The sequence below is a fragment of the Pongo pygmaeus genome, chromosome Y, assembly GCF_028885625.2.
Source record: "Pongo pygmaeus isolate AG05252 chromosome Y, NHGRI_mPonPyg2-v2.0_pri, whole genome shotgun sequence".
NCBI lineage: Eukaryota > Metazoa > Chordata > Mammalia > Primates > Hominidae > Pongo > Pongo pygmaeus.
Genome location: NC_072397.2, coordinates 2,483,730 through 2,627,908, shown reverse-complemented (window position 1 = coordinate 2,627,908; position 144,179 = coordinate 2,483,730). Strand labels below are relative to the sequence as shown.

Here is a 144,179-nt window from a genome sequence, read left to right as displayed (position 1 = left end):
ATTATACAACTGCACTCCAGCCTGGGCAACAGAACTAGACTTCATTTCAAAAAAAAAAAAAAAGAGAACTTTGGGACTGAGGCAAGAGGATCACTTGAGCCCAGTAGTTTGAGACCAGCCTAGGCAACATAAAAAAAACTCTGTCTTTACAAAAAATACAAAAAAATTATATGGTCATGTTGGTGTGTGTTTGTGGTCCTATCTACTCAGGAGGCTGAGGTGGGAGAATCACCCGAACCAAGGAGGTTGAGGCTGCTTTGAGCTATGATGTTGCCTCTGCACTCCAGTCTAGGCAACAGAGTGAGACCCTGTCTTTCCCTCTCTCTCTCTCTCCCACTGTACATAAATATATATTCAATAGACATATATTTAAAATAAACCTATTAAGCGAATGTTTCTTAAATCTCAATTCTGGAATTTACAATAAAAAACAATCACACCTGAACCTCAGTATAAGCACTGCAAAAACAGCATCAATTCTTTTTAAATACCATCTATGATTTCTCCATTAAAATATTTTCTTCAAAATCTAGAAAACAAAAACAAAAATCATACAATTATACAAAGATGATTATAGTCTTTCTGTTGTCTCCAATGCAAAACTAATCATTAGCATTCATAGAAAAATTACAAATATAAAGAGCAAACAACTTCATAAACATATCTCAAGAGCAAAGATCTCTCCAAACTTTTCTTAAGGGATGTTTACAGGCTTTATGAATGACAGCAAATCCATGAGACAAATGACCACAAATTCTTGCAAATTGTTTTTTGGAGAAAAAAATGACCATGAGCATCACACACAGGTACCCTCCTATGTCTGAGTAGTGCAAAACCGCATTTGCAGGAGACCACCAGTCTCAGAGTCTTCAATCTGAAACATGAAAGGCATACTATCAAGATCTGTCTCACTGCTTCAGTGGTGACAAGGTGTAGCACTGTCCCTTAGCCCTCAAACACGTGCATCTCACTGAGACTTTTCTACATTACCATGAACCTCCCATGACACAATTCCCCTTATTGGCACCTACATCTTCCTGAATATCTGTTTGCAAAGCTAGGTGCCAGCATGTTCTGCACGGCATAGCTTTTTACAGTGGAGCAATAGGCCAGCCAGCCTGGGGAACTGCAGAAGCCTGTTCACAGCCAACTTGCTTGAGTTTGAAGGTCAGCGTTACTGATATCCCAGAAGGGATATTCCTCACTCATAAAACCCCAGTGAGAAGCATGCCGCATGCATCTTTCAATTGTCACAATGAAACAGAGGCCTTCCCCGCCAAGTGGAACTGTGAGTCCATTAAACTTCTTTCCTTTATAAATTATCTAGTCTTAGGTTTCTTTACAGCAATGAGACTCCATCAGTGGAGCCAATACTTAAAGGCTGCCTTCTGTGGGTCATCATTTGTTACTCAAAGCAATGGAGCTGCAACAGTGCTAGGTGTCTTTCAAACCCCTGCTTCCTTTTCATCTTTGGCCCACAGAGATATCACACTTCTCAGTCTCCTTTGCAGCTAGGTGGGACCGTGTGAGTGGGTTCTACACAATGGAATGTGGGCAGATGCCATATATACTCCTTCCAGGCTTGTCCCATAAGCTTCTGGCAGAATGCTTCATGACTTCTCTCTTCCCTTGCCTGCAGGCTGAAAGCAAATGGCCCAGTGGAGGATGGCAAAGCCTCATAAGACAGAAAAGCCACACCACAGAAAAGCCTGGGACCCTGAATGACTGTGTGAACCAGAGAGTCTTGAAAACCATTCCCATAACTGTACTTGACTGACATGAACAAGACACATCTGTTAAGTGGCTGAGATTTTGATTGCTAGAGTAGTTAGTTGGCTAACATGCTTAGAGATCTGGACAAAGAAATAAATTAATGGAAATCTGGAGGTTTTAATTTCATTTGACTTAAGCATTGTTAGTGATTCACACAAAGTTAACTAAGTATATACAGCAATCAAAACAACACAAAGTCAAGGAGACTCTGTGAAAAACAACAGAAAGTATCACATACCATCTAGGCCATAATTCATGTAATGAATATCAGTTTCTATATAGAGAAAGGCTTCTTGACTGAAAAGGTGGTTATTAGATTTGTGAAGACATTTTATTTAGATTGAAGCCTTATTTAGAGATGATTAAATGGTTTTTCCCTCCTATACCATGTGGTATCTTAGGCATAACGGGTAAGACCAACCATATTCTTATTTTCATAATGTCATATTTCTATTATAAACATCACTTACCACTTTATTAGGTAATTATTATTTTACATTGCTACCTCCTCTATTAGTCTGTGAGTCCCTTAAAGAAAAAACAGTTGTTCCTATAATTCACTTTCTTAACCCAGAGCCTTAGTAAACAAAATGCTATTTGATAAATTAAACAGGCCAATTATAGAAATTGATACTACAGAAGAATCAAATGGAGCCAATTAACAATCAGGAAAAACTTGGAAGGGACAAATGAGGAGAGAAGGAAGCATTTTTAATTCGACTGAGACCAGAGGGCTTTGACTATTTTAAAAAAAACCAGTCAGGGCACTCAGGAGGCTAGGCATTATAGGGTCATTCCTCAGTCACGCAGCTCATTTTTTAAAACAGATCTGCCCTTTAAAGAAAAGTAACTCATCAGGCTTCCAGAGCTTGATGAAACATCTCTGAATACTTCCCCTAGGCCTTTTGTTCTGAATTTCAACCTTGTCATCTACAATCTGGTTTCCTGAATGTGAGTCTGCACACCAGAGAGGGAATGTCTAGAGAAAACAGAGACACGAGATCTTTGCAAGATGTTCTATCTCCAGCAAAGAATAAACTATTCTAAGAAAATCAATCTCACACATACTCAGGAAAGTGAACTCAGTGCCACATACCTAAGAGTGGAAGAGTCTAATCAAGGACTCTGAACTCTCTTTTGGTAATCAGCCAACTCTGTGTGCTTCCCACCTGAGATAAGGAAAGAAATCTAGGCAAAAATAGAAAAGTTCCAATGTTACCTAGGAAACACCATCCATGAGAAAAACACTAGAAATAAAGTATTACTTCCTTAAGGATAATACACACTGCAGTTTGTTTTAAATAGTTTACATCCTTCTTAATAGTTTACATTAAGGATGTATCCTTAAATAGTTTACATTAAGGATGTATCCTTAAATAGTTTACATCCTTCTTACCTTCCTGACAAATTTCAAATGATAAAGTTAGGAAAGTTAATGACCAGCTTTTTATTTTTATTATTACCAAAATGCTAAAAGGAGGTGTAAATACAAAACTTTACAAATACAAATAAAATACAACATTATAATACTGGGTCCTTAATTCACTACTGAATTTAATTGACAAAAGGAATATTTAAAGGAGGAACATTTATCTTAAATAGGGCAGTTTTTAACAAATAATGTGGAGAGAAAAAAGAGAAATATAGACTAACCACTGATAGAAGTAATTTAAACTAGAATGGGAAAGAGCCATAGTGGCCAGGTAGAGTGAAGAGGTAGAAAATAAGATTCTAGTAGAAAAGGCCATACTAGGGGAGCAGCCAAAATGGCTGAAGAGAAACAGCTCTGCACAAAGGCGGGTGATTTCTGCATTTCCAACTGAGGTACCCAGTTCATCTCATTGGGACTGGTTGGACAGTGGGTATAGCCCAGGGAGTGCAAGGCATCAGGGAGTTTTCCCCCCTACCCAAGGGAAGCCATGAGAGTCTGAGCCTGAGGAAGCATGCACACTGCAGCCCAGATACTGCACTTGTCCCATGGTCTTTGCAACCTGCAGACTAGGAGATTCCTGCTGGTGCCTACCCCACCGGGGCCCTTGGTTTCAAGCACAAAACTGGGCAGCCCACTGGGCAGACACAGAACTAGTTGCAGGAGTTTTTTGTTGTTGTTGTTGTTTTTCCATACTCCAGTGGTGCCTGGAACAACAGTGAGACAGAACCGTTCACTCCCCTGGAAAGGGGAGCTGAAGCCAGGGAGCCAAGTGGTCTGGCTTGGTGGGTACCACTCCCACAGAGCCCAGCAAACTAAGATCCACTGGTTTGTAATTCTTGCTGCCAGGACAGTCTGAGATCTCTCTGTGACTCGGTTACCTCCTCTGGCAAATGAGTAGAAACTATTAGCTGTCCAACTGACTCACAGATTCCCGTGTGGATAACAGGTAGATAAAAGGCGCAACCAGGCCAGGCGCAGCAGCTCACGCCTGTAATCTCAGCACTTTGGGAGGCTGAGGTGGGAGGATGGCTTGCGCCCAGGAGTTCAAGACCAGCCTGGGCAACATCGTGAGAACCTGTCTCTACAAAAAATTTTTTTAAAAATTAAAAAGTGCAATCCTACTTTGTGAAACGCTAAAAACAGATTTAGTACGACAAACCCACAAGGGGGAAGGGGAGAAAAAGGGATGAGCGTGGCAGCACACCAACGTTGCACACATACGATCATATCCAAGCCTGCTCTCGGGTCAAAATTCACGAGCATGACTGCCTTTTAGTGGAGGCCCAGAGAGGGTAAGAAACTTGCCCAAGGTCACACAGCTTGCCACGGGCAGATATGAAGTTGGAGTCGACGTGTCTGTCGCCCTCAGTTTCTCTCTTTTTTTTTTTTTTGAGACGGATTCTCGCTCTGTCACCCAGGCTGGAGTACAGTGCCATGATCTCAGCTCACAGCAACCTCCACCTCCCGGGTTCAAGGGATTCTCCGGCCTCAGCCTCCCAAGTAGCTGGGACTACAGGCGCCTGCCACCATGCCCAGCTAATTTTAGTATTTTTAGTAGAGGCGGGGTTTCACCATGTTGGCCAGGCTGGTCTCGAACTCCTGACCTCAGGTGATCCACCCGCCTGGGCCTCCCAAAGTGCTGGGATTATAGGCGTGAGTCACCGCGCCCGGCACCTAGGTTTCAGACAGCTTCAGGGAGGGCTTGAGAAAGAGGACTTTGGAGATAAAGGCCAGGGGTGACCTCCCTGCCAAGAGGAGCTGGTTTCTGGCCTTCAGGGGAATGTCCCATGTCTAAAGGCGTGCTGGCAGGGCCCCATCCTGGGCAGAGCAGAGCAGTGCAGAATCCACAATGGCCCACCCCACCTCGTCCTGGCCAGGGCACTTACTGGCTGATTGCTTAAATCCCTTGGCAGAGTGGACGATGACATGAAGGAAGCCATAGAGTCCTGGAGACTCGTCGTCTGCAAGAGAGAAAAGCCCCCAGGGTAGAGGGTGGTCAGCGGCTCCCTCGGCCTCCATCCCAGGCCGGTGGGAGGCAGACGGGGTATGAGACTCAGCTGGGTCTTGGTCCAACATCACCACCTGGTGGCCAGATGAAAAAGTTTCCAAAGGCCACGGCTGCCTTGGATGTGAGCTGCCCGGGGTAGGTCCAGCGCACCCACCATCCTGGCCCAGGGACTTAGTACCATTCCCCATGGGTACTGTCTCTCCCTCCAAATCCTGCCTATCCTGGCAGTGAAAACTGACCAATAGGATAAATCACTCTGCTAACGGAAGAGAGAAGGCCCAGGCCCCTCCTATGTCGAGGAAAACTTGCCTTCAGGACCCCGTTCACCAAGTGGACCCTTTCCCAGCACACAGGCAGCTAGAATCCACCCACTCCGGTCAGTTCCCAGCCCTGATCACAGCTCCCCACTGCTCAAAACCCCCATGGACTCCTGGGCTTACAGCATGAATTCCAAACTCCCTTGCTTGGGATTCGAGGCCTTTCAAGAGCTGGTCCCTGGAAACTTCCAGCCTCATTTCCCATACACCATTTTATCTACCGGCTCCGCTCTCTCATGAATATATTAACAGCACAATCTCAGTGCACCAGGGTGCCAGTTCTCCTAAGTCAGAAAGAGGGGCCCGAGGAAAAGCTGGGGTCATCTGGGAAGTCAGTAGACAGTCGCCCCTACCCAAGCTCTCTGTGTCCCTGGCCACTGAACAGTCTCAGCACAGCTGAGCAGGGATCAGCCATTTACAGCCACGTGTCTGTCTGGGTCCTTACGGGAAGCCGGCCACGCTCTGGGGGCTGGGACCTGCCGGCTGGGCAACCTCAGGTTCCCGAGCTTACCGTCTTTATTGCTGGTGACAGGAATGTTGTGTACAGTCCTAAGCTTGAAACAGGATCCTGTGAGCACCTGGAGCTCCACTGAGCTCAGGACAAAGGCCTGGAGATCTGGAGGGAGAGCCGAGAGAGAAGGGAGCGTGGGCACTGGTCCACCAGGACTGGCTGCTCTTCCCTGGGGTCTGCTGCAGGAAGACGGCTTAATCCCTGGGGCAGACTTGGTCCTTGCGAGGGAGGGGGAAGGATTTGTGGACACAGGGGGACTGATGTAGATGCTGTGAGAGGGGTCAGAGTAGGAGAATCTAACTGAAGAGGTTTGCGTGTGTGTGTGTGGTGTATGCGTTTTGTTTTTGTTTTTGTTTTTGTTTTTGAGATGACGTCTCACTCTGTCGCCCAGGCTGGAGTGCAGTGCTGTGATCTCAGCTCACTGCAACCTCCGCCTCCCGGGTTCAAGGGATTCTCCTGCTTCAGTCTCCTGAGTAGCTGGGATTACAGGTGCATGCCACCATGCCTGGCTAATTTTTGTGTTTTTAGTACAGACAGGGTTTCACCACGTTGCCCAGGCTGATCTCAAAACTCCTGACTGGGATTACAGGTGTGAGCCACCGCACCCAGCGTGTGTGTGTGTGTGTGTGTGTGTGTGTGTGTGTGTGTGTGTGTGTGTGTCCTGACTGGGATTACAGGCGTAAGCCACCGCACCCAGCGTGTGTGTGTGTGTGTGTGTGTGTCCTGACTGGGATCACAGGTGTGAGCCACAGCACCCAGCGTCTGTGTGCGTGTGTGCATGCGTGCGTGCGTGCGTGTGTGTTAGAGAGAGACAGAAAGCCCAGGCTGGGCTCTGGGTCCAGTCCCAGGACTAAATCACCATGTCTTTAAGCCAATCAGTTAGATTCTTTGGGTCTCAATCCGTAACATCCTTAAATACCCATCCCTGGCACCTCTGAGGGTGACTGCGAGGACCAAAGATGTGATACTGGACATGAAACGCTTAGAAATACAAAAGGCCCATCATTGCCACAGACATCATCGGGGAGTGTGGAAGAGGCAGGAATTTACCCTTCTTCTGTAGTTTCTGAATTGCTTCTCTCCACTCTGACCTCTCATAGTCCAAGGACAGGAGGAACAGGTAACTCTGAAGAGAGGAGACAAGAATAAAGTGGGTGACCACAGTCACGCCAAGCGTATTCCCAGATCCTGGGGACCCCAACAAAGCTCCTTTTATCTTTTTTTTTTTTTTTGAGACGGAGTCTGGCTCTTGTTGCCCAGGCTCTACTGCAATGGCAAGATCTCAGCTCACTGCAACCTCCGCCTCCCGGGTTCACGCCATTCTCCTGCCTCAGCCTCCTGAGTAGCTGGGATTACAGGCGCCCACCACCACGCCTGGCTAATTTTTGTATTTTTAGTAGAGACGGGGTTTTGCCATGTTGGCCAGGCTGGTCTCAAACTCTTGACCTCAGGTGATTCGCCTGCCTCAGCCTCCCAAAGTGCTGGGATTACAGGCGTGAGCCACCTTGCCCAGCCCAAAGCTCCTCCTTATCCAGGCACGGCTGACCTTGCAGGAGGAGGCGGTGGGGGTGGGTGGGTGAAGGGGGAGCTCCTTCCTGGGAAGCCAAGGTGACCGGAGCGGCTGTGCCAGGGACGGCCAGCAGAGGGCACTCATTCCACACAAGTGGGGAGAGCGAGTCAACAGCTGGAGCCACGGCAGCCTCCTTAGGAAAAGGGGGCCTGAGTTTCCGGTTCCTACAGGTCAGGGCCAGGAGCCACACAGTGGGCCACTCTGGACTAAGGAAGGGGCTGTCTTGGTCCCACCCCCACCCGTCCTGACCTTTCCATTCCGATTGTGGATCCTGAACAGGATTGTGGGGGAGTTGAGCAGCAGCAGGAACTCATTCTCAAACATCTTCTTCTTCAAGCGCTCGATGGCCCGGCTCTGACCTTTGTTGGCTTTCTGCAGGAGACAGGGACACAGAGGGTTTCCCTCACACTTGGGCCTTTTTCACGAGCAGCACTAAGCATGACACTCTGCTGTGTGTTAATCGTGCTCTTTACATTTTCCGTATTTCATGATGTTTTGACATCTTGTGGCAGGAGAGATGGGTAGCTGGGTGAGAAGCTGCTCCCCCGCAGGGCTCGCTAATTCCTAGGACTGTCAGTGACGCCCTGTGAGCACAGCTTTCAAACACACACCCACTGATCCAGAGCCCACGTCCCCATCCACCTTCTCTACCTGACGCTCACTCGCCAAGCTAGCATCTCCTCTGCCCCACGTCACCCAGGGCCAGGGACCAGGTCACTAGAGACCACCCCTCTAGCCAGGGCTGCCAACATAACGGAAGCCAGCTGGTGCCAAGCCCTTTCCCTGCCCTGTTTCTCCACAGAAAAGCTGTGGCCACACTTTCTTTCCACTCCTGCCTCCTGTTCAAAGCTGGCACCTCCCCACGTGGCCCTGTGCGGGGTGCTATGCCTCCTTCATCTTGGGAACCCTAAATAATACAAATATTACAGTAGCATTAGCCTCTCTGTACTGTCACTCTGCTGCCTCTACACATTAAATCCTGAGTACAGCAGAGACACCTGCTTAAAGAAACCTCGGACGCCTTTCAGCCTCAAGCCCCACCTGCTAGCCTGGCACCCAGGCCCCCATGGCAGGGTTCCAGCCTCCCTGCCTGGCAGACAACCCACCCGGCCCCCTCGGCTCAGCCTCCCCCTCTCACCAGCCATTCATCCTCTGCGGGCAGAGCCTGCCCCCTCAATGTTCCAAGTTTCTGTCTGTTTCATAAAGGATCGCCTCCCTTTTATTAACCACCATTATGCTTCAAGTCTCAGCTCCCAAGGCCATCCTCAAGCTCCTCAGTTAGAATTCATCTCTACAGTGTTTTGTTCTTTTTAACCGACTGGACTGGCAAAATTGTAATGAATGTTCACGGCCAGTGTTGTGACATTGTGGGGGACAGTCACCCTCACACACCGCAAGGGGAATGCCATCAGTCACAGCTTTTTCAGAGGTAAGCCTGTCAATTACGTGTACACTCACCCTGCCCTGACCATCCCACCTGGAGGGAACCTACTGCAGAGACACCTGCAGTGATGTTTACTGTCGACTTGCCTGCTAAGAGCGAAGAATCAGAAACAATCCAAACATCCAAAAACATTTGTACGCAGCCAAGCGACAGAGCAGGATGCAGTTGTTAAAAAGAATCTGATACTGCCGGGCGCGGTGGCTCATGCCTGTAATCCCAGCACTTTGGGAGGCCGAGGTGGGTGGATCGTTTGAGGTCAGGAGTTCGAGACCAGCCTGGCCAACATGGTGAAACCCCATCTCTACTAAAAATGCAACAACTACCGGGCTGGTGGTGGGCGCCTGTAATCCCAGCTACTCAGGAGGCCGAGGCACGAGAATTGCTTGAACCCGGGAGGCGGAAGTTCCAGTGAGCCAAAATCTCACCGGTGCACTCCTGCCTGGGTGACAGAGCGAGACTCCATTCAAAAAGAAATAAAAAAAGAATCTGATACATCCAAAGGGCTCAAAGACCCACTGTAGAGTGAAATGCTAACGTTGCAAAACAGCACACGTAGTCTAGTCTCATTGGACACACATGCGCGCACACACACACACGCAGGCACACACCAGTATAAGCAAAGAAGAGTTCAGAAGAATACACCTCAAACTGTCAGCAATGGGAGGCGGGTGGTGACCAGCTTTACCTTGTACATGCTGGTACTATGAGCATTTCTCATTATAACCAGCCAGTATTACACTGGTGATTAGAAAAAACATGAAAGTTTTAAAAATTATTATTAAAAGAACAAGGCCGCACGGTGGCTCACACCTGTAATCTCAGCACTTTGAGAGGCTGAGGCAGGCGGATCACGAGGTCAGGAGTTCAAGACCAGCCTGGCCAACATGGTGAAACCCCGTCTCTACTAAAAATACAAAGAATTAGCTGGGCGTGGTGGCGGATGCCTGTAATCCCAGCTGCTCAGGAGGCTGAGGTAGAAGAATTGCTTGAACCCGGGAGGTGGAGGTTGCAGTGAGCCGAGATTGTGCCACTGCACTCCAGCCTGGGTGACAGTGACAGAGTGAGACTCCATCTCAAAAACAAACAAACAAACAAAAAAACCCAAATCACTGCTTCTTCTGTGAGTCAGAGGATGGCACCTGTGCCTCTCCAGTGACTCACATGTGCCACACACTGTGGTCAGCAAGGGGCGTGTCTGCCTCCTCCACTGGACAGGGATATCCATGAGGCACCCGGCACACCCCAGGCAGCACAGCCAGTGGGGCTCAGTGAGTGATGACTTGACTGGGCACAAGGCCATGTCTGCACAGCTGGGGCAACGGTCAGGGGCAGGAAGCCTCCCAGGGGCGGGTGGGAAACAGGCATGCAGGATGCTCCCGGGTGGGGACTGTGGGCAGGGCCCAGCCGTTCAGGAGGGGGACAGCTGTGCTGGCAAGGGAGCCCTGTGGGCAGATGTACCCCAAGTTGGACCCTCCGTCCTAGGACATCCCCCAGCCCTGAACATTCCTGGGGCTGTAATGGTGATCTTGCTTTCCCCTGTTCAAAGGGAGATGCTTGAGTTGAAAGAACCCTCAGAGAGGCCATCTGATCATGTTTTCTTCAATAATTGTTTGTTTACTACTTTTTTTTTTTTTTTTTTTTTTTTGAGATGGAGTCCCACTCACTCTGTTGCCCAGGCTGGAGTGCAGTGGCACGATCTCGGCTCACTGCAACCTCCATCTCCCGGGTTCACACAATTCTCCTGCCTCAGCCTCCCACGTGGCTGGGATTACAGGCACCCACCACCACACCCGGCTAATTTTTGTATTTTTCATAGAGACAGGGCTTCACAACATTAGCCAGGCTGGTCTTGAACTCCTGGCCTCAAGTGACCCACCTGCCTCGGCCTCCCAAAGTGCTGGGATTACTGGCATAAACCACCGTGCTGGACCCTAAGTACCTATTTTTTAAGTGTTGAATATTAGGAACACAGAACAGAAGAAAATAGCACTGTCACTGGAGTTCAAATTCTAGCGGGGAAGAGAGGAGGCTGACAATGCAATTACAATTCAGTAGCATTTAAGCAACGCCACAGGATCTGGGGACAGGGCACCCAACCCAGACTGTGGTGGGGGGGGCTGTCAGGGAAGCTTCCCAGGGGTGGTGAGGCCTAAGCTGAACCTGAGAGGTGAGAAAAACAGACCAAGCTGACCAGACCACTCCAGGCCCTTCCTGCAACTCCGGGGAGGCTCCTCCTGTGGTGCCTTCCTCTAGCACTGCTGATATGTGCACTGAGGGCTATGCATGTTCCTCTAAACACTTGTTACGTGAACTGAGGGCTATAAATGTTCCTCTAGACACTGTTTTTATGTGCACTGAGGGGTATACACGTTCCTCTAGACACCGCTGTTATGTGCGCTGAGGGCTATGCATGTTCCTCTAGACACTGTTGTTGAGTATGTGAACTGAGGGCCATGCATGTTCCTCTAGACACTGTTGTTATGTGCACTGAGGGCTATACATGTTCCTCTAGACACTGTTGTTATGTGCACTGAGGGCTATGCATGTTCCTCTAGACACTGGGCTATGCATGTTCCTCTAGACACTGTTGTTATGTGAACTGAGGGCTATGCATGTTCCTCTAAACAGCAGTTTGGCTGCATCCATGGGTACTGGTATTGAGTACGCTCATTTCCAGGCAGCTGTAAACAGTTTGCAGTTTCCATTTTGAATTTTGATTTCTTCTTTACCTTGTCAGTTTGAACTTTCCAAACCAATACTCTTTTTTTTTTTTTTTTTTTTTTTTTTGAGACAGAGTCTCACTCTGTTGCTCAGGCTGGAGTGCAGTGGCACAATCTCAGCTCAGTGCAACCTCTGCCTCCCAGGTTCAAGCAATTCTCCTGTCTCAGCCTCCTGAGTAGCTGGGATTACAGGCGCAAGCCACCACGCCAGGCTAATTTTGCATTTTCAGCAGAGACGGGGTTTCACCATGTTGGCCAGGCTGGTCTCAAACTCCTGACCTCAGGTGACCTGCCTGCCTGGGCCTCCTAAAGTGCTGGGATTACAGGCATGATCCACCGCGCCTGGATAATTTTGTATTTTTAGTTTACATGGATTTTTACCATGTTGGCCAGGCTGATCTTGAACTCCTGACCTCAGGCGATCCACCCACCTCAGCCTCCCAAAGTTCTGGGATTAAAGGTGTGAGCCACTGCACCCAGGCTGACCAATATTCTTGTTCACTTCTAATCTTACTCCACTGTGGTCTGTGAACATGACTTGTATGCTATCAACTTGTAGAAAAATTTTGAGATTTCCTTAGTGACCTATTATAGGATAAATGTGAATGTCCCAAACGTGTGTGAAAAGAATCTCAGTTTTCTGTCAGGACACAAGCTTCTCTGCATTTTTAAGTCAAGCATGTTAATTGTGGCATTCAGGTCCTCTCTCTCCTTATTTATTTGCCTACTTGATCTGTCGGTTTCTGAGAGGCCTCCCAGGTCTTTTTCCTTGCACAGGTCCTGCTTTTCCTTACAAAAGCCTGCTTTTTCTTCTCTTGCTTCCCCCTACCTCCACTTTTTTTTTTTTTTTTTTTTGACAGCATCTCGTTCTATTGCCCAGGCTGGAGTGCAATGGCATGATCTTGGCTCACTGCAACCTCCACCTCCTGGGTTCAAGCCATTCTCCTGCCTCAGCCTCCCGAGTAGCTGGGATTACAGGTGCCCACCACCGCACCCTGCTAATTTTTGTACTTTTAGTAGAGACAGGGTTTTGCCACACTGGCCAGGCTAGTCTCAAACTCCTGGCCTCAAGTGATCCGCCTGCCTTGGCCTCCCAAAGTGCTGGGATTACAGGTGCGAGCCACTGCACCCAGCTACTTGCTTCCCCTTTCTATCGTGTTCAACATGCACTGCTTTCCAGGGCACTTTCCATGTTAGCCCCATGAAATCCTGAGCACTGACCCCCTCGATCTGCTCAGAGCTACTATAGTCGGGGTCTTTCCCTTAGTAACTACATACTGAAGGCTCCCTCTCAAACTCTCAAATCTTACAACTTCCCGCCTCCACCTCCCCCAGCACAGCTGGCTCAAAGGGCCCCAGGCTCAAATACCAAGCTCTGCTCACCTCCTTCTGGATTTCACTCTTGAGGGCGGAGATCTTCATCTTCATGTCCTGTAGCTCATGGTCTGGGAAGGGGTGCACCTGGGGGCCGGCCTCAGACTCCTCGGGGGATGGAAACACCAGGTCGGCCAGGGGGATGTACCACTTACAGTCATACTGCTGGTGCTTCCTGCAAACGAGCCAGAGGGAGCCATGAGCCAGAGGGAGCCTGGCTCTTCCAGCCTCCACTCCTGGGTCCAGAACCACAGAACCACTGACAGGAGTTGACTGAGAACTTGCCAGAAGCAAGAACGATCCCTGCTGCTGAGGAGCCTGATTGGGAAACACACACGTGGAGTGATGAAAGCTGGGTTCTGGGGTCCACCCCGCCTGCAGGGAGCAACTCCGCCTCTTCACCTTACCAGGCTTCTGGCCCAGATGACTCATGTTGTCAAACATCCCAAACCACTTAGGTATCAAGAAAAGCAAAGCCCTCCTGGATGGGCTCGCATTTTCCTATTCCCCACCACAATCCCCTCCCTCCCTTCTAGACTATCCGTGTTCAATATCCTTCAGGCTAGCAACGGAATACAGGTGTTATTCCGAATGCCACCTCTTATCGAGAGGTCACGTGGGTCAACACTGCGTGGAGGATTACAAAGCCATATCCAAGTCTAGCAAGAAAGTGTGCCCTAGTTGATTAGTAATGTCTGCCATGGCAAAGGATGACAGGCAGAGCCATATGTGATTAGTAATGTCTGCATGGCAAAGGACGACAGGCAGAGGCATGTGTGCTTATTGTCGCCATCTCTGCCTCAGAACTATCTCAAACATGATCTAGTTCCAGGGAGTCATGTCCTTTATTATTATTTTTTTTTTAATTATTTTTATTTTGTGAGATGGAGTTTTGCTCGTTGCCCAGGCTGGAGTGCAATGGTGCGATCTCCACTCACTCCAACCTCTGCCTCCAGGGTTCAAGCGATTCTCCTACCTCAGCCCCCCGAGTAGCTGGGATTATAGGTGCCTGCCATCATACCCGGCTAATTTTTATAATTTCAGTAGAGACGGAGTTTTGCCATGTTGGCCAGGGTGGTCTCAAACTCCTGATCCCAGGTGATCCACCTGCCTTGGCCTCCCAAATTGCTGGGATTACAGGCATGAGCCACCGCACCCAGCCAGTCATCCCTTTATTGAAGTTCCTAATAATCGATCCTTCCCCTAGGACTCAGATTTGCACTTCTCATTCTGACCCTTGAGTGTTGTGGTGGGCGCATGGCTTGCTCCCCCTGAGCTATACTTGGGGGCACAGCCAGCCAGGGAGGGCTGAAGGGAGAGGTAGGATAGCCTGGTGGTATAATGCACTGGCTTTGGAGTCCCCTGTGCTGTACTTGGGGGCACAGCCAGCCAGGAAGGGCTGAAGGGAGAGGCAAGATAGCCTGGTGGTAAACGAGACCCACAGACACGGGTTTGAATCCAGACTGCCGCTTCTCAGCCGTGAGAAGGGGTGTTCTTGGCACATTGCAGGTGATCACTAAGTGTGGGTGGAAGAATGTGTGAATGAACACAGAACGAGCCTCTCTGCTCAAGGCACAGAGCAGACCCACATTCCCAGGTAGAGAGGAGGAGGCACAAAGGAGCTTGCACGTCAGCTTGGGGTTCCAGTCCCACCTGTGCCTCTAGCTGTGCAAGCTCGGGCCACTTATTTACCTTCACCAAGACTCTTCTCTCATCTATGATAAGGGAACAACAGTCGCTACTTTGTGGAGGTGGTGGGAGGACTAGAAATCATGTATTCAAAGCATGTATCATGGCACCTGGCATGGCCTAAACCCTCAGTAAATAGTAGCAGGAGACGTGGTGAATATTCACAGCACTGCAGTTAGCAGAAATTCAGAGATGTCTAATAAAAAGAGAATGCTTAAGTAGACGATGGCACATCCACTGGTAACATCATGCAGGAAAGTAAAAGGATGATTATGAAGATGAGGCAGCAACAGGGAAAATGCTTATGACACGAAATAGAAAAGCAGAGCCCCAAATTGGGCATTCACTGTGTTTATGACTGTGTGAAGAAACATGAGAACATTTAAAAACAGGGAAGGAAGCAGCGTGGCAGGAGGCGGACCTCATGCTTCAGTGGGGGACGGGGTTTCCTCCAATGTCCTTATATTATCTTTATAATTAAAAACACGACTTACTTTCAGGAAAAAAGGCTATGTAGTGAAATTAAGTGAATTAATATAGTTTTTACAAGGAAAAAACTGGCCAGGTGCGGTGGCTCATGCCTGTAATCCCAGCACTTTGGGAGGCCGAGGCGGGCAGATCACCTGAGGTCGGGAGTTTGAGACCAGCCTGGCCAACATGGCAAAACCCCGTCTCTACTAAAAATACAAAAATTAGCCAGTCATGGTGGCGTGGTGGCGTGCACCTGTAATCCCAGCTACTCAGGAGGCTGAGGCAGGAGAATCACTTGAACCCGGGAGGCAGAGGTTGCAGTGAGCCAAGATCACACCACTGCACTCCAGCCTGGGCAATAGAGCAAGACCCTGTCTCAAAAGAAAAAAACCCACAAAGTTGCTGAAGGCTCCATGGGTGGCAGGGTCTGGCCTCTCTCCCGCACCCTGTGCCCCTGGACCTGCACACTCACCCTGCAGAGGTCTTCTTCAGCTTGGCACACAGTAGGACATCGGTAAAGAGGAAGACATGCCGCAGCTTCCGGGAGCTCTCCGACACTTCCACCAGGACAGTCTGAGATCAACCTGGGACACTGGAGCTTGGTGGGAGGAGGGGCATCTGTCATTGCTGAGGTTTGAGTAGGTGTTTACACCTCACAGTGTAAACAAAGCAGCCAGAAAGTTCAAACTGGGTGTATCCCACTGCAGCTCAGCAAGGCTGCTGTGGCCAGACTGCCAAATTTATCCTCTTGGGGCAGGGCATCTCTGAAAAAAAGGCAGCAGCCCCAGTCAAGGGCATATAGATAATACCCCCATCTCCCTGGGACAGAGCACCTGGGGCAGCTGTGGGTGCAGTTTCAGCAGACTTAAATGTCCCTGGCTGATGACTCTAAAAAGAGCAGCCAACTTCCCAGCAAAGTGTTCAAGCTCTGCTAAGTGTCAGAATGCCTCCACATGTGGGTCCCAGACCCCCATGTATTCTGACTGGGAGACACCTCCCAGTAGGGGCTAACAGACATCTCAAACAGGAGAGCTCTGGCTGGCATCTGGCAGGTGCCCCTCTGAAGCAAAGCTTCCAGAGGAAAGAACAGGCAGCAATCTTTGCTATTCTACAGCCTCTGCTGGTGATACCCAGTAAACAGGGTAGGGATTGGACCTCCAGGATACTCCAGCAGACCTGAAGAAGAGGGGCCCGACTGTTAGAATGAAAACTAACAAACAGAAAAGAATAGCATGTCCACTAAAAGACCCCATCCTAAGGTCACCAACATCAAAGACCAAAGGTAGATAAATCCACAAAGAAGTGGAGAAACCAGTGCAAAAAGGCTGAAAATTCCAAAGACTAGAATGCCTCTTCTCCTGCAAAGGATCACAACTCCTCACCAGCAAGGGAACAAAACTGGAGGGAGAATGAGTTTGATGAATTGATAGAAGTAGGTTTCAGAAGGTGGGTAATAACAAACTCTGAGCTAAAGGAGCATATTCTAACCCAATGCAAGGAAGGTAAGAACCTTGAAAAAAGGTTAGATGAATTGTTAACTAGAATAATCACTTTAGAGAAAAACACAAACGACCTGATGGAGCTGAAAAACACAGCATGAGAACTTCATGAAGCATACACAAGTATCAATAGCCAAATTGATCAGGTGGAATAAAAGATATCAGTGATTGAAGATCAACTTAATGAAATAAAGTGAGAAGACAAGATTACAGAAAAAAGAATAAAAAGGAAGTAACAAAGCCTCCAAGAAATACGGGACTATGGGAAAAGACCAAACCTACATTTGATTGCTATACCTGAGAGTGATGGGGAGAATGGAACCAAGAATGGAAAACACTCTTCTGAATATTACCCAGAACTTCCCCAACCTAGCAAGACATGCCAACATTCAAATTCAGGAAATACAGAGAACACCACAAAGATATTCCTCAAGAAGAGCAACCCCAAGACACATAATCTTCAGATTCACCAAGGTTGAAATGAAGAAAAAAATGCTAAAGGCAGCCAGAGAGAAAGGTCGGGTTATACACAAAGGGAAGCCCATGAGACTAACAGTGGATTTCTCTGCAGAAACTCTACAAGCCAGAAGAGAGTGGGGGCCAATATTCAATATCCTTAAAGAAAATAATTTTCAAAGCAGAATTTCATATCCAGCAAAACTAAGATTCATAAGTGAAGGAGAAATAAAATCCTTTACAGAAAAGTAAATGCTGAGGGATTTTGTCACCACTAGACCTGGCTTACAAGAGCTGCTAAGGGAAGTACTAAACATGGAATGGAACAGCCAATACCAGCCACTGCAGAAACATGCCAAATTGTAAAGATCATCGATGCTAGGAAAAAACTGCATCAACTAATGGGCAAAATAACCAGCTAATATCATAATGACAGGATCAAATTCACACATAACCATATTAACCTTAAATATAAATGGACTAAATGCCCCCAATTAAAAGACACAGACTGGCAAATTGGACAAACAGTCAAGACCCATTGGTGTGCTGTATTCAGGAGACCCATCTCACATGCAGAGACACACACAGGCTCAAAATAAAGGGATGGAGGAATATTCACCAAGCAAATGAAAACAAAAAAAAAGTGGGAGTTGCAATGCTAATCTCTGATAAAACAGACTTTAAACCAACAAAGAACAAAAGAGACAAAGAAGGGTATTACATTATGGTAAAGCAATCAATGAGACAGAAGAGCTAACTATCCTAAATATATATGCACCCAATACAGACACACTCAGATTTATAAAGTGAGTTCTTAGAGACCTACAAAGAGACTTAGACTCCCACACAATAATAGTGGGAGACTAACAATACACTGTCAATATTAGACAGATCAATGAGATAGAAAATTAAAAAGGATATTCAGGACTTGAACTCAGCTCTGGACCAAACAGACCTGATAGACATCTATAGAACTCTCCACCCCAAATTGACAGAATATAAACTTTTCTCAGGACCCCATCACACTTATTCTAAAATTGACCACATAATTGGTCAGCAAATGCAAAAGAACTGAAATCCTCAGCAAATGCAAAAGAACTGAAATTATAAAAAACTGTCTCCCAGACCACAGTGTAATCAAATTAGAACTCAAGATTAAGAAACTCACGCAAAACTGTACAACTACTTGGAAACTGAACAACCTGCTGGTGAATGACTACTGTGTAAATAATGAAATGAAGGCAGAAATAAACATGTTCTTTGAAGCAAATGAGAGCAAAGACAACATAACAGAATCTCTGGGATACAAATCAGTGTGTAGAGGGAAATTTACAGTACTAAATGCCCACAAGAGAAAGCAAATTGACACCCAAACATCAAAATTAAAAGAACTAGAGAAGCAAGAGCAAATAAATTCAAAAGCTAGCAGAAGACAAAAAATAACTAAGATCAGAGCTGAACTGAAGGAGATAGAGACACAAAAATACCCTTCAAAAAAATCAGTGAATCCAGGAGATAGTTTTTTTTAAAAAATCAACAAAATAGATAGATCAGTTGCCAGACTAATACAGAAGAAAAGAGAAAAATTAAATAGACGCAATAAAAAATGATATAGGGAATATCATCACTGAGCCCTGGAAATACAAACTACCATGAGAGAATACCATAAACACCTTTACTCAAATAAACTAGAAAACCTAGAAGAAATGAATAAATTTCTGGACATGTACACTCTCCCAAGTCTAAACCAGGAAGAATTCGAATCCCTGAAAAGACCAATAATAAGTTCTGAAATTGAGGCAGTAATTAAAGCCCACCAACTAAAAAAGTCCAGGAGCAGACAAATTCACAGCCAAGTTCTACCAGAGGTAAAAAGAGGAGCTGGTACCATTCCTTCCGAAACTAATCCAAACAATAGAAAAAGAGGGACTCCTCCCTAACTCATTTCATGATGCCAGCATCATCCTGATACCAAAACCTGGCAGAGACACAACAAAAACGGAAATTTTAGGCCAATATCCCTGATGAACATCGAAGTGAATATCCTCAATAAAATACTGGCAAATTGACTACAGCAGAACATCAAAAAGCTTATGCACAACAATCAAGTCAGCTCCATCCATGGGATGCAAGTCTGGTTCAACATACGCAAATCAATAAATGTAATCCATCAGATAAACAAAACCAGTGACAAAAACCACATGATTATCTCAATAGACACAAAAAGGCCTTTGACAAAATTCAACAGCCCTTCATGCTAAAAATGCTCAATAAACTAGGTATTGATGGAACGTATTTCAAAATAATAAGAGCTATTTATGACAAACCCACAGCCAATATCATACTGAATGGGAAAAAATTGGAAGCATTCCCTTTGAAACCCAGCACAAGACAAGGCTGCCTTCTCTCACCACTCCTATTCAACATAATATTGGAAGTTCTGGCTAGGGCAATCAGGCAAGAGAAAGAAATAAAGTGTATTCAAATAGGAAGAGAGGAAGTCAAATTGTCTCAGTTTGCAGATGACTTGATTGTATATTTAGAAAACCTCATCATCTCAGCCCAAAATCTCCATTAGCTGATAAGAAACTTCAGCAAACTCTCATGATACAAAATCAATCTGCAAAAATTACAAGCATCTTATACACCAATAATACAGAGAGCCAAATCATGAGGTAACTCCCTTTCACAATTGCTAAGAGAAAAAAATACCTAGGAATAAAACTTACAACGGATGTGAAGAACCTCTTCAAAGAGAACTGCAAACCACTGCTTAAGGGAAGAAGAGAGGACACAAATAAATGGAAGAACATTCCATTCTCATGAAAAGGAAGAATCAATATGGTGAAAATGGGCATACTGCCCAAAGTAATTTATAGATCAATGCTCTACCCATCAAGATACCACTGACTTTCTTCACAGAATTGGAAAAAACTACTTTAAACTTCATATGGAACCAAAAAAGAGCCTGCATAGCCAAGTCAACCCTAAGCAAAAAGAACAAAGCTGGAGGCATCACACTACCTGACTTCAAACTATACTACAAGGTTACAGTAAAGAAAACAGCATTGTAGTGGTAGAAAAGAAATATATAGACAAATGGAAGAGAACATAGGCCTCAGAAATAACACCACATGTCTACAACCATTTGATCTTTGACAAACCTGACACAAACAAGCAATGGGAAAAAGATTCCCTATTTAATAAATGGTGTTGGGAAAACTGACTAGCCATATGCAGAAAGCTGAAACTGGACCCCTTCCTTACACCTTATACAAAAATTAACTCAAGATGGAGCAAAGACTTAAATGTAAATACTAAACCATAAAAATCCTGAAGAAAACCTGGGCGATACCATTCAGTACATAGGAATGGGCAAAGACTTCATGTCTAAAACACCAAAAGCAAGGGCAACAAAAGCCAGAATCAACAAATGGGATCTAATTAAACTAAAGAGCTTCTGCACAGCAAAAGAAATTATCATCAGAGTCAACAGGCAGCCTACAGAATGGGAAAAATTTTTTGCAGTCTAAGGAGGGGAACATCACACACTGGGGCCTGTTGCGGGGTGGGGGACTAGGGGAGGAGTAGCATTAGGAGAAATACCTAATGTAGATGACATGTTGATGGCTGCAGCAAACCATCATGGCACATGTATACCCATGTAACAAAACTGCACGCTCCACACATGTACCCCAGAACTTAAAGTATAATAATAACAATAAAAAGAAAGAAACAACTCTGCTCTGCAGCTTTCACCAAAAAGGATGAAAACCACGGGTAAATTCTGCATCTTCAGTTGAGGTACCAAGGTTCTTTCATTGTGACTGATGAGGCAGTTGGCGCAACCCACTGAGAGTGAGGAAAGGTAAGGTGGAGTGAGGGCCCACCTGGGACCTGCACATGACAAAAGGTGCTTCCTCCTCTGAGGCAAGGGAGGTGGTGAGGGACGGTGCTACTTCTTCCTAAAAACCATGCTTTTCCCATGGGTCATTGGAAGCTGTGGACCAGGAGGTCCCCTTATAAGCTCATGCCACCGGGCCTTTGATCCGAAGCACAGAGCTGTGCAGACTCATGAGGGTTGCTCAGGTGGGTAGCCACTTGAACAGGCACTGAGACACAGGAATTTTTTGCATACCCTTGTTCCAGGAACTCCGATGAGGAAGGAAATTTGTTCACTCCCAAGGGAAGGGGACTGAAGCCAGGGAACCAGGCTGCCTTATGCTTACAAAACCCCAGAAGCTAAAATCACTGGCTTGACATCCACACTGGTCAGTGCAGCAGGTTGGAGGCTGCCTAAGAAAGCTAAGTTCTGGCAGGAAAGGGGCAGCCTCCATCAGTGTGGCTGCAGTCAGCCATTTTCCCCTGCTGCGTGCCAGTGAAATTAGGTTTTCTGTCTTGGAAGCAATTCTCTACAGTGCAGTTCAGTGGCTGGGGAAGTTAGTGGCCAGACGGCTTCTTTAAGTGAGACCTGGATCCACTCCTTCTCAGCCAGAGAGTCCTCCCTGTGGGAATTTCAGCATTCCCAGCCAGGGATTTATGGACAGAACTCTGATATCCCTGAGACTAGCCCCTATTAGAAGGGGCTGCTGTGGTATTGTGGATCAGCTGTCAGTCTTTTCTGGCTGCTGACTCTGGAGAATCAGGGACACCCAGTCAGTAGGAATCCTCCCCAGTCCAGCACACCTGCTCTGACAAGGGACAGACAGACTGCTTAAGTGGGTCCCTAATCCCACTCCTTCTGACTGGGTGAGAGACCTTTCAACAGGAGCTCCAGACACCTTATATAGGAGCGTTCCAGCTAACATCAGGTCAGTGCCTCTCTGGGACAGAACTCCCAGAGGAAGGAGCAGGCTGCCACCCTTGCTGTTCTGCAGCCTCCACTGATGGTACCTCCAGGAAGGACCTACCTCCAGGAAGGACCCAGACAAATAGGGTAAAAAGTGGACCCCCAGCAAGCCACAGGAGCCCTATGTAGAGGGGCCTGACTGCTAAAAGAAAAACAAATAGGAAGCAACAACAACAACAACAAAAACTCCCCACAAAAATTCCATCCAAAGTTCAGCATCCTCAGAGATTAAAGATAGATAAACCCATGTAGATGAAAAATAATCAATGCAAAAATGCTGAAAACTCAAAAAGCCAGACAACCTCTTCTCCTCCAAATGATCACAACACTTCTCCAGCAAGAGCACAGAACTGGGCTGAAGCTGAGATGGATATAGTGACAGAAGTAGGCTCCAGAAGATGGATAAGAACAAAATTTGTTGAGCTAAAGGAGTGTATTCTAACTCATCGCAAAGAAGATAAGAATCCGATAAAACATTACAGGAGGTGTTAACTAGAGTAACCAGTTTAGAGAGGATTATGAATAACCTGATACAGCTGAAAGACTGTATACAACATGAGAACTTCAGAAAGAAAACACAAGTATCAATAGTCAAATAGACCAAGCAGAAGAAAGGGTATCAGAGCCTGAAGACTGTCTTGCTGAAATGAGTCAGACAGAAAAGATTAGGGAAAAAAAAAGAATTAAAAAGAATGAACAAAACCTCTGAGAATTATGGGATTATGTAAAAAGATTGAACCTCCAATTGATCAGGTACTGAAAGAGACAGGGAGAACAAAGCCAAGTTGGAAAACACACTTCAGGATATCATCCAGGAGAACTTTCCCAATCTAGTGTGATAGGCCAACATTCAAATTCAGTAAATCCAGAGAACCCCAATAAGCTATTCTATGAGAATATCAACCCCAAGACACATAATCTTCAGATTCTCCAAGGTCAAATGAGGGAAAAAATGTTAAGTGCAGCCAGAGAGAAAGCACGGGTCACCTATAAAGGGAAGCCCATCATTCTAACAGTGGACCTCTCAGCAGATACCTTACTAACCAGAAGAGATTGGGAGCCAATATTCAACATTCTTCAAAGGAAGAATTTACAACTTATTATTTCACTGTCCAAACTAACCTTCATAAGCAAAGGAGAAATAAAATCTTTTTCAGACAATCAAATGGTGAGAGAATTCATCACCACCAGGCTTGCTTTGCAAAAGCTCCTGAAGGAAGCACTAAATATGGAAAAGAAAAACTGTTATCAGCCACTACAAAAACACAATGAAGTACACAGATCAATGACACTACTAAGCAACTACATCAACAAGTCTGCAAAATAACCAGCTAACATTACAAAGACAGGATCAAATTCACACATACAAATTTAGCCTTCAATGTAAATGGGCTAAATGCCCCAATTAAAAAACACAGAATGGCAGACCGGATAAAGAGTCAAGATCCATTGATATACTGTAGTCAAGAGACCCATTTCACATGCAAAGATACACATAGATTCAAAATAAAATGGTGGAGGAAATTTTACTAAGCAAATGAAAAACAAGGAAAAGCAACGGTTGCAATCATAGTTTCTGACAAAATAGGCTTTAAACCAATAAAGATCAAAAAAGACAAAGAAGGTCCATCACATCATGGTAAAGCATCAATTTAACAAGAAGAGCTAACTATCCTAAATAAATATGCACCCAATACAGGAACACCCAGATTTATAAAACAAGTTCTTGGAGACCTACAATGAGGCTTAGACTCCCACACAACAATAGTGAGAGACTTCAACTGCCAATATTAGAGATTAACAAGGATATTCAGGACTTGAAATCAGCTCTGGATCAAGTGGACTTAATAGACATCTACAGAAATCTCAATCCATCACAGATGGAATTTATATTCTCCTATGGCACTTATTCCAAAATTGACCACATAATCAGAAGTAAAACACTCCTCAGAAAGTGCAAAAGAATTGAAATCATAACAAACAGTCTCCCAAACCACAGCACAATCAAATTAAAACTCAGGATTAAGAAACTCATACAAAACCACACAACTACATAGAAATTGAACAACCTGCTTCTGAATGACTCCCAGGTAAACAACAAAATTAAGGGAAAAGAATCAAGAAGTTTTTTGAAACAAATGAGAACAAAGAGACACCATACTAGAATCTCTGGGACATAGCTAAAGCAGTGTTAAGAGGGAAATTTATAGCACTAAATGCCACATCAAAAAGCTAGAAATATCTCAAATTGACACCGTAAAATCATGACTAAAAGAATTAGAGAACCAAGAGCAAACAAACCCAAAAGCTAGAAGAAATAACCAAGATCAAAGCCGAAGTGAAGGAGATAGAGACATGAAAAATACTTCAAAAAATCAATAAATCCAGTATACCATTTTTGAAAAAAAAAATAAAATAGGTGGACCACTAGCTAAACTAATAAGAAAGAGAAGAACAGATAGACACAATAAAAAAATGATAAAGGGGATAGCACCGGTGACCCCAGAGAAATAGAAACAACCACTAGTGAATACTATAAACATTTCTATGGAAATAAACTAAAAAGTCTAGAATAAATGGATAAATTCCTGGACACATACACCCTCCAAAGACTGAACCAGAAAGAAGCCGAATCCCTGAATACACTAATAACAAGTTCTGAAATCGAGGCAGTAACAAATAACCTACTAACCAAAAAAGCCCAAGACCAGATGGATTTCCCAATGAATGCTACCAGAAGTACAGAAAAAAACTGATACCCTTTCTTCTGATACTATTCCAAACTACTGAAAAGGAGAAACTACTCCCTTCTTCTATGAGGTCAGCATCATTCTGATACCAAAACCTGGCAAATACACAATAAAAAAGAAAACAACAGGCCAATATCCCTGATGAACATTGATGCAAAAATTCTCAATAAAATACTGGCAAACTGAATCCAGCGCAGTACATCAAAAAGTTTATCCACCATGATGAAGTTGGCTTCATCCCTGGGATGCAAGGCTGGTTCAACATACACAAATCAACAAACATAATTCATCACATAAAGAGATCTGAAGACAGAAACCACATGATTATCTCAATAGACACAGAAAAGGCCTTCAATAAAATTCATCATCCTTTTATGTTAAAAACTCTCAATAAACTAGGTATTGATGGAACGCACCTCAAAATAATAAGAGCCATTTAGGACAAACGTACAGCCAATATCATACTGAATGAGCAAAAGCTCTAAGCATTTCCCTTGAAAACTGGCACAAGACAAGGATGTCCTCACTCACTACTCTTACTCAACATAGTACTGGAATTTCTGGCCAGGGCAATCAGGCAAGAAAAAGAAATAAAACATATTTGAATAAGAAAAGAGGAAGTCAAATTGTCTCAGTTTGCAGATGACATGATCCTGTATCAAGAAAATTCCATCATCAGCCCAACAGCCCCTTAAGCTGATAAGCAACTTCAGCAAATTCTTAGGATACAAAATCAATGTGCCAAAATCACTAGCATTCCTATACTTCAAAAATAGATAAGCCAAGAGTCAAATCATGAATGAATGAACTATTCACAACTGCTACAAAGAGAATAAAATACCTAGAAATACAGCTAGTAAGGGAACTGAAGGACCTCTTCAAGGAGAACTACAAACCACTGCTCATGGAAATGAGAGAGGACACAAACAAATAGAAAAATATTCTATGCTCATGGATAGGAAGAATCAATATTGTGAAAACATCTATGCTGCTCAAAGTAATTTATAGATTCAATGCTATTCTCATTAAACTACCATTGACATTACTTGCAGAATTAGAAGAATCTACTTTAAAATTGATGTAAAACCAAAAGAGAGCTCATACAGCCAAGACAATCCTAAGTAAAGAGAACAAAGCTGGAGGCATCATGCTACAGGACTTCAAACTATACTACAAGGCTACAGTAACCAAAACAGCATGGTACTGGTACAAAAACAGACAGGTAGACCAGCGGAACAAAATAGAGAATTCAGAAATAAGACCACCCATCTACAACCATTTGATCTTGGACAAACCAAGCAATGGGGAAATGATTCCCTATTTAATAAATGGTGCTGGAAGACCTGCCTAGTCATATGCAGAAAATTGAAACTGGACCCCTTCCTTACACCTTATAGAAAAATTAAAGCAAAATGGACTAAGACTTCAATACACCAAAACTAAAAATACCCAGGAGAAAATCTAGGCAATACCATTCAGGATATGGGCACAGGCAAAGATTTCAGAATGAAATCACCAAAAACAATCGCAACAAAAGCCAAAATTGGCAAATGGGATCTTATTAAACTAAAGAGCTTCTGTACAGCAAAAGAAATTATCATCAGAGTGAACAGGCAACTACAGAGTGGGAGAAAAATTCTGCAATCTATACATCTGACAAAGATGTAATATCCAGAATCTACAAGGAACTCGAACAAATTTACAAGGAAAAAAAACCCAACCCTATTAATAAGCGGACAAAGGACCTGAACACACACACTTCTCAAAAGAAGACATTTATGTAGTCACCCTAACAAGCGTATGAAAAAAAGCTCAACATCACTGATCATTAGAGAAATTCAAATCAAAACCACAGTGAGATACCATCTTACACCAGCCAGAATGGTGATTCTTAAAATGTCAATAAACAACAGACGCTGGCAAGGTTGTGGAGGAATAGGAATACTTTTACACTGTTGGTGGGAATGTAAATTAGTTCAACCATTGTGGAAGATGGTGTGGAAATTCCTTAAGGATCTAGAACAAATACTATTTGACCCAGAAATCCCATTACTGGCTATATACCCAAAGGAATATAAATCATTATATTTGAAAGATACATGCACACATATGCTCATTGCAACACTATTCACAACTGCAAAGATATGGAATCAACCTAAATGCCCATTAATGATAGGCTGGATAAAGAAAATGTAGAAAATATACACCAGTGAATACTATGCAGCCATAAAAAGGAAGATCATGTCCTTTGCAGAAACATGGATGGAGCTGGAAGCTGTTATCCACAGCAAACTAACACAGGAACAGAAAACCACACACCACATGTTTTCACTTATAAGTAGGAGCTGAACAATGAGAACACATGGACACAGGGAGGGGAACAACACACACTGGGGCTTGTCAGGGGTTGAGTTGGGGAGAGTAAGAGCATTAGGAAAAATAGCTAATGTATTCTGGGCTTAATACCATTAGGTTATGGGTTGATAGGTGCAGCAAATCACCGTGGTACACATTTACCTATGTAACAAACCTGCACATCCTACACATGTACCCTGGAACTTAAAATTAAAATTAAAAATGTAAAAGAAAAAAAAAAGACATACATAATGGCTCACACCTGCAATTCCTGCACTTTGGGAGGCTGAGGCAGGAGAATTGCTGGTCCCAAGAAGTTTGAGACCAGACTGGGCAACAGAGTGACTCCTGTCTCTACAAAATAATTAGCTGGCATGCACTTCCACCTCAGGTACTTTGAGAGGCTGAAGTGGGAGGATTGAGTCAAGGCTGGAGTGAGCTGTGATCAGGCCACTGCACACCAGCATGGGTGACAAAGAGAGATCCCATTCCCTCTCCTACCAAAAAGAAAGAAAGAAGGAAAGAAGGAGAAAAAAGAAAGAAAGGAAGAAAGGAAGGAAGGAAGGAAGGAAAAAGAAAGAAAGAAAGAAAGAAAGAAAGAAAGAAAGAAAGAAAGAAAGAAAGAAAGAAAGAAAGAAAGAAAAAGAAAGAAAGAAGAAAGAAAGGAGAGAGAGAGAAAGAGAGAAAGGAGAGAAAACAGAGAGAGACAGAAAGAGAGAAAGAGTAGAAATAGAGAGAGAAAGAGAGAGAAAAGATGGAAAGAAAAGAAAGAAAAAGAAAGCAAGAAAGAAAGAGCGAGAAGGAAGGAAGGAGAGAGGGAAGGAAAGAAGGAAGGAAGGAAGGAAGGGTGGGAGGGAGGGAAGAAGGGAAGCAGAAAAGCAACACCAAAATTGGCTATATCTTCATAAGTCACGATGATAGCCATGGCAACACAATCTTTTGAGTTCTGTAATCTCAACTTAAGCTTTTCAAATACTGCAAAATTAAGTTCCTCCTTTTCTATTGGAGCCCAGTTGTAGAAAGTCCCCTACTCAGCTTCTAAGATAAGAGCAAAAGTATTCTATCACCTACCTTCTTTTGCATTAAGTACCACCCCTGAAAAAAAAACAAACAAAAAATAAACAACTTTCAGAGTCTGTTAATTCATTTTCTTTGGGGCATGAGAAGATGTATAGGTGCATTGCTGCACATGACACCAGCTGAAACTATGAACAAAATCATGGGCAGAAATGACAAGTATTATCTGACCTGTGCATATTAATTATGTACCAGGAAAGGATGCAGAGAACAGGTGCCACAGGCAGCAGTTCTTTTTAAGTCTTGATTCTCTTTGGGAATCTGAAACAAGCTATCCATTTCCTCCCTGGAAAAAATGTGCATATATATATACCCAAGATGCTGCCTCATAAATAGGCAAAATGCTACCAGTCTGGAAGCTCCAGTTTCAGGGACCCTGTTCCCAAGGCTGCTAGTACAGGGGAAGAGCCACCCAGGTAAATAAGTGCAGCTCATGCGGATGGGTTGGTTTTAGCAGAGTGGGTGGAAGGTCCAACAGAAGAAGGCCGTGTCAAACCTCCCTGGGGATGGAAGGAGTGGAGGATGCTTGAGCTGTGATGGGCCAGTCCCAGATGGACTGGGACCTGCCCTAGCCCCATCCAGGTGGGGTGAGAAAGGGTGTGGCAAAACGAAGCCTCCTGAAAAATGTGTGAACCACCCTGATAAGCCAACACTGGGAATGTGAGGCAGGGTTTGCCATCAGCAGATCTGCTTTGTCAAAAAAGGCTACAGGGAATAGCACGGAGAGAGGCTGATGTGTGGGCAGAAGGGAGACTGCTGTCTGAGCAGGGCAGGAGAAAGGGGGCCTCAGTGAGCACTGGGCCAGGACAGTCCTTCTTGACTCTGCCAGGAGCTTACTGCCCAGGAATTTGACCATCACCTCAGCTACACACCATCACAAGTGGGAATGTGATGAAAGTGCTCACTTTATAACAATTTCTGCCCATTTACATGACCTTAATGGTTTCCCAGCTACGTGACATCAAGAAGACATGGAACATGATGTCTTCTGCCCTACACATGAGTATGTCAAATGAATGTGTGGGGCAGTCCAAGTGTTACCAGGTTGGACTCAAAACATCCTCAGGATATAGGAAGCCACTCATAAAAATAATGGGAACTGGTGCAGGAACTCTGTTATTTAGCACAATATTGAGTCACAAGAATTGTTTTCTTAACTCCTCAGATCAGGAGTGTGAGCAACAACTCCAGTTAAAATATCTGGGGGCCAGACCCACCATTAGTCCCAACCCCAACTCTGGCCAGCCCAAACAAAATGCCAAGGAACTTATTCTTACAGTTCAGGGACCTAAATGGAAGATATTTTTGAGAGACTATATTTGCCTCATTTTAACCAAAAGAAATTTGAGAACAAAGAAAAAATCTCTACCTAAATATCACACCTCATATAAAAAAATCATAAAAATTTTAAATCATGGACTCAAATGTAGACTACAAAATCATAAAACCTGTAGAAAAAGAAGATAGAAGACATTCTTGCAAATTTACAGCTATACAGGGAGTTTTTTATTTGAGACCAAAGCATGAACCATAAAGGAAAAAAAAATCAATAAAGTGAAACACAGCAAAATTAAAAACTTTGTTGCTGTGGAAGACCTTATTAAGAAGATGAAGAGATAAGATATAGACCAGGAGTATAGCTTTACAAGCCTAATATACAACTATTAACCAAAGTATATAAAGAACTGCCAAAACTCAACAGTTTTAAAAACTAAGTCCAATTCGAAAATTGGAAAAAGCCATTAAAAACATATTTAATCAAAGGCATATATAAATGGCAAAAAAATGTGAAAAGATGTTACAAAAAAAAAATAGAAAAAGCTAAAACAAAAAAGACAAAAAAAAGAAATGAAACAATATTCATTCTCATTAACCAAGAAGGAAATGCAAATTACAGCCATAATAACATTATTACAACAATAACTAAAATAAAAAATAGTAACAAAACCAAATGTTGCTGACAATGCAGAGGAAATAAGTATTAATCATTGCCAGGGGGAATGAATGATGGTAGAGCCACACTAAAGTATAATATACTTGCAATTTCTTGTCAAACTAAACATGTAACTACCGTACTACCCAGCAATCATACGTATTTTGGGGCATTTATGCCATAGAAATGAGAACATATTTTAACACAAAAAACATTTGTTCAAGAATGCTCACAGCACGTTTATTAATAATAGCAGAATAATTTAAACAACATAAATGTCTGTCAAAGTGAGTAGCTAAACAAGCAGGTACATGTAAACAATAGAATACTGATTAGCAATAAAAGGCAAGTTAGTGAATCACACAACATGAATGAATCTTCAGGGAATTATACTAAGTGAATAAAGTCAATTATATGCATACTATGTAGATTCCTATCATACAAAATTCTAAAAATGAAATAACTATAAAAATGATGAACTAGATAGTGGCTACTAGGAGTTAGGAAGATGCAACTGGAATGACAGTGGATGTAACCTAAAAAGGCAACATAAGGAATATCTGTGGTGATAGAACTGGTTCATACTTTATATCAATGTCTGTATGCTGGTTTTGACATGATACTGTACTTCTGCAAGAAGTTACCATTGAAGAAAACTGGATAAAGTGTAGATTGTCTCTCTGTATCACTTCTTATGTCAGCATGTAAACACATAGCCATCTCAAAATCAAAGTTCTGACAACCAAAAAAAGTACACAAGAACAAAAAAAAGCACTTCTATATATTTTTAATTGTGGCAAAATATACATAACAAAATATACTACTTCCATTTTATTTTCTAGAGACAGGGTCTTCATTCTGTTCCTCAAGCTGGAGTGCAGTTGTTCAGTCACCACTGACGGCAGCCTCGAAGTCCTGGACACAAATGATCCTCCCACCTCAGCCTGTCAAGTAGCAGGGAATACAACTATGCACTATCACAACCAACTAATTTTTTTTTTTGAGACAGGATCTCACTATGTGGTCTAGGCTAATTTTGAAATGTTACAATTCATTGGCATAAAATATCTTAACAGTCTAATGTAACCAAATATTTTTAAAAGTTTCACATACCAAACTAAAGTTTTTTACACATTAAGAAATAATTCCTCCATCCTTACTCTCAAACCATGGTAATCTCTACTCCACTTTCTGTCCCTATAAATTTTACTTCCCAGTATGTAAGATCAAGCAGAGAATATCACCGTTTAAGCACACAAATTCCAGTTCTTCTTGCTCTGATGGGCCCACCATTCTGGCAAAAATTTCTGGATCCTCAAGCACTGGATGGCCATTACCATCCACATCGAGTCTCTTAGGTGTGAGCACTGAAATGTATGTGCTGCCAAAAAAGTCAAGTGCATTCTTCTCATAGCCCATGTGCACTGGGCAAAGTCCATCCTGGGTGTGAGTGCTAACTGAGATTCAGTTCCTTCAGAGAACACGCTTTGTGCCCTTTGCAAACATTCCTCTAATCTTTACATCACCACTAGGAAGCCTGCAGAATCAGCCTTCAGCAAGACTACAAAATTGTACATACTCAAGTCCCTGATATAAAATGCTGTAGTATTCCCATGTAACCTATGCACTTTACATGCACATTTAAATCATCTCTAGATGGTGTACAATGTCTAATACAGTGGAAATATGATATCATAATTGTTATACTGTATTGGTTTTAAAATTTGTATTATTTTCTATAGTTGTGACAGTTTTTAAATATATTCAATCCACAGCTAGTCGAATCAGATGCAGAACCTGAGGCTAAAGAAGACCAACTATACATACAAATACAAATCTAATGCTCCCCAGACTAATTTACATACAGCTAGGAGGAAAAGCACCAGGTTAGGATGCTTTATTTACATGCACACATCCTAAAATAATACAAAAATGTGAACAACTCTGTGGTACAACCTCAGGATTTTATCTGATTACTATTGGTAAATACTATGATATGGGTCTACCATTCCTTTCCTCCCTGCCAAAAACTCCAAATTTTCAAACAATATAAATAGTTGTATACCATTCAGTAAATGAAGATAATGACAAATTTACAGCTCCAACGCATGCAAGAACAACATAATCAGAATAATGAAAGAATTCTAAAACATATTCCAGAATAATGGAAGGGGTAGGAGACAGTTTTGTTTGAAGGGATGGACGCTTTAAACAAACCAAAGAGCAGTTGCTGAGAGTCAACAGACCACTGTGTGCTCAGTATGAACACCAAATAAGGCAAATTTGAATGAATAGTGGAACCAACTAAAACTAAAAGGATAAGCGAAACTTAAGTTGCAGGTGCAGCCAGCCCAACAACAACAACAAAAAAAAACAAGAAATCTAACTCTAATCTAGTTTATAGTCCATGGTTACAAATGCCACTTAACAGAAGAAAGGTATCAGAGATGTCAGCCATATGACTGCTGATGCACCCAATTCTTTGAGTCTCTGAAATCTCAGCATCAAGACCAACCTCGAAATAGCAATGACACCTGTGATTTCAAGACTATAACGTTCCAATTCATTCGCTATGGATAATACTTACAGGTATTTCAGAAATTCTGTATTATTAACATTGATTGGAGATGATGAAACATTGCCTTACAACAGAATTTCATAGCAATAGTTACTTTAAAAATCACCCTTATAGGCCAGGAGCAGTGGCTCACACCTGTCATCCCAGCACATTAAGTAACCAAGGCAGGAGGATCACTTGAGGTCAGGAGTTCGAGACCAGCCTGGCCAACATGGTGAAACATTGTCTCTTCTAAAAATATAAAAATTAGCTGGGCATGGTGGCACCACCTGTAATCCCAGTTACTTGGGAAGCTAGGGCAGAAGAATCACTGAACCCAGGAGGTAGAAGTTGTAGTGAGCCCAGGTCGTGCCACTGCACTCCAGCCTGGGTGATGGAGCAAGACTCCACCTCAAAAAAAAAAATCACCCCAATAGTATCCAGTTATTCTTGAACAGAAATAGTGTGCTACAATTTTCGTTTTCTCCAGCATCTTCTTTTTCTTGTTTCTGAGTTTTCACTTTGGTTCTATCTTTTCATTTAGTGTTAGACCATATTTTAATTTTTACTTCCAAAAACCACCCATCATGAGGAGAAAAAAAAAAGGTGATTAGAATGTTTTTCCAAAACCAAATAATTAATAGAATAACCATACGTAAATTTAAAGAAAGAGGAAAGAAACACGAAACACAGCTTGGCAGTCAAAGACAGGTTTTCTTTTCTTTCTTTTTTTTTTTTTTTGTTAATAACATATTATTTATTTACCAAGAAGAGAGCAGTCTCATTAATGTTATCAAGGAATTATATCCTTCAGCACTTTTGCTTATGGCCTCTTGGCTGCAAGATGGCTGCCCCTCCAGGTATCAAGACTACATTCAAAATTAGAAAACAAGTAACTGGCTTGTGTGTGTGTGTGTGTGTGTGTGTGTGTGTGTGTGTGTGTGTGTGCTTTCTTTGCATAGGCTTTGTCTTTTTATCCAGTTAGCTTCTCAGAAGCCCCACTAGCCAGAACTGTGTCACATAGTCATTCCAATTGTCAGGGAGGCTGGGAAAGCAGGTATCAAACTCTCTGGCCACTATTCTATAGTGAAAGCCAGCATGGAATAAGAGATTTGGATCACATGACAGCTGCAGAGGTGTGCTGCGAAGATCTCCCTTTAAGAGAGAAACTCACTGTTGAGCTGCAAGGAGTATAGTTGGCCGACAGCCTCTAGCTGCAGCATCTTCTACATATAGGCCATATGTTTGAGCTGAGGCCCATCTCTTCCTGGGTAACCCCCAGGCCAATATCATACAAGCTGGGAGTGCTCAGGTGTGGCCCTGTCTGCCCAGCATGAGACTCCTCTAATGAGTAGTCTTTGTTCCAGAGCTCCCTATTGCATTGGCAGAGACTTATGCAGATCCACAGCATGGTCTGAAGCTCCCCTTGCCCAGTTCTGCTTCTCTTTCTTTCCTTTCACAAATGTCTAATCTGCATGGAGGTGTGAAGACTTTTGTTGCCCAGTCCTGTTTCCTCTTCCTTCTTCTGTCACAGCCATTAGCTCCCAATAAATTTCTCGTACTTCTAATTCCATCGCAGCATCTGCTTCCTAGAGGGGCTGAACTGACAGCAAAGGGCAACATCAACATGTTAGTTACCTGTAACACAGAAATCAAACAATAGCTGTGCTAAGAGAATATAGGATCAGAAGATCAGGTGCAGGCCTTCTGGTCCTATATTCTCTCAGCACAAGTATTGTCTGATTACAAGCTCATGTTTGTAATCCCAGCACAAACTGGGATTTAGGAGGCAGAGGTGGGAGGATCACTTGATGCCAGGAGTGTGAGACCATCCTGGGCAAAATAATGAGATTCTATCTCTGCAAAAAATTGCTAAAAAAGAAAAATTAGCCAGTCATGGTGGTGCCCTGTGACTGTAGTCCCAGCTACTTGGGAGGCTGAGGCAGGAGGGTCACTTAAGCCCAGGAGATCAAGGCTGCAGTGAACTGTGATCATGCACTGCACTCCAGCCTGGGCAACAGAGCAAGACCCAAAGACAGATTTTCTTCAGTTAAAACCTGAGAGGGACCCCTGGCCAATTTCGGTCGGGAGCCCTTTCTCTTGCAGACTAAGGGTATATATTGGTTTTAGGGTGGGGGAGCTTAGAAGCTTGGAATGTTTATGTGTGTGGAGAAGTTTATGGTGGGGTTGGAATCTCTGTGGGAGGAGGGGAGGTTATCTTGGGGCAGACATCTTACCAGCCTGGAGGGGGTTATCTCGAGGCTGGCATCTTCCTGGATGGAGGAGGCTTACCTAGGGGCTAACATGTCTCTGGATGGGGAGGAGTTTGGAATGTTTCTGGTCGGAGATGTTATTTGTGGTTTATGGTCATGCTGACCTTAGCTATTAGGCTGATGCCCTTTGGATTTAGGTGGCTTTTTATTAAGATGAACTTTAGAATGAGAGGCTTGTCCATGATGGCAATGCTCCTGCTCTGTCACCATATAAGTTAATATAAATTGCATAATAAATACATATTTATTTATTTATTAAATAACATAATTTAGTGTAAAGCTGCCTTGTGATGAAGTAGGAATAAAAATGCTTCTTTTAAAAAAACTTTAACTTTAATTTTTGTGGGTGCATAGTAGATATATATATTTATGGAGTACATGAGATGGTTTGATGCAGGCATGCAAAGCATAATTATCAAATCAGGATAAATGGAGTATTCATTACTTCAAGCATTTATCCATTTGTTAAGAACAATTCAATTATACTGTTGGTTGTTGCAAAATGTATGATTAAATTATTTTTGACTATAGTCACCTTGTGTTAGCAAGCTCTAGGTCTTATTCATTCTTTCTAAATTTTTTAATCAATTAAACATCCACAACTCCCCACCCCACCAGCCCCCCACTACCCCTCCCAGCCTGTGGTAACCATCGTTTTACTCCCTCCATGAGTTGAATTGTTTTGATTGTTAGCTCCCACAAATGAGTAAGAACATAAAAAGTTTGCCTTTCTGTGCCTGGCTTATTTCACTTAACAGAATGAACTCCAGTTCCATCGACATTGTTGTGAATGACTGGATCTCATTCTCTTTAATAGCTGAATAATATTCCATTGTGTATATGTACCAGCTTTTCTTTATTCATTCATTTGTTGATGAACTCTTAGGTTGCTTCCAAATCTTGGCCATTGTAATAGAGCTGCGAAAAACATGTGAATGCAGAGATGTCGATATCTCTTCAATATACTGATTTCCATTCTTTGGGCATATACCCAGCAGTAGGATTGCTGGAGTATATGGTATCCTATTTTTAGGTTTCTGAGAAACCTCCAAACTGTTCTCCATAGTGCATGCACTAACTTACATTCCCACCAACAGTGTACAAGGATTCTCTTATCTACACATCCTTGCCAGTTATTGCCTGTCTTTTGGATATATTTTAACTAGGGTGAGATGATATCTTATTGTAGTTTTGATGTGCATTTCTCTGATGATCAATGATGTTGAGCACCTTTTCATATGCCTGTTGCTTGCCACTTTTTTTCACTTTTATTTTAGGTTTATGGGTACAAGTATAGTTTTGTTAAATAGGTAAATTTGGTGTTTCAGTGTTTTGGTGTACAGATTATTTCATCATTTAGGTAATCAGTGTAGGACCCAATAGACAGTTTTTTATCCCCACTCTCCTCTCACCCTCCACTCTCAAGTAGTCCCCAGTGTCTGTGTATCTTACGCTGTCCTGGAGATTTCAATATGTAACCAAGAGTAAGAACCATTTTGTGCCCAAGGCTAGGAGAAATGTGACTTTGGAGGTGCTAAAATTAAAAAAACTGGTGCTAGAAACTAATACTAGACAGTTGGAGTGGCTCACACCTATAATCCCAGCACTTTCAGAGTCTGAGGCAGATGGATCACTTGAGGTCAGGAGTTCAAAAACCAGCCTGGCCAACATGTGAAACACCATATCTGCTAAAAATACAAAAAAAATTAGCCAGGCATGGGGGCAGGCATCCATAATCCGAGCTACTCAGGAGGCTGAAGCAAAAAGAATCACTTGAACCTGGGAGGTGGAATTTCAATGAGCTGAGATTGTGCCACTGCACTCCAGCCTGGGTGACAGAGCGAGACTCCATCTCAAAAAAAAAAAATGAAAAAGAAAAAGAAATATTAAAACTGAGAAACTTTATTAATTTATTACCTATTTCCCTGCAAGTTGTACAAAGACTCATATTTTTATATTTTCAAACATGGTGTCAGTCCTATAGACCAGCTGAACATGTCTAGGATAGCATCTGGTTCTCATTTAGCAGTACATCCTGGGGAAGTTTTGTAAACTCTTTGACTTTCAGTTTATTCATATAAAAATTGAGGGCATTAAGAGGTTGTGTTAAGGATTAAATGAAGTAAGGTATACTCTGCACATCTGTCTTCAGCCACTTAATACTGTCATAAAAGAATACTGTAGACTGGGTAGTTAAGAAAATAGGTGTGGAGTTTTTTGGCTCATCATTCTGCAGGCTGTTCATGAAGCATTATTCTGGCATCTCCTCAGCTTCTGAAAAGGGCTTTGTGCAGCATTATGAGACTGTAGAGGTCAGACAGGGATTGTAAAGAGGCAAATCCCAAGGAGTGTTTCAGCTTAATTAATCCATTTCTGCAAAAAAACTAATCTTGTGAAACAAGGGTAAGAACTTAAAACTGCAAGAATAGGACCAAACCATTCATAAGGGATCTATTGTCATGACCCAAACCTTTCCCATTATGTCCCACCTCCAACACTGGGGATCAAATTTCCAAGAGTTTTGTTGGGGAGAACTGACTATATTCAAACCATATTTAAACCAGCTAAAGATGATTTTTATTATTGGCATGCATAACACAAACTTTGCATGATGGCTACTGGTCAAGAGGAGACAGAGAAGAAAGCGCAATGCAGGGGCCTATCAGGTAATGTGCAAGTGTATAATATGACCTGCTTGCTTAATTTAGGAGTGTAAATCTAATCTTATGTGTAATGCATGAACAGAAAATAAGAAACTACATTCAGACTTGCTTACAGATGCATAAAGTATAGTAGGACAGTTAAGCAACTGGTAAAAAATGTTTGTAGATTGTTGCAGAGACTGTGAAGTTAGGGATAGGAATGGCAGACTTTTATCTTTTTATTTCTGACACGTGAATATGTTAATTTTTCAACAATGTAAGTGAAAAGATTAGGCATAGGAGAACAGGATGTTACTATAGATATGAACTTAAGAATCTTTTCCTCCTCATCTCCTTCTGCCACATCCCCTTTCTTTTACTTTACTGGTCTTACTGTATGTAGGTTTGACAAGTTTGTTTCTGACTAACAGCAGTTTGACATATTCACACATATGGACTCTCAAGGGCATTACTTTTGATAATGGTGATGAGACAACTAAGTACAGTGGGACAATCTTGGTAATATGTGTATATACTCAGTTGTGTGACTGCAATTACCATGTGGAAATTATAACAAATAGCTACTTTATTGCATACTGCTTGGGAAACACATATCCATGTGCTTTTTGAAAATTATCTTTTGCCTTTTTTTCTCTGAGTCTCCTTTTATTTATTTTTGGGGAAGTGACGATAACTTTAAGACAGATTGGCAGGCTTATTAACTGGCCTGAATAAAGTTTTGAGGGTTTGGAATGGGGGATTTGGGGCTTCTTGGCCATTATCCAGCAACAAGATACCATCTTTGACACAGAGACCAAATTTCTAGCACCTTGACCTTGGACTGCCATCCTCTAAAACTGTGAACAATCAATTTTTGTTTATAGATTACCCATTCTGTGGTATTTTGTTGAAGCAACATAAATGGACTAAAACAAGTTTAATCCAAGATTGACATTTTATTAATTTCACCATTAAAAGCCAAGTCAGCAGAAACCAAATCATCCCCTCCCTATATAACAAACTTCCAAAGCATTATAATGTATATGGCATGTTGATAAAAATAGCAAGAATAATCTAGGATATCTTCTTGTAATTATATGCACTTACTAAAGAATGACACTAGTATTTGTATTTTATGTGCTACTGCCTTCACCAGAATCAACAAATCCTGTTTGAACAACTCCTATACTACAAGCCCACCTTGGGGTTTCAGACATATGTACTTTTGGAAGTATTGTAATTTAAAAATTATTAATAGAGTTTTTTTGTTACACAATTATCATTGAGCTACATTAAAAGTATGTGTCACTATCAGTTTTTGGAAAACAACTGATAAAATACATGGATTTTCTGAGTCTTTGTTGGCATCTGAGCTCTAAATTTAGTGCTAGCTTACCAAATATTTGCTGTATTTCAAAGTCTGCATTTCCATCAGATGGGATAATTTATATTCTCTTGTCATGTAAAGTAGGAAAACATAATTTCTCCCCATTTGTTTACGAGTTGTTAATAGCCACTCACTCAATGGTTTGAGTGTACATCATACTATATGGTGTTGCATGCCTATAATACCAGCTACTTGAGAGGCTGAGGCAGGAGAATCACTCGAACCCAAGATGCAGAGGTTGCAGTGAGCTGAGATGATGCCACTGCATTCCAGCCTGGGCAACAGAGCAAGAGTCTGTTAAGAAAGAAAGAAGAAAAGAAGGGAGGAGGAGGCCAGATGGCCGAATAGGAACAGCTCCGGTCTACAGCTCCCAGTGCAAGCGATGCAGAAGACGGTGATTTCTGCATTTCCATCTGAGGTACCGTGTTCATCTCACTAGGGAGTGCCAGACAGTGGGCGCAGGTCAGTGGGTGAGTGCACCGTGCACCAGCCGAAGCAGGGGTGAGGCATTGCCTCACTCGGGAAGCACAAGGGGTCAGGGAGTTCCCTTTCCAGGGGTGACAGACGGCACCTGGAAAATCGGGCCACTCCCACCCGAGTACTGTGCTTTTCCGACGGGCTTAGGAAACGGTGCCCCAGGAGAGTATAGCCCGCACCTGGCTCAGAGGGTCCTACGCCCACGGAGTCTCGCTGATTGCTAGCACAGCAGTCTGAGATCAAACAGCAAGTCGGCAGCGAGGATGGGGGAGGGGCGCCCGCCATTGCCCAGGCTCGCTTAGGTAAACAAAGCAGCCTGGAAGCTTCAACTGGGTGGAGCCCACCACAGCTCAAGGAGGCCTGCCTGCCTCTGTAGGCTCCACCTCTGGGGGCAGGGCACAGACAAACAAAAAGACAGCAGTAACCTCTGCAGACTTAAATGTCCCTGTCTGACAGCTTTGAGGAGAGCAGTGGTTCTCCTAGCACGCAGCTGGAGATATGAGAATGGGCTGACTGCCTCCTCAAGTGGGTCCCTGACCCCTGACCCCTGAGCAGCCTAACTGGGAGGCACCCCCCAGCAGGGGCAGACTGACACCTCACACCGCCGGCCAGGTACTCCAACAGACCTGCAGCTGAGGGTCCTGTCTGTTAGAAGGAAAACTAACAAACAGAAAGGACATCCACACCAAAAACCCATCTGTACATTACCATCATCAAAGACCAAAAGTAGATAAAACCACAAAGATGGGGAAAAAACAGAGCAGAAAAACTGAAAACTCTAAGAAGCAGAGTACCTCTCCTCCTCCAAAGGAACGCAGTTCCTCACCACCAACGGAACAAAGCTGGATGGAGAATGACTTTGACGAGCTGAGAGAAGAAGGCTTCAGATGATCAAATTACTCCGAGCAATGGGAGGATATTCAAACCAAAGGCAAAGAAGTTGAAAACTTTGAAAAAAATTTAGAAGAATGTATAACTAGAATAACCAATACACAGAAGTGCTTAAAGGAGCTGATGGAGCTGAAAACCGAGGCTCGAGAACTACATGAAGAATGCAGAAGCCTCAGGAGCCAATGCGATCAAATGGAAGAAAGGGTATCAGCCCTGGAAGATGAAATTAATGAAATGAAGTGAGAAGGGAAGTTTAGAGAAAAAAGAATAAGAAGAAATGAGCAAAGCCTCCAAGAAATGTGGGACTATGTGAAAAGACCAAATCTACATCTGATTGGTGTACCTGAAAGTGACGGGGAGAATGGAAACAAGTTGGAAAACACTCTGCAGGATATTATCCAGGAGAACTTCCCCAATCTAGCAAGGCAGGCCAACATTCAGATTCAGGAAATACAGAGAATGCCACAAAGATACTCCTCAAGAAGAGCAACTCCAAGACACATAATTGTCAGATTCACCAAAGTTGAAATGAAGGAAAAAATGTTAAGGGCAGCCAGAGAGAAAGGTCGGGTTACCATCAAAGGGAAGCCCATCAGACTAACAGCGGATCTCTCAGCAGAAACCCTACAAGCCAGAAGAGAGTGGGGGCCAATATTCAACATTCTTAAAGAAAAGAATTTTCAACCCAGAATTTCATATCCTGCCAAACTAAGTAAGCTTCATAAGTGAAGGAGAAAGAAAATACTTTACAGACAAGCAAATGCTGAGAGATTTTGTCACCACAAGGCCTGCCCTAAAAGAGCTCCTGAAGGAAGCACTAAACATGGAAAGGCACAACCGGTACCAGCCACTGCAAAATCATACAGAAATGTAAAGACCATCACGACTAGGAAGAGACTGCATCAACTAATGAGCAAAATAACCAGCTAACATCATAATGACAGGATCAAATTCACACATAACAATATTAACTTTAAATGTAAATGGACTAAATGCTCCAATTAAAAGACACAAACTGGCAAATTGGATAAAGACTCAAGACCCATCAGTGTGCTGTATTCAGGAAACCCATCTCACGTGCAGAGACACACATAGGCTCAAAATAAAAGGATGGAGGAAGATCTACCAAGCAAATGGAAAACAAAAAAAGGCAGGGGTTGCAATCCTAGTCTCTGATAAAATAGACTTTAAACCAACAAACATCAAAAGAGACAAAGAAGGCCATTACATAATGGTAAAGGGATTAATTCAACAAGAAGAGCTAACTATCCTAAATATATATGCACCCAATACAGGAGCACCCAGATTCATAAAGCAAGTCCTGAGTGACCTACAAAGAGACTTAGACTCCCACACGTTAATAATGGGAGACTTTAACACCCCACTGTCAACATTAGGCAGATCAACGAGACAGAAAGTCAACAAGGATACCCAGGAATTGAACTCAGCTCTGCACCAAGTGGACCTAATAGACATCTACAGAACTCTCCACCCCAAATAAACAGAATATACATTTTTTTCAGCACCACACCACACCTATTCCAAAATTGACCATACACTTGGAAGTAAAGCTCTCCTCAATAAATGTAAAAGAACAGAAATTATAACAAACTATCTGTCAAATCACAGTGCAATCAAGCTAGAACTCAGGATTAAGAATCTCACTCAAAACCACTCAACTACATGGAAACTGAACAACCTGCTCCTGAATGACTACTGGGTACATAACGAAATGAAGGCAGAAATAAAGATGTTCTTTGAAACCAACGAGAACCAAGACACAACATCCCAGAATCTATGGGATGCATTCAAAGCAGTGTGTAGAGGGAAATTTATAGCACTAAATGCCCACAAGAGAAAGCAGGAAAGATCCAAAATTGACACCCTAACATCACAATTAAAAGAACTAGAAAAGCAAGAGCAAACACATTCAAAAGCTAGCAGAAGGCAAGAAATAACTAAAATCAGAGCAGAACTGAAGGAAATAGAGACACAAAAAACCCTTCAAAAAATAAATGAATCCAGGAGCTGGTTTTTTGAAACGATCAACAAAATTGATAGACCGCTAGCAAGACTAATAAAGAAGAAAAGGGAGAAGAATCAAACAGATGCAACAAAAAATGATAAAGGGGATATCACCACCGATCCCACAGAAACACAAACTACCATCAGAGAATACTATAAACACGTCTACACAATAAACTAGAAAATCTAGAAGAAACGGATAAATTCCTTGACACATACACCCTCCCAAGACTAAACCAGGAAGAAGTTGAATCTCTGAATAGACCAATAATAGGCTCTGAAACTGAGGCAATAATTAATAGCTTACCAACCAAAACAAGTCCAGTACCAGATGGATTCACAGCCGAATTCTACCAGAGGTACAAAGAGGAGCTGGTACCATTCCTTCTGAAACTATACCAATCAATAGAAAAAGAAGGAATACTCCCTAACTCATTTAATGAGGCCAGCATCATCCTGATACAAAAGCCTGGCAGAGACACACACACAAAAGAAGAGAATTTTAGACAAATATCCCTGATGAGCATCAATGCAAAAATCCTCAAAAATATACTGGCAAACCGAATCCAGCAGCACATCAAAAAGCTTATTCACCATGATCAAGTGGGCTTCATCCCTGAGATGCAAGGCTGTTTCAACATATGCAAATCAATAAATGTAATCCATCATATAAACAGAACCAATGACAAAAGCCACATGATTATCTCAATAGATGCAGAAAAGGCCTTTGACAAAATTCAACAATGCTTCATGCTAAAAAATCTCAATAAATTAGGTACTCATGGGACATATCTCAAAATAATAAGAGCTATTTATGACAAACCCACAGCCAATATCATACTGAACGGGCAAAAACTGGAAGCATTCCCTTTGAAAAAATGGCAAAAGACAGGGATGTCCTCTCTCACCACTCCTATTTAACATAGTGTTGGAAGTTCTGGCCAGGGCAATCAGGCAGGAGAAGGAAATAAAGGGTATTCAATTAGGAAAAGAGGAAGTCAAACTGTCCCTGTGCGCAGATGACATGATTGTATATCTAGAAAACCCCATTGTCTCAGCCCAAAATCTCCTTAAGCTGATAAGCAACTTCAGCAAAGTCTCAGGACACAAAATCAATGTGCAAAAATCACAAGCATTCTTATACACCAATAACAAACAAACAGAGAGCCAAATCATGAGTGAACTCCCATTCACAATTGCTTCAAAGAGAATAAAATACCTAGGAGTCCAACTTACAGGGGATGTGATAGACCTCTTCAAGGAGAACCACAAACCACTGCTCAATGAAATAAAACAGTACATAAACAAATGGAAGAACATTCCATGCTCATGGGTAGGAAGAATCAATATCGTGAAAATGGCCATACTGCCCAAGGTAATTTATAGATTCAATGCCATCCCCATCAAGCTACCAATGAATTTCTTCACAGAATTGGAAAAAACTACTGTAAAGTTCATATAGAACCAAAAAAGAGCCTGCATTGACAAGTCAATCCTAAGCCAAAACAACAAAGCTGGAGGCATCATGCTACCTGACTTCAAACTATACTACAAGGCTACAGTAACCAAAACAGCATGGTACTGGTACCAAAACAGAGATGTAGACCAATAGAACAGAACAGAGACCTCAGAAATAATGCCACATATCTACAACTATCTGATCTTTGACAAACCTGACAAAAACAAGAAATGGGGAAATGATTCCCCATTTAATAAATGGTGCTGGGAAAACTGGCTAGCCATATGTAGAAAGCTGAAACTGGATCCCTTCCTTACACCTTATACAAAAATCAATTCAAGATGGATTAAAGACTTAAATGTTAGACCTAAAACCATAAAAACCCTAGAACAAAACCTAGGCATTACCATTCAGGACATAGGCATGGGCAAGGACTTCATGTCTAAAACACCAAAAGCAATGGCAACAAAAGCCAAAATTGACAAATATGATCTAATTAAACTAAAGAGCTTCTGCACAGCAAGAGAAACTACCATCAGAGTGAACAGGCAACCTACAAAATGGGAGAAAATTTTTACAATCTACCCATCTGACAAAGGGCTAATATCCAGAACCCAAACAAATTTGCAAGAAAAAAAAAACAACCCCATCAAAAAGTGGATTAAGAATATGAACAGACACTTCTCAAAAGAAGACATCTATGCAGCCAACAGGCACATGAGAAAATGCTTATCATCACTGGTCATCAGAGAAATGCAAGTCAAAACCACAATGAGATACCATCTCATGCCAGTTAGAATGGTAGTCATTAAAAAGTCAAGAAACAACAGATGCTGGAGAGAATGTGGAGAAATAGGAACACTTTTACTCTGTTGGTGGGAGTGTAAATTGGTTCAAGCATTGTGGAAGACAGTGTGGTGATTCCTCAAGGATCTAGAACTAGAATGACCAGTTGACCCAGCAATCCCATTACTGTGTATGTACCCAAATAATTATAAATCATGCTACCATAAAGATACATGCACACGTATGCCTATTGTGGCACAATTCACAATAGCAAAGACTTGGAACCAACCCAAATATCCATCAATGATAGACTGGATAAAGAAAATGTGGCACATAGACACCATGGAATACCATGCAGCCATTAAAAAGGATGAGTTCATGTCCTTTGCAGCGACATGGATGAAGCTGGAAACCATCATTCTCAGCAAACTATCACAAGGACAGAAAACCAGACACCGCATGTTCTCACTCAAAGGTGGGAATTGAACAATGAGAACACATGGACACAGGAAGGGGAACATTACACACTGGGGCCTGTCAAGGGGTCGGGGGCTGGGGAAGGTATAGCATTAGGAGAAATACCTAATATAAATGATGAGTTCATGGGTACAACAAACCAACATGGCACATGTATACCTATGTATCAAACCTGCACGTTGTGCACATGTACCCTATAATAATAAATAAATAAATAAACAAAAGATTTTAAAACTCCATATGATTCTACGCAAGTAGTTACCATGTGACAATAAGCAGCAGAGTAGACCTCTAATGTCTGTAATTTTGGGGTTTAATTTCCTTTGTCACTTCTTAGTTTGTAAAACAAATGAGACATTATACACCATGCTTCATGTCGTATTTTCCTATCATAAATACGGGACAAATGGTATGAATTGTGATACAATATAATGAAATTATTTGTCTCATACTTCTCAGAACATAGCCACATAAATAAAAGCAATCAAAAAAAAGGAAAGAAAAATAATGCAATTAAAATGCTTTATTAGAAAATATTATTTCAATACAAAATAAAATAGCAAAAATAGATGAACAAAAGACAAGAGAGAGGAGATGTAATTTAAATTCAAAAACATATACACTTCAAGTAAAATAATGAAAAAAATATGTATCATGCAAATAGCAACCACAATAAAGATGAACTGGCTATAACTAATAGGAGACAAAAAAAGGCATCTAAAACAAAAAAGTCATTATATATAACAGGGGAAATTGTTAAGAAATTAGAGAAGCCCAAAGAAAAATATAATAATTATAAACACACATGCACTTAACCCAGTACAAAAATAAATAAGGTAAAAATGCAAAATTTAAGACAGAACTATACAATTAAACAATAATAACTGGAGACTTCAAAACCACTCTTTCAATAACAGATAAGACCAACAAGAAAACAGAAGACTGGTACAACACTGTAAGTCAACTGTACTATATTGACACATATGCCATCCTAAAAAACAACTAAATATATATCCTTCACATGTATACCTTAAGCATTCTCTGGGATAGATGACAGCTAAGCCACAAAGCAATCATATGTAAGGTTAAATGGAAATAACATAACGTGAGTTCTCCAAATACAATGAAATGAAACCAGTAACGGGAAAAGTTGGGGGAAACTCACAATTACATAGAAATTTAAAACACAATCCAAAAGTTTGCAGGATTGACTTCCAAAAAGAAGTCAAAAGAGAAATCAGAAAGTACTTTGAAATAAATTAAAACAAACACAAAACATACCACAGATTTATGCAATGCAGCAAAAGAAGTGATAAAAGATATAAATTTAAACTTGTAACTGCCTTTGTTAAGAAAGAAGAAAAAAATCAATTCAATTGAATTTACTACTATAAGATAGTGTGGGGAGAAGGAACAGACTAAACTAAAAGCATGCAGAAGAAAGGAAGTAATAAAAATTAGAGTGGAAATTGAGGAAATAATGAAAAGCAATAAAAAAACCTAATGAAATCAAAAGCTGGTTCTTTCAAAAAAGGAACAAAATTGATAAGCCATAACTAAAAAAAAAGAGAACACTAAAATTACCAGAATCTGAAATAAAAGAAAAAGAATTACTATTAACCTTACATAAATGAATAATATGAACACTGTGGGTGTGTCAAAAGTTTAGATTATTTAGATGAAGTGGATGAATTCTTAGAAACAAACCACTGAAACTAATTCAAGAATAAACAGGAATCTCACTAGACCTATAATAAGTGAAGATAGTGATTCAATGCCCACAAGAAAAATCCTAAGGTCAGAAAGTTTTATCCATGAATGTTACTGAATCTTCAATGAAGAACTAACATGAATGTGGCCGAGTGCAGTGGCTCACGCCTGTAATCCCAGACTTTGAGAGACCTAGGCAACAGATCACTTGAGGTCAGCAGTTTGAGACCAGCTACCAACATGGTAAAACCCCATCTCCATTAAAAATACAAAAAGTTGCCAGGCGTAGTTGTGGGCACCTTTAATCCCAGCTACTTAGGACACTGAGGCAGGAGAATTGCTTGAGTCTGGGAGGTGGATGTTGCCAGGAGCCGAGATCCTGCCACTGCACTCCAGCATGGGCAACAGAGCAAGACTCTGTAAATAATGATGATAATAATAACAAATTATTCATAAACTTTGCAAAAAGAAAAGAAACATTTTCCAGTTCCTTTTATTTACCCTGATGTCAAACCATACAAAAATATAAGGGGCTGGGCGCAGTGGCTCATGCCTGTAATCCCAGCACTTTGGAAGGCCAAGGTGGGCAGATCACAGGGTCAGGAGATCAAGACCATCCTGGCTAATACAGTGAAACCCCATCTCTACTAAAAAAATATACAACAAATTAGCCGGGCTTGGTGGCACATGCCTGTAGTCCCAGCTATTCGGGAAGCTGAGGCAGGAAAATCGCTTGAACCCAGGAGGCAGAGAGGTTGCAGTGAGTCGAGATCGCGCCAGTGGACTCCAGCCTAGTGACAGAGCGACACTCCATCTCAAAAAAAAAAAAAAGGAAAAAAATCGTAAGAAAACTACAGTACAGTGTGTTAACTATGGGATGAAAAACAAAAAATTCAACAAAATATCAGCAAACTGAATGCAGCAACATACATATTAAGCACCATGACAAATAGGGATTTATCTTGGGCAAGCAAGTTTGGCTAAACATTCAAAAAAATATTAATGTTATGCATCGTATCAATAGAACAAAACACAAAAATCACATGATTATTTCAAGGATAGGAGAGAAAAAGATCTGATAAAGTCCAATAATATTTGTGATAAAAATATGAATGGAAGTAAACTTCTTCAAGCTGATAAAAGACATCTGCAAATACTCACAAGTAACATCACATTTAACAGTGAAAGGCCGCATACTTTCCCAAAAGATAAAGAACAAGACAAGAATACTGCTTACACAGCTTCTATTTAACATTGCACTGTAGGTTCTAGGCAGAGGGAAAAGGCAAGAAAAGAAGTAAAAGGCTTTCAGACAGCAAAGAAAACAGCAAAACTTCTTCTGTTTACAAATAATATTATATTGCGTATGGAAAATCCTAAGTACTCAAACAACCACTAGAGCAAATTAATGAGTTCATCAACATTGTAGGATACAAATTCAAAAACAAAAAGCAATTGCATTTCTATATACATGCAATAAAAGATCCTAAAGTGAAACTGAAACAATCCAACTTATAATACCATTAAAAAGAATTAAAAATTTAGAAATAAATCAAACAAAAATTTTAAAATGGTTGAAAATTACCAAACATTATTAACAGACTCACAATTCTAGACTTCAAGAGTTACTTTCAATAAATTGGTAATCTGATTTTATAATTGATGTGAAATTACATGTAACACTACGGGAGACGGAAGTAAGAATACTCACAATTCTAGATTTCAAAAGTTACTACAAGATTCAAGCAAGATGGACAAACAGAGGCAGTCAAGTGAAACAGTTGCCTCTGAGGGACCAGGATTGTAGCAGAGCAGGTCTCACTAACAGCTAAACAGACAGGCCCCTGTAACAACTGTTTCAACACTGAGTGGTTAAGTTAAATATTAAGAGCAAGTGCTCTTATACAAAGGCTAGAATGTAACAAAAGCCCACTAAGAGTTTTGCCCAGGCTTTTCCTAGGCTTTGAAGCATGACAAGATAACAAAGGAATTCTTAATGGGACCTGTTTAGAATTAAACACGTTTTACTGTTGGTGTGAAGAAACTCCCTAGCCCTCCATAAACAAGTTTTACTGGACGTCTGAAAGAACTCCCCAAACCTCTGTGATTTAGCAGGAGACAAGATAAGGATAATCACCCCAGCAGCTGGATCCATGTAGATTGAATAAATTTACTGAAGCTCCCAAGAAGGGTCTTCAAAGTTTGGACTTTAGTTACAGATTAGAAGAAATTAATCACTTATGTCTTTAGATGAATGCACACTTACACAAACACATATAGCTGAGAAGGTACATAAGCTCTGGAAAACTTAATTTTGAGTTGGTCTGGCAATATTTTCCAGGCCTCCTCTCTATACCCAATTACAGAAATAAACTCCCTCCTTTCCCAGTTCATTTGTATCTCATTATTGGGCTGTGAGAATAAGCAGCCCAATACTTAGTTTGGTCTGGGACCAGGATGCCTGGCACACTCCTAACAGGTCTTCAGAGGGAGGCACAGATGCATGGAGGGAAAACACAGAAGCTGAGCTGAAGTGGGGAGGAAGCTGGGAACCAGTAAGGGATCTGAACCAGGAGGAGATATCTGAAATGACAGAAACAGAATTCCTAATAGAGACAGAGACCAAAATCATTGAGATGCAGGACTACGCATAACCCAATTAAAGCAAGCTAAGAATCACAAATAAATGATAACAGGAGCTGACAGACAAAGTACTTAGCATAGAAAAAAAGCAACCAACCTGATAGGGCTGAAAAACACTTAACAAGAATTTCATCATTCAACTGCACATATTAACAGCGGAACTGGCCAAGATGAGAAAAGACTCTCAGTGCTTGAAGTGTATTTTTCTAAAATAAGACAATCAGAGAATAACAGGGAAAAAAAGAAAGAAAAAAATTAACGAAACCTCTGAGAAATATGGAATTATGTAAAGGGACCAAATGTATGACACATTGGTGTCCCTGAAAGAGTCAAGTAGAGTGTAAGCAACTTGGACAACCAAGGCAATGGAGAATAAAGAACAGGCAGGGGACCAGTGCTCAACACTGGAGTCAAAGACATGCTGTCCCTCATTGGCTATGGGAAATGAGGCAACTAAGTCAACCTCCCTTGGCATCAGTTTCATCACATGATACTGTACAGCTACTGCAGCCTTTGTAGGCTCTCAATGAAACATCTACATAAAGGCTTAGAGCACTCAGCACTTGTACACCTCAATCACAGAGTCAATGAACACCAATAGGGAGAAACCCACAGGCAAAAACAGCATGGTAAGGCCTCATGGAGAGGAAACAAGCACAGGGTAAGACCCATGGCAGGGGCTGTCTGGTGTTTAACACTGGAGTCCCAAACTCTGGAAGACCACCTTAGACTGAGAATCTATGCAACAAACTAAGAAAATAAACTTTTATCTAAGGAATGCAAGCCTCCCATAGGTAGCACCCACACCCACTTCCCCCCTTAAGGTAAGTAGTTATCTCTTCAAGCTGCTTGCTGTATAGATGCTACAAGTATTATGGCCACAAGTTAGCTAAAAAACCATCAACCAATGCCACCTATTGGACACTACAACCAACAAACTACAGCTTAACAATATGTAGCCAATTGCTAATCAACGCTATTTCTGTAATCCAATGACAATTCGTAACAAACAACTTTGTTATAGGCCACTTGCTGTCCACTTTTTGCCTTTACAAATTTGCTTATCACATATCCACGTTAACAAAACTTTGGTGCTTGTATCTAAGTTTACTAGGTTCTGTGTTTTCCAGGCACTTTTCCACATCTTGCATCAAATAGACATTTTAAAAGTATGTTTCATCCCTGAGCTTTTTCCTTTAGTCTGATATTTAGAGTATAGTAAGCAGGGTTCAGAGTCTGCTCCTCTGACCATACAACACTCATCCAGGATTCAGCACTGTGGACCCAACATCTAGGCAGGCAGAAGACCTTACATTCTACTGCTAATGTAAGGGGTTAGTTCTCCACAATTCAAATCTCTGTGCCCCTTGGTTGAGATCAAACTGTTTGAGCTGTTCTTTCCAACTCTCCCTTTGCAGAATTCATCTAGCCTATCTCTGGCTATGGGTAGGAGTTTCAGGTTTCAGGAGAAAAAAACAAATACAGAAACCAAAACAGCCTTCTCTCCCTCAAGAACAGAAGCACAGGTCACAGCAGGAAAACAACTCTACAGAGAACTGCCTTCTCTGCTATTGTCTTCAGGAAGAAATCTGTGTCAGGCTATTGGCAGCGTAGCACCAATGGTTTCACTTTTTTTGGCCCAAAATTACATTGTGTGTATTTAAAATTGCAGCTGCTACCTACTGTTTGTAATTTGGACTTGCATTTTCATCTGTAACCAATTACTGATAGTTTCAAATCAAAAGGTACAGGAAGATGAGTTCTCTCACTCCAAAGTTAAGAGACACTTGCTCCCTCCAAGTCCAACTGGGTGCTCTAAGTTACTAGACGTATTACAGAGGTGTTTGGACAGCTGTCTGTGATATGTAGCAGTCTCACAGACCTTGCAAGAAAAGGACCTTCAGAGACTTTCAGCATAGCCAGAAAGTGTATATTAGGGTTGATCATCTGGCAACTTGAGCAACTCTGCCACTGCAAGGGGATGAGAAATTCCAAGATGTATAAGACAAATTAACGACTCTTGGGTAACACCTTGGCTGAGTGACTTGCATAAGCAGCACAATTCAACCCCAAACACATTTCTGCCCTAGGTCACTTTCAAAAGGTTCCTAAATTATGGGAAATCAAGCTCTGTGCATTCTTTTTTTTTTTTTTTTTTTTTTGAGATGGAGTCTCGCTCTGTCACCCAGGCTGGAGTGCAGTGGCACGGATCTCCACTTACTGCAAGCTCCGCCTCCTGGGTTCATGCCGTTCTCCTGCCTCAGCCTCCCGAGTAGCTGGGACTACAGGTGCCCGCCACCACACCGGGCTAATTTTATTTTATTTTATTTTATTTGTATTTTTAGTAGAGACGGGGTTTCACTGTGTTAGCCAGGATGGTCTCTATCTCCTGACCTTGTGATTCACCCGCCTTGGCCTCCCAAAGTGCTGGGATACAGGCGTAAGCCACTGCACCCGGCCAGATCTGTGTATTCTTTTGATGGGCAATCTTCTTTTATAAAAGCAGCTGGTTTCATGTACAACAAAAACAGGGTGTCGTCAATAATATCTGGAAAAATAAGCCCACATAACCTGGGATGGTCATAAGCAGCAACGGCCTAAATGAAGGTCTTTTGAAATGCTCAAAGTAATTTATTTGCATGCACAATTGGAAAAAGTTTGTTTTAAAACCAGAAAAAAAAATAAATGAGAGAGTTGGCCTTGATTTTTTGCGATGGAAAGGACTGAACCTAACACCTGGAACCAATGCTCCTTATAGTTAGGAGCAACATTTTCTATAAAACGATGGCCTGTGGGAAAAAAATCTGCCTTCCAACAAACCAAATTAATGAGAAAATCTGTATATCTATACCAAGCCTAAGTGAAAAAATTAATGACAACAACTGAGCAAGCCTGAGTTCAAACATTACCCTTAATTTAGGAAAATGCCTGGGAAGAAAACAAAAATGTTCCTGTCTAAAATTGTGGTAGGAGTTACTAAGAAATTATTTTAGGCAGAGAGGAAAAAAAGGGGTCCTTGGAAGATTTTTCGCAGCTCTTGTCTAGCATGAAAACCCTGGGTCTTAGACCTAGGCCCTCAACCTTTAATAGGCAAATGCCAGCGTTGGAAACGGGGTTCACCCAACATGGCGATTCCCACCTTTGTCCTCTTGCTCTTGCCCCAACACTTGCCTGGCAGCATAGCTGCCCCCACATATCCCCAGGTGTGTGGAAGATGCGGGCACCCTGCATTTGCATATTTAAAAGGCTAGGGTGGCCAGTTTTCTCTCGGGCTACGAGAAAGACATGTCTGGTCAAACCAGTACCCTGAGCCTTGTGCAAATCAGACACTGCCTCCTCCAGCCATCTAATTTAGCTGGCTGACATTACCTGAAAGCGGGGTTTCCTCTCTCAGCTTTGGATCTCCCTACCTCTCTGTCTGCACACGGGAGCTGCTTCTTTTTTTCTTCCCCCTTCTTTCTTCCCTATTAAACTCCCTACTCCTTAAAATCACTCCACATGTGTGCGTGTTGTCTTACCTAACTCTACGTGAGACCAGAACCCTGGTGTTCATCCACTCATCGGAGCTGTATCAAAATCCTAAAGAGTGCAGAGCTGGAGGAGGTTAAAAAGTAGGAAGATCTACTAAAAACACAAAAATTGGCTGATTTTTTAGGGCGCGGTGGCGGGAGCCTGTGGTCCCAGCTGCTTGGGGAGCTGAGGCAGGAGAATGACATGAACCCGGGAGGCGGAGCTTGCAGTGAGCCGAAATCGCGCCACTGCATTCCAGCCTGGGCGACAGACACAGCGAGACCCTGTCTCAAAAAAAATGTAGGAGGATATTCTTCCACTCACTTTGCTTGCCTGATAGTAGGACAGCAATTTACAAAGACAAGGTCTTACTGTCTTCTTCGCTGCCTTTCCCATCTAAAGATAGGCCTCTTAATGTTGCTTGTTAGCTCAGAGACAAAGGCATCGGGGATAGAGGGACAGATTTTACTCTTCCCATAAACTTACCTTTCCACATTTTCAGGCCTTTTGGAGTCCAAAGATGGTCTTTTCTTTGTCTTGTCACTACATAGGCTATAAGTTTTATTTTGTTTTTAGAAACTTCCCATTTAAATCCTCTAGAACGTTTTTATGTTCAAACTGCGTGCTTAACTTCCCTACAGGATTTATAAAAGGCACTCCACCCTTTCCCCTGAACTTTTGCAGTTCCTTGGAGATGTAAATCTTATGTGTGGGAGATGTTATATCCAGAGATATATCCAAATGTTATATCCAAGTGACCAAGCAACATTTCAGCTGAGATCAGGTTTGAGGCAGAGTTAAAGTTCTTTAGCTCAACCACAAAATTCCTTTCCCCAGTGCATACTGCTAGCTTAGGAGCAAAACATTTCTGTTAGAACTACTTAGTCTGATTTGAACTATTTATTTTGGATTATTTATGTAACTCTTGATTTTGAGGGGGTATCATGTGTTATGCCTGCCATCTACATGAACACCTTTTGTTTTCATTTTAGCTACTGTCTCTTTTAACCTTGCATCTGTACAGCACCAGAAATGCTGGGCATTTGTATGTACATGATCAGCTCAGAAGCTGAAACCCTGCAAGAAAATTGCCAGATAGCTGTGGGTTTCAACTATTGGCAGCTAGTGAAAGTTTCCTTTAAGTAGTCTGTCGTAGCGTTATAGATCTTGGAAAGGCTGCAAAATTTTTCTTCCTCTTTGGAAATCTTTGATGCTATAAAGGGCTTTTGGGTTTTGGCCTCGTGTGTTTATTCGTGTTGCTTTTGAGTCATTTTTTCATTAATATCTTTGATTTAAAATTCTGCTTTATATTTAGAATGTAATAGGAAACTTTTATTGTTATTTGTTTACACCTTTTCTTGTAAGTTATTTGGAAACATATACACAGAAAGAAGAAAATATTTCATTAAAACATTTCAACTACCAGCACCTTTAAAAAGTAGCCACCCTAGACCTGTAACAAACAAATTTGGCTCCATCTCCAAAATCCTTTTTGCTCTAAACTTGAGAAACAAAAAGCCAACAAATAGGAATGTTTGGTACTTGCTCAACCAAAATCTGATACAAAGACTTTTCATGAAGTCTATTTAAAAGGAAAAAAAAAAAGCAGTTAAAATTAGTTAAAAAGCAGTTAAAAGTAGTTAAAATTCTAACTAATGTACAATAACTAAAGCTACAAATGATTAAAAAGTGACAGCAGGTAAGTAAATCAATGACTTGACAGGGTTTCATTTAACCAATTTGTAACATCATCATCCCAATTGGCTTTTTGGTGCTCTTCAAGTTCCTCACTGAGACAACTTCTCTTTGACCCTCTAGCAACAGCCCCCCGTCCCCCACATGCAACAGCCTCCCATCCCCCCCACACACATGCACCACTACCTGTACATGGCACAGGACTATCCAGAAATGAGCTTGTAAGCCAAAATAAAATATAAAGCCTCAAACCATCTGAATATACACCTCCTCTCAGCCAAAAACATTCCAAAGATAACCTGAAAAACTAGTTCAGACCATAATGAGAAGGGGGAGTCAGGCATGCCTCATTACCATTAACATCAACACAGACCTTGGTACTGACAGAACAGATCCTTTAAGTTTGACAGGAAACATTTACAATCTATTCTCTCTGAAGCCTCTCTGATACCTGGAGGCTATTTGCATGACAAAACCTTGGTATCCACAATCCCTTATTATCACCCAGACATTTCTTTCTGTTGATTCCAGATATTTACTCAAATGATTGACAATAAGAAAATCTTTCAATCCACCTAAGATCTGGAACCCACATTTCTAGTGGTCCTACTTTTCTGAACCAAACCATTATATATATTACACGTATTGATTAATGTCTTGTTTCTTCCTAAATGGATAAAAGCAAATTGTATCTCAACTACCTTTGGCACACGTCATCAGGACCTTTGAAGGTGGTGTCACAGGCATGTCCCTAACTTTGGCAAAATAAACTTCTAAATTAATTAAGACTTTTCTCAGATAGTTTTTGGATTACAAGTCTTATTGAGAAACTCTCTGACGTGCAGATTTTTATCATCAATGCTTTCAAGGAAAAAATGCACTGACTAAAAGAGAAAAATGAGGAAGAAAAAAAAAAGAAAAAACTTTTAGCTGAGGAAAGCAAGCATTCTCTAAACTACCAGACCCAGAAAACGTCAACAAACTAATAGGTATTGAATGAATGAACAAATGAATGAATGGAGGAATGAATGAGCACATGAACAGAGGCAAGGTGCTTAAAAATAGATAGCTTTGGCTGGGCACAGTGGCTCATGCCCGTAATCCCAGCACTTTGGGAGGCTGAGGCAGGTAGATCACGAGTTCAGGAGATCAAGACCAACCTGGCTAACATGGTGAAACCCCATCTCTACTAAAAATACAAAAAAATTAGCCAGGCATGGTGGCAGGCACCTGTAGTCCCAGCTATTTGGGAGGCTGAGGCAGGAGAATGGTGTGAACCCTGGAGCAGAGCTGTCAATGAGCCGAGATTGCGCCACTGCACTCCAGCCTGGGCAACAGAGCGAGACTCCCTCTCAAGAAAAAAAAATAGGAAAAATGGATACGGTTTTGGCAGATGGGTAGCATTCTGGAAAAAGCACTGGATCAGTGGTCAGAAAATTCAGCTGAAGTTCTTGCCTATTAAACTGCCTGTTCAACACATCTCCTGGCCTCGCAGTCAAATGCAAAAAGAGAAAATTGAACAAAATGATTCTACCTCTTCTAATGTGAAAACTGTGGGAATCTAAGTTACATGGTTGTGTATACCACCCTGGACATAACTTACTCCATCTTTTAAAAAAGACTTTATTTTCTATTTCATACGGTACTCTCTGAACAAAGATATTTTGTTTAATAAACAAAGATGTTTTTTTTTTTAGGTTTGCATCCATCCAGATATGGGGACATAAACAAGCACACTCTTCCACTTATCAGTCCTCAACAAAGGATGTTGTGACTATAAAAGAGCAGAACTTCAGCAGCTTAAAACAGCTGTCGTAGCTGACACCATCCTGAGTCACTCATTATAAGAACCTGGCATATGCTGCTGAAGACTCTGCTACCTCAAAGACTGTTCCTTGAATGACTCAGGGACCATCCAGCCCAAACTATGCCTCCTTTTGTCTTCTAAGTGAGAACTAAACTCTAATTTTTTTATCTTGCCTAAATTCCTATCTAAGGGGTCTAAGGAGTCATGCCCTACAAACCATAAATTATCATCATATGGATTTTATTTAACACTATACAGTGACTTACTCTCCAGTGTGACTCTGGCATAACAAGGAAGAAAATCAAAATGTTTTATTCCAAAATATATTTGCTTGCCATACTTTTTTCTTTTTTTAGATGGAATCTAGCTCTGTTGCCCAAGCTGGACTGCAATGGCACCATCTTGGCTCAGTGCAGCTTCCACCTCCCAGGATCAAGCAATTCTCCTGCCTCAGCCTCACAAAGAGCTAGGACTACAGGGGCACCACTATGCCCAGCTAATTTTTTTGTATTTTTAGTAGAGATTGGGGTTTCACCGTGTTAGCCAGGATGGTCTTAATCTCCTGAGCTCATGATCTGCCCACTTCGGCCTCCCAAGCCATACCTTGAAATTTCCCTGCAAAAGTCTCTTGTGGGAAAAATCCACATTCTATAGAGAATCCACTTTCCCCTTTTTTTTCTTCTTTCCTTTCCAGATCCAGGAGAGAATCAACTAAGAGCCGGGCATTCTTTTAAATCTGATAACAAACATTTTACAACATGCTCTCTCTGAAGTCTGCTATCTGAGAGCTTCCTCTGCTCACTAAAACTTGGTCTCCACAATCCTTTATTTTAACCTGAGCATTCCTTTATACCAGGTCTTTAGACAAACATAACCAATTGCCAACCAGAAAACGTTTAAATTTACCTATAAACCCCCTGCTTTCAGTTGTCCTGCCTTTCTTAACTAAACAATGCATTTCTTAAATGTATTTGATTGATATCTCATGCCTCCCCTAAATATATAAAACCAGACTGTACCCTGCTCACCTTGGGCACAGGTTCTCAGAACCTCCTGAGAGCTATGTGACAGGTTATGGTCACTCACATTTGCCTCAAAATAAATCTCTTGAAATATTTTACACAGTTTAACACTTTTCATCAACAATAATTTGGTGCTCAAATACGGGAGCCCCAGAGAAGACTCAGGGCCCAGAAGGAGTTATCTGAACTTGGAGCTAAGGTACTAGTGGGGCCCACTGAAAACTACCTGATTTCCAGTTCTCCTTTGGTGGAACTGGTAAGTCTCCTGAGTCCCAGACCTCCCTTTGGTTGATGGTGCTTGATTTATTCTGAGCTGATTTTCTACCAGGAAGCTGTTGTCTAAGGATCCTAATTCTAGTTCAGAGATGCATTCTAAAGGGAATACTCTATTGCTTTTTCTCCTAAAATTTTATCTTGATTTGGTTTTTCTGTGTGCATTTGTGTGACGAACTGAACTGCTATTTTCATAGATAAATGAGAGACTCAGTTTTTTATCTGACAAGGAAAAGGGCATTTGCACCTCCCACTGAAAGGCACTCCTGGGTGACCAGGTGACTTGTAGGAGTGTCTGGTATTTTGTTGCAGCCATAAAATACTAAATTAATAAATATCCTTGACTTAAGGATTTTATATCAGGAAACTAACATGAAGATTTTTAAAAACACTGTTAAGGTGATAGAAAAACATCTAGTAAAAACTTAACAATGTAACAAATCCAGATATGTAGAGGAAGAAACTAGAGGAAGTGTTCTGAAATTTTCATAGTAGTTTGTATTCCTTTGGTGGGAACCAACATTAGGCCAAGGACACTGTAAACAAATCTAGATTTCTGTCTTTGTTTTCCGCATGTCTCCTACATGGTGTCCATACCCAGGACCAGCTACTTAATTTGTGGGGCCCATGACAAAATGAGAATTCAAGAATCCTCATTCAAAAATTATTAAGAATTGCAAATCATAAAGAATCATAAAATTCTATATAGCTATTTTCAAGCCTTGAAGAATTGACTGAATCTTAGCTTTGAGCATCAATGGTTGCCACAATCACTAGCAAGACAGCTAGGTATATAATGTGCCTCCATATAAAAGCATACCAAGACAGCTAGGTATATAATGTGCCTCCATATAAAAGCATACTACCACTTAAGATGTAGTGTTTGCCAGAAAGTCAAATCTGAATCTGATCAAAGCCTTTAGATTCTGTTATAGCTGTTGGGAAATACCAATACCAGAGAAACAAGTTCAACATCACATAGGGCATAAAATCGGTAGAATCCAGACTGTGGGAAGTATGCCCATCAAGTTATTTTGTTTCTTCAACATATAAACTCCAGCTAGGAGGAAGGAGCAGGAGAGAGGCGAGGAAGAAACAAGATGAAGGAGCAACTTAAGAAATATAACATACATAGTGCCAGTCATATTTGGATCCAAGTTCATACAAACTGAAAAAAAAATTGTAATACTTATAAGATAATTTTGTTTTCCTAATCAATAATGATACTGAACATCTAAAACATTTTCTATAACAAATCAAAATACAGCTATGTATGTAAGCATGCTACCATTTATGACATTGGAAGTTGTTGTTTCAGTCATTACGTAATAATTATTTTGCATTAAAGTCTTTCATTCAAAATATTTTGGCAGCGGCTGCCCAATATATTTTTACTGTATATTTTCTATCCTTTTACTTTCTGCTTTTTTGTATCATTAACTTATGTATTTTTCTTGCCAATATTGTATAGCTAGAATTTTATCTAATTTTGTAATTTTTGGCCTTTAATAGATAGAGTCTACTTATATTCATTGCAATTATTGAAATATTTGGCTAAAATAATTAAAATATTTGTTATATATTTTATTTCATATTTTCTTTTCATCATGCTATTTCTTTACTTCCTTTATGACAGCTTTACTAACAGCTATTTAATTTGTTTTGAAAGTTTGTTTATTTTGTTTTGGGTTTTTTTAGTACCATATTTCCCTTCTACTTGTTTGAACATTTTGCATTCTCTCTCTATTCCTGTAGTGATTTACCCTTAATACTTTAACACCTATATGTAATTTAAAGACAAAAAAGCAATCAAACCTTTTTCATTATAATACTTTAGCACTGTTTTAGTCTAGTAACCTTTGTAGTGAAGGATAGTGGTTGCCTACCCACTACATACTTATCCTTTGTACCAAAGATACTTTAAATGTGTTGAAGTACCAACATCTTCACTGTACATCATGTGTGTATATTTTGTTTTGCTTTGCTTTTTTGAAGGAAAAGCTAACTCCATCTCTTGTTATGGGAGTCAACCTAGTTATGCGTAATGTTATTAACTTGTTGGTGTTGGTAATGGTTAGTTATGTTAACAGTATTTCCAGGAAAAGCTGTGTGATCCAACACTAGTCATTGATACACAATGAGCAGCCTTACAGAAAGACTTTGAGAAAAACTTTCTTCTTCAAGAGAAAGCCATAGGAAAATGTTATTTATCTTTTTTCTCCCAATTGCCAAATTTGGATGAGACATGTGGAACTGCTATAAATGTCTTGTTCCCAATATGTTGATTCAACAAATACCAAATATGCAACTAACCTTGAAGATAACTACATCTGGAGTTCCTATTAAAAGTTTTCTTATTGTTTGGCCTGTTTAGTCATGTCTTCCATTTTGAGTGTGTGAGTATGCTTTCATTTTTCATATGTGTATAGACTCAGGGTATTACTATTATATGTTGCCCAGGCTGGTTTCAAGCTCCTGGCCTCAAGCAATACTCTTGCATTGGCCTCCCAAAGCAGATTATAGATATGAGGCACCATGCCCAGCCAAGTTATGATCTGTAATACTTGCAGCCAAGAGCATTCTGACTCATAATGATGGTGGCAACCTGTTTGGAGCAGCCACTGTGGGGATGCCAGCTGCAGCAGGGGAGGCATGGCCAGGGCTGCATGTTCAGGAGCCGTCAGGAGCTGGGAACAGGCAGGAGCCCTGTCCCATTCCAAGTTGGTGGGGTGGGAGGCCCATGCTTAGCTGCAGCTTCCCAGCAGTGGCTGCAGACTTAGGTATCCCTATGCTTTTGGAAGCCCAGGAAGCCCCCTTGCCTCTGCAGGCTTGAAAGTGCTTGGTGCCGCTGCCTGGCCTTTCCCAACTCCTGGTTGCTCCAAGTGTGGAGCAACATTGTGGCCAAGCCCAGGTGCTATCACAACCCAGCCAGGAGGTTGCACATGCTCAGGGTGGTGCTGACACACCAGCCCCCTGCCGCCTTATCCCCCTCCAGACTTTGGGCGCCCATAACCACAGGAGTGGAGCTGAGGGGGTACTGAGGGTCATTTGGCACAGGCCTGCCAGCGCTCCTTGGCATGAACAGCCTGGGCACTATGGATGGCAAGTTGATGGCAACAATAGGCAGATGGTCTCCTGGGCACAAAGGGTTGGTTCCATGGAGAGGCCATGCTTCAAGCCATCCTGAAGGCTGTCAGTTCCAGGTGAATCCTTGGCCCTGAGTGAAAACTTATGGTGCTTTTTCCAGGCCTGCACATGGCTGCCCTTGGACGAGTCAGCACACACTTCCTGCCTTCTGAAGTCCATAAAAACCTCAGACAGCCAGACTTACACAGACTGTGGGACTACCAGTTGTGGGAAGTAGTGACCCAATTCAGGTCTCCTTGACTTGTCAGGACAACCTGCTTGCAGAAAGGAGCTACCCATTGCAGGTCTCCTTTCTGCTGAAGGGTGGACACTGATTGGGACAACCAGCCTGCAGAAAGGAGCTACCCACTGCAGGTCTCCTGAGAGCTGTTCTGCTGCTCAGTGAACCCCCTCTTTACCTTGCTCATGCTCCAGTTTTCCATCTACATCATTCTTCCTGGATGCAGGACCAGAACTCAGGACGACAGAATGGTGGGACTGAAAGAGCTGTAACACAAACAAGGCTGAAACATACCCTCCACTTGACACCTTGTGAGTGACAAGAAGAAAAGAGTTGTTGACTTTCAGGGAGCCCACACCTGGGACCTCCCCAAGCCAGGGTTGTGACAGCTTATTTGAGGCTCTATGGTTCCTACCATCTCCAAGCTTCTGGGCACAACTGCATTAGCTGGTGCCCGTAGTGGAAGCCACTTGCAGTATGTCTGGTCCAGCTGCAGACTAACACAGAGCTAGCACCTATGCTAGCACTTGGAGTTGCCCATCTCACCGCAGCTGGCATGCCTGGCAGTGCACAGTGACCAGACCCCACTTGCACACCTCTCATTGCTGCACATCTGGCTTGCCCTTGACAGACGTGGAATCCAGGCTGGTTGCTTCACCAAGTGAGCAGAACAAGCCCAGCAGGCCCAAGAAAAACCCAAGCAGATGTGTCACCAGCCACAGAGGTTTCTGGTTGGTAAAGCAACACCCTAAGAATCCTGTGGCAATAGCAATGCCAATTCTCCTGTATATTGTTATTGTGTAGTATTTTGGTTCCATCATGCTTTTACTCAGTGCCCCCAACCTGCTCTCATTACCCACTGTTATAGTTCTTGTTTTGAGACATATAAGAAACCAGTGTACCATTCGTCAATACATTTATAGAACACGGGCAAATAATGGACCAGGTAAAGTATGCAAAGAAAATCTCAACAAACACAAAAACATTAATATTTAACAGACCATATTTATGAAGGGAAACATGAGCAGCAGTTCAAGAGAAGCAATGTACAAACCATAAAACTATTCCCTGTGCGCAGCGTGTTTACTCTGCTCCTCCTCATCAATTCTCCTCCTCTCTCTACCTTGCTGTGTGCCTGAGAAAGTGACCTCTATGGACTATGTAAGGTGCTCCCATTCCCTTTGGTTTCCAGGTGGAGTCAGCCAATGGGCAGTTTATAAGGGTGATAAAAGGCAGGTGGTATTTATTGCTTTGGCTCCTCTCTTGTGAAGGGAGCTTAGCTCCTGTCAGTACAGTATTCTTCCTTGGCTATGCTTATCCTGAAAAGTCAGGAACTGTGGAGGACCTGAGATTTTGCCTTCCTGACAACACATAAGGTGATTATATTCATATCCTGACCAAAGAGACTAGAGCCCTGGTCAAAGACAAAGATTGTTTACTATTCATAGCAAAAAGCAGCAGCCTGAGCAATCTCTTGAGTTCATACATAATACTTGAATTCACATATATCATGCTGAGGCCCAAGTATTCACCTACCTTGTGGTGGGTTGCATTACAGGAGAGAAACCCTCAGTTAGGAGACTGATTTTTTATCAAGGCTACTAATGATCTTCCCATCCTCCCCTCCAGAGAGATAACTTATTCAATGAAATGCTAGCAAAACTCCTTAAGTGTTGAGGGGAAAGGGTCTCCAGGTTGGTAACACTGGAAAGTAAGCCAATGTCTCCTCTGACAGAAAAGGAAAGGCTTTAGCATGTTGGAATGCTTCTAAGGGGAGAATGACATTTCCTATCTTTCGTCTCTAGCTTTCGAGGTGGATTGTTGGTGGACCATGTGGGAATGCTGAGAAATGAAGCAAAAAAGCCTCCCAACACTTTCACCCTAGTCTGAACTGATGAGTACTCCCCAATGTTGCTAACATTGGATGTTGCATTATATCTCATTAGTTTCCCACAAATCTGCTCATTTTTGTAAATAGTCCATTTATTAAATTCTTAAATTACCCAGTTTGTGTATGTCACATGGTTGCATGTAGAGACCATATCTTAGTCAAGGGGATATATTGAAAACATTTCTAAATAACAAAAACCAACTCTATTTGATTTAGCAGAGGGGCTGTAACAAAATATAAACTTTGGGAAGGATGAGGGAATGAAGACTGGAAGTGAAGTAACCAGGAACAATGTCCAGAATAATTGTAGAGAGTTAATTTAGTGGTCCCTGCTCCCACTACAGACACACAATGTTACAAACACTGACTCTGAGTTCTGATACTGCCTCTAGAACTTTTGGGCACACTGTTCCCTCTAACTCTGATAGGCCTGCTGGCTGTCTCCATCCTCACCAGCACAACTTGGTCAAAATTCCAGACTCTGTATCCCTTATTTCCAATTCAGCCTCCAGTACAAGCACTGATTGGCAGAGCCTGGGTAGGTACCACCACTCCAACTGTAAGGGAAGCTAGTATGTTGAGGTTCTACAATGAAAGGTTATACACTCTGCCATATAACTTGAGGAATTCCTGAAATATAGGGAATTTTAGATTCTGAGCACCCAAACTAAGTGACCAATGGCCACTACCTGCCCACCCCACTAAGTGGCCAATTAGAGAAAAGTCATGATCCAGAGGGAAATAGGGATCAATGGGATATCTTATATCAGGCTAAGGAGATGTAGAAATTTTCATAAAAACTTTCATTAATTCGTAGCATATTGCAACAGATACTTGGATAAGATGGTGCAAGCTGGCTAGTAAAGCCAGCTCTTCCTGGTTTGCCTGGAATTTTTTAAGTTTTTTAACAGTTGGATACTCTGACAATAAAGGTTTATAGTTGGATACCCTGACAATAAAGGTTTATAATTAGGACATGCCTTCAGTCAACAGGATTATGTTACCTTGATTGTCAGTGTTGTGGGAATCAGGATACTGGAGAGACCAATGAGGGGAATAGGAGGATTGTATTTAGGTGGCCACCAGCTCAGCAGATTAGTATCCAGAGGCTGAGCAATGAACAAAGATAGGCCTTGACTTTTATTCATGCAACCAAAGGGTGTTGGCTAGCCCGTGGTGCGAAACTTATGGAGTGGGGAAAGCAAGCTTGCAGAAGCAGAACAAATGCAGTTAATCAAACTGTGACAGGTCTTATAACTCACGCATGTCTTGTGACCCTTGCCATCCTGCACAGGTGGGAAAAACAGGACCTTACAAAATCCTTGCAAACTTGCAGAAATAGTTACAAAAATAATTATACAAGCAGAACAAAGAATGATGGCATGGGGAGAGAATTTCAGGGGGAGACTGAAAAGAACTTGTTTTTCTTCTCCCTGATCTTGTTAGTCCTATGGCTGTTCTTTCCCATACCCAGCCATGGACCTCTTGCATGGCTTTCCCTAAGGCCTCCATTTGCCTTCTTAAGGACAATTCCCCTAGCTCACAGAGATCACCCTTAATTTGACCTATGATTGGGAGTGGCCGGCCGAACAAGATCTCACAGGGCGAATACCCAGTTTGGTGCAAGTGCACTGATTCAGAGGAGGACCATGGGCAGGATCTGATCCCAGCTTAGATGAGTTTCTTGGCAATATTTCTTTAATAGCTGCTTGAGTGTCCAGTTCATGTGCTCCACTTTTCCTGAGCTTTGCAGCCAGTAGGCTATGTGTAGCTTCCATTACCTGAATCCTCAGGGGCCCAGTTTGCAACAGGTAGGTCCTGCACCAGTCTATATTCATTAGTCCCCAGTTTCCACACTGGCAAAAGGAGAGTGTTCTACAGTGACTGTCATCAGACCAAGATCCTGTGTTCTAATTGCCACTTCAAATGCCCTTGAATGCCGTGTATGACTTCTCAGGGAAGTGGGTAATGACGAAACCGAACCAGTGTTTCCCCCGGTTTTAGTTCTACTGTCTCTGGTATCTGGTTCACAGCCAGGGTAGGGGCATTATCTTCGGCCCACACTCTAGGAATTTTACTAGGCACCCATACAGCTCATCTAGCCCCAGCTTTGACAACCCTTCTGCATACAGCCTCCATTCTTCCACCTGGGGACGTCAAGAGTTAACACCATTTCTTCAGGATGGTGGCAGGCTTTAAGTTATGGGCAACTTCACTGCCGAGTGTTCAGCCTCAGTGTCTACCATAAAGCCCCTACTTCCACTGTGACCATGGGGTCCTGGGGTCCTAAGGTGATGCAGAATTGTTTGACCTAGTCTTCATACCCTTCAGTCCCTGCCAGCCTGATAAGGTCGGCGTCTGGCTCCTTCTGTGTGTGATAGCCCTTAGCTGGCAGCCTTCTAGCTCCTTGACTTTGGTCCTGTCCCTCATCGCTGTCTGGACATTCATTCTTCCAGTGTCCTTTCTTCTTGCACCCCACACACTTGTCCCTATCTAGTCCTGCCTGATCCTCGGGTCTTTACCTGATTTGACCTCTTCTTTATCCGCACCTACATTCACTTCATCTTGGGACATTTGCCGTCCTTTCCATAAGTGCTGCCACCAGCAAATCGGCCTTTTTCCTGAGTCTCTGATCAGCATCTCTTTTTGTCTCCTCCTCACAGTTAGTGTACAGCTTGGTGGCCACTTCTAAAAGCTGAGTGACATTCATGCCAGTGAAACCCTCTAGCTTTTGCAACTTTTGACTGATGTCTCCCTGGGCTTGCCCTACAAACACTGCATTTACCATGCACTGGTTCTCAGTAGCCTCAGGCTCAAATGGAATGTAAAGCTGGAAGGCCTCACAGAGTCTCTCATAAAACTGGCTACAGCTTTCATCTGCTCTCTGAAGCACCTCTGAAATATTTCCCATATTGAATGCCTTTTTCTCTCCTTTTCTCAAACCTTGCAGGAGTGCCTCTTGGTACCTCTGCAGTTGCTGTAGTTTGGCTTCCTCGTTTGGGTCCCAGTGCAGGTCTGCTTCTGGGAACTGGCCCTGTGCGTATGCCAGGACATTAAGGGTGCCTTCCGGTGCATTGTTTTCTAGCCAGTGGTGGGCTACCTGGGTCACCCTGCAGCATTCCTTGGTGTTGAACAGCATCAGGAGAAGCTGTTTGCAATCTGGCCAAGTTGGACTGTGTGTCTGAAAAACAGAGTGCATCAGATCTGTGAGGGCCTGGGGCTTCTCCATGCAGGAGGGAGTATGGTGTTTCCAGTTTAGGAAATCAGCAGTTGAAAAAGGCTGGTAAATGAAAGTTGGTTGCCCACCTTGGACCTGGCCCTGTTCATCATAATAGATGGGTCCCCACGATTCTCAGAGAGGCATCTGCAAAGCTCTGTTGCAGCCAGATTGAAGGCGGCCTGCTTGATCATCTTGACTTTCCTCCTTGACCTCCTGGGGCAAGGGCTCAGATTTCACCCTTTGGGGTTAGCCTGGGGTGTATCATCATCTGAGTCTGGCTGCTATTGGGCCAGCCTTGGTAAAGGTGGGTAGATTGGTGCATAAGGAAGAGGGGTTTCTATTTCCACTGGTGATTGCTGCAAAACTGGTTTTTCTTGTGGTTTTTCCTTTCTGTTTGTAGCTGACAGTGAAGCTGAATTCTCTTTCACTTTTGGCTCAGCTCGAGCTACCAATGTTCTGCAATAACCTGCCAGGCAGGGCTCCAGCCATACAGGTTGAGTTTGAATTATATTCAGCCATGAGTCAATATAAGGAAATTGGCCTGAAAGTCCAGGCTGTCCTCCAACCTTAGTCACCACCTTAAATACGCAGCCAATTATTTCCCTATCTATAGTTCCTTCGGCCGGCCATCCAACACTGAAAGAGGACCACTCTATTTCATAGACAGTTCTCAACCTCTGGGGGTCAACTTGATCCCATAATCCCCCACATAACCTTTCTTAAAGTTCTTTAACATGCATTCTAATGGGGTGGGTTTCAACAACTTCCCTCCCATTGCCTCCCAGTTACAGCGCAATTCACTCACGGTACTTTCACTTCGGACCAATTAGACCATCTCCCTCACAGAAGTATTTCAGACCCCTCTTAGCTTTAATGAAGGGTTTGAGTCCCAAACCCAGACCACCACAATCACTAAACTGTGGGGCACCTCCCTAGTGTACAGTCTATGCTAAGAGAACTGCGGCTCCACACACATCATTCCCCACGTTGGTTCCTTTTGGAACCGTCTGTTTCACATGCATTCACACACCTCCCCACTCCTGGTTTCCTTTCTTAACTGACTCAGCGAGCCACTCTTGTGTCCTGGGTCAGTTGTGGTGTAGATTTCTTTCAAATTTGCTAGCCACTCTTGTGTCCTGGGTCATATTACTAGGTACACCCTGGGAGGCGGTGAGGCTCCCCTTCTGTCCTTATCAGACAGGTCTTGCCTTGGGCCCAAACCTTACCAAGGTCCTGTAACACGCTGTTCCTGGAATAGTCCTGTAGCCCCTTAGGTTCTGTTGTGCTGTCAGAGAGTGGCACCAGGTTGCGGGAGAGCTGATCTCCCCTCGGGTTGAAGTTCTCCCGATAGCATGCCTGGAGTCATGGGTCTCCCCTAGCCTGGGGCCCCAGACCCACAGGCAAAGGAGACAGCAAACCTGTCATCTTCACTCCTGGCTGGCTCACCAAAATGTGGCTGGAATCAGGAGACCAGAGAGACCAATGAGGGTAACAGGAGGATTTTATTTAGGTGGCCACTAGCTCAGCAGATTAATATCCAGAGGCTGAGCAATGAGCAAAGAAAGGGCTTGACTTTTATTCATGCAACCAAAGCAGGGTGGCTAGCCCGTGGTGCGAAACTTGTGGGGTGGGAAAAGCAAGCTTACAGAAGCAGAACAAATACAGTTAATCAAGCTGTGACAGGTCTTGTAACTCAGGCATGTCTTGTGACCTTTGTCATCCTGCACAGATGGGAAAAACAGGACCTTTCAAAATCCTTGCAAACTTGCAGAAATAGTTACAAAAATAGTTATACAAGCAGAACAAAGAATGATGGCATGGGGAGAGAATTTCAGGAAGAGATTGATAAGAACTTGTTTTTCTTGTCCCTGTTTTCAGAACCCATTTCTTCAGGGCCCCTACCTGGCCTTGCAGGTAATGTTATCATAGCTGCAGCTGGACTTTGGAGTGAGTCAGCCTCGTCAGGGAAGGACTTGTCTTTCTCTTTACTTGTTTTTCTTATATTTCCTGCTTCATCAGCAAGAAACAACAAGCTTTACCTTCACAGTAGAAGAGTCCAGCAGAACAAAGATGGAAGCAGAGTGAGTGAATCTAAACCTATGGACACATTCATCTTGGAAACCCTAAGAGAGGCTAAAGGTGAGTGTCTAGCTGATACTAGAAAGTCATTATGACTAATTCTGACTGTTGGAGTGCAAAAGTCAGTCTCAAAGCTAACAGCCAGTACCAAGAAACAGAAACAAAGTAACAAGAAACTCTTATAGCAGCAGAGTTCTCCTAAATAATTCCATTGGCTGGTATTTTTCATCATTAATCTACTTACAAAGAAAATTGAGCCTTTTTAAATTATTATGATGAAATGCTCATAACAAAATTTTCCACCATAATCATTTTTAAGTGTACAATTCAGTAGTTTTCAATGCCTTTACGTTGTTGATGTAACCTGTCTCTAGAACTTTTTCTTGTAAAACAGAAACACTATACCTATTAAAACAACTTCTATTTTCCCCTCCCCACAGTCCTGTCAACCATCACCTACATACTGTCTCCCTGAATTTGACTATTCCAGGGACTTCATATAGATGGAATCATACTGTATTTGTTCTTTTATATCTGGCTTATTTTACTTAACACAGTGTTTTTACTGTAGGTCCAGTTGTAGCATATGTCAGAATTGTATTCTATTTTAAGGCTGAATAATATTCCATTTTAAGTATATTTCATATTTTGTTTATCCATTCATCTCTTAATAGAAATGTGAATTGTTTCCGCCTTTTGCAGTTGTGCATGCTATTGCCATAAATATTTATGTCCAAATATCTGTGAGCCAGGCTTTCAATTATTTGGGGTATATATATAATCTTGGAATTGCAGAATCATCTTCCACATCAGCTGCACCATTTTGTATTTTCACTAGCAATTCATAATGTCCATTTTCTCCACATTTTTCCCAACACTTATTTTCTCTTAAAAGTATTAATTTGTATGAAATGGTATCTCATTGTAGCTTTAATTTGCATTTCCCTAATGGACAGTGATGTTGAGAATCTTTTCATGTGCTTATTAATGATTTGTATATCTTCTTTGGTGAGAAATGTCCATTCAAACCCTTAGCCTATTTTTAACTGGTTTTTCTTGTTGAGTTGTAGGAGTTATTTATATATTCTGGATATTAGTTTCTTATCAGATGTATGATTGACAGTTATTTTCCCTATTTGTGAGTTGCCTTTTCACTCTGTTGGTAGTGTTTTTAGGTACTCAGAAGTTTCTAATTTTGTCCAGCTTACATATTTTTTATTTTGCCAGGTGTGATGGCTTACACCTGTAATCCCAGCACTTTGGGAGGCCGAAGTGGGCAGATGACCTGAGGTCGGGAGCTTGAGACTGGCATCACCAACATGGAGAAACTCTGTCTTTACTAAAAAACAAAATTAGCTGGTCATGGTGGCACATGCCTATAATCCCAGCTACTCCCAGATTCTCTTGAGGCAGGAAAATCGCTTGAACCCAGGAGGCAGAGGTTGCAGTAAGCCAAGATTGTGCCATTGCACTCTAGCCTGGGCAACAAGAGCAAAACTCCGTTTCAAAAAAAAAAAAGATATTCTGAAGTATTTTACTCTTTTGGATTCTATTTTAAATGGGACTATTTTCTGAATTTCCTTTTCAGATTATTCAGTGCCAATATATGAAAATATGACTTACTTATTTGTATGTATTGAATGTCTAACAGTTTGTATATGTGTGTAATCTTTATGTTTTCAACATAAAGTTTCATTTCATTAGCAAATTAAGATGATTTCATTAATCTTTTACAATTTGGATGCCTGTTTTTTTTTCCTTGCCTAATTGACCTCCCTTAAATTTCCAGTATACTGTTAAATAGCAGTGATTTAGATGGGTGCCTCTGGTACAGTGGCTCACACTGTAATCCCAGCACTTTTGGACGCCAAGGCAGATGGATCACTTGAGGCCAGGAGTTCAAATTCAAGTTTTCCTTTTTGCAGAATTTCTGTGTACTATTTACCAATGATCTAAAATGCAACATATTGTAGTGTAAACCTAAAAAACAAACAGAGAGACTCTTTAAAAGAAAAGGTGTTTATTTGGAAAAGGAAAATTCCAAGCAATGCACAAGCTATAGTAAACTAGGTGCACATTCAGAGCAGTAAAGGAAGACAAAGGAGTTTTAAAGTAGTAAATGAGGAGGATCACATAATTGTTATGAAATAACTATCCCTGGCTACAAAGATCAATAACACAGGTGTGTGGGTAAGTCAAAAAGAAAAGTAACAAACATAATGCCGTCTGAGGTTGAATAGGCAGTTGTTGGCAGATGTCTTGTGGAAATTTTTTTGTGCAAATTTTTTCTATAAGTTTGTGATATGGTTCCGATCTGTGTTCCCACTCAAATCTCACACTGAATTGAAATCTTCAGTATTGAAGCCAGGGCCCTTTTTGGGGGTGATTGGATCATAGGGGCAGTTGCTCACAATCCCCCTTTGGTGCTGTCATTCTGATAGTGAGCTCTCCTGAGATATGGTTGTTTAAAAGTGTGTGCCACTTTCCCCTCTCTCTCTGGATCCTGCTCCAGCCATGTGAGACACTTGTATCTGCTTTGCCTTCTGCCATGAGTTAAAGCTCCCTGAGGCCTCCCCAGAAGCACATGCTTCCATGTTTCCTGTGCAGCCTGCAGAACTGTGAGCCAATTAAACCTCTTTTCTTTATAAATTACCCAGTCTCAGACATTTCTTTATAGCAATGTGAGAACAGACTAATAGTGATACTAATAATCACTTGGTCCAGTAACCTTTAAATCCTGGTATCCAGGATTCTGCATAGTAGTTTAAACGGGCTTGAAATTAGTTTAAATAAGATGACTTAAATGGACTAATAGTTTGTGATGGCCTTTGTGCAAGGTTGTAGAGTTTTGTAGAGTCTTCTTTGCTATCAGGCATACAAGTATGAGAAACCTGTATTCTTGGCCTTTCCTGGCTCCATTTGTTAGGAATTTTTTTTTTTTTTAACATTAGGGGCTCCATTTTTAACCTGACAGCTTTCACAGTATACATGTGTAATATTGTCAATGTAAAGTAATTTGCTTCTAAGTGTCAGATAACAATAATCAGTGAGAAGGTCCAAAGTTGGGGGAAATAAAGAATGTGGCTTTACTACAATATCAACCACTAACTATGTGACTTTAACTGGCAGCCTCAATTCTCATATTTATAAAACAACATACTGAACAGTATTAATGTTTATACATTTTTCCCACATTATACATTTTCAAATGAATACTATCCACAAATCTAATATGCCAAAGTGATCAAAAGTCTGCTGCTAACTAAAAAAAAGAGTAAGAAAAAAATAATAAAGCAAGAAAAAAAAGGCAGCGGATATGGCTAAGTGTGCACATGTAGGATTATTTTCTCCCATCATACTATAACTATCCACGACCACCTTAGTGTTTCATTGTACTGAACCCTGTTTAAAGTACCTCTGCAGAATCCTTGGTGCCAGGATTTAAAGATTACCGGACCTAAAAGCACTTCATAGAAATACTTCCAACTTTCTAGTCCAATTGAGGAAAGTTTTCACTCACTGAATAATTAAAGAAAAATTAAATTCTTTGTAGTATTTTTAATTGCGGGAAACAAAAATTTAACATTTTACTAATTTCTAAGTATAGAGTTCACTAGTGTTAACTGTATTCACACTGTTGTGCAGGAGATCTATAAAACTTTTCTTACTTGACAAGTTATAAATATGTATATTAATGGGGTACAAAATTATGCTTTCATACATGTGTATGTTGTAGGAAAATTAAATTAAGCTTGTTAACATATCCATCACCTCACACACTTACTCTTTTTATGAGAACATTTAAAATCTACTTTTAGCAAGTATATATTATTATTAACTATAGTTATCATAGTATAAAATTTATTACTTAAACTTATTCCTCTTATCTAAGTAATACTTTGTGCCCTTGACCAATGTCTGCCCATTGCCTATATGCTCCTACCCCAAGGCCATTATATTCTCTGCTTTGACAAGTTCAATTTTTAATATTTCCACATATAAGTGAATATATGCAGTATTTGTCTTTCTGTACCTACCTTATTTCTCTTAATATAATAGCTAGTAGGTTTATTTATGCTGTCACAAATGCCAGAAGTTCCTTTTGTTAAAGGCTTAATAGTATTTCCTTGTGTAGATATACCACATTTTCTGTATTCCTCTTTTTGTTAATGTACATTTAAGTTGATTTTATATCTTGGCTATTATGAGTAATGACTGCAGTGAACATGGAAGTGCAGATATCTCTTCCACATGCTGATTTCAATTTCCTTGGAAAAATACCCAGAACTGGAAGTGTTAGATCATGTGTAAGGAAGGAAAACCTACATCATAAAAGAAGGAAGATCTCAAATAAGAACCTACTGTTATACCTCAAGACATTAGAAAAGTAAGAACAATCTAGGCCGAAAGTTAGCAGAAAGAAGAGCAGAAAGATGAGAAGAGAAATAAAATAGGACCAGAAAAACATTTTAAAAGATTAACAAAACTCAGATTTAACTTACTGAAAAATAAGCAAAATTGATAAATCTTTACACTAAGAAAAAAATGAAAGAAGACTAAAATAAATAAAACAAGAAATAAGAGAGAGGACATTACAGCTTATATCACAAAGGTACAAAGATTATGAAACTATTACAAACCAACAAGTTTTATACCAAACAATGAGGTAACATAGAAGAAATGAATAAATTCCTAGAAATATAAAACCTATCAAAGATGATCATGAAGAAATAAAAAATGAACAAACCAAATTATTAGTAAGGAAACTGAATCAGTAATAAACACTTTACCATTATCAAGGTTGCAGTGAGCAGTGATCTTGCCAGTTCACTCCAATGTGGGTGACAGAGCAAAACCCTGTCTCAAAAAACAAGAAAAGTCTTTCATCAAAGCAAATCCCAAGATTTGATGGCTTCTTGGTGAATTCTACCACATAATTTAAGAAAAACTAATGCCAATCCCTTGTCAACCCCTTCCAAAAAGTTAAAGATGGAATACTTCCAAACTTATTTTCTAAAGCTAGAATTACCCTAAACTGAAGCCAGACAAGAATATCACAAGGAAAGAAAATATAGGCCAATATTCCTGATAAACATAGATGCAAACTGTCTCAAACAAATGCTAGCAGACTAAAAGACATCACGTTAAAAGAACATTTGCCATGATCAATTGAGATTTATCCCTGGGATGCAAGAATGGTTTAATATATACATGTGAATATATGTAATATATAACATTAAGAGAATGAAGGACAAAACCATATGATCATCTCAATAGATGCAGACGGGCTTTGACAAAATTCCACATCTTTTTATAATAAAAATCTCAACAAATTAGGAATGTAACTCAACACAATAAAGGCCATATATATTACTAACTTGCAGCCACATTATGCTCAGAAGCTTTTCCCCTAAGATCAGGAATGAGACAAGGATGTCTACTCTCACCACTCTTATTCACTACAGTACTGGAAGTGATAGCCAGAGCAATCACATAAAAATAAATAAATGTCATCTAAATTGGAAAGAAATAAGTGAAACTATCTCTATTCACTGATGATATGTTCTTATATATATTGAAGTCTGGCGATGCTGCCATTCTTGATAGGGTTCATGACAAGCCCCTGTGAATGTGGACTTTTTCTAACTATCCTCTAGGTCATTTTGCTGTTCATGATACAAGACAGACAGTTGCTGTGTATATCACCAAAGCAGTGGACAAGAGGGCTGCTGGAGCTGGCAAGGTCCTCAATTCTTCCCAAAAGTCTCAGAAGGCTAAATGAATGTTATCCTTAATACCTGCTACCCCAGTTTTAATCGGTGGTCTCAGAATAGGCTCAGAACTGTTTGTTTCAATTGGCCATTTAAGTTTAATAATAAAAGAATCACTAATGAAAATAATGCATCATAAAACTTGAGAAGGAAAGTAGAGTGTATTATGGGCCACTGGTAGGGAGAGTGTTGTTTGTTCGTCATTGAATTTTTTTTTTTTTTCTACATATGGCAGTTTTCAGTTACTCGGTTTAAAAACCAGTACTATTTAATTGAAACAACTTGAATAAAAATCTGTCACAGCATTTTGAGAACCATTAAAACAAAGTTTAATGAGAAAACAAACCAAAAAAAGAACCCAAAATATATTACAAAACTATATTAATCAAAGCAGCATGACACAGCATATAAACAGACACACTGACCAAGGCAACAGAATAAAAACCCATGTATTTACCATAAGCTGACTTTCAGTTGACAGGAAAAAATAAATAAAAATAAGGAAAAACAGCTTTCGTTGTGGCTCACGTTTGTAATCCTAGCACTTTGCAAGGCCGAGGCAGGAGGATCATTTGAGACCAGCGTAAGAAACATAGTGAGACCCCCATTTCTACAAAAAAACTTCTTAAAAATAATAATAAATTAGCCAACATAAGCAGCTAGGCTGAGGTGAGAGGATCTCTTGAGCCTGGGAGGTCAAGGCTGCAGTGAGCTGTGATCACTCCACTGCACTTTAGCCTGCATGACAGAGCAAGGTCCTATCTCAAAACGAAACAAAACCAAATGAAACAAAAAAGCAGTTACTGATGTGACCTCAAACTTCAATAATTTACAAAGTATTTCAACCTCATAGGATACAAAAATGGTTTTAAAATCTGAGTAGGTATAGATGTCACACCTCCAGGCAACAGTGATAATACTTCACTGGTAGCAGAAATGCCAAGCTGCTCAAAGAGCTGCAACATTTCCAGCTGGTAGTATATTGGGGATTTAGTTTAAGCAGCTTTTGTCTGTATGTATTTCTTGTGTATATCCATACATGAACACATGAATCCCCAAACATATATATATGGACATACATACACAGAAACATATATATACATGTCATGTCATCTATCATCTACCAATATTCAAACACGTGCCTTAAAATAAGATAGGAATTTATTTAGAAGTAAAAGCAGATATCAAAACAAAACAGGAATAATACATTAAACAAAATTTTATGAGCAAAAATATATACGTATAATAAAACAAAATCCATGAGGCCAACTTAAGTTTAACTACCTAATAGCTACTGAGTATGGAAAAACTGTATTTCTAACATGATTTACATTAACTACCCCTGGGGCAGTTAATTTTAAAAAACAAAATACTCATGCAGTTACTCACACCACACCTTTTCCAGCCTTTTCAGTTTTACTTGCTGACTCTGCTTCTGAATTTTATTTACCTTTGAAGAATTTAACTCATGGAAGACCATACAAGATTTATGAAATGCACATTATTTACCTGTGCATTAAAAAGTATACTTATGGAATGAAAACCTGCCCTATAAAAAGCTTACATAGAAGTATGAATATGAACTATACATAAAAGTATAAATATGAACTATTTAGGCTCAGCTTTACCTGCACTGCTTTTTTTTTTTTTTTTTTTTTGAGATACAGTCTCACTTTGTGGCCAAGGCTGGAGTGCAGTGGCTCAATCTCCACTCACTGCAACGTTCACCTCCTGGGTTCAAGCGATTCTCCTGCCTCAGCCTCTGGAATAGCTGGGACTACAGGTGCACATCACCATACCTGGCTACTTTTTTGTATTTTTAGTAGAGACAGGGTTTCCCTATGTTAGCCAGGCTGATCTCAAACTCCCAACCTCAGGCGATCTGCCCACCTTGGCCTCCCAAAGTGCTGGGATTACCAGCGTGAGCCACCACATCCGACCTGTGAGTTTCTGGTTTGGTTTGGTTCTATAATTTTTCACATAAAACACAATATGTTGCCTAATTATTTTGTAACTTCCTTCAAGTGCTCTTTAGTAAAGATTCACAAACTTGAGAGTGCATCAGAATAAAGTCCTTAACTTTAAGGACTTGTTAAATCAGATCGCTGGGCTTATTGGTAGGAAAAATGTTGGCAAATGAATTATGCCTGCCTAAAATCTCAAGTAACAGCAAAGAATGATGTCCATAAGATGGTATACTAGAACTCTCCAGGCCCTCATTCCACTACTGAGACATCAAGTTAAGAATAAACTGCAGACCAGAACACCTTTGTGAGAGCTCTCAAGACCAGCTGAGAAACTACAGCACCCATGCCAAGTAAAATCAAGAAGAGACAGGAAGAGTTATCAGATTATCAGTAATTTCTCAACAGAAACATTGCAGGCCAGAAGGGAGTGTGATGATACATTTAAAGTGCTGACATTTTAAAACTGCCAACCAAATAAACTGTATCTGGCAAACTATTCTTCAAAAATGAGTAAAAAATAAAAGTTTCCCACATAAAAGCTGCAGGAGTTCATTACTGTAAGAACTGCTCTTCAATAATTGCTAAAGAAATTTGAAAAAAAAGGATGCTAAATAGCAACATGAAGCCCTAAGAAAATATGAAAATATAAAGATTCTAGTAAAGGTAAATATGTGGAAAAATACAGTCATTTGGTTTTTTATAATTTTAGTGCATTGATTCACTTTTATTTCTTGTATGGAACTCAAATAAAAGAAAGAAAAAGTAACTATAAATTTATACTAATGAATAAACATAACCAAGTATGGAGGTTACAGCTAAAGAGGCACATATTTTATATGTGATTGAAGTTGTTATATCAATTTAAAATAGAATGTTATAAACTTTTAGATATTTAATTGCAATGATAATATTGTAAACATAATATATCCAGAATATACACAAAAGAAATGAGCAAGGAATCACTACCAAAAAAAAAAAAAAACTAAACACAAAGGAAGGCACTAAGACGTAAGCAGGAACAACAAAGCTAAACAGAAAATAATTAACAAAATGGCAATAGTAAGTCCTTCCCCCTATTATAATCTAATTTAAATGTAAATAGATTGAAATGTGAAAATAACATTGGAGTGTCCAGGTGCAGGGGCTCAGGCCTGTAATCCTAGCACTTTAGGAGGTTGACGTGGATGGATCATTTAAGGCCAGGAGACTAGGCTGGCCAAAGTAGCAAAACCCAATCTCTACTAAAAATATAAAAATTAGCTGGGTGTGGTGGCACACAACTGTAATCCTAGGCCCTCAGGAGGCTGAGGCACAAGAATCACTTGCACCCAGGAGTAGGAGATTGCAGTGAGCCGAGATTGTGCCACTGCACTCAAGCTGGGGTGATAGAGAAAGACTCTATCTCAAAAAAAAAAAAAAAAAAAGAAAAAGAAAAGACTCTGTCTCAAAAAAAAAAAAAAGAAGAAGAAGAAAGAAAATAACATTGTAACATTGGAGACTATTAATGACTGGCTATAAAACAACAAAACAAAACAGAATCTAACTATATGTCATTTGTCTTAGATCTAATGACATACATACTGAAGGTGAAATGATGAAAAAAGATAATTCAGGCAATAGTAACCAAAAAGAGCAGGAATGACTACAATAACAGACAAAATAGACTTCATGCAAAAAACTATTCAAAGAGGCAAAAAATGTTATATAATAATAAAAGGATCAATTCAACAAGAAAATATTTAAAAATTTCAAAATTGAGTCAGTAATAAATAGCCATCAACCAAAAAAAAAGCCCAGGACGAGATGGATTCACAGCTGAATTCTAGTGGATGTAAGAAAGAAGAGCTGGTACCATTCCTGCTGAAACTATTCCCAAAAAATTGAGGAAGAGGGAATCCTCCCTAGCTCATTCTATGAGGCCATCATCATCCTGATACCAAAACCTGGCAGAGACACAACTAACAAAAGAAATTTCAGGCTAATATCCTTGATGAACGTCAATGCAAAAGTCCTTAACAAAATACTGGCAGACCGAATCCAGCATTAGATAAAATAGCTAATTAATCAACTATACTCAAGTAGAGTTTATCTTCTGGGATGCAAGTTTGGTTCAACAAATACAAATAAAAAAAGGTAAATTATCCCATAAACAGAACTAGAGACCAAAACTACAAGATCATCTCAATAGATGCAGAAAAGGCTTCTATAAAATTCAACACCACTTCATGATAAAAGCTCCTAATAAACTAGGTATTAAAGAAACACAACCCAAAATAACAAGAGCCATCTATGACTAACCCACAGCCAAAGTCATACTCAATGGACAAAAGCTGAAAGCATTTCTCTTGAAAACCGGCACAAGACAAGGAGGCCCTCTCTTATCACTCTTATTCAACATAGTATTGGAAGTTCTGACCAGGGCAGTCGGGCAAGAGAAAGAAATAAAGGGAATTCAAATAGGAAGAGAGGAAGTCAAACTATCCCTGTTTGCAGACAACATAATCCTAAATCTAAAAAACCTCATAGTCTTAGTCCAAAAGCTGATAAACAGCTTCAGCAAAATCTTAGGATACATGGTCAACATACAGAAACTGCTAGCATTCCTATACACCAATAACAGTCAGGCCAACATCCAAATCAGGAACATGATTCCGTTCACAACTTCCATGAAAAGAATGAAATACCTAGGAATACAGCTAACCATGGAGGTGAAAGATCTCTACAAGATAACTACAGACCAGTGCTCAAAGAAATCAGAGATTACATAAATGGAAAAACAATCCATGCTCATGGATAAAGATGGATATTGTTAAAATGGCCATAATGTCCAAAACACAATTTATAGATTCAATGCTATTCCTATCAAACTACCAATGACATTCTTCACAGACTTGAAAAAAATATTTTAAAATTCATATGAAACCAAAAGAGAGCCTGAATAGCCAAGGCAATACTAAGCAAAAAGAACAAAGCTGGAGGCATCACATTACCTGACTACAAACTATGCTACAGGGCTACAGTAACTAAAACAGCATGGTAATTCTACAAAAACAGACACATAGATCAATGGAACAGAATAGATATCCCAGAAATAAAGCCACACACCTACAACTATCTGATCTTCAACAAAGCTGACAAAAACAAGGTATGGGAAAAGTACTCCCTATTCAATAAATGGTGCTGGGATAACTGATTAGCCATATGCAGAAGATGGAAACCCTTTCTTTTACACCATACACAAAACTCAAGTCAGATGAATTAAAGGTTTACATATAAAACCCAAAACTGTAAAAATCCTGGAAGACAGCCTAGGCAATACCATTCTGGACAAAGGAATGGGCAAAGATTTCATGAAAAAGATAACAAAAGCAAATGCAGCAAAACCAAAAATTGACAAATGGGATCTAATTAAACAGTTTCTTCATGATGAAAGAAACTATCAATTAAAGTAAACAGACAACCTATAGAATGGGAGAAAATTTTTGCAAACTATATATTTGACAAGGTGTAATATCCAGCTCTATAAGGAACTTAAAACAAGAAAACAACCCTATTAAAAAGTAAGCAAAGGGCCAGGTGCGGTGGCTCACGCCTATAATCCCAGCACTTTGGGAGGCTGAGGCAGGTGGATCATGCAGTCAGGAGATCAAAACCATCCTGACTAACATGGTGAAACCCCGTCTCTACTAAAAATATGAAAAAATTAGCCAGGCGTGGTGGTGGGCACCTGTAGTCCCAGCTACTCAGGAGGCTGAGGCAGGAGAATGGCGTGAACCCAGGAGGCAGAACTTGTCTCTATAAAAAATACAAAAAAAAAAAAAAATTCGCCAGTGTCTTGGCGGGCACCTGTAGTCCCCCTACTCAAGAGATTTAGGCAGGAGAATGGTGTGAACCTAGGAGGCGGAGCTTGCAGTGAGCCGAGATCACACCACTGCACTCCAGCCTAGGTGACAGAGTGAGACTCCACCTCAAAAAAAAAAAAAAAAAACCTTAACAGAAAAATCAACAAAACTGAATTCATTTTTTGAAAAGATGAATAACATTGGCAAATTTTGCCTACATTAAGAAAAAGACTCAAATAACTGAAGTTAGAAATGAAAGAAGGGTAATCAAGTGATGCCACAGAAATGAAAAGGAGTAAAGAGAATACAATGAATAAAAATTACACCAAGGAACTGGATAAATCAGAAGGAACAGGCTGGGTGTGGTGGCTCACGCCTGTAATCCCAGCACTTTGGGAGGCCAAAGCAGGTGTCACCTGAGGTCAGTTTGAGACCAGCCTGGCCAACATGGTGAAACCCCATCTCTACTAAAAATACAAAAAAATTACTCAGGTGTGGTGATGCACACCTGTAATCCCAGTTACTCAGGAGGCCGAGGCAGAAGAATCGCTTGGGTCCAGGAGCCAGAGGTTGCAGTAAGCAGAGATAGTGCCACTGTACTCCAGCCTGGGCAGCAGAGTGAGATTCTGACTTAAAAAAAAAAAAAAATACATTGCTAGAAACACACAACCTACCATGAGTAAATCAGAAAGAAATAGAAAATCTGAACAAACCAGTAACTAGTAAGATTGAATCAGAAATAAAAATCTGAACAAAGAACAGCCCACAGTGAGATGGCTTCACTGGAGAATTCCATTAAACATTTAAAAATAATTTTATGCAGCCACAATAAAGAATGAAATCATGTCCTTTGTAGCAACATGGTTGCAGCTAGAAGCCATTATCATAAGGAAACTAATGCAGAAACAGAAAACCAAATGTCACATGTTCTGACTTATAGTGGGAACTAAATCTTGGGTTAATATGAACATAAAGATAGGAGCAACAAATACTGAGGTCTCCAAAAGAAGGGAGTAAAGGAGTGGGGCAAGGGCTGAGAAACTTCCTATTGGGTACTATCTTCACTATGTGACTGATGGGATCAATAGAAGCCCAAACCTCAACACTACACATACACCCTTATAGCAAACCTGTACAAATACACCTGAATCTAAGATAAAAATGAATTTTTTAAAAAATAAAAAGAAATTAACAATGATCCTGAAGGAAGAAGCACTCTGAAATTCATATAAAGATGCCAGTATTACACTGCTATCAAAACCAGATAAACACATAAACAAGGCTAGGTATGGTGGCTTATGCCTATATTCCCAGCATCTTGGGAGATTAAGATGGGGACTGCTTGAGTCCAGAAGTTTGTGACAAGTCTGGGCAACTTAGGGAAACCATGTCTCTACAAAAAAATTGTAAAAAGTTAGTTAGGCATGGTAGTGTGCACTGGCAGTCCTAGCTATTCAGATGGCAGGATAGTTTGAACCCAGGGATTCAAGGTTACAGTCAGCAGCATCACACCACTGCACTACAGCCTGGGCAACAGAGCAACACCCTGTGTCCAAAAAAAATTTTTTAAGAACACATAAAGACAAAAAGAAAATCACAGACCAATATCACTAACAAAAATCTATGCAAAAATTCTCAATAAAATACAGGCAGGTTGAATTTAACAGCACATTATAAGGATTATAGACTGGGCATGGTGGCTCACACCTGTAATCCCAGCATTTTGGGAGGCCAAGGTGGGTGCATCACTTCAGGTCAGGAGTTCAAGACAAGCCTGGCCAACATGGGGAAACCCTGCCTCCACTAAAAATACAAAAATTAGCCAGTTGTAGTGGCCCAGGTGCAGTGGCATGCGCCTGTAATCCCAGCTACTCAAGAGGCTGTCAGGAGAATCACTTTACCTTGGGAGGCGGAGGCTGCAGTGAGCCGAGATTACACCATTGCCCTCCAGCCTGGGCAACAGAGCAAGACTCCATCTCCAAAAAATAAAAAAAATAAAAAACAATTATATAGGCTAGGTGCAGTGGCTCATGCCTATAATCCTAGCACTTTGAGAGGCCAAGGCAGATGGATCACCTGAAGTCAAGAGCTCAAGACCAGCCTCCACAACATGGTGAAACCCTATCTCTATTAAAAATACAAAAATTAGCTGGGAGTGGTAGCAGATGTCTGTAATCCCAGCTACTCTGGAGGCTGAGTGAGGCAGGACAATCTCTTCAACCCAGGAGGCAGAGGTTGCAGTGAGGTAAGATCAAGCCATTGCACTCCAGCCTGGGCAACACAGAAAAAAATCGGTCTCAAAACAAAAACAATTATAAACCATTACCAGTAAGATTTTACTGGATTTTAAGAATGGTTCAATACCTTTTAATACATCACGTTAACAAAAATAAAGGACAAAGGCTAATTTCAATTTACATAAAAAAAGCACGTGACAAGATTCCACACCTTTTCATTATAAAATACACTTGGGCAAGAAGGGAGAACCCTCAACATAATGATGGCAATTATTTTTATTTATTTATTTATTTTGAGATGGAGTCTTGCTCTGTCACCCAGGCTGGAGTGCAATGGTGTGATCTTACCTTACTGCAACGACCTCCTCCCAGGTTCAAGTGATTCTCATGCTTCAGCCTCTTGAGCAGCTGGGATTACAGACATGTGCCAGAACACCCAGCTAATTTTTGTATTTTTAGTAGAGACATAGTTTCATTATGTTGGCCAGGCTAGTCTCAAACCCTTGACCTCAAGCCAAACACCTGCCTCAGCCTCTTAGAGTGCTGGGATTATAGGTATGAGCCACCATGACTACCCAGGGCAATTTTATTTATTAATTTTTGAGACAGAGTCTCCCTCTTTCGCTCAGGCTGGAGGGAAGTGGCACAATCTCAGCTCACTACAACCTCTGCTCCCTGGGTTCAAGCAATTCTCCTACCTCGGCCTCCCGAGTAGCTAGTTACAAGCACCTGCCACCACACCCAGTTGTTTTTGTATTTTTAGTAGAGACGGGTTTTCACCATGTTGGCCAGGCTGGTTTCGAACTCCTGACCTCAGGTAATCTACCCGCCTCGGCCTCCCAAAGTGCTGGGATTACAGGTGTCAGCCACCACTCCCAGCCAGCAATTATTTTTAAAAGCCCACAGGTAACACTTTATTTGATGGTGAAAGGCTGAAAACTTTTTCTCTAAAATTAAGGAGGCAAAGCTGCTAAGTGAAATAAGCCAGTCACAAAAAAAATGCTGTATGATTCTAATAAAGTAGTCAAATTCATAGAAACACTACCAGGGCCTGGGCAGCAGTGGAGAAAGGAAAGTTGTTTAGTGGACATTCAGTTTCAAATATGAAAGTTAAGAAACATTCACCACAATGTAAATATTCTTAGTACTACTAATTGTATACACTTAAAATGGTTAAAATAGGAATTTTTTTTTTTTTCACAATAAAACCAACCTGACTGCTGGTGCCTATGCATAATTTTTTTACATAGTTAAGTCTAGGGTGAGCCCAAGATTTTATACATCTAACAAGATTCAAGTAATGCCGATGCTGACCTGGCCCAGCTTCAAAAACCAGTGCTCCGAAACATCATACCTTTAAGATATTGGTCATAATGCTTAATGCTTTTCTTTACAAAAATTCTAGAATTCCTGAGAAGTTAAAAAATAATAAAAATAAAAATAAATCAAATTGACACTGACATTGCCAGAAAACCAGTCAGTAAATTATCTTAGGTGAAATCACAGGCCTGATTGGGTATGTTTTTAGATTTTCTAAGACAACTAAGTTATTCATGATCTTATCTGGCTTACAACTCTGGCCAGTAACATTCACCATATTTTTTTTAACATTTTAATGGCTTTAATTATTTACTGTTTGAACCATTAGACAAACACATTCCTACAGAGTTGAAGAACCGCAGAATCTTTACTAAAGGTGTTTTGCAACTAAAGAGAGGTGATGGAAACATAACATACGAATGTGCTAAATGCCACTTACACATTTTAAGACACTGACTTTTATCGTGTGAATTTTACCTCCACAAAAATTTACGAGTCTCAGTCTTCTTTGTTGTAATCTGACTCCTGGTTAACCTCTACCAAGCTTCTAATTTTTGTCATAATACCCATCCCACAGTATATGTGTACACTAAAGATCTCCAAACTGAATACAAAAAGGTAAACACACAAATGTGTAACGAGGGCAGGTTCTTCTGCTACGGACTTAGTGCCCTCAAAAACCACTTAAGGGCTGGTGCAGTGGCTTATGCCTGTAATAGCACCATTTTGGAAGGCCGAGGCAGGAGGACTCCTTGAGCCCAGGGGTTTGAGACCACCCTGGGCAACATAATGAGACCCAACCCCATCTCTATAAAAAATTAAAAATTAGCCAGGCATGACAGTACATGCCCACAGTCCCAACTACTCCGTAGGCTGAGGTGGGAGGATCGCTTGAGCCCAAGTTCAAGGCTGCAGTAAGCTGAGATCACACACCACTGCACTTGAGCCTGGGAAAATGAGTGAGACTTTGTTGTTAAAACAAAAACAAAAACCAAAAAAAAAAGAAAAAAAAGCTTTATGCAAGGAAAATTTATTTCAGCAAGTGCAGATGCTAACCAAACAATCTTTCATTAAGATAAAACAAAAAGTGACTTTCAAGAACACATCAAGCAAAGGACTCATCAATTAGCACAAGTACTCTGAAATACTACTTCTAAATTCATAAGGTTATCAATATTTACATAAAAAGCATTTTGTATTCCACTGGTGTACAGAATGAACTAAGTGGGGAAATAAAAATAGTCCACTATGTTTTATGTTTATTAAGACTTAAAACTGCATGTTTTAAAGAAAGAGTTAACTTAGTATTGGTATCATATACAAGTAAACATTTATTAACAGCAAAATATTATTTTTATTTTTGCATATTCTCAAATACACATTTACAATAGTATCACACTTCCTATATGAATTCTCCATAGTTATTTTAAGTATTTTACAATTTGTACAGAGGAAGGGACATACAATATTTAATAGGCTATTTTTCAACCAAATAATAATTTATGTCCTTGTAAGATTTTGTACCTCTTTAAAACTTTCAACTTCAACATCCACTTTTTTAGCTTTGCTAATCAAATTAAGAATTAAAACCAGCCTGCAAATAATAACAGTATATAACATTAAGCACAATTTTGTTTCTTTCTTTATACAATGTTCTATCATATTTACTTGACCAAATGCTTAATTACCTTTTAAAGGTTTCAATACTGTGGTTAAAAACAAAACAACTGTGTATAACTCCAGACTATATGAAAAATATGAAATATGTAAAGTGTTATGTTCTTTACCTTTCAGTTTATTTTTAAAAGATAAATAGCTAACTATCTGTATTAATTTTAAAGAATGTTTTAAAACTCTTAAACTTTCACTTAAATACTTCCTTTTATATTACTTCAGGGAGAAAACAAATTGGAAGGAGATTTAAAGGATTTTCAAACACAAACTGAAGTTTTCAAGAACAGGATAATGAAGGACAGTAAAAATCAGGTAGGGACATGTATAAGGGCTAAGAAGGCCTAACACGTTCTCAAAATCCATTACATGGTTTTGGTTGATACTAGGTTTAAATTCATATATGACTAAAGCACTTTAGAACTAGATCAAATTAATCTAACATTTCAGATATATTTCCTTAATCCTACAACTTTTGAATTGGTGGCACAGAAAAAGGTGAAAATAAAAACCTGACAGCAAAAGTTGAATAAAGCACCACCATACTAAACTTAGAAGTAGCTGTAATGTGGGTTAAAAAAATTCTAATCCTCTAAAATATTCCAAATACACAGGTACCAACAGCCAAATTAAGGAACCTAAAAATGTATTTTCCAGTCTCCAAATTCTTATTAACCAAATTCTTTTTAATTATATGAATTCATTTTATATTATATCCATACATATAAACTATTAACTGCTTAATAACTTACTAACTCTCAAATAAACAATAAAATTTGGAAAGTGATATATATTCCAAATAAGGCCATGGATTTTCATTATGTACTTTTATCTTCTAATCAAAATCAACTTCACTGTTGTCTTTTTAAAACTTTACTCAATGTAAAATAAAAAGCAGGATAAAGTTGCTAATTTGGAATTAGCTCTCATTCTGTTACATGGTACCATCATTTTCCCTTAGTCCTCCTTACTTTGCAAAGAGACAGAGTTCCTTCACAGGATTCTCAGAAAAATACTAAGAAATCTATGTCTGAAATAGCTTCCCAGAAAAATTTATGATATGAAGCTGAAATTGTATGAAAACATTCTATCTAGAAACATGTTACCTTCCATTTTTATCTATCAAAGATTATTTGAAGAGAAGATTTTCACTCTCCTAACGTCCTTCTTTTCTTTCTAATTATTCACCTCAAATTTAGTAACTGAATAACAAGTTACAAAATGCTCTCATACATCCCTGGATCTTTCAGGTTATTGTAAATTTTCATCATAAGTTTAAAATTTGTGGTTGTGTGTGTAAATACGTAATAAGCAACAAAGATGCATATACAAGATTTAGAGTTACACACCAAGTTTCAAAATATCCTGAGTCCACAATTTACCTCTAAGACTCCAAAATTCAGCGTGCAGTAAGTCTCATGTGTTGCAACACAATGCAAGACAAAGCAGTACAAAGAGAAAACAGAAGACAAAAATAAGTAAAACTTTTCAATAATACTTTCTAAGTTTGCTGTGCTGACAAAAGATGTAAACACTATAAAGGAAAGTTAAGGGAAGTACATTTTGCCTGCTGAACAAATGAAATTTAAACATAAATGTGGTCAATATCCTATATCAATCAATGCTAGAAGCTCAAATGCAAAATTTTATCATGTAATCTGAAAATATTGACAAAAAAATTATTACCACGTTTTGCTAATTGGACTTGACAGTAAAACCTCCCATTTATATTAGCAGATGTCTCCAATGTTAAACATTTGTGTAGAAAGAAATGGGTCAAACATGTTACTTTTATAGTTATCAATCTGATTTTGTCTTAGAAGAGTACCATCAACATGAATAAATATGTAAGTAAATAGTAAAGCTTTTATGACTGAAAATTCAGTATAGAATCACAAATTATTTTATTATAAGCAACTTGCTTGTTGCTATTTTTCCTCATCTATTGAAGAAACTGAAAAGGATTCAGGACACCGTATTGAATAAAATGTAAAGAAAAGTGGACTAGAAGCAATAATTCTATTTTTACACAGCATAATTCAATATATAGTAATGGATGTGAACAAGACTGGCTTTAAAAAATGAATTTTCTGCTTCAAGGCCAACATTTTTACAAGCTTGTAGACACACTGTTAGGGCAGGCCAACTTCTTTATGATGTCGCATTATGTGCTGGTTCTTTTCTGAAGGTCTTCGGAAGCCTTTCTTGCAGTACTCACACCGATGAGGATAGTCTTTTGTATGAATGGAAATAACGTGCCGTTTAAAGCCTGAGGCATCTGTAGTGCTATACTCACAGTACTCACACTGATATACTTTCCTGCCGCTGTGTGTCTTCATATGCTTTTTAAGCTCATTTTGTTGCCTAAATCCCTTTCTACATCTCTTACACCTAAACGGAAGATCCTTTGTGTGAACTGAGAGAATATGGCGACTTAGAACAAATGGGTCTGCAATCTTAAAGTCACAATGTCTACATTGGTGCATTTTTTTACCTTTGTGGACAGCCACATGTTTCTTGAGTTCTGAAGGCCTGTGAAAGCCTTTCTCGCACATCTCACACTTATGAGGATAGTCTTTCGTATGAACTGAAATTACATGTCGTTTCAAATCACTTGAGTTTGAACTCTTGTGGTCGCAATGCAAACACTGATGTGTTTTGCTTTCTTGGTGGACAAGAGTATGGTGCTGCACTTCTTTGGTATCTGAGAAAGTCAGAAGACAAATGTCACACTTGAATGGCATCTCTTTACTATGCTTTGTTTTTATATGTGTTTTCAAGTTAGAAGAGTCTGCAGACCTATATTCACAGTACTGGCATTGGTATGGCTTCTCGCCGGTATGGATTCGCATGTGCTTTTTGAGTTCCGACGGGTGTCGGAAGCCTTTTCCACACTCCACACAAATATGAGGAAAGTTCTTGCTGTGGACTGCCAAGAGGTGGCGATTCAATAACCCCTGTTCAGCTGTCTCGTATTCACAGAATTTACACTTGTGCATTTTGTCAGCCCCTTTTTCCTTATGCACCATTTTGTGAGTAAACAAAGCCCCCGCATGAGAAAAATGCTTCCCACACTCATCACATTCAATGGCCTTCTCTGCCTTGCTGGTCAGCTTGTGGCTCTCCAGGTGGTTATGTAAACTTATCTTCTTGTTGGTAGTGTAATCACAGTCAGTACAGTGGTACTTCTTCTTGGCAAGGTGTTCAGGATGGTTTTTCATGTGTCTTTTCAAAAAACCTCTCGACTTAAACTTCTTCCCACAAATCATGCAAGGATAGACAGTCAAAGGATGACCATCAGGGCCAATAATTATTGCTAAGAAAGGAAAAGAAAGCAGTATGAGTGCTTAATCAAACTTCTGGTTTCCTCATGAATTTAAAGCTTGTGTTGTGAACATTACTGGGAAAATACTTTTAAGTTATTAACATTCCTTTTACTGCTTTTCAATGTTAAGAGTTATAGTAATGTCCTAATCGAGAGAACTGGTTTGGTTTATTATGAACTAATCTCACCCCCTCCAGCTAAAAAAGAAAAATCAATCAAGCAGTGACAAAAGAACGTGAATTTAGAAATGTGTAGCAAACAACTCATAAAAATCAAGTCCAGCATTTCTGCTTTGGTGACTGACTCCAAGCCAAATATATGCTAACAGTAAAGCTTAACTGCACCTATAAATAAATTTTAATATGCAAAGAAGCATTCAAAACAACATAGGATAGTAATCTGTCCTATAAATAAACTAGGTACTTCTTCCACTTCTCTGTAAATGATACCTGCTTTATGCTGGTATAAGCAGATCCATGTAATTTTGTTCACTTAAAGTTAGGTAACATTTTAGAAATTTGTTTTCCTTTTCACTAAAATCACCAGAGGATTTTAATTCTTTTTCCTGAATGTTTAATGCACAACTGTTTCTTCTTATCCAAGAATATCATTCATGAATATCACTGAATTTTGAAGTTTTTTCTTTCAAATTCAATACATAAAAATACATGTGGCCTACTAGCTAAAACTCCATCATAACACCCCTGTGGAACTCACCTGTTTGGTACTGCCTGGAATCAGGTCTTCTCTTTTTCTTTGGTTTCTGTTTAGCCAGTCTGCCAAGGCCAGTAGACTCATCTATGTGCAAGAGGGCACTTGCAGTGCCATTCCGGTTTTCAATTCCATCAGAATTATTACCTAACAATGTACATGAAAACACAGAATTACACAACATTATAAACTCTAAAGAATTAGGAATTCTTTATTAACAACAAGAAGTCCTGACACTCATGAATGACAAAGTCCTTACTTTATTTTTTATTTTTATTCTTTTTTTTTGAGACAGAGTTTTGCTCTGTCACCCAGGCTGGAGTACAGAGGTGTAATCTTGGCTCACTGCAACCTCCTCCTCTCAGGTTCAAGCGATTATCCTGCCTCAGCATCCTGAGTAGCTGGGATTACAGGAACAATGCCATCACACCCATCTCATTTTTTTGTATTTTTAGTAGAGACGAGGTTTCACCATATTGGTCAGGCTGATCTTGAACTCCTGACCTCAGGTCATCCACCTGCCTCAAACTCCCAAAGTGCTGGGATTACAGGCATGAGCCACTACGCCTGGCCCCCAATTGTAGACAATGTATTTTATGGGCATATTTATGGCAAGACCATGGGAAGTGCCTAGCTTCCGTATCTAGCAGCATGTTGCTCTAACGGACTCCCTTGCTATCTCCCAAAAATTGTAAAGTTATGAGTCACCTATAAACCAAGATTTAAAATGTTAGACTGAAAGCTCCCACACTTCTTACATAATAAAAGAAGTTCATATTAAAATTAAAGGCAACAGGGAGACTATGTAATCTTCCTCTACTTTTGCTTAAATCATGAAACCCTAAGACCACAGAAACCAGTTTCTTTTTTTTTTTTGAGACGGAGTCTTGCTCTGTTGCCCAGGCTGGAGTGCGGTGGTGCAATCTCGGCTCACTGCAAGCTCCGCCTCCCAGGTTCATGCCATTCTCCTGCCTCAGCCTCCTCAGTAGCTGAAATTACAGGCGCCTGCCACCACACGCAGCTAATTTTTTTTAAATATTTTTTAGCAGAGACGGGGTTTCACCATGTTAGCTAGGATGGTCTCGATCTCCTGACCTCGTGATCCGCCTGCCTTGGCCTCCCAAAGTGCTGGGATTACAGACATGAGCCACCGCGCCTGGCCAACAGAAACCACTTTCAACAGTGAATTAATGTTCAAAAACCACTCAATCCTTCTAGCTTCTATGTAAGTTACCATAAGCTGCTGCCCATGCAATTGGCACGAAGGTTTTCATTTCATCCTCATCAATTTGCTGCTCATGCACAGCAGCTGCTGCTGCTGCAACAGCAGCATCCTCCTCTCCTACGATCACTTCCATATAAACTTCATCAGCAATTTCAGCAACATCTAAGCACAAAATAAATAAAACATTTTTTGTGACTGGTTTACAGAGATCACACAGAAAAAAATACATTAGTAGAAAAAAAGAAACACTAGTTAAATTACTCATTTCTTGGCTTTCACCATAATTAGTTTATAAAGCAACAATCAAAACATAGTCACTGATACCTTTTCTTGGAATACGGCAACACAGTAATCTCTACAACAGTGCTGCTTATTTTTTTCAAATATTGGTTGCATCTAAAAAAAAACAGCTTGGGCAGGGCACAGTGGCTCACACCTGTAATCCCAGCACTTTGGGAGACCAAGGTGGGCGGATCATGAGGTCAAGAGATAGAGACCATCCTGGCCAACATGGTGAAACTCTCATGTCTACTAAAAATACAAAAATTAGCTGGGTATGGTGGCACGTGCCTGTAGTCTCAGCAACTTGGGAGGCTGAGGCAGGAGAACTGCTTGAACCCAGGAGGTGGAAGCTGCAGTGAGCGGAGATTGCTCCACTGCACTCCAGCCTGGCGACAGAACAAGAATCTGCCTCAAAAAAAAAAAAAAAAAAAAAACGCACCTTGTAGAAACATAAAACCCTCTCCCACAAAAAAAAGCCACATACTGGCACATAGACTCCATGGAATACTATGCAGCCATAAAAAAGAATGAGCTCATGTCCTTTGCAGGGACATGGATGAAGCTGGAAACCATCATCCTCAGGAAACTAACACAAGAACAGAAAACCAAACACCACATGTTTTCACTCGTAAGTGGGAGCTGAACAATGAGGACACATAGACACAGGGAGGGGAACATCACACACTGGGGCCCATTGTGGGGTGGGGTGCAAGAGGAGAGAGAGCATTAGGACAAATACCTAATGGATGGGGGGCTTAAAAGCCTAGAAGATGGGTTGATAGGTGCAGCAAACCACCATGGCACATGTATATCTATGTAACAAACCTGCACGTTCAGCACATGTATCCCAGAACTTAAAGTAAAATTTTTTTTTAGAAAAGCCACATACTTAAATCTTCATCTTCTTGTTGAGAGTCATTGACAGTCATATAAACCATCTTTTCCCTGGGAACACGAATACTGCTGTTCTGATCAAGTAGTTCAACTCCATGATCATTTTCAGGTTCACTTTCCACAATGTCTACAGTTCCACCTATCAGAGAAGATGAAAGCTCCAAAAATTATTTGAGAGTTCATTTTCACATATTTTACTTACACATTTTAGTATATTTTTATATTACTAAATCAAAAATATGTCTTAAAAGTTGTCTTTGGAAAAGAGTTCAAATTTTCCAACCTAAATAACCTAAACTAAATGTTAAGTATCAATGAAAAAAAGTAAACTGTTTACTTTTTTGACACCATTTGGTTGAAACATTTGGATGACGATGTATAAAATGCTGACAGCTTCCTCTTACCTAAGTCATCTTCTCCAGGGTCAGCTTTAAAAATGTATACCTTGATGACTTCAGGACAAGTGCCATCCACTTTACAAGGATCCATTTCTGATTCTGCATCGATGGTCACTCCAGTGGAACCATCATGTTCTATTTTGCCAGCATCATCCACTGAAAAGGCAGAAAATATATCATCAACAATAACAGTAGATGCTTTAAAACTCAAGAAAACTAATGAAAGAACATATGTCATCTTTGTTTATCATAAAGTAAAAGCATACAGTATTACAAGTACTCTGTTTTATTTTTTGAGATGGGGTCTTTTCTTCTTCTATCACTCAGGCTAGAGTACAGTGGCACAATTACAGTTCACTGCACTTTTGACCTCCAGAACTCAAGCGATCCTCCTGCGTCAGCCTACTTAAGTAGCTGAGACAAAAGGCATATGCCACCATGCTCAGCTAATTTTTTATTTTTTCGTACAGACAAGGTCTCACTATTTTTCTCTGGCTTATCTCCAGCTCTCGGGCTCAGCAATCCTCCCACCTCAGCCTCACAAAATGCTGGGATTACAAGCTTGAGCCACTGCACCCAGCTTACCAATGTTCTTGAAGATCTGAGAAATAATGTCCTACTAGTAAATTCAGTACACACTAGTCCTAATATATTTTATGAGCATTATCTAACATTCAGTACTTCTGAATACAATTGTCTTATCTGTTCTATGAGAATCATAAACCTTTTAAAAATCAAAATATGGTTGTCAGAAACATAAATTCTGGCTGGCCGTGGTGGCACATGTCTGTAATCCCAGCACTTTGGGAGGCCAAGGCAGGCAGATCACCTGAGGTCAGGAGTTTGAGACCAGCCTGGGCAACACAGTGCAACCTCTGTCTCCACTAAAAATGCAAAAAAATGAGTTGGTCATGGTGACAGGTGCCGGCAGTCCCCACTACTCAGGAGGCTGAGGCAGGAGAATCGCTTGAACCTGGGAGGCAGAGGTTGCAGTGAGTCAAGATTGCACCACTGTTCTCCAGTCTGGGTGACAGAGTGAAACTATCTCAAAAAATAAATAAATAAATAAATATAAAAATAGTTGTAAATTATGATATTAATCTGTTTAAACCTAACACTACACACACATGCATTTAAAAAAAAAACACACACACAAAACATATACATGAGTTCTAAGAGTCCAGGTCTACTGCTGGCAAATACAGTAAGAAGTATACTTAAGTATCTTCTTAAATACTTAAGGCAGCGGTTTCATGTTTCATGTTTATGTATTTAAAAAAAAAAAGAATCCTTACTTACCAATAAAGTAAACATATGATTTCCACTAGTGAGCTCAGGGAATCTACAACAAACTTTTAAGTGTTACACGGTAAGGGAATCAAGTGTGGTGTTATGCTTGGGACTTCAAAATTAACAAAAGTAAAAAATAATGTCTTAAAAAATACATTCTGGATTGCAGTAAATACCAAAAATATGACCCCCATATAATGTAACCTTACATTACACACACCACTGTGGGCACTGACTACTATCTTTAGCACAACAGAAAGTGTGGCACAGACTAATGAACACATAGCACACAGTACAATTTAATTTATCATAAAAGTTGGATTTTTCAATGTTCAGTACATTAGAGAAACACTAAGTAATGATCTCTCTGTTCTGGGCCCACCTGGTCTGTATGACACAGCAAGAGACCAACCACAGAGGAGCAGGACCCCCAAGAAGCTTTTTCATTTCCCCTTTCCCATTTTAGTTTTGTTTTTGTATTCCTCTGCTGAATGTATTTCATTATCCTTTTGGCTAAATATTTATGTTCAACTCAATTAAACAATGATTCACAAGTATCAATCAGACTCTGGGCAAGTATTAGAGGCGCAAACTTTAAAAGAAACTGACCCAAGGCCAGGCGTGGTGACTCACACCTGTAATCCCAGGGCTTTGGGAGACGGACGTGAGTGGACTGCTTGAGGCCAGCCTGGCCAACATGGCAAAACATGTTTTCTACTGAAAATACAAAAATTAGCTGGGCATAATGACACATGCCTGTAATCCCAGCTTCTTGGCAGGCTGAGGCACAAGCATCGTTTGAACCCAGGAGGCAGAGGTTGCAGTGAGCTAAGATCTTGCCACTGCACGTAAGCTTGGGCAACAGAGAAAGTCTGTCTCAAAAAAAAAAAAAAAAAAAAGTAATGTACCCAAGAAATTTGTAATTCAGTGAAAAAGCAGACAGGTGAACAGATGATTATTTTAAAATGTGATCATAATAATGTAGTTACTTTTTATTACGTGATTACTGAAAGCATTACTTAATACTCATAACTCCATGAGGAAGTGCTATAATATATATTGTCGACATTTTACAGTAAAGCAAACTGAAGTTTAGAAAACTTGAATGATTTATCTAAGGTCACACATCTAGTAACCGGCAAAACCAGAATTCAAATCTTGATCCATGTAATTCACAAGAAACAACCATCAACCTCTGGTGTTTGAAGAATACTCTAAGTTTAAATTGTTAGAGGCAATAATAATTTTTTCTAAGAAATAAAAAACAGTATAACAAAAGACATTTTCCATTAGTGTAGAGCAGATAAATGTATTCACAACTCAACTACAATGAGCATTACTTAGAAAAGGCAATGGTAATAGTTTTGACTACTTCAGGTTTTAAATACTTAGCCTTAACTTTCAACAGTGGCTTATAAATACAGAATTTAGATTTTGAAATCTCTGCATACTTTTCAAATTCCCCATCTTGTTCTTCAAAAGATCCAAAACTACATTTGTCTAATCAAAATTATCTAAAGCCAGCATTAGAAAAACAAAAATACAATGACAATATAATTTGGTTTCTTACTAGAAATTACGGACTACTTTCAAATAGCATCTCCTTGTTACAAACATGGATATTATAAAATCTACTTAACCTATGATATGAGAACTTAAAACACTGGGATACTAAAAGCTATTAAAACTTAACTACTTAAACACAAGATGTAAGAACCCAAAACAATGGGGAAAAGAGTTTTTTGTCTATTTTGGATACAGTGACATATTGGCAAATCACATTTTAATACACATTTGTCTTCAAAACAAAATGTCACTTAGAAAGACACTAGCTGATTTCTTAAAGTAAATTTAAAAGATTACTTAGAAGAAAAAGTTAAATTTTCTTTTTTTTTTTTTTGAGATAGGAGTCTCAGTTACCCAGGCTGGAGTGCACTGGCGCTATCTCAGCTCACGGCAACTCCCAAGTTCAAGTGACTCTCCTGCCTCAGCCTCCTAAATAGCTGGGATTACTAGCATTGCCATCATGCATTGTTAATTTCTGCATTTTTAGTAGAGATGGGGTTTTGCCATATTGGCCAGGCTGGTCTTGAACTTCCTGACCTCAAGTGATCCACTTGCCTCAGCCTCCCAAAGTGCTGGGATTACAGGCTCAGGCCACTGCACTTGGCCTAAAACTTCTTTAAACATAAAAATATACTAATTTTGAACTCTCTAGTGCAATCTTTAATGTTAACATTGGTGTAAATTATTTTCATTAAAATTGATTCATTTTCTCATACAATGAAATAATATTTTATAAATTTTCAAGGTGTCCATAAGATAGTATTACTATAAAACAGGCTGGGGAGTCAGAAATGTTTTGGCAAATGTTGCAAAGTGCAATAACAGCTGCCACAAAAAAAAAGTGAAGGTACGTTATGTAGACTGAAAGAGAATGGCACTTATTCTATGCAAAGGATACAGCAGGTAGGGCGAAAGGACAGTAAGACAGTGTGTTCTTCAACACTGCTGCAAATCAGGCCATAGTGGGAAATGTGAACAACAGGTAAACCAAAACCAGGTCATGGAGGACTTTACGCACCAGGCAGAGGGGCTCAAACTTAATTCTGGTAGACTGCAAGTTTCCCAATCTGATTAAAATCAAGATCTGTAGTATGGAATGAACTTGTATACAAAATAGACTTCAAGGTATCCTACTCTTGGGGATTCGTATCAGAGATCTGATAATTTCTGCTTTTAAAAAGACCAGTCACTAAGATCAGTATTTTTGCCAAAGCATCCTGCTGGCCTTATAAAAAAGCAGATTTGAAGAGATCGAGAAATGAAGCAGGGCACTACAGCTTCAAGTACATTTAGGTGACAGATGATGAAGTCTTGAATGAGGTCAGAGGTAGTATAAACTGGGATAAAGGCTGGAGTTGAGTCATATTTAAGAATAAACTGAGAGGATGGAATGAATGACATATGAAGCCACCTACAGAATATTCAACTCTGAAAGCTGAAGATCAACACCAATTTGGAAGCCATCATCAAAACGTTAACCAACAAACACTTGAGATCATGCAGTGAGTATCTGCAGTGTAAAGAAAATCATGAGCTAAAGACACAGTTCCAGTGAGATTACAATTTAAGGGAGGGGCAAGAAAGAATTCACAAAGCAACCTAAGTAGAAAAAGCTGGAGAGGTAATGGGAAGGGCATGAAACGAGCTAGGGAGTTAAAGATTCCAATAATGCTAGTAAAACCTGCTGTAATAACACAAGCCAATCAGCTACGAAAGGGAGAGGTGAGGAAATGAGAAGGATGTCTGTCTTTATAACTCATAGCTTAATTTTTAGCTAGTCATGTTATCTCCCTTCTCTTTGTTTTCCTCAGAGAAAGAATTACACTTTTCCTGAGGAAAAAAATTGGATATTGGATTTCCACAGGACTTCATTTTGTCTAAATTAATATCATAAAAACATTGCTATTCTTTTGCTTTGCAGTCTTACAATGCAAGCACATGGCTTGTGCCTCTCCATTCAAATTGTCTCATCTTTCAAAACCAGGTTGTTAAAGTTCATTTACCACCAACCTCAAAAACAAAACAGTTTACTTGATTTCTCTCTCCTAAGGTTTCCAACCAAACACCCTGACATTGATATCAATGGTATCAAGAAAATTGGTATCAATTTTCTGTCTTCTTAAAAGAAAGATCCAGTTACTTTACCCTCCTGCCCTAGTCTCTAGCACTCCTTTTCCTACTAAGTAAAACACAAATTGCACAGTCTAGCAACCAAAATCTGCCCAAACTGCTTTGGTCTTTACAGTGTTATTGCCCCCAATATCTCATGGGCCCCAAATTTAAGCAATACTATTTTATTATTTATTCCCTTATGCTTCTTCAACTTTGCCCTAAAAGACAGCTTTTTCTTGAGATGATCCACTTTAATATTTAAGAAACTACTTAACAAAATTAAAGAGTGCTCAAAAACAAACCATCTGAAATACCAACAGAATTTACAAAATATTATTCGGATATTCCTCAATGCATATATACAAGTAAAGGAACAGAAAGGACAAATACAAGTTTAAAATTAAAATTGAAATGTTACTTTTAAACAAAAATTTTATAGCAATTTGAACAAGTAAAACAGCTTAATTCCATGGCTGGCCATTCTAACTGTTCTCTTGCATATTTTTTCAACTCCTATGCCCCTGTCTGATTTCATAATACTTGGCTGGCAAAACCACAAATCTGCCTGATATAATTTTATGTCAGCATCTACATCTATGCAGCTAAATCTAAATAGAAAAAAACAGCATGATGTAGATGGCGTCATCTTTAAATATACAAATATGAATCTTGAGTAGATGCTATTTGCCATATTTTTCTTAAAATTCCAATACTACGTGCCTGTTGATCTGATTTCCCACCTTACCAAGAACCTAAAACAGAAAAAATGATCCACTGTCTGCCACATCTGTCCTACTGCCAAGAACTAATTCACAAATTTTGTATTTCCTGCACACTGCCACAGACAAGCGGTGTTCCTTTCCACTTAAAAACAATCCCTCCACATAAGCACTAAATTATACCTTCTCTTTTCTGTTTTTTTGCAGTTATCCCTTACACCATCAATTTATCTATCACCCAGTAAAGGAACACTCCCATCAGGAAACAAGTAAGCTTTTTCTCTTGAAACAACACTAAAACAAACAAAAATTCCATCTTTTCTTGATCCCACTTCTCCTGCAAGCAACTGTTTCTCTAAACTTATTTAATACTTCCATCAAGCTTTTGTCCATGATTTCACTGAATCCGTTCACCGAAGACATACATGACCAATTCTGAGTCCTCACCTGACTTGCCTAAGTTGCTGCATTTGACACAAACTGTCACTGTCCTCTCTACTAAGATTAATACATGCATTTCCTTTTTGAAGTCTATGACACAACTCAAACTGAAGTCTATGACAAACTGTCATCCTTCCAGCAAGGCATCCCTGACCATCTCTGAAACTCAAAATCATTTTGATTAAGCTCTTCTACTTTCCCAAGACACATTCTAATATACATTTAAATAATTTTATGTATGTACACCCATAGAAGTCCATGATGATGAAGGAAATGAATCTCTATTTTGTGCATTGATGTATCTCAAGACTTGACAATACTGTCTAGCCTTAGTAACTAACATTCAATTTGTTATATATATGAATGATGATCAATTAAATGTCTATTAATTCAAGTCAGAAGATTTTAAAATACTCTTCTAAGAAAAATATGATAAAAATAATAGGTAGGAATCATATTGTAAAGATATTATCTACTGTCACCTGCTATAAAAGGTGAAAACAGCTGGGCGCTGTGGCTCACGCCTGTAATCCCAGCACTTTGGGAGGTGGAGGCGGGCAGATCACAAGGTCAGGAGATTGAGACCATCCTGGCTAACACGGTGAAACCCGTCTCTACTAAAAATACAAAAAAAAAATTAGCCAGGCGTGGTGGCAGGTGCCTGTAGTCTCAGCTACTCGGGAGGCTGAGGCAGGAGAATGGCGTGAACCTGGGAGGCGGAGCTTGCAGTGAGCCAAGATCCTGCCACTGCACTCCCGCCTGGGTGACAGAGCAAGACTCCGTCTCAAAAAAAAAAAAAAAAAAGGTGAAAACATAGACATATTTGCACATCGTGCCATGGCAAATATTTTCGTTAATATTTTGTAGACATCTACCATGTTACATAACCTTAATTTGTATAAATGTTTACTCCAATTTTACATTAAATTAATTCAAAAATCACTACTCATTATTTTATCAGTTCTCCATTCTTGAGTCTTTTTCTACTAATTCATCTTTTGGTTTACGGTACCAAGCAGCAACTCCATCACACATGGGTGCTAAAATTTCTGAAATCCTGGATGTTTGAAAATGTCTACCTGAAATTTTGACTTGAATAAGTTGTCTGGGTATAAAATTCTTAAGCTATACTTTCCTCAGAAACTTCAGGCTTTGTTGCACTGTGTATAGCATTTAGTATTTTGATGTGGGTGACTATATAATTCTTGATCCTTAAGTCCACTAATATAATGATAATTATTAATAGTTTTCACTGGGTGTGGTGGCTCATGCCTGTCATTCCAGCACTTTGGGAGGCCGAGGCGGGCAGATCACCTGACGTCAGGAGTTCAAGCCTGACCAACAAAGTGAAACCCCATCTCTACTGAAAATACAAAAATTAGCCAGGCATGGTGGCAGGCACCTGTAGTCCCAGCTACTCACGAGGCTGAGACAGGATAATTGCTTGAACCCAGGAGGCGGAGGTTACAGTGAGCCAAGATCGAGCCACTGCACTCCAGCCTGGGTGATGGAGTAAGACTCCATCTCACCAAAAAAAAAAAAAGTTTTATTAGTCTCTCAATTTCTTAGCAGAAAATGAATTGCCTTAAAAGATTCCAAATTTTTTTTGGCACTGAGAGGAAATTCACATAATATGAGTTACTGTTTCATAGTATGTAAAGCATACAATCCAGTGGGTTTTCAGAGAGCTGTGCAAATTCAGAGCTGTCCAAGCATCACCTCTAATTGCAGAAAATTTCTATCACTCTCACAAGAAATCGCTGTACCATTTAGCTACTACTCCCTATTCCACACAACACTAACCACGAACAGTAGGCAACAATATACTTTTTGACTTTACATAATATACCTATTCTAGATACTGCACCCACTTCTTGCACTTTAACACAATGTTTTCAAAGTTCATCCATGCTATGGCATTCATCAGTGCTTCATTACTTTTTATGATCAAATAACATTTCATTAGACAGATACACCACATTTTATCAATTCATCAACTGATAGATATTAAAGTTGTTGCTACTCTTTGGCTACTATGAATAATGATGCTATGAACATTTGTATAATATATAAACTGTTTTGTGGACATACGTTTTCAGTTCTCTTGGGTATATCCAGAAGAGAGTTGCTAGGTCATATGGTAATCCTAGGTAAATTTAACTTTTCCAGGAATTGCCAAACTTTGTCACAGTGGCTGTACAAAATCTGTGAGCCTAAGTCATACCACTGCATTACAGCCCAGGCGACAGAGAAAGACTCCATCTCAAAAAAAAAAAAAAAAAGAATAGATAGAAGGGAAGGAAAAGAAGGAAGGAGAAAGGGAGGGAGGGAGGAAAGGAGGGAGAACTTGTATGTGAGAAATGACTTCTACCTTACTGCTTTAAAAAATTTGTCTTTTGACAACATAAAATGTCTTGTGTCTAGACATGGATCCCTTGTAATTCACGCAACTTCGTACAAGTGAAGATTACAGTTTTTCATCAAATTTGTGAAGTTTTCAGCTATTGTTAAACTATTCTTTAAGCCAATTTCTTTCTTCCCTCTCACTTCTGGTACTGTGTTATGTCGGTATGCTTACTTCATGGCGTTCCATAGATTATATAAGACTATATTCATTTTTCTTCATTATTTTTTCTTTCTCCTCAGACAAGATAATCTTAATTGAAGTTCCTACAAGTTTGCTGATTCTTTCTTCTGCCTGTTTAAATCTACTTTTGAGTTCATCTGGTGAAATCTTCATTTCAGTCATCATAATTTTCAACCCCAGAGATTCTGTTTAGTTCTTTTTAATTTCTGATTATTGATATTCTCCACTTAATGAGACATCATTCTCCTACTTTCCTTTATTTCTTTACACATGACTTCGTAATTAGGCCTTTAAACAATGTAATATAACTGATTTATAAGCTACTCTAGTAAGTACTGTGTATGGACTTCCTTAGAATGAATTTCTGTTGGCTGTGCTTTTTCTTGCGTATAGGCTGTGCTTTTTTTTGCTTTTGTGCCTGTCTCATTTTTTGTTGTTGTTGAAAACTGAACATTTAAAATAATACAATTTGGCAACTGTGAAAATCAGATTCTTCATTTTCCTAATGTGTGTTACGATTGGTTACTGTTGCTCAGTAAACCAACAGTAATGTGACTTTTCTAAACTAATCCTATAAAGTGTGTGTGTGTTGTCATATGCAGCAATTTAAAAGTCTATCTAATTACATAAAATACATACTCAGCTTATGACTTGACAGAGATGTGTAGAACCAGCAGTTTTTGGCTCCACATGCATGCTGAAACATTCATTCAGGCTGTTTTTAGTTCTACACTGGCTTTTATTTATTTGAGCAGCCCTTGAAGATTACCCAAAGTGTGAGCCTAAGGCCTTGCCAAGCCTTTCCTTAGCAGGGCCACAGACCTGGCATTATCACATTCAAGATTATCAGTAATATGTCACAGCCTTTCAAAGCCCTCTGAACTTTTCATTCCACTACTGGACTTTTCATTCCTTTTAAGCTTTAGTGTATCTATTGTTTGCCCTAACCGTTATCAATCGCCTCAAAAACCACTGATGTTCAACAGTTGTCTCTACAAATTTTCAACCAACAACCCAAAGGAGAAGGCTGCTCATACTACAGTTCAGAGTCTAAGTCAATAAAGATAGTCTAAGTGAGGTCTTGGGTGCAGTGGCTTACACCTGTAATTCCAACACTTTGGGAGGCCAAGGTGGGTATATCACTTGAGGCTAGGAGTTAGAGACCAGACAGGCCAACATGGAGAAACCCCATCTATACCAAAAAAAAAAAAAAAATTAGCTGGGGTGTGGTGGCACAGCCCCTGTAGTCCCAGCTACTCAGGAGACTGAGGCACAAGAATCCTTGAACCCAGGAGTTGGAGGCTGCGGTGAGCTGAGATCACAGCACTGGGGTCCAGCCTGGGTAAAAGGGCAAGACTGTCTCAGAAAAAAAAAAAAGGGTCGGTCTTGCCGGTCACCACCAACAGGTCAAATAATCTGAAAATGGGCCTTTCTTCCTCCTCCAGTAACTGCCAGACTGCTGTTTAAAAGAAAAAAAATTTTTTGAGTCAGAGTGTTACTCTTGGTTGAAATGCAGTGGCATAATCATAACTCACTGCAATTGTGATCTCCTGAGTTCAAAGGATCCTCCCACCTCAGCCTCAAGTAATTGGGACTACAGGTGCATACTACCATGCTCAGATCATTTTTTAATTTTTTTATAGAGAGAGGGTCTCACTATGTTGACCAGGATGGTCTCAAACTCCTGGCCCCAAGTGATCCTCCTGGCCAAGCCTCCCAAACCACTAGGATTACAGGCATGAGCCGCTATATCTTCCCTGACTGCTCCTTTTTTTATATTTGTCAGATGTCAGTTTTTAAGGCTTATGTACAGCTTGGGAGAAGTGGATGTAAACAGAGCAAATTAAAAGGGCACAATCTCGTCAATATCCAGTACCCCCCTCTATTGCTACAATCACTTAGTTTTCAGAGTGCTGAAAAATGTTACTCTGATAATTTTTTTAACCATTGTTCTCATTATTTTTATAAAAGAGAAGTTTTTCAGTGTTCTTTACTCTGCCATTTTCATTGCTGCACTCTAATCATTCTTAATTTCAGGAAAGCTTTCTTCCATAACTTTCTGTCACATTAATTGTTTTCTTCTTTTCTGTATGTAAGTTTTGCCTTCTGTTTCTCATGTCTACTAATCTTATCCATAATCATTTTTATGTCTGTTTTTTCACCATTTCATTTTGGCAATTTTCTAAAGCCCAATCAGAAGGTCTCCAGTCATATAATACTAATCCACATTTATTTTAATTGCTGCTTTTATAGTCTCTTTTACCTTGATAATGTTATTTCTCTGTTCAGCTTCTTTCCTAAATTCCAACAGTTTGATTTCTATCTCCTTTGATTAGCTTATCTCCTTTGAAACACTGCACATGTGCTTTAAGATTTTCTAAATACATTTTAGAGTTCCTACATAAAAATCATGAGTTTTGGTCTTATGAAAAAACACCTGTTTCAGAAACTTAACAAAACTTAAAACAACCTATCTCCCTAAAATATCTTTATTCACTTTTCAGAAATCATCCCTTGTAGATATACATTTTTAAAATTCTTGCATTTGGTACCATTTTGCCAAATGGTTTTACAAAACAAAGCAAAACTAGTAGGTAGCTTAAAATACATATATATATATTTTTAGATATATATGTCTAATAATGAGTTATAGAACAGAAGGATAAGCAAAATTAATATATGCAATGTGTATATAAAAAAATATAAAATAATTACAATAAACAACTATTTTACCAGCCCTCTTCTGCTCTAATAGCCACTAGAATCATTAAACAAATCATCAAACTGTATTGATCCATAGGCCTTCTGCTTTAGATATGAGGATTGGGCTTCATTTATTCATTTAATCACTGAACATTTTTACTGAATGTTCACTATGACCAAAGTCATAATTTATTAGAAACACCAGGTAGATTGCTAAAACAGCTAACTAGATGCCCTTTGGATGAGACATGATACGCACAAATGTTCAGCTATAAAGTTCACGTTAAATGTTCACTCAACAAATATTTTATACCAAATATGCACAGGTTTGAGGGGGACCTGTCCTTAAGGATGATATAATCAACTTAAAAGCCAATGGTAACACCTATACTGTAAAGAGTATATAAAGAGTCATGTTGATCTCAATAGCACTTAGGGTGTAACAGTGAGCACTTTTGTGCAGATATACTACTGTGATACCATAGAGGACTCTCTCATCATTTTAAATGAGAATGAGATTTTCAGAGGAGAAAAAACCTGCCACTAAAGACATAAAAATTAATAAGCTCTTAAATTCAGTAACATATTTTTAATTGTAAAGCATACTTAATGTTTTAAAACCTTTAATCTATGTATTAAATATATTAAAGAATTTAAAAGATATTACCATCTCTCATGACATTATGGAAAGCATTAAAGCTTACTGTCAATGACAGCATCTCAGTATTCTCTATATTAATATAAAATCAGACCATACTTCCTTTATACACTTTATGAAAAACCTGTCAACCCTAAATATGTCCCCTTACCCCCAGCCCTACAGGATTTTTAATTGCAAATGCAGCATTAGAGGAGATATTTTTTCTGGAAGAAACAAGAGCTAGCAAAAAAAAAAAAAAAAAAAAAAAGTGAAATAGCTAGATAAATTCAGCATATAAAAATATTTATTATTACATTTTCAAAGAGCTAAACACCACTTTACTCCCCCTTTTTTTGGCACACCAGGTTATAAACTGCAGGTCAAAAACTGTAAATTATTAATCTTAAATATTTAAACACTTCATAGAATAAGTTTTTACACACAGAAATAAATGTTTATTAAATCAGTTGAATGAGGCTCTTTAAAATCATTAAGCAGGTTCAGAGGGAGGTAGAAAATTATCATTAACAGAAAACTAGGCCACAATGGTATACTTGATCATATAAGAGGTAAATGCCTACTACCCCTGTGCCCACAAAAATGCCTGCACAACTCTTTTGCTGTGCTATGCTCAAAGACACAGAAGAGGAGTGTAGGTGGTATTTAATATTAATGGGAATGCTCTAAATTAAATCTACACTATAAAACTTCATTCCAAAGACCGTAGTAATGAACTGGTCAATTAGGATAACTAAATTATTTAAATCAGCAGGTAAATGACACAATGATTCTGTAAGTTGTCACCATATTAACGTAGAAAATATACCTAGATATTGAAGTTAAAAACATAAGAGACACATAGTCAGGGATTCTAGTAACAGAATGACTATAGAAGCTGCTCCATAAGCAAAAGTATGTCCAATCATGTTCTGGTTGACAAAGTTATAAACACAATCAAGAAAGCCAGCATCCCATGAGGATTAGTGAGCAGAACATAAAACTAGTACGATGTAAAATTTGAAATCAATTTGAAACCTAAATAAATTAATTGTTGATGGTCTTGGTGAGACCATTGTATTTCAGGGAATTCACTAGATTTAACTCCAAAGCCAATAATGAATTAAACAACAACAAAAAAATCATTACTTTAAGGGGAAAAGGGACAATAAGGTAGAAAAAAAAGGGGAAAGTGAAATGACATAATAAAAAGACTTTAAAAAACTGATTACAAGTCTCAGGGATAAATCTGAAGGTGAGTAACAGACCAATCATACTTTGTATGATTTCATAAGACTCAATTCTGTTATTTTCATTTCTTATTCTCCCCATCTTTCTATTCTATCCTAATATAGAAATAACTCTCTTCTGTACCATGTCACTTAATTATGGTTTATCTTCTGGGATGCAAACTAAGCAACAATGCATGTAAGTTTATGATTTCTACTTTAACTTTACAGAAGTTAAACTCAATAAAATTTCACCATTATTTATGTTAGAAAATACAGGTTTCAAAAACATTGCTTAAAATCACTGTACCCCATGACTTACACGAAATCATTAGGTAGTCCTCACAGCTGGCTTTGTCATTATCTTGCTGGTCCACTGAGATCCCGCTGGCATCTATGATTGCTTCAGGGGCACAGTCTGCTACCAATACTTCTTCTGAAACTATGTCACTGGTCAGAGGATCAGTAATGATTTCTGCTTCCACTACACTATCATGTACCACATGTTCAACATGTCCAATGTCACACACATGCATGGATTCACTCGTTAAAACATGTTCTGGCACAGACATTGAGGTTGAAGTAATGTCAGAAGCTAAAACATCATCTGGGACTGTGCAGTGTGGTAAAGAAACTTCTTCAGTTACATCTGAGTCCAGCACTTGCTCAGGAATGATGACATTTTCAGATACATCTGCCTCTTCTAAGATATCTGAGCACTGAACATCCTCCTCTATGACAACATCTTCAATAACATCTTGGATTACAACTGAGTCTGGGTCATCAGGAACAAAGTCATGCACAGTTATGTCTGAATCCACAATATTAGAAACAAAAACTGCTTCTTGTACTTCCACAACAATCTGATCACCATCCATGTGTGTAGCATCAGCTCCTTAAAAAATAAAAATTAAAATGACAAATCTCAGGTAAGTATATATGACTAAATATAGTTTTTATTTAATTACTTCTGGGAAAACAGACTATGTCCTTGGTGTTCTTCAAACATTGAGACAATAAATAAATAGAGAATGAATCCATTTTTGATTCACTTTACAAACAGAAATTTTTAAGATGAAAACTTATTTTACTCAACCCTAATCAACTAATAAGAAATAACAGAAAAATAAAAAAAAAAACCCTGGGGCAATGATAGAAAAAAACTATTCATGAAATGCTTTTAAAACATCAAGATAAAAAATTTCTCATCCCACTAAAATAAAATCTTGAGATTTTTATATAAGTTAAGCAACAAATTCAGAAAACAAATATACTGTTTCTTCGTTACGTGTTTCATTCATTTCTCTTCCTTCTTTCATCATCTCCTTTCTTAACACATTACTTTTCTTTTTTTCATTATACCTACATATTTCTTTTTCACCCTTCCTTTTTTCTCTTTCAGCCCTTATAATCTTCCCACTTTGTTCTGGTGCAATATCCCATCAATATCCACTATAACTTTGGTAATTAGAAAGTCATTCTTTGAATCTAAGACAAAAGAATCAGGGTAGAAATTAAAAGAGGAATAAAGAAAGGAAAGACATTAGGTTTAGAGATTTCTATGGATAGATAAAATGAATAAAAGTGCCGCTGGGCTGGGTGGTGAAGGGTGGGGGTGGTTGGAGTGGGGCCTGCCTCAATTTTGCCAGGGTATTCCACCTCCATCTATCCTCCTCCTGTTCCCACTAACCCCAAATCCCAAGGTACTTCCTCAGAATATATAAAAGCATTTTCTAGTGCTGGGTGCAGTTAAGCAATGAAGGTAGAAGGGTGAGAGCCAGTTAAATCCCACTGAGATCAAATGACTTAACCAAGATCACACAACTTGCACAGCACATCATGCTCAGTAAATATTATTCTAAATGAACACCACAAATAGGAAGAGAATTCATATATCTTTAACAAAAATATAACCTAATATGAAACAAATCAGGCATTATGGCTACTAGTGCATAGAGAAAAGGAAATACGGATGACAAATTAAAAGCTATTCACGTATCACAAGCAGTTAAGATTTCTCTTTTTCCTTCTCCACTCCCACTACCTCACTGGATTATATTAAAAAAAAAAAAGAAAAGAAAAAGAAAAAAAACCTATTTATCTGATTAGTGTTTCTGATTGTAACTCAGAGTAAGCTGAGTCCAAGTGGGTGCACAACTCAATGATTGTGTACCTGTGGCAATGCCCTCAAATAAACAAAAATTTTCTTCAACAAAAATGATCACCAAGGGCGAAGCAACAATAGATGTTGCAGGAAGTCTTTAAGGTAGTTAAAACCTACTTAAATTATATGTTGAAAGAATGTTTGCTTTTATTTCTATACATCTTCTACAAAATGTTTTCTACTCACTTGTCTTCTGTGTTCATAATAATAGACAACAATAGAACAGTGTAATCCCCATTGCACAGATATAAATTTGATAGCATTTAGTGGCAATGGCACTGGTTATAATGGTCTAAATCAGAGAGCAAAGTGTAGATACTTATTAGTTTTGTGACCCTGGACCAAGTCATCTAACCTCTGAGTTCAGTTTCCTCAACAGTAAAATGAGGTCTGTAGTATCTGTCATGCGCACCTCACAGGACCATAGTGACCAAATGTGAATGCATGATTAGTGTCCTGAAAAAAATGTAATCAGACGTTTCATTATTATTATGCATATGAAAATGGAAGCTTGGGCAGATTACATGACTTCCTCAAATTAAAAAAAAATACCATTTCAAGTGTTAACAATCAAGGCTGAAATGCAACAGCCCTTCAATCTACCATTTAGCCCTGAGTCAGGTTTGATTGTGGCAACATTACACTAAAAAATACTGAGTTTTTCCCTAAGAACTTAGTCTCTCTCTTTCAAACAAAAAATTTGAAAGGGTGGTGCAGACTGGTGTTAAAAACCTGGCTACAAGCAACCCTCTTGCTGTGGCCTCCCAAAATGATTATATTTCACTATGTTCCAGAGAAAGAATGAATTATAGGTTTGCATTTACCATTAACAACCTGAAAGTACCTAACGGTGAGTCAAAAGAACATCCTAAATTGCTTAGCAAATATACGCACACACACAAAATTTAGAAGGTATATTTAAAATTCCTTACATCTCTTGGTAAAGTTAATTACTACTGCTAATATATGGCAATGTTCATTTAAAATTCACTTAATAAAATCATTAAAATTTTAACTTACAACAGTATGAAACAGAAAAATAAAATCTAGTTTAATTATAGTATTATGTATTTAGAACCATGAGCAATCTGAAATTAAGAATACTTTTTTACCCCTCTTGTTTAGGTATAATTTTCTTTTTGCAGTTTTGGAAATGAGGTAAGGATGCATCTGCCTGATATAGAGGCTCCTTTTGTGAATATGTGAAAGGGTTACAAAACTTAGAACAGGATCAATTCCAGAGGACCTGGGATTTATACTTTATTTCCTGGGCAATGGAAAGGTATGATCCACATGTTTTTCGGGATTGAATATTCTACCACTGTGGTAGATGAAAGAAAGAAACCAAGAGTGAGAAAACAGTCTTAATATTATCAGTTAAGAATGAGATAATAGGGCCTATATGGTAGGAACTAGCATGAAGAAAAAGCAGTGTCATAAGCAGACTTCTCTCAGCACCCCAGACAATCTACACCCCACCATATCCCCCACCCAAGCAAATCCTCAAGATGTTCATTCTCTAATCACTGGAACATACGAATATATTATGTTATGACTTACACCACACGGGCAGTGCAGGTAAAATTAAGGTCATGAACTTTAAGGATAATTTGTTAAGCCCCATCTGCTCAGATAAACTTAAAGCAGAGGGCTTTTTATGTCTGGAGTTGGAAAATTGAAGCAGAATCAGAAATTGGAGAGATTTTACGTATGAGAGGGATCGAATTAGCCTTGCCTACAGCGGCCACATGGAAAGCATGAGAAACAACACAGATTTTGTCAAAAGGAGCAAAGACTAGCCTGTTAGCTCACAACCAGCACAGAAATGGGGACTTCAGTCCTACAGCTACAAGGAACTGCATTCAACCAATGACCTGAATAACCTCAAATTGGATGCATGCAGAGAACAACGAAACTGGATTCACCAGAAAGGAACAAAACTCTGGCCATACCTTATGAAACTAGCCATACCATGATAGAATTCTGACCTACAGAAACTGTGAGACAATCAAATTTGTTTTGAACTGCTGAGTTTGTGGTAATTTTCTTTGCAGTAACAGAAATAATTTCAGATTTTGGTGTTGAGAAGTGGAGAGCTGCTTATACAAATACCTAAAAATGTAAAGTGGCTTTGCAGTTGGATAGGTGCAGGCAGTAAAATTTCTTACAAGAATAAAGAGAAATTCTAGCTCTTAGGAAAACGAAAAAAAAAAAATTTTTTTTAGAGAATGAAAAGCTTAGATTCTGTTGAGTGGAAAAAAGCCTAGATTTCCTTAAATAAACCAATAAGTAAAAACATGAATGTTAAAAATAACAGGCCAGGCACAGTGGCTCATGCCTGTAATCGCAACACTTTGGGAGGCTGAGGTGGGAGTATGGCCTGAGCTCAGGAATTCAAGATCAGCCTGAGCAGCACAGCAAAACCTCATCTCTATCAAAAAAAATTCCCCAGGCATGGTGGTGTGTGCCTGTAGTTCCAGCTACCCAGTAGGCTGAGGTGGGTGGATCACTTGAGCCCAGGAGGTTGAGGCTGCAGTGAGGAGCCACAATCATGTCACTGCCCTTCAGCCCTGGTGACACAGTGAGAGCCTATCTCAAAAACAACAACAAAAACCAGTAACAACTCTGCCAATGAGAATCCAGAGGGAGAAGGGATCAAGGCAGAGAAATCCTACATGGACTCAGAGAATACCTAAGTCATGTATGACTGCTAGTAGAAATCTAGAGTTTTGTAACACTGCTTGTAAGGGCTTAAAAGTGAGTTTCTAACTGAAGGAAGGAAGAACTTTGTTACATAGAAAGACAGACCACTTAGCAAAATTGTCTCCCTGGGTTATGTGGAAAGCACAACTTCACAGACCACTTAGCAAAATTGTCTCCCTCGGTTATGTGGAAAAAACAACTTGTAAAAATGAACTCTTTAGCTCAGAAGATTTCAGCAAAGTGTTGGACAAGTGGTCTTGTTTCTACTTATTGCTTAGAGTAAAATTCAGTGAGAAAAATGAATAGTTGGAAGATTTATTAAACAAAAAGATAGCAAAACATGACAAAATGAGAAGTTTTCTGTCCATCTCGGGGGGTGAAAGGGGAGGTTAAATTAAGGAGATTCCTTGTCAGAGCAAAGCCTCATCTGTATTTACAGCCACTTCCCATCACCAGCATCACTACCTGAGCTCTCGCCTCCTGTCAGGTCAGAAGCAACATTACATTCTCATAGGAATGCAAACCGTACTGTAAACTGCACATGTGAGGGATCTAGGTTGCATGTTCCTTATAAGAATCTAATGCCTGATGATCTGTCACTGTCTCCCATCACCCCCAGATGGGATGGTATAGTTTCAGGAAAACAAGCTCAGGGCTCCCACTGATTCTAAATTATGGTGAACTGTATAATTGTTTCATTATATATTACACATAATAATAATATAAATAAAATGCATAATAAATGTAATGCGCTTGATTCATCTAGTAACTATCCCCCAAACCCCACTACTCCCAGGTCCCTGGAAAAATTGTCTTCCATGAAACCAGTCCCTGGTACTCAAAAGGGTGGGGACTGCTGATTTAGAGAGAGAGAAAAAAACAGTATGTGATTCTCAACTATTCCATGAAACCTCAGAAAAAATAACAGATCCCTCAGGCACCTGATCATTAAACAAGAAAAGTAAAAGTTAAGGAAAAAGGAAAGAAAGGGAAAGGCCAAGGTGAAAGAAAAAGAAAGAAGAAAGGAAAAGAAAAGGCAAGGGGTAAGGAAAGGTAAGGTAAGGTAAAGTAAAGTAAGGTAAGGCAAGGTAAAAAGGAAAAAGGAAAGGAAGTGGAGGGAAAGAAAAGGCAAAGATCAAAAGGACAGAGAATTAAGTCTTTTTCAAGCAAGTAAAAGTGTGACTTACACATACCCAGCACTTCTAAGAAATCTAAGGATATTGGACTTCAACCATTTTAGCAGAAGTCAAAAACAGACATAGGATAATCTCAGAAAAAAAATATATTAGCCTCTTGCCTAATACAATAAATCCCCATGACATACACAAAATTTTTTTCAAAAGAAGCACTGCTAGCTTAAACTGAAAGGGACACAGAATTAATATAATGAAGACCATTGGATTGCCAGAATTGCAGAGGCAGGAAGCAGGAAATAAAACTATTCAGCTGTAAATACCTGCTATCTTTGAAGAAAATAGCAAGGAAGACTCAAAGGGTGGAGCCACAGGCCAAAAAGGATTATTCCCAGGTCTTGAAACCTAATGGGAGTTTGTTCAGCTGCATTTCAAAATTTCTTTAGACAAATTTCTTTCTTACCTTTCATGTCACCCTGTTTGAACCAGAATATCCCAAACTGTCCTACCACTGTACGTGGGAAGCAGATAAAGAGGAATTGTGTCCCAGTAGTTGCACTTAATGACTGATACCCACAGAATTATAAGCATCTGATTTAAATGTTACTTAGGGCTTCTGAGCTGATTAATTTCAGCTCAGAAATCTTTTTTCAGAGATTTTTTTTTTTTTTTGGACTGGGAACCTTAAGAGAGGGTGGATGTTATTTTACATTTGCCAGAGACATATTTGAGAACCAGGGTGCAGATGGTGGCAGGGAGAATGGTCCCACAAAAATGTCCATACCCTAATCCTTGTAAATCTTCAAAATATGTTACATGATATGGCAAAAGAAATTTTTCAAGTATAATTAAGATTATGAACTTAAAATTGGGCAATTATCTTGGATTACCCAGTGCATCAAATCTAATCATGTGAGCTCTTAAACTGAATAGTTTTCTGGCTAGATTCAAGAAGATGTATGTGATGGAAGGGAAGATCAGAAAGATTAAAAGCATAAGATGGACTCCACTCACTGTTGCTTCAGGAAACCACCATGCAAAGCATAAGAAGAAAAGTGGGCAGGCTCTGGAAGCAAAAAATGGCCCTGGACGATGAACTGTAGGGAACAACAGTATCTCCATTGTACAACAAAAAGAAACTAAATTTGGCTAAAAGTATGGATATTCTTGGAAGTCAAGAGCCTCCAGCCCTGCAGACAGCTTGATTATTATTTTTATTTATTTATTTATTTTTTTTGAGACACTGTCTTGTTCTGTTACCCAGGCTAGGGTACAGCTGTGCCATTATAGCTCACCACAGCCTTTAACTTCTGGTCAAGTAATCCTCCTACCTCAGCCTCCAGAGCAGCTAGAACTAGAGGTATGCACCACCATGCTCAGCTAATTAAAAAAAAATTTTTTTTCTGTAGACACAGGTTTCCATTGTGTTGCCCACCACCCAGGATGGTCTCCAATTCCTGATCTCAAGCAATCCTCACAATTGAGCCTTCCAAAGCAATGAAATTACAGATGTGAGCCACCACACCTGGCCAACATCTTAATTTTAACCTTGTATAATTCTACACACAGAATTCAGTTGAGCCACATTTCTGACCTATAGAACTCTGAGATAAATTTGTCCTGTTTTAGATTAGTAAATTTGCTGAAATTTATCAATGGAAAAATAGGAAACTAGCACAAACAGAAAACATTTCAAAGGAAGAACTAGCAGGATTTAGTTGTATAATTGGAAAAATTGGAGTAACTGAAGGGTAACAGTAATATTTTGATATTGATGGCTTAACTATCAAGATTATGAGTTGGCTATGAGATTCTGACAGGACCTAAGTATGGACCTAAGTACTTAAATACGAATTAACATCAGATTCTGCAATTTTGTTAAGTAATTCAAAATCCAGCAGATGGGAAGTGAAACAACCCAAGAAATAGTAATACCTATTCCATCAAAAAATGAGTTTGGCTCTTGTGGCTGCAATTCAAATTCATCTTCATCCATGGCCTTTAATTCTCATTAGTCACAGCTCCTAAACCAGGGAATAAAGTATACCAAACATTAATTTTTATATCACATATTAAAATGTCATGATATTCACATTTCTGAAATGCTCAAATTATTTTTCAATAACCTATCTATGTAAAATTAAAGGGAACAAATTGATTTCCAGTGATACATGGGCTGCAACAAGACAGGAAAGGGCAGGTAGATCAAATCAAACAGATCGACAGTGTTTCTGGCTTTTTGTTTTTTAAAGATACTGGGTCTTGCTATGTTCCTCACACTAGCTTGGTATTCCAGGGATCAAGTAATTCTTCCTCTCTCAGCCTACTGAGTGGGTGGGACTACAGGCCACCATACCTGGCTTTTTTAGATTTTTTTAAAAGTTCAATTATCATCTTACATAAAATTCACAATGCTTAAGTATTTCGCATGACAAATTTTTACATAAGTGTTAACTGGAATTTGCATTATTTATACTAAGTACATAAGTGTTAACTGGCATTTGCATTATTTATATTAAGATACAGAACATTTCTTACACACCTGATGACTCCCTCTTGCCTTCTATCAGTAACCCCCATGATTTTTTTTTTTTTTTTTTTTGTAAACAGGGTCTCTGGCTCTGTCATACAGGCTAAACTGTAAGTGGCACAGTTCATTGCAGCCTCAACTTCCCAGGCTCAAGCAACGCTCACCCCTCAGCCCAACTAGTTGGGACTACAAGCGTGTGCCACCAAACCTGGCTAATTTTTAAATTTTTTTTTGTATAGACAAGGTCTAACTATGTTGCCCAGGCTGGTATCAAACTCCTGAGCTTGAGCAATCCTCCCACCTCAGCCTCACAAAGTGCTGGGATTACAGGAATGTTACCGTGTCTGGCCCCCATGATTCTTTAAGTCTCAACTTTAACACATTCTGTAGGTTTTTGCTGCAAGACTGTATCACATCTCTATATTTAATATAGTCTCCAGTCTTTCTACAGTAAATTAACAAAACAGTAAAAAACTCAAAATTCCTAATAATTATAAGCACTCTCCAGATTTCTGTGTAGCTTAAAAGCCCTCCACATTCTCTCACCTTAGAGCCAGTGTCTCACCCTGTCACCCAGACTGGAGTGCGGTGGTGTGATCATAGCTTACTGCAGCCTCCAACTCCTAGGCTCAAGTAATCCTCTTACTTCAGCCTCCCAAACAGCTAGGACTAATAGCACATGCCACTATGTCCAGCTCCTTACTCTATTTTTAGCACATGTTATGGTCACTTATGTGTGTCAATTTTCAAATATTAAACTATATGACAATTAAGGCAATATGCAAGTCAGAAACAAATGGATTTCCAAAGTGTCACCTCTGAGACAGATCTACTCAATTTAGAGAAAGTGTGTTTTATGACATTCAAACTGCTTCAAATAAAAAGGCCATGATGACTACACTAATATTTTGTCAACCACAAAAAAAGAAAAAAAGGCACCTGCTCTAAATAAGCTGTCACTGCTCCCTCTACCCAAACAATCTCTGCCTTTATTAATTTTTCCCCTCTTAAAAAAATCTAATTATAAAATTATAAATGCAAACTAATCTTCTCTGCATAATTAAAGAAAACCACATGAAATTAAGGCAATTAATGATGCAATAAATGTGATTTGTTGGATTATTGAAGTGACCTTCCAATTTTCCTAAAAACAGCAATTTCATTAGTTCTAATAAAAGATCAACTTGTGGGCCGGGCATGGTGGCTCATGCCTGTAATCCCAGCACTTTAGGAGGCTGGGGCGGGTGCATCACAAGGTCAGGAGATCGAGACCATCTGGGCTAACACAGTGAAACCCTGTCTCTACTAAAAATACAAAAAATTAGCTGGGCGTTGTGATGGGCATCTGTAGTCCCAGCTACTCGAAGGCTGAGGCAGGAGAATGGCATGAACCTGGGAGACGGAGCTTGCACTGAGCCAAGATCGCGCCACCGCACTCCAGCCTGGGCAACAGAGCGAGACTCCATCTCAAAAAAAAAAAAAAAGATCATCTTGTAGAATAACTTTCCTGTTTCAGGTATTCATCTTCCTTAGCCTGTCTGTTAGAGTCCGATAGATGATCAGTTCCTTTAATTTTGAAACTCCCTCCTTCCTCTTTCTTTATATGACATCCTAGTTCTCTTCTCACCTTCTTAATTGATGGCTACTATAGTCTTGCCCAAGGTTTCGCATTCAGCTTTCCTCTCTACTACCTTCTCATTTATTTCCACAGTTTTTAATGAAGATGATCCCCAAAATCCACACACTCAGAAGGACCTAACATTTCCATCAGACCGTTTACTGAACATCTTCAAAAATTAAAACCCAGATTTCTCCTGGCACAATCACTATGGCCTTTTCCTCCTTCCCTGACAGTTGGTTTCTCAGATCTTGTCAATTTGTTCTCCACAATTTCTCATGTTTGCCCTGCTTGTATTCCCACCATCACCAACCACTCTAAGCTTCCTATTTTCTGATCCTTAGAAATGAAAATAGCTTCTGAAATGGCCTTTGTAACACTTTCAAAACAAATGACTAGGAAACCTATTATAAGAAGTGAGTCTCGTAACGCCAACTAACAAGGGATTCCTACAATCTGTAGCCAGATGAATCTTCTCGAAGCACTGCTTTGATCACTCCCGTACTAAGAAGCAGTTCTCCAATATTCAGTGACCTCCACATTATTAACCCAAGCTACCACATGACTTATTTACTGTTATTACTCAACTTTGCAACCTAGCTGGACAGCATGTCATTCTTCAAACAATCTTTATGTTTTTACCCTGGCACTCAACATCCTAGAATTTTCTAGGAGGTGAGGTCTTGAAAAAGTGGAGCTATACCTAGTCAACTGTCATTAGCAGGGTCAATAACTGCTAATATTTACAAATATTTATAAATGCAGAAAAATGTCGCTATCAGTGACCTAAGGACATAGTGCTAGTGTCTCATTTATGTAACCAGACATCTGTGCCACAGATAGCTAAATTCTGGTTTAATCATTCTGAAACAGGCAATAAAGAGGAGAAAAGAGCTCAAACAAGTGAGAAACCAACCACTAACTGCTACATTCTAGGACTCTATTCAGCACAACAGCTACAAACTCAAAATCTTGAATGAAAGGGGGTTAGGTATAATTTTATGTCATATACATATCCCTACTATGTACTTGAGCCTATGATAAGGGCTGCCCACCAATCCAATCTTCACTACAGTGAGCAATCATTCTTCAACAACACATTTGACTGATTATTTTCCTATTTTATCATGGCAAAAACTGACAAAGGCAAAAGAGGTTTTTTTGCACTTCACTGTAAAGATGACCACACCTTTACATTAGTAAGCTTTCTTGGGTTACAACTGCCAATTTCTTCCTACAACCAGAACAAAACCATGCTCTTAATGGTAATAATATCACAATTTTGATAAGTAAAGGTGAAAGATAAGTTCCCATGATTTAACAGTAATTTCCCATGCCTTTGTAGTAAGAACCAAGCTTAGAGATCAGCTGAATTGGAAGACAAATAAGCGGAATGATCCAGAGGATCCACTCTGAAAAATATTTTAGGCCAGGTGTGGTGGCTTAATCCTGTAATCCCAACATTCTGAGAGACCATGGAAGGGGGATCACTGGAGCCCAGGAGTTCTAGACAAGTCTAGGCAAGTAGTTGGATCCCTTCTCTACAAAAAAATTTAAAAATTAGCTGGATGTCGTGGTGCACCTGTGGTCCCAGCTACTTGGGAAGCTGAGGCAGGGGAGGATCATTTGAGCCTAAGAGGTCATGTAGCCATGACAGTGAGCTATGATTACATCACTGCACTCCAGCCTGGGTGACAGAGCAAGACACTGTCTCTATAAAAAACTGCAAAATTAGCCAGATGTGGTGGTGCATGCCTTCAGTCCTAGCTACAGTGGTATGAAGATGAGAAAACAACTAATAGCTAGTAAACCAAAAAAGGAGAAATAAACCAATGTAAAGTAGAAAAGCATTCTACAAACATATTTATACGTGTGTGTGTGTGTATGTATAAGCATGTGTGTGTGTATGTATAAGCGTGTGTGTGTGTGTATGTGTATACATATATGGGTTTTTTTGGGTTTTTTTTGAGACAGGGTCTTGCTCTGTCACCCAGGATGGAGTGCAGTGGTGTGATCATGACTCACTACTGCCTCAACCTCCCACGCTCAAGCGATCCTCTCATCTCAGTCTCCAGAGTAGCTGAGACTACAGGCACTTACCTGGCTATTTTTTTTTTTGTAGACATGAGGGTCTCAGTAGACTGACCAAGCTGGTCTTCCAATCCTGGCCTCAAGGTAACTGCCTGCCTCTGCCTCCAAAGTGCTGGGATTATAAATGTAAGCCATCACAGCTAGCAATATTGCTAAAATAATCTCGATAAAGGCTCTTAAAAATTTATTAGCTTTCACAAGTAACGTGAGAGTAACTATTTCCCAAAAACTAATAAGCATCACAGATTTTAATTTTTTGGCCAGGTTGGGTGCCGTGGCTCACCCCAGTAATCCTAGCAGTCTGGGAGGCTAAGACAAGTGGAATGCCTGAACCCAGGAATTTAAAACGAGCCTGTCCAACATGGTGAAACCCCATCTTTACAAAAAATACAAAAATTAGCCAATCATGATAGTGGGTGCCTGTAGTCAGTTATCTGGAGGGTTGAGGTGGGAGAACTGCTTAAGCCCAGGAGTTTGAGGCTGAACTGAGCTATAATCTTGTCACTGTACTCTAGCCTAGGCAACAGAACTAGACTGTCTCAAAAAAAGGAAAAAAAAAAAGTGACTGTGCATGGTGGCTCACACTTGAAACAGCAAAGGCAAGAGGATTGCTTGGGGCCAGGAGTTCAATACCAGCTCAGGCAATAGAGTGAAACTCTTTCTCTACTAAAAAAAAAAAAAAAAAAAAAAAAAATAGTTGGGTGTGGGAGCACACCCCTGTAGTCCCAGCCATCAAGAAGAATGAGGAGAGAGGACTGCTTGAGCCTAGGAGTCTGAGCTTGCAGTAAGCTATGAAGCTTTTTAAGACCCTGCCTCAAAAAATGAAAAAATAATAATAACTTCTAATCCCCTTACTGAAAAAAAATAAACATTTATATCCAATGTGTTTTTTTCTGGAAAGTCTGCTTGTGCATTTCATACATCTCTCTATCAAGTTTCATCTCACTAATGTAATGTTATGTGTGTTTATATTGTTATGTGATCTATTGTTATATTTCTATTTATCTGTCATATATTTAAATTTTTTAAGCAACCCAATCAGATTTTGATTGGAACTGCATCAGTCTATACTGATCAATCTGAAAAGAAATAGCATCTTTAAAATATTAACTTTTCTACTCCACATCTATTCTTTAATTTAGGTCCTCTTAGATTTAATATATGAATTTATGAGAAAGATAGATTGTTTCATTACATTTACTTCAAAGCATTGGATGTTAGCCTGCTATAGGCTTCTTTAATAAAGTCAGAAATAAAAGTCAAATGTTAGTCTTTTTAACTTGTATCCATGTTTGTTTTTATTTTAACTTCACCCATTTTCAAAGGGTGGCATAATTTGTTAGATGCAAAAATCTGTTAAGCTCTTTGTATAAACCGTCTATTTAATTCACCATAACTAGTAGATATGACCAACCCTATTTTCCAATTAAGGAAATTGAAGCTTAAAATGCTAAGAAGCCTGCTCAATGACACACTGTGGCAAAAGAAGATCTTTCATTTATGGTGTCAAACCACCAAGTCTATTGTTTGTCTCAATAATCTGTATCATAATCTGGGACTTCATTCCATTTTACTCCTCATATAAATTTCAACTACTTATTTTTTAATCTTTTAATTCCCTATTCTCTAGTTTCAGTTGTTTCACAATATCTTCATTTAGTCTACTTTAAGTTATCTGAAAATTCATTATCTTAGTCTCAAGAGTTTTATGGTTGGAGAGGAAAACAAAAGTCCTAAGAATGAACATATTTAGCATGTTACTAGTCTCTAAAGTACTACTTGCACACATTTAGGGAATGGATGTAAAAAGACAAAAATCAAAACTTTTGTTTTTACATGTTTTAAAATCTCATCCTTTAAATGTCTACATTGTATGTTTAAAAATAAGTAACAGTTTAACAAGACAGGTGAATAAGAAAAACTGGAGATTACTCAACTAAAAAATGCAAACACTCCTCCCTTTATAAACTGTAACTTTTTCCCACTCAACACATTGTCTTTGTTCATCAGTCTGAATGGCAAATACAGCAACATGACGACAATACAAAGTAATTACAAAGCAATTATGTTGTAAGATGAAAAATGTAAATCCTACAATATATGTATAAAAAACTGGTGAAAGTGAAAAAAAAATGTTCAATCACAGTCATGGCCATTGGCTTAAATATAGATCTCCCTTCATAACTGTAGAAACAAATTATAACTGTAGAAAGAAAAACACAACTGTAAGCTCGGAAGTTCTTTCTTTCCAAAGGAGAATTATGTGAATATCAAGACCTGCAACAGCTCTTAGAAAACTGACAAAGCCCTTGAATATATTTTCTTTATTATCATGCAATGCATTTCAATGAAAATACCATTACTGTACTATCACACAATTCTGTCAGCCAAAACTAAATCCACCATTTAATTCATTCTGTTCATTCAAATAATTAGTACACAGGATTACAATTAAATCTGATTTTTGAAAGATGAAACAAATTCGTAATTTTTATTTCATCTATCGAAATAAAATCTCAAGCTACTTTGCACCATATTATAAAACTTTTCTCCTGATTTTCCATAGTCCAACTTTCTTCCATATCAAAATACTCAGAAAACATTAATATGGCGTGTTATACACATTTCTTTGATATCACTGTAATGCTTTTAACTTCTATTTAGCTTTCCTCTTTTTTTTTTTTTTTTTTTTTTGAGACGGAGTCTCACCGTTTTTGCCCAGGCTGGAGTGCACTGGCGCGGGCGCAATCTCGGCTCACTGCAACCTCCACTCCCCAGGTTCCAAACAATTCTCTTGCCTCAGCCTCCCAAGTAGCTGGGATTACAGGTGCCCACCACCAAGCCCAGCTACTTTTTTTTTTTATTTTTATTTTATTAGTAGAGACGGGGTTTCAGCATGTTTGGCCAGGGTGGTTTCAAACTCCTGACCTCAGGTGATCCACCTGTCTCAGCCTCCCAAAATGCTGGGAATAACAGGCGGGAGCCAAATATTTTTAATTTAATATATCCTATTTATCTTAAAAATTCATCTTTTTTTTTCTTATCTGCTACTCCACTCAACCAATCTTTTTATGATAAAGCTAATTTTGAACTTCCCTTTTTTTTCTGGCCACCAAACCCTATCTTCAAGTAGAAGTTTAAATAGAAAATAAACACACTGATTATCTTTCTACTGCCTGAAATCAAGTAACTGGGTTTAACATTAAAACTGGGTTTAACATTAAAACAAAATAACTGAAAAGACATAAGTAGAAACAATTTATTTATAAGCTGTTGTTTAAGAAGATGGTGAGATAAAATCATTCAGTACAATAAAAAGCCAGAAAAGAGATGGGAACTCATATGATATATTGGCAAACAGATAACATAAAATACAATGGAAAGAGATTTAAAAAGATTTCCTAAGTAAGAGATTAAACACACCTGGAAATGATACTCAATGCGTTATGTTTAAAATCCTCCTTGTGGCCAGCCAGGGTGGCCCATGTCTATAATTCCAGCCCTTTGGGAAGCCAAGGTGGTTGGATTGCTTGAGCCCAGGAGTTCAAGACCAGCCTGGGCAACATAGTGAGATCCCATCTCTTAAAAAAAAAAAAATCCTCCTTGAATGGCTTTGTTAATAGGAGATTAAAATTAAAATCATTACATACTCTTTAGTTTTTAAAAAATTATATAATTTTTATGAAGTAGAAAAAGATTTTTTTAAAAGGCATATTAACAAACAAAAAAGACAGAAATTAGCCAAAACACATTTTAAGACAAGAATCATCATCAGTGTTGAAATACATCATGTCTTAATGTTAAAAAAAAAATTAGTGACATAATATGTAATAGTCCTAAACACAGGCACCTAACAATACAGCCCAATAAATAAATACATACATTTGAAAACACAGGGAAAAACTTATATAATTCAGGGGTAACAAGTAAAATATCTATAGAGGCCGAGTGCAGTGGCTCATGCCTCTAATCCCAGCACTTTGGGAAGCTAAGGTGGGAGGATCACTTGAGGTCAGGCATTCAAGACCAGCCTGGCCAACATGGTCCCGGCCAATAAGATTAAACTTCATCTCTACTAAAAACACAAAAAAAATTAGCCAGGTGTGATGGCACGCAACTACTTGGGAAGCTCAGGCACAAGAATTGCTTGGACCTGGAGGCACAGGTTGCAGTAAGCTGACATCGTACTACTCCACTCCAGCCTGGGCAACAGAGTGAAATGAGTCAAAAGAGGTGCGGGGAGAGGAACGGCTTTAATTGCATATACTGTAAAAAGTGAAATTAAATACAAATGTGCTAAGCCTCCTACATATGCACACACAGAAAACTGAAAAAAAAAAAGGCATAATAAACTCAAGCAAAAGGGAACAAAAGATACGGACAAAAAGCATCAACAAAAAAATTGCTTAAAAAATATAATCAAATTCCTATTTGGCAAGGAAAAATGGCAAAATGTAAAAAGTTTATCAGAAAAAAAGAAGCAAACTGACAGAATTATACATGTTTTATAAGTCATAAGATAAAACTATAAATATTTATATCCTATTTATACACATATTTCTAGGACATTAAAAATTCTATATAAGCAACAAGAACATACTCAAGAAAAGCCAAAGACATATCACCATGAAAGAAGCTTTCAATAAATCGAATGTCAAAAACATATTCATGGCCAGGGATGGTGGCTCACATCTGTAATCCAGCACTTTGGGAGACCAAGGCAGACAGATCACTTGATGTCGGGAGTTCGAGACCAGCATGACCAACATGAAGAAACCCCATGTCTACTAAAAATACAAAATTAGCTGGGCATTGTGGCCCATGCCTGTAATCCCGGCTACTCAAGAGGCTGAGGCAGAAGAATCACTTCAACCCGGGAGGCGGAGGTTGCAGTTAGCCAAGATTGCACCACTAACTGCAGCCTGGGCAATAGAACAAGACTCCACCTCAAAAAAAAAAAAAAAATTCATAAAAAGACTCCAAGTACAAGTAAATATACAAAGAAATTCTATCTAACTTCAAAGAAACAACGAATCCCTTTTTAATAGGCAACCTGTGTCCAGAAAGAGAGAAACCCTCATTACATGAGTTTAACATAACCTTATCAAACTGTGGGAAAAAAAAATTACAGGACTGTAATTTTGTTTCTATTCTATTAGCATCTATGAGACTGTGCAGATAGGACTACAACAAGGCAATGTAAATATTAAACATCCAGGTGATTCAAAGAATGTTTAAAGTTAGAAACTCTGTTAATGCAATTAAACACATTAATAAATTAAAGGGGAAAATCAACACATGTAACCAAAGTTATCTTAAAAATTCAACTCCTCCTTTTTACTAAAAAAAAAGAAAACTCTCAAATTGTGAATGGAAGGAAGCTTAAAGAATATCTTCCCAAGAAAACATTTTAACATCAGTATTTAAGGATAAAACACTGGAAGCACTTCTTTTAAAGAATCTGGACCACTGGAAAAGAAATGTAACATCACTCTTCACAGGTAATATAATTATACAAAAAATGCAAAAAAATCATCATTATTACTGCTGAATCTCACTAGGTCTACATGCTCACAATGGTAGGATAAGCCTTTATATACCACTAAGAAAAAACATTGCCAAGTAAATTGATATACTTGACTTCTTTTAGATTTATTCACACAGTTTTTAAAAATCATACACCATTCTTATGCATACATAGAAAGAAAAATAACATCCAAAGGAAATTGGCTCAGGGTATTGATAAAATTTATTTGAATTCAGAGTGCTACTCTCACTCACTTTTCTATTCACTGCTGTTCAATGTCCTTATCTTTCTAACAATAGAGTCATCTTGATAACAACAGTGCTAATGGTGAAGCATACTAAATTATCACCTCTAGAATATTCTTTCAAGTCAAAGACAACTACTTTGCAAGTTCTGATGCTAGTACTTTACCATTTGACAAAAGTCTGTTTCATCTTTTCCCCTCAACTGAATCACGCTAATATATGGTTAAGGAACTGCTCTCCGAAATTAGAAAATATGTAATAAATACATTACAACATATTTGTACTCTGCATATAACCAATTAACCTCTGACTGAACCAAGGGCCAATCAAACCTGCCTCTGGCCATTTCCTTCAGCCAGGCACAGTGGCTCATGCCTGTAATCCCAGGACTTTGGGAGGCTGAGGCAGGCAGATCACGAGGTCAGGAGTTTGAAACTAGCCTGGTGAAACCCTGTCTCTACTAAAAATATATAAAATATATATAATTAATCAGGCATGGTGGTGCACACCTGCAATCCTAGCCACTCAGGAAGCTGAGGCAGGAGAATTGCTTGAATCCAGGAAGTGGATGTTGCAGTGAGCTGAGATCACACCACTGTACTCCAGCCTGGGCAACAGAGCGAGACTCCTTCTCTAAATAAATAAATAAATAAATAAATAAATAAATAAAAATTTGCTTCAATTTATACAAATGAAATGTATTTTATTTACAGTTACACTGTTTGGCATGTATCAGCAACCTGATTAGTGCCAAAAATGGATGCAATTCACTTGAAGTGATGACAAAATGAACAACTTATAAATTGGAAAACTGATTATAGGACTCTATCCATGGTAAAATACATTCTGATTTTAGAAGTGCTAAAATATGAAGATTTATACATCTCAGAATCTATGAAATACGATCATGGGATTTTCAGCAAGGTTGCTGAAAGTCAACAGGATTTCTATTATAAATTACAACAACCGGTAAGTATAACTTTTTGAAATTGTTATTCATAATGGCAATAAAAGTCACACAACATCTTGGTATAGTTATCCAAAATTTTCCAAGATCTCTATAAAAAGCAATATAATATATTGTAGGTATAGTATGTTAGTACAACCCCAGTGGAAAACTGTAAAGAGATTTCTCAAAGAACTATATTTATCATAGAGCTGCTCACTGTAGCAAAGATATGGAAACAACCTATGTGTCCATCAATGAATGAATGGAGAAAGAAAATGTGGCACAGCTAAGGGCCATGGCTCATGTCTGTAATCCCAAGACTTTTGGAGGCTGAGACAGGAGGATCACCTGGACCTAAGAGTTCAAGGCCAGCTTGGGTAACATACTGAAACCCTGCCTCTACCAAAAAGTAAACTAAACAAAAAAAAAGAAAAATTTATGCAGGAATGGTGGTGTGCACCTGCAGCCCCAGCTACTGGGGAGGCTGAGGTGGAAGGATCATGTGAGCCTGGGAAGTCAAGGCTGCAGTGAGCCATGATCAGGCACTGCACTCCAGCCTGGATAACAGAAGTGAGACCGTGTCTCAAAAAAAAAAAAATAGCCCTGGCACTACAGCCTAGGTAACAGAAGAGAGGCTCTGTCTCAAAAAACAAAAAACAAAAAAAAAAACGCAAATTCGTGCAGCGTTCCATATTTAAAAAATAAAAATAAAGAAAAAAAGGAAAGAAAAATTAGCCAGGCATGCTGGCTCACACCAGTAATCCCAACAATTTTGGAGGCCGAGGTGGGAGGATCGCTTGAGCTCAGGAGTTCAAGACCAGCCTGAGCAACATAGTAACACCCCTATCTCTACAAAAAAATACAACAATTAGGCCCAGGCACAGTGGCTTATACCTGTAATCCCAGCACTTTGGGAGACTGACATAGCCTGGTCATTTGAGGCCAACAGTTCAAGACCAGCCTTGCCAACATGGTGAAAACTCGTCTCTACCAAAAATACAAAATTTAGCTAGGCATGGTGAGGTGCACCTGTAGTCCCAGCTACAAGTGCTGGGACTACACCTGGGAGGCTGAGGCACGAGAATCACTTGAACCTGAGAGGTGGAGGTTGCAATGAGCAACACTGCATTCCAACCTGAGTGAGAGTGAGACCCTGTCTCAAAAAAGAAAAAAAAAAAAAAAATTAGCCAGTCACGGTGAGGGTCCTATACTCCCTGCTACAAAGGAGGCTGAGGTGAGAGGATCACTTAAGTTCAGGAATTCAAGACCAGTCTCAGCAACATAGTAAGACCCCATCTCTACAAAAATATATAAAAATTATCTGGACATGGCGGTGTGCACCTATACTCTAAGCTACACAGAAGGCTGAGGTGGGAGGATCACTTGAGCCCAGGAATTCAAGGCTGCAGTGAGCTATGATCATGCCATAGGACTCCAGCCTGTACAACACAGTGGGACTCTGTCTCAAACGAAAAAAAAAAACAGTGGTATATATACGCAACAGAATACTATTCAGCTATTAAAAAAAGAATGAAATCATGTCTTTTGCAGCAACATGGGTGGAACTGAAGGCTATTATCTTAAGTGAAATCACCAAGTACAGAAAGACAGATGCCACATTATCTCATAACTGGGAGCTAACTAATGTGTACACATGGACTTGACACTAGAGACTCAGAAGGGTAAAGGGGTGAAAGGGAGTTGGATAATGAGAGATTACTTAATGGGTATAATGTATGTTACTTAGGAGATAGCTACTCTACCATCTCTATGTATACATTTCTATGTATGTAACAAATGCATCTATGTATATGCCATGCAATCTGTGTATGTACTTGTACCCCATAAATTTCCACACACACACATGTTGTGTATATATGGACAGCGGACCTAGATGGTCAAATTCAAAACCTACTCCAGCACTTAATTATATGTATATACAATCTCATGGCCTATAGACTTTCTTATCAGAAATACACTATAAAGCTAGGGAAGGTGGCTCACTCACACTTGTAATCCTAGCACTTTGGAAGGCAGAGATGGGAGGATCACTGGAACCTAGGAGTCCCCTGCCGGGGCAACACAGTGACTCCCCATTTCTATAAAAAATAAAAAACTCGCTGGGTGTGCACGGTGGTTTGTGCCTGTAGTTCCAACTACTTAAGAGGCTGAAGTAAGCCCAGAAGTCCAAGCGTGAAGTGAGCCATAATCACGCATCAGTGCACTCCAGCCTGGTAACAGAGCAAGACCCTCTCTCATATTAAAAAAAAAAAAAAAGAAAAAAGGTATAAAACATTTTACCTTAGGGAGTGATACATAGATTAAATGGGCTAATATATTAATAAACCTCAAGAACGGTGCTAGTGGCCGGGTGCGGTGGCTCACACCTGTAACCCCAGCACTTTGGGAGACCAAGGCAGGCGGATCACCTGAGGTCAGGAGTTCAAGACCAGCTGGCCAACATGGTAAAACCCCATCTCTATAAAAATACAAAAATTAGCCAGGCATGATGGCAGGTGCCTGTAATCCCAGCTACTTCGGAGCCTGGGGCAGAAGAATCGTTTGAACCCGGGAGGTTGCAATGACCCGAAATTGGGCCATGGCACTCCAGCCTGGGTGATAGAGTGAGATTCCATCTCAAAAAAGAAAAAAAAAAATAGTGCTAGCACCCAAGAAGTATTTATGATTATGTACTAAATTCACCAAAACCACGTGTGTCTCTATGTATGTACGTATTCTATAAATGTGATACATATACAAAACTTAAAAGTTTTACCATGAATTTTTTTTTTTTTTTTTTTTGAGATGGAGTCTCCCTGTTGCCCAGACTGGAGTGCAGTGACATGATCTCGGCTCACTGCAACCTCTCTGCATACCAGGTTCAAGCAATTCTCCTGCCTCAGCCTCTCCCATAGCTGAGATTACAGGCACCTGCCACTGCATCTGGTTAATTTTTATATTTTTAGTAGAGACTGTGTTTTACTATGTTGGCCAGGCTGGTCTCAAACTCCAGACCTCAGGTGACCTGCCAGCCTCAGCCTCCCAAACTGCTGGGATTACAAGCATGAGCCACCATGCCCGGCCTACAAAAACTGAAAAACCCTAAAATGAGTAGAAGAAAAACAACTAAAACAATCAGGAGGCTGACATGGGAGGATCACTTGAGCCTGGGAAGTAGAGACTGAAGTGAGTTTAGATAGTGCCACTGCACTACAGCCTAGTGACAGAGCAAGACTCCATCTCAATTTTAAAAAAAGAAAAGAAAGCTAAAACAATTCTAAAGAAAATATACAGATTAACATTTGATTATAAAGTCAGTTTTAAAAGACAGCAAACAGACAAGCAAATAAAACACTGAAAACAAAATACAGAAACTAAAAATGCATAAATACCTAAAGGAATCTGACATACCACATAAATTGCATTACATATCAATGGAGAGAAAAGCTAAATGAAATAAAGCCATATGAAAAAAGATAAATTGCAAACCTGTAAAAAATACAAAAGATATCCAGAAGGATTCATGCCCTATATATTTTTGTAAAACACAAAACTTTAAATCAGTTTTAAAAACAAATAGAAGACAGCATCTTTATGCCTTTTTTAACAAGAAAATGCATTGCAGACACAAAAATTCCAACCTGTATATGAAAACACAAAAAGGATTACCTCAAACTGCATCCTACTCAACAAAATATACCCAAAAGAACGTAAAAAGAAGCCCCAGGTCAGGCATGCTGGCTCACACCTGTAGTTCCAACAGTCTGGGAAGCCAAAACAGGAAGACTGCTTCAGCCCAGGAGTTCAAGACCAGGCTGGACAACATGGCAAGACCCTGTGTCTATGAAAAATAACAAACAAAAAATTAACCAGTGTGGTGGGGTGCACCTGGGCCCAGCTATTCAGGAGGCTGAGGCAAAGGGTTTACTTGAACCCAAGAGGTCAAGGCTGCAATGAGTTGTGACCACTCCACCACACTCCAGCATAGGAAACAGAGTGAAATACACACACACACACACAAACACACACACACACACACACAGTTTATATAGGGGGAGGGTGGGCAAGTGGGGAAGCTCAACCTCACCAGAAATATGATAAATGCAAAATTAAAACAACTGGATATTATTCCATCTCCAAAACCCCGAAAGAAATTCAACTGTCAAATCTTTGCGGCCAGGTATGGTGGCTCACGCCGGTAATTCCAGCACTTTGTGAGGCCAAGACGGACAGATCACCTGAAGTCAAGAGTTCGAGACCAGCCTGGCCAGCATGACAAAACCCTGCCTCTACTAAATAAATAAATAAATAAGCCAGGTGGCACATGCCTGTAGTCCCAGCTATTCCAGAGGCTGATACACAAGAACCGCTTGAACCCAGGAGGCAAAGGTTGCAGTGAGCCAAGACTGCACCACTACACTCCAGCCTGGGCAACAGAGGGAGACTCTTGCCTCAAAAAAAAAAAAAAAAAAATCATTGGTAATGATATGGAGAAACAGTCTAATAGAAAACTTAGTATCAACTAGATACAACCAATGTGGAATGAATTTGGTAATTCCAGTAAAGTTGACAATGCACATACACTTCAGATTACCAATTCCACTTAAACCCAAGAGAAATTAATCATGTACAAAGATGTTCACAGCCACATTGTTTCAAAATTGCAAAAGACTGAAAATCTAATTGGTTCCTAGTAACGAATAAACAGGCCACAGTATATTTATAAACTATAATAGAATACAAATAAATTCAGATTAATGATTTCCCAAACTTTTTCACCTTAGGACTCCTTTACAATTAAAAAATTTGAGAGTCCTCAAAGAGCTTTTGTTTAAGCAGGTTTTATTATCAATATATGCCATTTTAAAAGTTAATGCCTAGTAATTTTAAGAAAAGTTTATTTATGTTTATTCACTTAAAACTAATAAACCATTAATATTAAGATAAATGACACTGTATTAAAAGCACTTTCCAAACTACAAATTTTTTACGTTAATCTTTTTAATACCTGGCTTAAAATAAAACAGGTGGATTCCTCTATCTGCTTCTGCATTCAACTTTTCTGAAACATCTGAAACTCCTGAAAACTCTGCTGTACACTACATTCATGGGATAATAAGAGTAAAAAGCATAAATAGCTTCTTGGTATTTTTTTTAAAATCGTTTTCCTCTCACAGACATCTGAAAAGGTGTCAAAGATCCCCATGGGTTTCTAGACCAACTTTTGCTAATTAAAATATCAGATCCACAGGTAACATGAAAGAAACTCAAAAACTCACTGTTGAGTGACAAAAAATACACAAAATGACACATACTATATGATACCTTTCTAAAGTTAAAACATACACAAGGAAACCAGTCTGGGGAAAAAGAAGCAGGATTGGGAAGCACTGAAAGCAACTCTTTAAAATGACCTGCAGAATTCCATTTCTTTAAATAAAAAAATATGAAACAAGTATGAAAGACTGTAACATTTGTTACAATCTGTTACAACAGATTTGTACTTGCTTACTAAGGACAGAAGATCTCATAATTTACATGTTTAATATATTAACTATGTTAATTTTTTAAAGCCATTGACGTAGATTCCTTTGTGCCTCTCCTAGATTCAAATTCCTCTTTCAATAAAGCAGGATTTGGTTATAATCTAGTAACTCTCTTTTATTTCATTTTATAGCTAAATAAGAAAGCCATATTTATGAAAATACTATGTTTAAAACAATTTAGTAAGAAAAAGAATGGGCTCTCAGTCAAGGTAAATTGTGAAAGCAATGGTGGAAACATGTTCCTGAAAATCCTGTTTTCATCTGCTGCCTTCAAAAAATGAACACTGTATGCCTTAACACTTACACAATTCAAGAATACTATTTGGCTCCTTAATTTCAATTGGAGGGCCATTCAACTCCATATAAATCTCCGCATTAAATTATTCAAATAATCTTTTTTTGGAATAATGTTTACCTGCCAAATCATTCTGTTAGGGGAGCAAATCAAGATAAAAAACTATCTACTATAATTAAGGGCTTCAAAAGTTACGGATGAAAACAAAAGTATAAACCTACATTTAGAATACAACAGATTAAATGTTAATTAAAGATATCTACTCTGCTCTAAGTGACAGGGATGAAAGAAATCCTGGTAAACCAGTAGTGTTTGGAAAAGAAAGAAAGCAAAAATCAGGAATTATTTTAGGGACTTTAGGGTAAAAGAGGTTCACTGCACATTACCAGGCACCTACTATGTGCCAGATAAATTTGGTTTCAGCAATATTTAATATGGACTGTTATTAAGAGGTCAGGATGGAGATGTTCAGTAGGTAACTGTAAATGCTAGATGAGAAATTCGATGAGGGAGAATAAGAGACAGTGATGCCAGGGAAGAAGTTTGGATAAAACAAGTAATTAATCTCAAGTTAAATTCCATATTTAGGTTAGGAAAATGAACAGAGCAGACAAAGCACAGAGAGTTTCTGAAATGCAGTACACTTTCATGTGACACACCAATTACCTGCTGTGGAACAGTTTCACACGTTGAGAAATACGATTTAGAAGCGGGAAGAATAGAAATAGAAGTACTAGGGAAACCAAAGAGAAGACAGATAAGGTTTTTGTAAAATGAGCATACCTATGAATATTTGTAGAAAGGGGCAGGCAGAGAGTAGGGAAAAGGGTAAGCAGAGAAAATGGACTTTGAAAACAGCACTTCTTCCATCGGCAAAAGAAAGTGTAGGAAGAAATAAAGAAAAAGTATGAAATGAATGAGATCAAACATTTGTATCATATGGTCATCTATCTTTCTCAATTAAGTAACAAAGTAATATGCAGGGGTTGAAGAATTTAAGAATCTAAAAAGGTTTGCAATTGCCAGAATACACAAATGCAACAATTCAAAGGATATCAATTAGTGACAATACAAATGTAAACAGAGTCAGAGTTATTTATATACATACATAAAAAAGCACTGTATGCTTTTTTAAAAAAAAGGGGGCATCTATTTGAAAAATACACATAAATTAAAAACTAACAACTCATTTATCCAAGATAATTGGCTAGCAGAGGTCGGGCACAGTGGTTCAAGCCTGTGAACCAGCACTTTAGGAGGCCAACCAGCACTTTAGGAGGCCCAGCACTTTAGCAGGCCAAGGCGGGTGGATCATCTGAGGTCAGGAGGTTGAGACCAGCCTGACCAACACGGTGAAACCCCATTTCTACCAAAACTACAAAAATTACCTGGGTATGGTGGCACACACCTGTAGTTCCAGCTACTTGGAAGGCTGAGGCAGGATAATCGCTTGAACCCAGTGAGCTGATAGCAACAACGCACACCAGCCTGGGTGACAGAACAAGACTGTCTCAAAAAAAAAAAAAAAAAATTTTATACTTAACAATTTCCTTGTAAATCCTTCAAAACTATGCACTTGCCTATATTCTTTTTGCACATCCACTGCTGATGTACTGGAACATCTACAGCTGCTGTACTGTACAAGATACAGTTCTATCTTCTTTACAGCTCTTCAGCTGTCAAGATATAAGGCAACTACCTCTACAGTTTATGTCGCCCCTTAGCAAGTGAACAACTATATTGCATTAAAAATTTGCTTTGACGGCAGGGCGCGGTGGCTCACGCCTGTAATCCCAGCACTTTGGGAGGCCGAGGCGGATACTTCACGAGATCAGGAGATAGACACCATCCTGGCTAACACCGTGAAACCCGTCTCTACTAAAAACACAAAAAAATTAGCCGGACGTGGTGGCGGGCGCCTTTAGTCCCAGCTACTTGGAAGGCTGAGGCAGGAGAATGGCGTGAACCGGAGGCGGAGCTTGCAGTGAGCCGAGATCGCGCCACTGCACTCCAGCCTGGGAGACAGAGCGAGACTGCCTCAAAAAAAAAAAAAAAGTTGCTTTGACTACCTCCTGCAATATACTGCTACACTTTTGTAAAACAGCAATCTCTAGTTCCCTTCAGACTTCTTTGAATCATCAGAGTTCTGATCTGCTGCAGTCTGGGAAAACTCAAAACCTGCCTTTTATTTAGTAAAGTCTAGGAAACAAGTGCTGCTGTACATGTTCTCTGAAACTACTGCTGGACCCTCACACGTAAAGTGAACAGCGAATTTTAAAGCTTGCTTACCTGAAGACTATTTTCATCAGAGGATTACCTTCCCCAAGAAGAAGGGCAAAGTTTCATAAAGCCACCTGAAGGCTACTGCATTTCTGAAAACTGCTTTTCTAAACATACCTTTCAAACTGATTCCCTGTATTTTTGTAATTTTCAACCACAGTAAATACAATTTTGCTTACAATTTTAAATATAATACGAGCAAAAGATTATTTGGTAAACTTTCGATGCAAAAATGAAGCAGCAGTCTAGTACAGACTAATTCAAAAAATAGCTACATTCTTTTTTTCTTTTTTTTCAGACAGACTCTCGCTCTTGTTCCCCAGGCTGGAGTGCAGTGGTGCGATATTGGCTCACTGCAACCTCCGCCTTCCAAGTACCTGGGATTACAGGCGCGTGCCATCATGCTTTGCTAGTTTTTTTGTATTTTTAATAGAGACAGAGTTTCGCCATGTCGGTCTGGAGCTGGTCTCGAGCTGGATTCGAACTCCTGACCTCGGGTGATCCGCGCGCTTCGGCCTCCCAAAGTGGTGGGATTACAAGCGTGAGTCACCGCACCTGGCCAAAAAACAGCTACATTCTTGATCATCTATCAAGTAACGGAAAACACTTATCAATTTACTACTAGCTCGAAATACTTCTCAACCTTTAAACTTCTGTAACAGCTGCAGCCAGAGCTCAGCATAAACTCAGGTGTGCCACCAACGTATTTCATAATCTACCTTTTACAGCCTAAATTTGTATCCCTTTCCTGTCTATATTATCCACTGCAGCCAAACCGTAAATGTTTGCATTTTCTACAGACATTTCATTCTTGTAATGACCTCTCCTACTCCCATTCCTCACCCTAGCTAAACCCGATCTACTTCAGGAATCCTCTCCCAATTTTGCAAACTGAAACCTCGCCTTCCTGTGAAATGCCCGCAGCAAACTTTTTGCAGTCACGTTCTGCATTAAGAGCCTTTTAAATCTTTCTTAGCACCTAGCACTGTCCAACGCTCACATTACTGTGCTCCAATTTGCCAGCAAAGTTGTACAAAATGCTAACAAAAGTATTTTGAAGATGAAACTGTATAAGAAATTTCAAATAAAATCTCAATGTCATCATGGAACCTACAAGTAATGCATGAATTGTCTTTCAAAAAGAAAAATACCTCTTCTATTTTCCATCTCTTACTCAAAAAAAGTACACAGACTAAAAAGCTCGTTTAAATACAGCTCATCAAAAAAGTGTTTCCACATAAACGGGAAAAGTCGCCTTGGGGAAATTTTATTCCTCTGCCCTCGTGCTGAATAATTTGCACTGTATTGTCTATTGGACGAGTGGCTAATAACTTTTTTCATAATAAATTCCACTTCTATTTTTCAGATCCTCGAGGAGGCAATGATGGTTGAAAAACAAGCGCATCGAAGGTCCCCGAACAGCCACATAATGACTTTAATTAGGGGAAAATAAAATTTTCTGGAATTTATGTGCTCTCGTGAGCCCAGGTGCCCGAACTGCCACCTGCCGAGACGGGTGGCTATATAGACTCTGGGAAGGGCACAAAGCCTGGAGCGCTGAGGGGCGAAATAACCCCGGCGCCCGTACGGACGCCTGCGGCATGTCACCTAAAGCGTAGCCCACACTGCACCCAGCCAAGGATGGGCTGTGAGCTGAAGGCCGAAAGGCGGCGCTGCCGCAGGCGTCTGGAACGTAAGCGCGCATGTGGCGACAAAGGCAAGGGCCGCCAAGGGAAAGAGCACGCCCCGTCGCGCAGACACGCCGTCGCGCCGGAGGCTGGGCTGCCGCCGCCGCCGCCCTTTTCCCCATCCCCGGCTCTATGATAATAACGGAATTTTTTTCCAGATACCGCCTTCAAGATGGCGGCTCCGCCTCCCTACAACACTCAATACTCCCCAGCAGCAGGCGCCTAGCATCCGCCATCTTGCCCCCCCGTCCCTCCTCCCCTTCGCGGACATTTACATAGCGAAAATAGGCCCAGCAGGCCTCCGGCCTTCACCTCACGCCTGCAGCCTTCGCCTCCTCGCCCCCGTGCCGTGCCCTGCGTCTGCAGTGGCGTCGACCCCAGGTCCATCAACCGCCTTCCGGACAAGCGGGCGAAGTTTTCCCACCCCTGCCCGCTTACGGAGCGCACCTCCGCAGCCGCTCAGGGCAGCCGGATAATCCCTAGGCCTAACTGCGGCCTCCTCGGGGCCTGTTCGGCGCCGAGCGCCACGACGGCCGGCCTAGCGGGGGAGGGCGCCCTACGGGACACCGACCAGGCCACGAGCAGGTTACTGCGCGCGCACTAGGCCCCGCGGCCGCGGGGGCACGCGGGACTCACCCGACGGATGTGCGGGAGGTCGGCGATAGCGGCGGGTCCTGCAGGCCGGCCTTTCTCTGGAGCACTGGGCCGGGCTCCGGCTGGTAGGGCGGGCGGAGGGAGGGAGGAGGGGCCGAGCTCGGAGCTGACAAAAAGCGGCCCAGCTCCCCGGCACGGGCCCGCCGTCAGCACGTCACGTCACCGCCCGGGAGAGAGACCCAGGAAAATGCGGGATGGTAGTTGGGCCCCCTCCGCCCGGTGGGCCTCTCGGCGCCCCGGGTCGGCGCCGGTCACGCCCCGAGACCGGGGAGTCCAGTGACCTCACTACAGTGGGGTCTCCGGCAGCTGGAGTTTCCGTCACAACGTTCCTTTCCTCCGCGCGCCCGCCGTCACCACTACTCGCGCACCACTGCATCAGTCGGCTGCGTACAGGCAAGCGGCCCCGCACCGGGCCAGACCACCCGTTGCCATCTCCGGTGACCTCGGATTCCTAATCTCCCACACCCTGCCCCAGGCTCTCCCGAGACCTGTCGCCTCTCGGCGCCAGTCCTAGCCAAGGCGACAGATCTCATTGTTTGCAGGCCCTTAGACTCCCGCCCGCAGTAAACGTGTTTACTTTATTCCTAGAGTTGAGGAGGAAAGCATATACAGAGATATAGCATTCCCCGCTGTCGCCTGCGTTGGCTTTAAAAAAAAATTAAACAAAAAAAGTAAATGGACTTGCCATAGTGTACATGCAAGAGGAGGGGAGGATTATCCTAGATCAGTTACTAAGCCATTTGATTTTTTTTTTTTTTTTACGTTAACGTAGGTATTTTGACCGAGATTTGTAATGTCTAGTATATGTTCTTTATGGCAGTATTTCATCTTTTGGCATCTTTGAAATGTCAGTTTTGTGTAATTGTCTGATGAACAATGAATTATGCACATTCTTTAATAAATGTAAACTAACAATTGGTTTTGGGATTGTCTTCTTACAAAATTATTTATCCTCTTAAAGTTTAAAAAGGTTTTAGAGACTGAGAGGAAAATGCATTTGATTAAACAGATAGTACGGATGAACTCCAAAAACGTGTATTGTGCGTTTTCATTACTTTACGTTTTTATATACTCTAATTTCCCATTAAACTTGGGACCGAAACTGTGTTTAAAAGTTGCTACTAAAAAGTTAAACATGCCTATCGCGGTCGCTCACCTCTGAGCGCTTTGTGAGGCCCAGGCTGGAGTATCGCTTGAGGCCAGCAGATACAGGCGGACAGCTGTGATCAAGCCACTGCATTGCAGCCTGTGGGCCAGAGCCAGTAATCTCTAAATGCAGAGGCCAGGTATTTTAGTTTTCTATCATACCTATTTTTAAAACTCATAGAAATCATCTTGTCCTTAACTGAGACACCTAAAAATCATAAAATGCTTTACGAAAGGAAAACCAACGGTACATAGTTGATATAATGAGATAAGTGTGGATAGCAGTTTTCTTTTCAGACCATTGGTTTGACCTTTTTTTTCTCAAGTCGTTACATTTTGTTTCAAACATGGTAAATGAGAGGCGGCTCACCCCTGTAATTCCAAAACACTTTGGAAGGCTGAGATAAAATCAGCTCTTGCTCAACTGATGGTTGGAGACAAGCCTGGAAAACAGGGCGATCCATCTGTACAAAAAAATTGAAAAGAGCTGGGTGTGGTAGTACACGCCTGTAGTCCCAGCAATGGGGAGGCTTAAGCCCATTTGGGCTATGATTGTGATACCACACTCCAGCGTTTATGACAGAGCAAGATCCTGTATTTAAGTAAATAAATAAAAATGTCTTGTTTGAGAAATTTTTATCAAGTTAAGACAATGTGTTTTGTGGAAAGAAAAGTATTTTTACAATATGTTTTTCAGTAAAGAACTAGCCTAATTTCATACGTAATTAACATAATTTCAAAATACTGATAACGTTCAAGTTTTTAGAGATGGTGCCTGGCTCTGCCACGCAGGCTGGAGTGCAGTGGCAGCTTCGTAGCTCACTCAGCCTTGTACTCTCCAGTTCAGTGTAACAGCCATGGCCTCCCAAAGCACTGGGATTACAGCTGTAAATCAAATATTTTCCAAAGGCTTTCATTTAATGTTATGGGGTCTCATGTCATCCATTCAACTGTAAGCAACGTGGTCAGAACACAAAAAACAAAGTAAACATTATTGTTAATACTTACATGCTTATCAAAAATCCTAGTATTATTATAAAAAATTACCAATATATAAAGCACTTGAGAAAGATCAGCTAAGGAATATAAAGGAAAAAAGATGTTTCCTAATCTAAAAGATCAGAGGTAGTTTAGATAATGAAACTAAACAACTTTTGACATTACTTTTCATTCATAATGTTAAGTTTTGTTAAGAGACAAGGAAAGGATGGTCTAATTGTAGTTGTCATACAAGAAAAGTCTTTATTACAGTCCAAGAAAGATTATAAATGACTACAGATGAAGTCAACTATATTACATGTTTTTATTTTCTCAAAGAAACACAACAGAGGGAAAATTTATATAGGGACAATGATGAGATAATATTTCAGAAGTATATTGTGAATACAAAATAACTGGCTGCAAAGCAAATAAACTTTTATTACCAAGAAAATGTATCTGTTGTTCACAGTTGCTAATGTGTCTCAGCTTTGAAAGTAACCAGCTCACAAAGATCAAGGTTTTAATAAAGTAGCTACAATTGCATAAGCAAGACACAGTACAAGGTCTTTGTATCTTTTTCCAAAAGAAGATGAGGCAGAAAAAAAGAAAAAAGAATTTTACTTCCCATTAGTACGAAGGAATTTACAAAAAAAAGATTATGCTAGTTTTTGAGAAAACACACTTCAGTAGTACAGAATTAATTCATATATCAAAATGTAAAAGCATGTTATCTAAAATGTCTCAAAAAGCTTTACAGAACCAAAATTTAAAGACATCGTATCTAAAACATCTCAAAAAGTTTTATAGAACTAAATATATTAGGCTGCTATGGAGGCCATAAGAAAATATCACGCTGAGTGGTTTAACCAACAGAAATTCATTTTCTCATAATTTCAGAAGCCCCAAGTCCAAGATCAAAGTATTGACAGGTTTGATTTATTCCAAGGCCTTTCTACTTGGCTTTTAGTGATGGCAGCCTTATCACTATCTTTACCTGATCTTCGCTCTGTGTCTATGTCTGACTCTCTTGTAAGGACACTAGTCATATTGGATTAGAGATCACCCATATGACTTCATTTTACCTTAATTACCTCTGCAAATGCAGGTACAGTTGGAGGTACTTGGAGTTATAATCTGGGGAAGGACACATTTCAGCCCAGAATACTCTACCCTCTGGTCACTCAAAATGCACCTTATTTCTCACATGCAAAATACATCATTACTAGGGTGTGTCAAAAAATGTTGTGATCCAGTTTGAAGAGGCTTGTACTGGCTAATGATGAGTATCAAAATACCATTTTATTACAATGCACTTATACCCATTGGATATATCCAAAATCATGAATCCACAATAACATATCTCAAAAAATTACCACCTTTGAGGAATGGTAGAGAACCAACTTATGAGAAGAATGTCTGATTATGCAAAGAATAACATGTTTAGCTCATACAAATGTTTTTCCCAACCAAAAACAGTGATGGCAATTTTCTTTTTATAGATGTATTCCCTTTTTCAGTCTGATTTCTTATCACATGTCATGTAGCCTCCAGAAAACTCCAGTGTACACCTGTAGAAAAATAAGAATGCAAAAAGCAGTATTTATGGTTATATGAAAATAGTTTTTTGTTGTTTTTGTTTTTTTAGATGGGGTCTCACTCTGTCACCGAGGCTGGAGTGCCGTGGCACGATCTTGGCTCACGGCAAGTTCCACCTCCCAGGTTCATGCCATTCTCCTGCCTCAGCCTCCCGAGTAGCTGGAACTACAGGTTCCTGCCACCATGCCCAGCTAATTTTTTTTTCTTTTTGATTTTTGTATTTTTAGTAGACATGGGGTTTCACCGTGTTAGCCAGAATAGTCTTGATCTGCTGACCTCGTGATCCACCCGCGTCAGCCTCCCAAAGTGCAGGGATTACAGGCATGAGCCACTGCACCCGGCGTGGAAATAGTTTTGAAATTCCCTTGAAAGGGTCTGAGGACCCTCAGACCACACTTTGAGAAAGAATTTTTGAGTTAATATGTAACAATAGTTACATGGAGTGTCCCTGTTATAGCGTGTACAGACAATGCACAAATACGCCATTTTCATCCACCGAAAGAACTAAAACAGAAATGACGGATTGCATTTCAGATATTTGGAGTTCTTAAATGGCAGACATTGACAACAAAGAAGAGTCTGATCTTGGAAAAGATTTGGGACTGGGTGTGTTTGCTCACGCCTGTAATCCCAGCACTTTTGAGAGGCTGAGGCGGTGGATCACCTGAGGTCTGGAGTTTGAGATCAGCCTGGCCAACATGGCTAAACCACATGTCTACTAAAAATACAAAAATTAGCTGTGCATGGTGGCTTATGCCTGTAATCCCAGCACTTTGGGAGGCCAAGGTGGGTTGGTCACCTGAGGTCAGGAGTTCAAGACCAGCCTGGCCAATATGGTGAAACCCCAACTTCTACTAAAAATACAAAAATTAGCTGGGTGCAATGATGTGTGCCTGTCATCCCAGCCTCTTGCGAGGCTGAGGCAGGAGAATTGCCAAGATCATGCCACTGCATTGCAGCCTGGGCAGCAGAATGAGACTCAGGCCAAAAAAAAAAAAAAAAAAAATTGAGTGGCGTTGAAGCAGTAGAAAAAGAGCAGGCATGGTGGCTCACACCTGTAATTCCAGCTCTTCGGTAGGCCAAGGCGGGTGAATCATGAGTTCAAGACCAGCCTGGCCAACATGGTGAAACCCTGTCTCTACTAAAAATATAAAAATTAGGTGTGGTGGTGCATGCCTGCAGTCCCAGCTAGTTGGGGGGCTGAGACAGAGAACTGCTTGAACCTGGGAGGCGGAGGTTGCAGTGAGCTGAGATTGCGCCACTGCATTCCAGCCTGGGCAACAGAGTGAGATTCCGTTTCAAAAAAAGAAAACAAAAGAAACTGGTGAAGAGACAAAAATCAAAGCAGATTTGCTCAGATGATGGAAAATCCTCAGATTCTTATAGGCTTTAGAGAAAGACTTGGTAGAAAGATCAACAAGATACATTGAATGCTTGCCTAGGGTAGTTAAAGATGAGTCAATGCTCTCAAAAACCTGCAACTTAAATGTGCACAGACAGAGGCCAAATTCTATGAGGAAGTTTATGATCCTGAAAGGAAGTATGCTACTCCCTCTCAGCCTCTATTTGATATGTGATTTGATATTATTAATGCAGTTTATGAACCTATGGAAGAAAAATGTGAATTGAAAGCAGATAAAGAAGACAGAATTTCAGCTGAAATTCAAAGCTGAAAGAAAGGCCAAGGTTGATAATGAAAAAATGGATGAAGAAAACAAAGATCCCAAAGGAATTCCTAAATTTTGGACTTGCTCAATGAAATAGTTCAGGAACATGATGAACCTATCCTGAAGCACTTCAAAGGTGTTAAAGTGAAGTTCTCAGATGCTAGCCAACCTGTGAGTTTTGTCTTAGAATTTCACTTTGAACCCTGAATATTTCACAAATGAAGTGTTGACAAAGACATATAGTATGAAGTCAAAATCAGATGACTCTGATCATTTTTCTTTTGATAGGCCAGAAACTGTGGGTTCTACAGGGTGCCAGATGGACTGGGAAAAAAGGAATAAAAACCTTTAAGAAGCAGAAACACAAGGAATGTGAGACAGTTCCTAATGGGAATAAAACAGTTTCTGATGACTCTTTCTTTAATTTTTTTCTGCCTGCCTGAAGTTCTGAGAATGCAGTTCTGGATGATGCTGCTGAAGCTATGTTTGCTGCAGACTGTGAAAATGGTGTATAATCCCAAAATCAGTGTTACACTTTACTGGAGCAACTGTTGAAGATGATGATGATTATGATGAAGAAAGTGAAGAAATGGATGATAAAGAGGAAACAAAAAGAGATGAGAAAAATTATCCAGGCTGGGTATGGTGGCTCACACCTGTAATCCAATACTTTAGGAGGCTGAAACAGGCATATCACTTGAGGCCAGGAGTTAGAGACCACCCTGACCAAAGATCACCCTGGTGAAATCCCATCTCTACCAAAACATACAAAAATTAGCCAGGTATGGTGGTGCACAACTGAAGTCTCAGCTACTTGGGAGGCTGAGGAAGGACAATCACCTGAGCCTAAGAGGTTAAGGCTGCAGTAAGCCATGATTATTCCGCTGCACTCAGCCTTGTCTGACAGAGTAAGATCCGGTCTCAAAAAAAAAAAAATATCCAAAGCAGAATCAAAACCTCACAGAGAGCAAGCAGCAGTAAAGTAGGATGGCCTACCTTCTACTTCCCTAAAAAAGAAATATTTACATCTGACAAGTCTATTTCAAGGTTTGTGTTGTTGTTGTTTTCTTGTTGTTGTTTGCTTGCTGGCTTGTTTTTGTTTTTACAGCCTAAAATAAAAACATCAAATACAAAAAACAAGTGTACTCCAAGTAATTCATTAAGCATAGACAATAGGAGAATACCACCATTTTGCAAGCCCTAATACATAAATTAATCTAAGGCAATGATTATCAATGACTACTAGAAGACAATTAGATATGTGCCCTATTAAGGATATGCACAATAAGATCTATAAAGTAATTTGTTTCCTAACTCCCCCAAAGCAGTCTTGTACACAATCAGTCCTCTAGATTTAACCACTAATTTACAATAAATTTAGGGGCTTAGAGAAACATGTAAAGCCATGGTCGTGGGGAGTGTTTTACAGGAATAGATTAACACAATTCAGAGGGCAAGAAACTCTACTGGACAAATGACTTTTCTTTATTAAATAAAAAATATGAGATAAAAATGGAGGGGAAAATCGATAAATTAGAAAAGGCTTAAAAGGCATATTAAACAATTATATAAGATTTATTTTAATCCTGATCCAGAAAAATAACTATGAAAAGTATGACTTTGAAATATATAAACTCTTAATATGCCTATATATACAGATACACATATGAATATACATCTATTATGATATACAGATACACATACATATATATATTATGATATACATACATATTCTTAATATGTTGAACGCTTTTGTTAATGTTCATTTTGACATGATTATGTAATTATACCCTTAAAAAAGAATTCCTATCTTTTAAAGATATGCCATCAAAATATTTTTACAGGAAATGATATTTCAGAAATTTGCTTCAAAAAACTGTGAAGGTAAGGGAGGGTCATGAGTGGATCATAAAATAGGTGGAAGGTATACATGAAATAAGATTGTCTATGTTGTAACAGTTATAGAAGCTGAATGATGGATATGTGGGGTAATTCTCCATGTGTGTATATTCAAAATACTTCACAGGTTTAAAAGACAAACACAGACAAATACAAAAAGAAAAGTTTACCTTCATATTCCCAAGTATGTTTGCTGAGGAACAAGCTCTATAGACACTACTTACTTCCTTCATGTTTATGTGGACCATTGCAATACCACTTATTTTAAAAACAATTATTTGGGAGGCCGAGGTAGGTGGATCACCTGAGGTCAGGAGTTTGAGACCACCTTGGCCAACATGGAGAAACCCTGACTCAACTAAAAATATAAAAATTAGCCAGGCATGGTGATATGTGCGTGTAGTTTAAGTTACTCGGGAGCCTGCGGCAGGAGAATCACTTGAACCTGGGAGGTGGAGGCTGCAGTAAGTTGAGATCATGCCACTGAACTCCAGCCTGGGCAACAGAGCAAGACTCCATCTCAAAAAAAAAAAAAACAGAAACAAAACAAAACAAAAAACCAATTAACATAACTAAGGAACAGACAAATAAAAATCAGACCACTTATATTTCAGAAAACAGCTATAGTTCTTAAATTTCCAGAGAAACATCTTTTTTTAAAAATGGAGATTTCTGGGCCCTACTCCTAGGACCTGATTTTAGGGCTCAGGTATCAATAGTTTTCCCCAACACCAAGCACATTTTGAAAAACATTAGCACACTCTTGTAAAATCCTCTTTGTCCACATCTAAAATAGCTTTTCCACTGAGGATTGTTATTAGTCCATTCTCATGTTGCTAATAAAGACACACCTGAGACTGGGTAATTTATAAAGAAAAGAGGCTTTCCTGACTCACATTTCAAAATGGCTAGGGAGGCCTCAGGAAATTTACCATCATGGTGGAAGGGAAAGCAAACACATCATTCTTTACATGGTAGCAGTGAGGAGAAGTTCCAAGCAAAAGGGAGAAAAGCCCCTTATAAAACCATCAGATCTCATGAGAACTCACTCACTATCAAGAGAAAAGCAGCAAGCAGGTAACCGCCCCCATGATTCAGTTACCTCCCATCGGGCCACTCCCATAACGTGGGGATTATGGGAACTATATAATTCAAGATGAGATCTGGATGGGAACATAGATAAACCATATCAATGAATAATGTTACCAAAATGCCAGGGGTTCAGTCTAGGTCCTGCTGCTCACTGAAAAGGAAGCCATTTACTAAAACAACAAATATTTATAGGGAAGAAGCTTTAATCAGGTGCTGCAGGCAACAAGACAGGAGCTCAGTCTCAAATCCATCGTGCCAACCAATTAAAGTCAAAGGTTTATATAGCAGAGAAAAAATATAAATACATGCAGAAAAACAGAAATTATGGAGGTGTAAGGAAGATGATTTGGTCAACAGGAAGCAAGTGGTCAGTTACACAATCATGATGGGTGAGGTGTATGGCATCTCGTTATCCAAATGGAGTAATCTAGTTATGTTTCAGTTCCTTGATACTGCATGGGAGGCCTGATGGTGGGCTGCCTGAGAAAGGAACTCTGATAAGACACACTTTAAAACTTTTCAAGTTCAGGGAGGTATATTTGCCAAAGTTGAGGATGCACACCCATGACATAGCCTCAGCATGTCCTCATGACATGTGCCCAAGGTGTTTGGGGCACAGCCTGGTTTTATACATTTCAGGGAGAAATAAGACATCAGTCAATATATGTAAGAAGTACATTGGTTCCATCCAGAAAGGCAGGGACAACTCAAAGCAGGGAGGGGCTTCCATGTTACAGGTAGGTGAGAGACAAATGGTTGTATTCTTTTTTTTTTTTTTTTTTGAACAAGTGAAAATCATTTTTATTTTCAAGAACATGTTTTTACAGAAATAACGCAAGCATAGTTGAACAATTCAAACAGTGTGGCCTGGCTTTGGCTTATGATGAACAAGAGCCATCCCCTCCTTCCCACCCCAGGCACCAAGCCCTAAAGAGCTGCCGCTGCTTTTTCTTTTTTTTAATTAAGTATTTATTGATCATTCTTGAGTGTTTCTCGGAGAGGGGGATATGGCAGGGTCATAGGATAATA

General features: G+C 39.8%; 2 protein-coding genes, 1 long non-coding RNA gene and 1 pseudogene across 7 annotated transcripts; 2 read left to right on the top strand and 2 right to left on the bottom strand.

Moving 5' to 3' along the window:
- Positions 1–4,996: 4,996 nt before the first annotated feature.
- Positions 4,997–31,647, bottom strand: LOC129025980 (active breakpoint cluster region-related protein-like). The gene is made up of 8 exons (XM_063660928.1): positions 31,473–31,647; positions 16,440–16,519; positions 15,782–15,882; positions 13,159–13,324; positions 7,861–7,983; positions 7,092–7,167; positions 6,042–6,146; positions 4,997–5,166 (listed from the first exon to the last, which is right to left on the bottom strand). Exons 1-8 carry the CDS (start codon positions 31,645–31,647, stop codon positions 4,997–4,999), a joined length of 996 nt encoding a protein of 331 aa, XP_063516998.1.
- A 36,518-nt stretch (positions 31,648–68,165) lies between these two features.
- On the top strand, positions 68,166–100,480 carry LOC129025931 (uncharacterized). Its single transcript, XR_008497370.1, has 3 exons — positions 68,166–68,479; positions 85,453–85,542; positions 100,360–100,480. It is a non-coding gene; the product is annotated as an uncharacterized LOC129025931 (long non-coding RNA).
- On the bottom strand, positions 84,887–135,790 carry ZFY (zinc finger protein Y-linked). 5 transcript variants are annotated; one of them, XM_063660954.1, is made up of 8 exons: positions 134,428–135,790; positions 113,282–113,370; positions 105,669–106,241; positions 92,069–92,218; positions 91,660–91,803; positions 90,498–90,650; positions 89,270–89,410; positions 84,887–88,543 (listed from the first exon to the last, which is right to left on the bottom strand). In XM_063660954.1, exons 2-8 carry the CDS (start codon positions 113,340–113,342, stop codon positions 87,360–87,362), a joined length of 2,406 nt encoding a protein of 801 aa, XP_063517024.1. In that variant the 5' UTR covers positions 113,343–113,370; positions 134,428–135,790; the 3' UTR covers positions 84,887–87,359. The 5 variants fall into 5 exon arrangements, with proteins under 5 accessions (XP_063517024.1, XP_063517025.1, XP_054329451.1 ...); XM_063660955.1 differs by having other exon boundaries at positions 134,563–135,790; XM_054473476.2 differs by having other exon boundaries at positions 134,752–135,790.
- A 3,253-nt stretch (positions 135,791–139,043) lies between these two features.
- LOC129025651 (nucleosome assembly protein 1-like 1) lies at positions 139,044–140,751 on the top strand (annotated as a pseudogene).
- The last annotated feature ends 3,428 nt before the right edge of the window (positions 140,752–144,179 follow it).

Bases quoted from the DNA above. Each gene is read 5' to 3' on its own strand.
- LOC129025980 (XM_063660928.1), bottom strand. From the start codon at position 31,647: ATGGGCTATGAGAAGAATGCACTTGACTTTTTTGGCAGCACATACATT. The intron at 15,883-16,439 runs GTATCACCAGCA...GGTTGATCTCAG, and splicing joins ATCCCTACCCTGTTTACTGG to ACTGTCCTGGTGGAAGTGTC. The intron at 7,168-7,860 runs GTCAGGACGGGT...TCCTCTCTTCAG, and splicing joins TCCACAATCGGAATGGAAAG to AGTTACCTGTTCCTCCTGTC.
- ZFY (XM_063660954.1), bottom strand. From the start codon at position 113,342: ATGGATGAAGATGAATTTGAATTGCAGCCACAAGAGCCAAACTCATTT. The intron at 106,242-113,281 runs GTATTACTATTT...TTATTTTTTAAG, and splicing joins CTCATTTTTTGATGGAATAG to GAGCTGATGCTACACACATG. The intron at 92,219-105,668 runs GTAAGTCATGGG...CTGCCTTTTCAG, and splicing joins GGACTACCTAATGATTTCGT to TGGATGATGCTGGCAAAATA.